The following is a 144,179-nucleotide window of genomic DNA, read 5'->3' as shown; positions in this document are numbered from 1 at the left end:
AGTACTGGTAATGATACCCATAGGTATTATACCTTCGAGTTACACCCCCATCCCTATTTTATATTCTTTATTTGAAACAGGATCTTACTGAGTTTCAAAGGGCCTCACTAATAGTAGCTGAGGCTGTCCTGGAACTGTGATCTTCTGTCTCAGCCTCCCAAATACTGGGATTACAAGCATGCTCCACCACACTCGGCAATATAGAAAATATTCTTAAGGGTTATTTTAAGTCATTAAAAAAAATCCCTTTGAGCCCTTTCATCTATCTTCTGAGGTTGGTAATAATAAAAAACCAAATAGCATAGCAACCCAAATTCTTGGGATTCATAGTAGAGTAGACAAGCAACTCTTATTTTACTGAGTAAGGACATAAGAACACCAGAGTAGTAGTACTAGAAAAAAAATTGCCTGTTCAACAAATGGTATTGGCAAGATTGGTTAATCATGTGTAGAAAAATGGAAATGAACCGCACTTTTTCACCCTGCACAAGAGTCAATTTAAGGTGGAGCGAAGACTTGGAAATCAGACCAGAGACCTTGCAGCTCCTTGAAGAGGGCATTGGTACAACACTTCAACACATAAGCACAGATAAAACCTTTCTTAACAAGACCCAAAAAGCACAAGAAACTAAAGGTTGATCAATATGTGGGATTTCATGAAACTGAAGAGCTTCTGTACAGCAAAGGAAATTATCAAAACCTCAACAGAGAGCCAACAGAAAGAATGGGATAGAAATTTTGCTATTTATTCTTTCAGTAGAGGAATAATATCTAGAATATGCAGAGAACTCAAGAAATTCCGTGTTAAGAAAAAATACAATAAAAAATGGGCAAGTGAACTAAATAAATACTTCACAAAAGAAGAAATTCAAATGGCCAGCTAATGTATGAAACAATGCTCAACATCTTTTGCAAACAGAAATATGCAAATCAAAACTACCCTGAGATTTAACCTAACTCCAACTATAACTGCAATCATTAAAAACACAAATAACAATTGCTGGTGAAGGTGTGGAGAAGTGGAAATTCTGATAGATTGTTGGTGTGATTGCAAATTAGTGCAACCACTTTGGAAAATAGTATGAAGGATCCTCAGAAGAATGGGAATGAATCTACCATATGGTACAGCGATACCACTTCTGGGTATCTACCCAAAAGAATGGAAACCAAACTACCAAACTAATACATGCGTATCTGTGTTCATAGCCACACAATTCATAATTGACAAACTATGGAACCAGCCAAAATGTCCATCAACCTATGAATGGATTACAAAACTATGGAATATGTACACAATGGAATTTTACTCATCCATAAAGAAGAACAAAATTATGTCATTTACAGAGAAATGGATGGAACTGGAGAACATTATGCTAAGTGAGATTAGTCGGTCACAAAAAGTAAAAAATAATACTTTTCTAGTAGCCTCAGAAAAATTTTTTGAAACTCTTGCATTGATTTCTCAGAATCATTATGAATCCCCTGTAGCAGACATGTCATGCAACTAGACTGTTTTTATAGAAACTTCATAGGCATTGTCTGGGTCCAGGATCTAGTCCTAGATTTTGAGTGGATACAAATGTGACTTAGTCCCTGTAATAAATACTCTTCTCTCATGGAATGATTTATATTCAACCAAAAATGGCATATAAAATCAGTATGTTGTGCTTGGCATGGTGGCGCACGCTTATGATACCCGCGCTTGGGAGGTGGAAACAGGAGGATCGCACAGGTTCGAAGCCAGCCTCGTTGGCTTAAGACACCCTGTTTCCAAATAAAAATATTAAAAAAATAGGTGTCTGGGAGTGTAGCCCAGAGGTAGAAGGGTTTCAAGGAACCCCAGTACCACCAATGATAGTAATAATAATAATAATAATAATAATAATAATAATAACAAATAAAATAAAAGCAGTATGTCAATTTACTCGGTTAAAATGTAATTTTAAGCTGGGAGTGGTGGCGCACACTTGTAATCCCCGTGCTTGGGAGGCGGAGACAGGAGGATCCTAGTACCACCAAAAAAGAAAAAAATGTAATTTTAATCAAAGTAAAATAAAAAATGTATTTATCAGAAGAAATAACAGTAACTCTTATTTTAATGGTTTTGAGCAATTAGATCACTATAAGAAGTACTTAATAGTAGTTAGCAACTCATTGGTTATTTTTAATAAACTAGAACAATTAAAATACTTAAGCTTTCTACGAAATTACATAAATTGCAAATGGAACCATGAAAAAAATATTGCTTAATTCCTAAATAGGCAGATACTTAAGGCAAGTTGAATTACTAAATATTGAAACATATCTAGGTGATTCTGTCCATTGATAAAGATGCCTTCTCTTCAGCAGCATTTGAATTAACCCTTTTTTGTCTATGTAATACCAATTTCCCCATAATTCCATGGCTTACAAACTTGTATGCACAGTTCTATTTCTCCCTTCTGATATGCTAATGCATTCAATCATGGAATGGCCTGGAGTGGGTATGGTCAGAACCATTTTGTCTGGATTAAGTGATTTCCTATCCATACATTGATTGATTAGGCATCCATCTGACAGTTTTAAGGAAAAAGATATCTTATAGCTCTCATTTTCAGCTTCTTAAAGGCACTTTATTGCAGCTCCCAAAACACTGACAATAGACTGGTTTGCTCCTCTTCAGAGAGCATTGTTTAACGTATGCCCCTATATTTTTGGATCGATTGTTGAATCGTGCCAGTCTTATTCAGATACCTTCTGCTCTTATATCCTCTAACAGTGAAAGATAAAACATTACTTACAATAAATTGTCAAAAAGTAGTAATATTTTACTAGTATTCACAGAATATACAAAAAGTGATTCACAACAATACTTTCAAAATATTTGTCCTGTTCCCTTGACTCTCTAAATCTCAACTGTTTAAATGTCAGCAAAGGATCTATCTTCAAAGATATAAAACAGAGCCTCAGAATGAGGATGCAAACAGCATTTTAAAATTGTGGCTGTATACTTTGAATAAATAAAAAATATATATTATTTTATCCCTCCAATTTAAATGTGTTGGTTGAAACACTTCTATTGCTCCCAAACTGTCAAACAAGGTCAAAAAGACATAAAGTAATTAGAGACATTATGGAGAAAGAGGTTGAGGAAGAAAACAGAAAAGACACTGTTATGTGCATATATGAATGTAATACTATGAATATCACTATCATTTGTAATTATAATACACCAATAAATATGGCTCAAAAAATGTTGAGTCTTTGAAAGTGTATTGTCTCCTACCAGAGTTTTGGCTTCCTCATGGCCCAGTGCAGTGGGAGAAAGACAGATCTCTTACCATTCCTCCCTTCATGAGAATGGGAAAAGAAAGCCAAGGCAGTTTCTGCTAAAGTGAGATGCTGAGACTCTGATTTGGTCATCCTCTTGCCTCTTCAATCTAGTTATGCAGATTAGGTATGGTGTGACTTGCAGGCTTCAAGATTGCTGGTTACCCATCTCTTAGGAAGTTTTAAGGGATGGTTTGCACGTGTCCTCGGCTCTTTTGAGCACATTTCAATCTTGACGTTTACAACACAGTTATCAACTTTGCATTAGTAGGACAGGATGTAGTCCCATATAGTAAACTGTGTTAGTCTAATAATTCCTCAAAATCAAAAATTATAATACTACACAAACTAATGATGCCTGTACCAGATAAACATAATGGGAGACAGGCAACTACTGCCCTTTCCATGAAGAACATCCAACATGGGGATGAACTGAGGATCACATTTTCTGAATAACAACACCACTTATCCTTTTATTGTTGGGGTATGATTTCCATAAAAGTAATCAGAATGTGTAAGTTTCTAGGAAGTTGGAAAATGTTAAGCTATGTTGGGTAATTATATTACATAAAAATAGAATAGTTACAAACATAAATAAAAGCCGGGCATGGTGGCGCACACTTGTAATCCCAGTATTCGGGAGGCTGAGACCAGAGGATCGCGGTTTGTGGACAGCCTCAGCTACTTAGTGAGGGTCTCTGAAAATTAGTGAGACCCTGTTTCAAACTAAAGAATAAAAAATAGGACAGGGGATGTAGCTCGGAGGTCAAATGCCCCTGGGTTTCATCCCCAGACCCGCAAAAAAAGAAAAAGAATAAATAAAAATGTTATAGAACCCAGTTTAATGGTAAAACAATAGACCAACAGCTTGTACATGTGGGCACTGTGAGATCTAGCCATGAGGCTAGAAAAAAGGAAAAAAGAAAGAGAAATGTTCCATGACCAGTGTTCTGCATCAAGATGACCTGGTCACTAGCCCACCTACCAGCAGATTACACAACTACTCCTGTACCCGCCTTCTTTCTTGCCCCATATAAAGCCACAAGTCTGTAAGGAGGCAGGCTTCTGATTCTTTTGGCTCTTTCCCCTGTTGCTTCTTACTAAGTTTCATCACTGAATAAACCCTGTTCTTTGCTGTTGAGCTATGCTTTCTTTGTTCCCATATACTACAACAGTACAGTTAGAGAAAGTAAATTATTACTTACATTGTATGTGTGTATATATATATATTTACATATATATACATATAATGTATATAATATGATGAGATTTTTACATGAAAATCATGGTACACAAGTAACACTGCTGAAAGTTTCTTTTCTTTTCTTTTTTTTTTTTTTTTTTTTGGTGGTACTGGAGTTTCTGGAAGCCCTTCTACCTCCGGGCTACACTCCCAGACCTATTTTATATATTTGGAAACAGGGTCTCTTAAGCCAGAGTGGCTGGCTTTGAACCTTCGTGATCCTCCTGTCTCCGCCTCCGAAGCGTGGAGATTACAAGCGTGTGCCACTATGCCCAGCCTGAAAGTTTTTATTAGACAGTGGATAGTAGTACATACCATCATAAGTACAACCGAATCATCATTCTTTAGAAGAAGAAAAGTCTCATTTCTGTTCTATGAAACTTGTGCTGGAGAGAGGCATCTAATCCAAGTAAAACATTAAAAAAGAATTCCTATGAAAATGATAGAGTTAAAAATAGAAGCTGACATGGAATTGTGATGTTGTAGAGATACGATAAATCATTATGATAGCTTTACAAGCTAAATCTTTGGGGAAGCACAAATTATAAATAAAACAAACTATGATGTAACAAAAAATTCAGATCAAATTGGTATTATGATTTTCCCTTTTCCCCCATAACCTCTTTCACAAGTTAGTCATTCTTAGTTAATTCTCTCATTTCAAACTCATAGAAGGCATTGAATTGTAATTTATAAAATTGTGTACTCTATTACTTTGAAGTCTCAGGGCTTGGCATTCTATTCTAAGTAATATCACAAAATCTTGGTGAAATTGCAAAGATTGGTGAGAATAATGATTTGATTTTAGTTCAAGACAACTGCATTGGTTAATAATAGGTGTCAACATGTCTAGATTAAAGAATACACAGAGAATAATAAAGGGTAAAACATTAGTTGTAGGTGTGTTTGGGAAGGTGTTATCAGAGGAGATTTTGACTGAATACAAAACACCTGCCATCAACGTGGGTAGGCACCATCCAATCAGCTGGGACATAGAAAATTAAAGCAAACCTACTCATTCTTACTCTCTCACCCTCCCCCCTCCCTTCTGGAGCTGAGATACCCTTTTTTCTCGCTTGGACAATCAGCAGAACCCCATGTTCTCTGGCCTTTGGATGTTAGGACTAGTACCAGCAATACATAAGTTTCTCAAGTTGGTTCTTAGGCTTATATCTTTGGACTAAGCCATGCTATTGGACTCTCTGGTTCTCTATCTCACATTATGGCTTGTGACAGGTCTTCTCAGCCTCCATAATCATTTGAGCCAGTTCCTGTAATAAAGGCCTGTTCTTATATTCCCAGTCTACCCATCTCTATCCTTCTGGTTTTGACTCTGGAGAATGCTGATTAATACACCTATATTTGTGTCAGCTGATGACTGAATTTAGAACAAGTAGAGCAAATGATGTTGACACCAGCATCACATTTAATAGGTAAAGATGCTTAAATCCTCCTGAGGTTCTCACAGAGGGCAATGTAGCAGAGAGCATACTGTAAACCAGAGAAATCAAGGATCACGGTCTCTTGTGCTGCTGGTCTGGGTGGTCATGCTGCTGTTTGCACCATGGCCAACCACACCAGGATGTTTTATATGTACAATAGTTTGTTTTGCCTGTATTTGGGGTTTTTTTTCTAATTGATAAATTTCCAGGCAAAGATTTGAACATCTTTACCTTGAGTATTCTGCCAAGTGTCTGAAAAAATGAATGCTCGGATATTTTGGCAGTATTCGATAATAGGATTGGTATTTCTTTGTACTCAAACCTGAGGATTTGTTGGAAATTTGCATTTCTACCTCTTATTATATTAAGAATTTAAGATCATAAAATAAACTTTCAGAAAACAAAGCAAATACCTCTGAATCTTCCTATGTAGGTCCTCCTCCTGAAAAAAAAATTTAACCTCAGCTACATCAACATAGTTTAATTCAACTTTGAGTAGAAAGAGTCTCATCTCTCATGACAGTGACCCTATGAGAATATGAGGAAGGGCAAGTTGATCTTACCACAAGAAAATGAAAGGATAGCAGTAACAAAAGCAAAGTGTCCTGGAAGCAATTCAAGTTTCTTAATGGGCCATTAGCAAACATACAGAGAAGGAAAGCTCTGGATTTGGTTGGATGGCACTGTTTTGATCAGTGGCTGAAATCAAACAGTGAGATTGATCTAGGCATTACAGTGCACTAGAGCACATTGATTGGACCCTATTCATTTTGCTTTTCCCTTTATAACTCTTTGCCCTGATGTGGATAACCTCTACAAAATCAGGTCTCTGATCCTGTAAAAGAGATGGTTTTCTACTGGAAAAATTGTGTGGTGGTAGAATAGGAGGAGGAGCATAGAAACCAACATTGCTTGATAACTGCAGTGAATATAAATACTCCTAAAGGCACAGTGACTCTCCAATGCAAATAATCAGTTATGTGAGGTGAGCAAGAAAAATATCATTGAGAATTTTATTCCCTGTGCTTAAAACTTTATAGATGACACTTAGAAGAAAAGCATTCAATATTAAGCCACTCACAAAAATGCTGTAACTTTTAACTTTAATGTAAGAGACATTAGGGCACCCTGTTCCACATAACTGTGGCTGCAAGCCAGCATTAATGTTTGACTATGCCATTTAGTGTGCCTTGCAGGCAGCTATTGAGAAACAAAGATTTTTTTTTTCATTCAAAATAGGATGATTTGATCCAGTTATCTTGTTTCTACCTCATTTTACCAAAACTGTATATAATGATAGGAAATATTATTTAGAAGATATTTTTACACTGATGGAAGAAGGGAAGGCTTTGGAGACCTGTTCAAAGCCAACAATGGAGGGGATTATGGAGGAGGAGAGAGAAGCCATCACACATCACAGGAGTTAGAGAATCACTTTTTGTCTATAAGTGAAATTGTTATAATATTTCTTTTACTAGGGTTTATCCTGAGATGGATCAAGACTTAAGCAGTTGAGTGAATAGAAAGCTGCCATAGTCGATATTTCTTATTTGGTCGACATAGAAAATATAAGAGACCTTTGAGTCATGATAAGGCGGAGAAAACTAAATATCCTCCCCAACATATTGGCCATAGAAAATTTAATGACTATAGCCTAAAAGTTCATTTCAATCTTAAAATTTACTATACTCACTAACACATAGTCTTAACTATGTAAATGGAAAGCTATACTGAAAAGATTATGCTAATACTGAAAAGATTATGCTAATGGTAGTCTCTCATCTGAAAACAAAAACAGAATTAATCCAGAGCCACTTTACATTCTCACTACCCTTCTTCCCTTCACTGTCATACTTTTTAAAAGCAGAGCCTACATTAGGCTTAACCCCAGTTCTGAGAGACTCAGTTCTGGAGACCGAGACAGGAAGTTCACAACTTCAAGTCCAGTCTCAGTAATTTAGTGAAACTCTCAGCAATCTAGAGAGAACCTGTTGCAAAACAAAAACTGAAAACTGCTGGGAGTATAGGTCAGAGTTAGAATGCCACTGGGGTTCATCATCCCATAACACACATCATCACCACCACCACCACCACCATCATCATCATCATCATCATCATCATCATCATCATCATCATCATCATAGCAGCAGTCTATGCTGGTACTCTTGAAATCCTCACATCACATCTATTATTTCATCTGTTCTATATGGTTTCATTTCTCCTTAATGGAACTGTTCCTGCCAAGGTCCTCACTACCTCCTATTCTACAAGCTCTATAGATGCTTCAATCTAGATGTGATTTACATCATCATCAACCACATGTTACAAGGCTCAACGTTCTGTCACACTTGAACTTTTTCCTTTTCTGACTTTCATATCAAAGTATTTTTCTGGGCTTTGTCTTTATTTTTCACTTGTATCTTTTTCACATATTTATCCCCTATCTCAGTTTGCGTCTTCTTATAACACAAATTACACTTTTTTATCCTTTATGTTTTTAATTTTTATTGGTGCATTATATTCATACATCATATTGGGGTAAAAAACTTGTGTGTACAGACATGTACACATCACTGATTTAACCCCTACCCAATTCCCACCCCATTCCCTTCCCATCCCTCCCTCCCTTGCTTGGCTTAGTGGTTGACTTAGATATGTTTAAGTACATTGTGTGTTTTAGAGATTTTCCTCTTCCCCCCTCCTTTCCCCTCCTTTAGGTTGTCTTGTTTGCTCCTCCATAGGATTTCCTTTTTCATCTAGAGTTCCTCCTATGACCCATTTCTCCCTAACTCTCACATATTAGGAAAAGCATCTGATTTCTTATTTTTTGTGACTGACTAATCTCACTTAGCATAATGAAGACATCCACAAAGATTCCCCTCACAGATAACCAATTTGCCATATACAAGATATGCCCAGTATGAGTCCACTGAAGTTGACATGGCCTAAAGTTTGCATTCTAGTGCAAAGTTCCCAGTGAGGAGCTCAAGTGTTTTTAACCCTAAAAAACACCTAAACAATCAGTATATGTATTAAATATTTTAGGGTGGAACCTGTGTTTCCAAATTGCTCTTCCAACCATGGTAGTAAACATAATAAATAAATTGTAACTTTAAATAAAGATAGGCGTGGTGGTGCATGCTTGTAATCCAATCATTTGGGAGGCTGAGACAGGAGGATCACAGTTCAAGGATAGCCTCTGCTACTAAATAGTGAGGCTCTTTATAACTCAGAGAGACCCTGTTTCAAAATAAAGAAGAAAAAATAGGGCTGAGTGTATAGCTCAGAGGTAGTATACCCCTGAGTTCCATCCCCAGTACTGCAAAACAAACAAACAAATAAGTAAATAAATAAAATAGATAAAGATAACAATAGCAAGGCTCAGTGATGCAGACCTGTTTCCCCAGTACTTGGGAGGCTGAGTGGAGGATCATAGATTCGAGGCCAATATCTGTAACAGGAAGACCCTGTTAGAAAATAAAAAATAAATAAAAAGGTCTGGGGTATAGCTTGAAGGTATAATTCTCCTGAGCTCAATTCTCAGTAGAACATACACAAAAAAGATAATAATAACTATAAAATATTTAATGAAAGAAGATACAAAATTAGATTTTTAGAGAAAAATAGTGAGTAAAAATAGTGTACTTTTGTCCTTGAACTAATGTATGCAAGATGAATGAAAATTAGGGTATGTAAAAGGTACCTATTGCTTTAAAAAGAAAATCCTCAATATCCGGCCTGGGAAAAAAAAAGTTACTATGTAAAGAGAAGATTGATTTTACTGCACATGACTGATTTGTCCAGAGCATGAAGATTTATTATCATAAGAAGTTATTATTTCAGGAAATTGAAGATAAAATCAATACTTTAGAGATCATAAAATCTTGGCATGTATTATGTACTGAAGACTAGATATTTTATTGGGGCATTGGGACATTTATATTTGCAAAACTATGAAGGTCATTTTAGTGACAGTCTTCATTTAATTTTGAATTAAATAAAGAAAAGCAAATTATCTTTGCTGAATGTTTTAATAGTATTGCTACTCTACAGTTGATGAAAAAGTTTTGTTTTGTTCTATAACCGTGATCAATAAAACCAAGGCAGATGAGAAATGAAGTAATAAAGGTTTATATCCAATGTGATAATTCTGGAACAAAAGACATTGCATCCAAAGAAAGTAAAGAGTATCATAAGAAGGTAAGTTAATTTATATTTGAAACTGATATTTAGTGTATATAAAAGTGAGCTATTTTTACTTTAAGGGTATCAGTAAGTGAGAACCCAGGCCATTTCTTTTTTAGATTTTATCCTTTTTAAATGCTGCATTTGGTTTCCTATAAAAGGCTTTCAAAACAGGTGTCAATAAATCAGGATCCACGTGACTCTAAGCTATATCTGAAATGCTGAAGCTATCCTTTCTCCAGGAGTAGTCTATTCTCTTTTGCAAGATGAATTCTGTCTTCTGGTACATCCAGTAAATAAATGGACACTCTCAGATCTATTTTGCAGAGAAGATAAAGAATGGGTCAGAGGGTATTTATGGAAAATAATAATAAATACAGAATCAATGACAAAATTCTGTATTGCCAAGAATTATGTGTGACTTTTTACATATCTTACTTCCTCTGTTCTCCTTCCTTCCTTCCTTCCTTCCTTCCTTCCTTCCTTCCTTCCTTCCTTCCTTCTTTCCTTTCTTCCTTTCTTCCTTGTGTTACAAAAATCATGGCATCCATCACCTCATGCATATCTTCAAGTATAAAATTGTTCAGTGATAGGGGTATGCATTTCAATATTAGTAGATGATAAGTTGTTTTCAAAGTGACTTTACCAGAAACATAAAAATTCATACTCTTCAGTATTATCACTAATACTCAACATTGGTGAGTTTCTTCAGCATTGTCAAATTGTTGGGCATATAATGGCATCAAATATTGATTTTTTTCTGATTACTAAGGAGGTTAATGGTCTACATGTGGATTTTCACTTTTACTATTTTTTATTGGTTGTTAAGACTGGTTTAATTCACAAAAGCTTTTGAAATATTTTTAATATAATCTTTCAGTTTTGAATTATATACTTCAAATTCATTATCAGTTTTAGTATTGCAGAAATCCTTTTCCACTGTAGTATCTGTTTCTGTTTCACTTCTTGTGGTATCCATGTGTGTGTGTTTGTGTGTGTGTGTGTGTGTGTGTGTGTGTGTGTGTGTGTATGCACCTGGAGATCAAACTTAGGGCCTGTCCATGCTAGGCAAGTATTGTACCATTGAGGTATACTTCTTCCTCTTATGGTATCTTTTTGTTAGTCAGGATATTTTAATTTTAATGTTGTTGAATATATCTGTATATGTCATATTTTAATAGATTATCTAAAAGTTTTATACTTTTTACATTAGATTTTCATCTATTTGGAATTGATTTTTAGTGTTCAATGTGAGGTAATAATCAAATCATGCTTCTATCAAAGTATAATTAAAGTTTCAATAAAAATTACTAAAAGGTTTAACCCTTTCCTACTAATTTAAAATATCAATTTTCTACTATATCAGGAATTTGTTAATTTAAAAATATTATTTGGATTATCATATTTTATATTTTACTATATTGTCTAATAGCCCTCAAATAGAAATAAATAATAGTTTATGTATTTTGTACATAGAATGTATTCTAAGAGGTAGAAACAAACTTTTATAGGAAAAAGTAATCCTCTAGTACAAAATTATTCTTTGATAATAAAATTAACAGATGTAAAAGTCATCTCACAAATAGTTTTTAATCTATTAATAACTATTAATCTAGATTTTTGCAGTATTTTTAGAATGGAACTTTACACTGAAATTTAAAATTCTTCATGCCGTTAAATGGCTAAGAAAATAATATACTTCTACTACTCTGCCTTATAGAAAAAGTAATGAATATTATCATTTGTTGGGTTTGTTGAGTAGCCAGTCCATTTTAATTCAAAGCACATTCTTTACCAAAAATATAACAATTGGTTCTGTATATATACAGATACACACACACACACACACACACACACACACGTAGGTGTCCTAGCATTGAAGAAAAATACTCTGAAACTTTGTCAGACTATAATATCTTGTGAACTTTTATGGTCAATTTGTAAGATAATGGGAGTTTAGTCAGTCACACACAATGGAATTCTATTCAGCTCTAGAGAAGAGCAAAATCATGCCATTCACAAGAAGATGGAAAGATTTGGAAAACATTATGTTAAGTGAGATCAGCCAATCACAGAAAGAGAAGGGACATATGTTTTCTCCAATATGCCCAAACTAGGGAACATTGGGGATACCAGAGGGACTCCAGATAATGGAGGAGAAACCTCAGTAAATCTAGAATGAAAGGATAGGAGAGGAAGAAGGCTGAGATTGATTAATGGAGGAGCTACAACTAAATATGTATAAAATTATGAATATAGCATGGTTAACCTGGACACTTAATGTTGGGAGGGAGGAAGGGGATCCGGGAAGGGGGAGAGGGCACCAAGCACAGTCTAAATGTATACCAGTTTCAATATGTTCCACATATAAATAAAATAAAAATATAAAAAAGTAAAAAATCGGATGATCTCCTTAATTTTCAGAAGATAGGGAGAAAAAGGATCACAGAAGGAACACTAGATGAAGAAGGAGAAACCATAAATGAGCAAATAAGGTGATCTAACTGAGGGGGATAGGAGGGAGAAAAAGGAAAATTCCCAATGTACATTAGATACAATCATAAACATATCAAAGTCAGTCACTAAGCCAAACATGAGAAAGATGGAGCAGGGAAGGAATGGAGTGGGAAATGGGGAAGGGCTAAATGGGTAATATGTGCATGTATGCCTCTACCATCTTGCACCTCATCACAATGTATGATTACAATGCACCAATTTTTTAAAATGATGAATAATAGAAAAAATACTTCTTTAGCTAAAAGAAAAGCTATCTATAAATAAAATTGAACTTAATCATAATTATTATCATTAAATAAATTCTGTAAATGTGTATAATTTTGTTTTATCTTTCCTATGCAAATAACCATGTAAATATGGAAACAGATGGTGAGATTATTCAGTCAAATGAATATGTATTAACATATGTATTCAAATTTATTTTACAAATATAATAAATTTTTATCTTCCTTTTAAATTTAATGGTTAACATAATACTTTAGTGGTAAATATATTTGGATTAGCTGCAGTGTATTAATGGAAAATATATATATCTTTTTCATTTTTAGATATATTTTTCATTTTCAATCACTTGGTCTTACTGCTGATTTTCAAAAGTAGACTTGTTCAGAAAAAGCAATGTTTTATATTCTATATACATGTTTATTTCCCAATATGAATTTACAAACTAATCATAATTTTCAATGGGATAAAACTGTCTAACACATTTTACTTTAGGTGAACCATTACGCTTTCTTTATTTTTATTTATTTTATTTTATTATTTATTATTATTTATTATTTTATTATTATTTATTATTATTATTAGGTACTGGGGTTCCTAGAAGCCCTTCTACCTCTGGGCTACACTCCCAGACCTATCTTATACTTTTTTTTTCATTTGGAAACAGGGTTTCTTAAACCAGTGTGGCTGGCTTCAAACCTGCGTGATCCTCCTGTCTCTGCCTCCCAAGTGCGGGGATTACAAGTGTGCACCACCACGCCCAGTATTTAAGCTTTCTTATACATAAGATAATTTGGACAACTCAAGTTAAAAGAATTTAGGGATCAATAGTATTCAGAGTAATTATTTGTAGTCTCTTTTTGAAACACAGTATGTTTATATGCTATAATTCCAATTAAAATATTCTGAATAAACATTTATGTGTGAATTCAAGTTTGTTCCATTTATTTTTTTCTATTGGATGCTGTATTTACATATAGCCAACCAACTGGCTTTTTGCTATGACAAAAATTCTAAGAAGTCTTGGGTGGTGCATGTTCATTCATGTAGTAATGGATAACAATACTTATGGGAGACACTTCTTATGTAAGAATCTAAGAGCCTGAAATAAATTTACTAAAAACACGTTAAAATACTTAATCTTGCCTGGCGTGGTGGTGCACGCTTGTAATCCCCGCACTTGGGAGGTGGAGACAGGAGGATCACACAAGTTTGAAGACAGCTATGCGCCGCACTGGTTTAAGAGACCCTGTTTCCAAATAAAAAGTATAAAAATAGGTCTGGGAGTGTAGCCCTGAGGTAGCTGGGTTTCCAGGAACCCCAGTACTACCAAAAAAAAAAAAAAAGTAAATCATCTAGTATTTTAAGGATATGAATAATAATACTTAAAAGTCACAAGACATTTTGCACAAATTCATATTTATATTAGCATTTTACTTGTGAAAGAATAACTTCACTTTATATCTGCTGAATAAAATCAGAGCAGGGCATATGGGATATTTTACTTGAAATTTTTGCCTTTCTTATGGTTTTATAAATAAAAATAATAGCTCATTTTATTTATTATATTCAGTTAAAAAAAAGACCCAGGATATCACTAATAGGTTTCTGCTCAAGAGCAATTAAAGTAACCATAAAAATGCTTTTATAAAATATTCATAATAGCTCTATTCATAATACTTAATACTGCAAACAAATAAAATGTTGTTGATGAACAAATAAAAATATTTATGATATGTTCTTCCATGGAATACTTAGCAGTCAAGGGACACACACTACTGATACAGGAGGTAACATGATAAACTCAAGAGACAAAGTACTAAATAAAAACTCAGCACACAAAAAAATATGCTGTATGATGTCATTTGCAGGAAGTTTTAGGAGAGCCAAAGTCAATTTGAAATAGCAAAAAATGATAACAATGGCATGTTATAGTTTGAATATGTCCCGCAATGTCTCATGTATTGGAAACTTAATTCTCAAATCATATATTAATAATACTTGTAGATAGGGATTTTTGGAGGTAATTCTGAGGTAATTAACATTAGATGAGGTCATGAGGGTGGGGGCCTAATTATAGAATTAACAACTTTACAAGAAGCATCTGGAGTCAGCTTACTTGCTCTCCTCCCATATAATGCCCTCTCCCCTGCTATCATGGAGCAAATAGGCCTCTCCAGATGCTGACTGTTGGACATCACAACCTCCAGAACTGTAAACCAAAGAAACTTATTAATAATTGTATTCTTTATTAATTAATCTCTGATATTTTGTTATGTATGTCATCATGGCATGGCTGGTAGCATCGTAATAGAAGCCACTGCAAGAGAACCGTCATTGATGGGACAAGAAGCAAGAATAATTTAGGGGCCATGCTCACTCTCTCAGGAACTAGCTGGGACCTAATAAGGACTGTATAATCTCTTCCCAGGAGATGCCACACTGACCTAATGAGCTCTCACTGAAATTCACCTCTTATAGATTCAATCTTTAAACATGGCCACACTGGTGACGAAGTTTCCAGCACACCAACTTCTAAGAGACAGAGTAAAACTACAACAACTAGCGTACAATTATTTTATTTTTTAAAATACAAAAGAATAGAATAAATGATTTAACAAGGCCTAATGTTTAGTATCCATTTTTAATCTTTTATCAGTGTATGACCCCTCTTTTCTTCTCAAAGATCTACCCAAAGCAGCAAAGAACACTGTTACTGAACAAATAAGTTCCATTATCATATATTCCAAAAGCATAACAGGGTGCATTGAGAACAAACTATTCTTATGTTGTTTCTAAGGTTTCCTTATGATCGTTTACTTTTTAATCTAGTTTTCACATCATTCCTTTGCCATCTAGCTTTCTATATTTGAAATAGTTTTTATTCCAAGTGTAAAAAGAAGTGTCACTAGAAAAAAAGGAGGATGGAGTAGAAATGCAAGGAGTAGGCGATGAGTTTTTCCTGACCTTAAATCATGATCTGAAAAAATTTCAATTTTAACTGATTAGTATGAAACTGAGCAACCACTCTAAAGTCTTCTCCAAGTCTTCCATTACAAAGCTCATGCTGCCACTTTGACTCACCTTAGTTTCCCTTTGCTGCCAGATCAGTCACATAATAGCTGAGGAAGGAAGAGACTGTCCAGATTATAAAGATGAAGACAGATATATCTCTGCAAAGCCAAAATACAATGAACATTTTCTGTAAAGATTTTAAAGAATACCAACATATATCCATAAATAACAGCTTTTTTTCTTTTTTTCTTTTTTTAGTGGTGGTACTAGGGTTTCTCAAAGTCCTTCTACCTCTGGGCTACACTCCCAGACCTATTTTATATTTTTTTTATTTGGAAACAGGGTCTCTTAAGCCAGCGCGGCTGGCTTCGAACCTGCGCAATCCTCCTGTCTCCGCCTCCCAAGTGCGGGGATTACAAGAGTGCGCAACCATGCCCGGCTAACAGCTTTTTTTTTTTTTTTTTTTTTTAGAGTGAACACAGTATTTTTTCTATAAAAGAACTACAGTATAGATTCCTTATGCATTGTGACCCTTGGATCAGTTATAATTAATTCCATTATTTCCTTAGCTTTACCATTTTATTTATATTCATGGGTGGAGATATCATGGAATAGTTCTGAAATAGGAACTATAATCTAAGATGCAATGATTCAAAGACAATGTTGATGATCAGATTTTCATGATCTGGAAGTACCAAAGTATGAATTTCTATTGAAAACTTCCTCCAAAAGAAGTTGAAGAATGTCATCTTCTTGTTTTATCTTGAGTATTTACAGTTTTCACAGCATTGTTCTAGGTATTATGCAATATCAGAAATGCAAACAAAAGCAAAGCATGATGTTGTACCCTTGTAATTCCAGTACTTGGGAAGCTGAGACAAGAGGATCACAAATTTGTGGCCAGTCTAAGCTACTTCGTGAGGCCCTCTGCAGCTTCGTGAGATCTTATTTCAAAATTAAAAATTAAAAATACAATTGAGGGTGTACCTCAAAGGTCGACTGCATCTGAATTAAATCCCCAGTTCACGTAACACACACACACACACACACACACACACACACACACACAGCAAACAAAACTAATCCATTCCTGTTATAGGAGCTTGGATATATCTGAGACACCAATGTAAAATACTCTAGTCATAATATAACATTATATGATTAATCACTGGTCATAAATATGGTAGTACTTTTGTGTTATCAAAGAAATTGCTAAAGACCTTATTTATAAAGCATCATTTAGTAGCTCTATTGTCTATTATGTCAATGAAAGAAATTAATAATATTTTGAAGATCCTGCAGTTAATTTAGTGCAATGAACAGAGAAGCATGTAGCAGTTGAAAGTAGTACTGTATCCACTTAGAACAAAGAACATTATATTTCTATTTCAAGAAAATAGTGCATGTGCACACACACACACACACACACACACACACACAAAATTGCAAAGCCTATTTTTAAGTTTCACCAAAGAAAAGAGTGCTTCATTGTCTTTCTGTCAATGTCCTTTTACGTGCTTACCATTTTAACTGTAAGCAGCTTGGCAGCAGGATCTGAATCAATGTTTCAATGGTGCCTGAAGTGCACTGAATTATGCCTTTTAATCTGTAGGTACTTTTTGTCTGATAATATGCTTAAGCAATCTGCTGACCTTTCCCAATACATCATTTTATGTTCATCAATATTTTTATCAGTTGGTAATTCCAAATACTGATATAACTTCCAGGCACTTGCCTAAATTCAAATTGACTGCCAACTAATCTGCTGTTGACTGTAGAAATAAAAAAAAAGTGCCCAAAATCCATTGAAAAATATGTTGGCTTCTTTGTTCAAATGATGAAAGCAAAGGAGTGACTTCAAAGAAACAGAATGTGTATTACAGATGTTATCACAGAAGGGCAAAAGCATGAAGAAAATGTAGGGATTCACCAGAAACTCAAGGAAGTTTAAGTGGTTGTTTAGTTAAGAAGTAGCCAATAGAAATCCTGGAAGCTGTGATATATATATATATATATATATATATATATGAATGATAATCGGAGCCCAACCTATTCCCTAGACACAGTTAGATGGGATCAAGCCCATCACTTTCATAATATACTGGGGCTTCTGAATGCTTTTCTTCTCTCTTCTTGGAGAGCATTAATTATAAAAACCCTTCATTACTTTACAGTATGTCTCCTCCAATTAATCTGCAAATCTTCAATACCAGATAACAAGAGTTCAATAATGTGGTCAGAAAGGACAAGAAAATGCAAAAGAAAGAAATAAGGTTTATCTTTTTGATCCCTTCAACATCAAGTGTGTGACTGAACTTCCTAAGCAGTGTGTGAATTACATCTGTTTTTGATTTATTTTCTCCGGGCTCTATTCTCCTCAAGAGATATGATTTCTTATATAGACCACAGTTTATATCTACTTTTTAATTCATTAATCTATTACAGCATGAGTTTAAGGAAAGACATAGTGCCTAGAAGTTAACTGTCATTACTCTTCCTAACAAGAAAAACTGAGAAAAGTGGTGGGGGTAATCAGATGAAGGTCATCACATCAATCAATGTCTGTACAACTTATGATCTATCATAAATACAAGAAAAATAAGCTATCATTATATTTTTATTTATAGATACATTAAATATGGAAGTCTCTCAAACAAAAGTGAAGACATACATAGAATTATCCAACTTTTTCATTTATAATTTTTCTTTGTTTTATTATTAAAATAGGAAATTATTCTCTGATTTTATTTATATTTATTTATTTATTTATTTTTGTGGATCTGGAAATGGAACCCGGGGGCATTTGACATCTGAGCTTCAACCCCTGCCCTATTGTTTATTCTTTAGTTTTGAAACCGGGTCTCACTGAGTTGCAAAGGGCCTCACTAAGTAGCTGAGGCTGTCTGAGAATCGTTATCCTCCGGTCTCACCCTCCCAAATGCTGGGATTACAAGCATGTGCAACCACACCCGGCTCTCCAATTTTAATATATGGTAAATCCATGCTGGTATATTTGGCATAGGAACTGAGTAAAAATAATTATAAAATCACTAATCATTTTAGTAAATTAGATGAATTGGATGTTATGTAAAAAATTGGCACAGAGATAACTGTTTGAACTGTAGGCTGAAAAATAATAAGGGCTAATGCAACAATTGATGTTTGCATTCAGGCAAATGTCCCATCTAAAGAAATATAAAGAAAGTCACTGGAGATAAGATATGTAGAATGAGAGAGCTTGAATAATTTCTGCCATTTATTGTGAGCACAGTTTGTTCTTTTCCACTGCAGACATAAAAAAAAGAAAATCCATATAAAATGTCACTGGCAATAGGGGATTAGCTCTGTTCTAGTAAAATGTAGGTCTCCTCGGGGCTTGCTTTAGGCAGTATTGAAATAGGAGGAGCCAGTTACAGAGTAAGAAATTTCTTGGACTTGAAGTTTGATTTTATTGAATTTCTGAATTAAATGGCAGCATAAGTTTGTTCAAATCTCTTAAATTCTCTGAATCTCAGTTTGATTATCTGTGAAACTATCTCTGAGTCCTCTTAGAAATGATTACAAAAAACTGTAATTGTAAGTCTATCTACTTTGCATTTCAACCCATCCACATACGCAAGTAAGTTGACCAGTTTTATATTTCCAGTTAACACCAGCATCATGGCATTTTCTGGCAATTTAGAATCACTTGCTACATTGACCAACCCACAATCCCAGGCATGTCTCAGGTTCTGACATTACTGTAAAAACATTTTTTTCTATATTTATTTACTAAAGTCAAAGCCCACAAATTTGGTTAACTACTTAATATCCTTGGGAAAAGTAGAAAACCAGCTAAGTGGGATGGGCACAGTCTATGGCATATACTAGGTGCTCAGTGAGTATGTAGAGAGTAAATGATTAAATGCCTACCGATGCTAAAAAAGAATTCAATTGGTAACTGTGACAATATCAAAAAGTGGAGCTATCCAGTAAGATGCAAATTCATTTTCTAATTTTCAAAATGTTATTGCTTTGAAATTCAAACTAGCTCAAGAAAAGCAATTCTGTTAAAATTTGAAAAAAATACTTGTATGCAGTTTATCATTTGCGGCCTCTCTCAGATGTTTCTGCTGAAAATACCATGCATTTCTCTGCAAGATAGAGCATTCAATTCAGCCCTAAAGTTTTACATTTTCCTTCACATTTATTCATTTATTTCTAGTACTTTCTAAAGTCAAGAATTTCACATTTTTTTTTATCTCTACTGAAAAGTTTTCAAGTTGTTCAATATATTCCCTTAGTGACAGTGCATAGATCCTACAAAGGTTGCTAGATACATAAAGTCTCCTTTAAATCCAATGCAAAGGTCACAGGACTAAAAATAAATTGATCTTATAAGACAGGCACCAAGAAAAAAATAAGGCAGAATAATATCTGCCAATTGAAATATTTAGTTTAATTGAAGTCCCCCTCCACCTCCTCTTCTCAGTGATTTTGTCACTCTTAACTACTTGGTCATTTCATCAAATCTTTCATTCCCAATTTGATGCTTACTTACAAGATTATAACACAAAATACATAAACCACTACAATGAATGCAGGTGAAGCTATATGATTTTATCATAGATTACTATGAAATGTAAGATGGAGCCTTACTTATGGATTTTTTGTTAATTTTTCGCTCCTCCTTCACATGCCTCAAATAAGAGAGAGGAAAAGTTTACTACCACTAGGAATCAGAACTATGCCCTGCCTAGTCCTTCACTGTCGTTTTTCTGTGAAGATTGCGTTGCTATTTAGGTTCCCTGAACAATAGACTCCAAGATGGATATGTGTATGCTGGGGTTTTATTTGAATAAACTCTCTGGATCAACACTAACCAAGAAATATGGAAATCAGGATTAGGCAAAGATAATTTGAGTTTAGCCAATCCCGTGTGGAGCTCTGAAGTAAGAAGGCCCTGAAAAGCCATCCTGAATTAAACTAAGGAAGCCTGGTGCAGTGGCACGTCTGTAATCTCAGCACTTGGGAGGCTTAGACAGAAGGTTGCAGGTTCAAGGCCAATGAGCAGTAATTTAAGGAGACTCTGTCTCAAAATAGAAAAAGCTTGGATTGTTGAATGAATGCCCCTGGGTTCAGTCTCCAGTATTACAAAAAATCAATTAATTAAGGAATAGAGTTTTTATGACCCAGCATTTAGTGATTAATGGATATGGGCTACCCCCAGGAAAAGCAGTGCCCGCAGGCCCAGGACAATTCTCAGAACAGAACTAGGATAGGAGTTGCAAAGTTCCAGCATTCCTAAAACCAGAGGAATGAGTGTTTCAATTCTAAATGAGGGATCTAGGGGTGCACAACATTTGCTATGGAAGCACATGTGAAAGTGAAGAAGAAAGCGATGGCACCCCTTCTACTCTGAACCACTGTTCAGTGTACCTTAAACTAAATGAAGTCTGTGAGCACCCAGGCACTCACTCTGCTATGGAACCTCAGGTGCGTGGACATTTTATCCACTTAGCTCTAATTCACCTAAGAGGATACTTGTCTACCCTTCCTGGGGTAATTTGTTATATATACTGAAAGTCGCAATATTTACTTATTGGGAATGGAGAAACAGCCTGTTAGAATCATCTCTTCCTCTGGAGGGAATCCACTGGGGACAACGTTCCACGGGCACAGTTTCCATAATTTATGGTAAAGTTAGTTATTAACGTAAGTTGACCTGATTATGAATCTAACTCATTTGATATGTCTTCCTCAATGATGCCATTCACATATTGTCCCCTTAAAAGGAGTTTAAAGGTTTTATTTCTATATCTACTTTTTCCTGGAAATTCCCAAAGCTATATGCCATTTTTAAATTGGAATTTGAGTAGAAACACCTAAGAAAAATGACAACAACTACTAAGAATAAGAGGAGTCAAAGATAACTACAAAAATGCAAATAAAAAAATAAACATGGGCAGTAGTATGCAATTCTTATTTAAAACTGTGCAGTGTGAGGCCAAAACACTAACCAGAGACAAATGAGATGTTGTACAAGGGTTGTAAGTCTTTAGATACCTAGTAATGCACTATAAGATGAAAGAATAGTTTCCAGTACGCAGGAGTGAGTTAAAGCCCTTTGGTTATAATTAAACATATCAACCAATCTTTTTATAATGAGTATATTAAATATAAAAATTAGAAGAGAATCTGATTAATATTATAAACTTATTGTGGTAATCTGATTTCATTCTGACATAGTCAGCTTTCTGTCACTGTTACAAAATTATGAGAATAACAACCTGAAAGGAGAAAAGATTTATTTTGGCTTAAGGTTTGGGGCCATGGTCAGTTAGTTCTGTTCTTTTTGGGCCTGTGACTACGTAGGATAACATGATGGGGAGCTTATGGAGGGGGAAAGAAACTGCTACAGCTGGAAGCAGAGAAAGGAGTAAGGTAAAGGGGTCTCAGTAGAGACCCTCATTAGAGAGTCACCTCTCCCAGAGTATATTCCCAATTACCTAAATGTTTTCCGCTAGGTTTCAACCTCCTAAGGCTTATTCCACTTCCTAGTAGAGCCATTGGCTAGACATTTAAGATACAAACCATAACAAATGACAAGCTGTACATTTATAATATTTTACTTTTAAATGGTGAAAGAATCTGATTGTCTAATGCTTATGGATTAGTGGTACCAAAATTCATTCTTAACCCAGGCACGATTTAAACTTGATAATTTCTTACAAGTTGACTTTTTTTTTTTTTGGTGGTACTGTAGATGGAACCTTTTTTGGTGGTACTGGGGATAGAACCCTTCTACCTCCAGGCTACACTCCCAGACCAATATTTTATTTGGAAACAGGGTCTCTTAAGCCAGAGAAGCTGGCTTTGAACTAAACAATCCTCCTGTCTCCACTTCCCAAGCACGGGGATTACAAGCATATGCCACCATGCCCGGCTACAAGTAGACATTTTTGAAGACATAATCTCAAACTACAGCACAGCATATTTAAGAAAAATAATGAATATAAAATTTTGAATTAGAAAAATAAAACAAATTTCATTCTATAACTTGTGAGTTAAAGAAACCAAAATTAAAGTGGCATAATTTTAGATTTAAAAAAAATGAAATGTTGAATGATAAACATTCTAAAAATTAATATTCAAGTGGTTTATTTTTATGTGAGTTATTAAATTCATCTTGAGAATGCTGAAAAGGATAAATGAGATGATATCTGCAAAACAATAAGGGAGACTTTATTTATTTATTTATTTATTTATTTATTTATTTATTTTTGCAGTACTAAGAATGTAACCCAGAGACATTCTACCTCTGAGCTACACCCCAGCCTATTTTTTATTCTTTATTTTGAAATAGGGTGTCACTAACTTGTGAAGGTCCTCACTAAGTAGCTGAAGCTGGCTGTGAACCTGCCATCTTCCTCTCTGTCTCCCAAGTACTGGGATTGCAAGCATATGTCACCACACCCATCTAAAAGGAGACTTTAGAATACAAAATATATAAATAAATTAGAAAACAAAGACATACTACAAAACAAATTGCTAGAAAATTTAACAAACCTAAGGTAAAAATGGTTCCTAAAAACAAGTAAAAGGAGAAAAAAGGGCAAAAGTATTCATGTTATTGGAGAGAAAAAATATTCCTATCAAGAGGCTATGCTATGCTATTTGATTATATAAGATTCATAATTATTTATATTTATCATATTATCTATATTTATTATAAATATATCACACTCTATTAATATAGATATATTTAAATATAGAATGTTATTGATTAATATATCATATATTAATATGGATATATTAATATGAATATATCATATATATTAATTTAAACTACAGCTATGGTCACAGTTGAATAAAGGTATACTTGAAAAAACTTTACAGAAAGAAAAAAAAAACCTTTACATTCTCTTCCAGTTTACTCGTTCATTCCATAATTATTAAGAATTTAATATATGCTAGGCACTCTGTTAACCAGATGAGGCAATCCTAATACATATGACAGATTACCAACTACAGTTTGAGGTGCGAGATTAGTTTCTAACTAGTGCTTTTTCTTCCATGTTCCTGCCCAGGTACACACACAGATTGTCACCTCTTCCATCAGCTTTTCCTATTTCCTTCTTTATTTTCGCTCACTCTTTAATTTCTCCTCACACAATCTCATCGACACTTCTGTGTTCAATTATGACTTCAGCAAAGAAAGCTCATGATCATCTCTACCCCCAGCATCTCCTACCTAAGCTGCCTAATTGACATTGTTTTGAAACTCACAAAACCATCTCAAATTCAACATATCTAAGGACAAACTGACTATACTTTTCCAACCCAAATCTCTATAAATATACTTAATATTTTGAGTATTTAATCTCTCAGTGAGTAAACCACCATTTTTCTAGTTATAACGGCCAGAAGTTTTGGAATGCCCCCTCTACCACTTTTTTCCTTCTAACACCAAATACTGTTTGTTGACCTGGATTTTTATTTATTTATTTTTTATTGGTGCATTGTAGTCATGCATCTTAATAGGGTACAAGATGGTGGAGACATCCATACACACATCACTCATTTATTTCTAACCCACCCATTTTCTCCACCTCTTTTACCAGCCTGTTTCAGTACTCAGTCATCTTTGAGAACAAGAACAATGACCTCACAACTTCTTAGTGGCTTTCACTTCATCTTTTTTAGTTAATTTTCTATACTTCAACAACACTGTGTTCAAATGCTTACCTTATTCTTCAAAAAAGGAGAAAGCCATATGCTTCATTTACTCTTCTCAGACTGTGCCCAATATCACCCTCTTATCCTGTTGTGACTCAAATAAAACAATGGGCCCTTTTCTCAATCTCCCCACAACTTTCCTTCCTGGTGGAACATCTTCTGTTACTTCTGTCTGGAGTGTTTTTCTGTCCTCTTTTACTATGTAATTATATTTCTCCTATCATCATTTTCTCAAAAAAATTTCCATTTTTTGATTTCTAGATTGAATGTATATATCATACCTCTTGGTACCATTTGTTACAATTCAGTTTTTCCCTGATTTATATGACTATTTGATTGACATGTAACTTCATAAGGAAATGAACAGTTCTAGATTTTACTTGCCATACTAGCTTTTGAACAAAGTGGATATGAAAAACTTGGAGTGAAACATTGATTAAAACTTATTCTGTGCTTAAATCTACATGCCCACACGCAACCCCTAGGTATTCAGCCATTCTGCTGCAGAGTGGTTCACTCCTATTACACCATCAGCAGATAATTTTCAAATATAACATATTAAGTAAGAATTTATTTTAATCAAATGGGCAATGAAACGTACCCATCATGTACAGATTTTTTTGTTTTTTTATTAGTGCATAATTATACATATGAGTAGATTTTCTTGTGGCATATTTGTATAAGCACATGACATATTTTGCTCAATTTTATTTCCCAGTATATAACAAAATTTAATCCAACCAAAATTTACTGAGTCCAACATGGGCAAGGTTGTATAATAAGCATAAGAATAAAATGTAGCAATTTTGTTGTCTCATCACATTGATTAAAATGACTGTGTGACTCTAGTTTAGAGATTGAATTACTATCAGAATCCACACTCCATATGGCTCATTCATTTGATTTGTTCCAGCAATTTGTAGTATCTTATCTTGATTCTATCAAACAAACATATAGTGTATGACATAATTGTAGTTTCCATTATGATTTTTGTAACAGATTGATTAAAATCACTTGAATAGATCCTCTGGGAGCATTTAGAACCTCAGCATTTTATGGAGGCTTACTAACTTAGATTTATAGAACAGACATAGAAATAAAAGAGGGAGTTGTCAGGATTTTCTAGAAACTAGAAAAATACTCTTGAACTGACCAATTTAGTTAACATTTTATTAAATATCTACCCTATATTAGGCCTTAGACTAGAAATAAGATGGAAATATATTTTATTATTTTAAGATATTAAATATCTAAAACACAAGACAAACCAGTAAATGGATAACTAAAATAGAATGTCTTGGTTTTATAGAATTATTTCATACAGATAATTGAGCAAATACAAACAAAAGTAAGTAAAAACTGGTTTAGGAAAGTGATACTGATACAAAAAAGGAACTTAAATACATGTGCTTAGCAAAAATAACACCTACGTTGAATGTTTAAAAATTTGAAGAGAAGAACATCTTAGCGTGGTGACATGGAAGGCGATTTAGGCAGAAGAAATATATTTTGTGATTTTAAGTGTGTATTAAAATTGATAATAGTCAGAAGCCAAGAGTGGCAAGTTTGATGAAGATCTCAATAAACTCTTTAGAGGATCAGGATGACATTTTACTTGTAGTTTTTTTCTCACAAGTGCTACTTTTCTGTTAAAGCAAAAAACAGACACATATAGTACAGAATAACATTTCATTTAGCCTTATAGTCTTCATCATTATATTTAAGTCATCATGCCACTAATATCAATGCATATTTTGACAAATGTGATGGAATTTTAAAAAATGCTTAAAGCTATTGAAGAAGTAGGGCCCAATTAATTGTGATTCATCTGCTATAGCAATCTTATATCTAGTAAAATTAGTTTGATTTTCAAATAAAAAAAATCAGATTGAATTTGTGCTTTCAATCCCAATGTTTCTTCTACAATTTCTGAATCATGTTTATTATTAAGTTGTGTTCGTAAGTTTGTGTGCCTGTGAGATATTAATATCTAGGTCACTAGAGTGACTTTGCCACCAACTCGCTCACTCAAATAACTATTTATTATTATTATTATTATTATTAATTATTATTATCAGTAGTAGTAGTAGTAGTAGTAGTAGTAGTAGTAGTTGTTGTTGTAGTAGAATATTTCAGTAATGGGAATTGAACTCAGGGGAATTCTATCTCTTACCTATACCCCAGAACTTTTCTTTTTTTATTTTGAAATAGGGTCTTATTAAGTTTCTGATTACTGGCCTCAAATCTTAGATTCTTCTATCAGCCTTCCAAATACTGGGATTGCAAGTATGCACCACTACACCCAGCTCATTACTTTTCTAAGCTTGGTTGAGTTGTAATTGACATAAACAATGAGAAAATATTTGAAGTGTATAATTTGATAAGTTTTGACATTTATATATACAATTAAAAGATTATCATTATATTCCAGATAATTAATATATGTGCTATCCCAAAATGTTTTCTCTGGAAACTTTTAATTTTTTTTCTTGCCATTTTTCAACCTTTGTTTTCAAGCAATTTCTGACCTGCTTTACAGCACTGTAGATTCTTTCTTTTGAGTTTATGTAAATATAACTATTTTCAGTCTGACTTCTCATAAACAGCATAATTATTTCGTGATTCATCTGTTATAGCACATACAATTGTTCATTCATTTTTATCACTGAGTAGTTTCCTTTCGTGTGATGAGATTTTTTAATTCATTCCCCTGTTGAACAATCTGAGTTGTTCTCATTTTATCCTTTAAAAATAAAGCCGGTATGGACACTTCCAATACTTCAAATTCAGCATATGTTGTGAAAATAGATATAAATTTATAAGTTTGAAAATGTAGATATTATCTATAACTAAATGAGAATTCTCATGAGTGAAAAACAATGGCCTGAATCTTTTCCTGCACTTGACCAAACTTTAGGCAGCCTTCTCCCTGACTTTTGACCTCTAAATTACTTTGTCTTATAGAATTTACTTTAGACAATGTATAATTATTCAATTATTTTATGCCCTTTGAGATATAAATCTTTATAAAAGTCTCTTACCAGTTTGGCAGCCCAGGAATGTCTTGCTCCAAACCTGGCATTGTTTCTTTAAAATGTCATCATCAAGGAAAGTAGATACCTTTTCAGTACTCTCTCTGGGATCACCTATGGGTCTCAGAGAGAGTAAGAGCTTACCTGGTAGGCACATTTCTGAAGTTATAAAACTGCCAGAAAATTTTACATTTCCTTTATGTAAAGCCAATTGGCAAACATTATTATATGTTCTGTAAAAAACTTTTGCTGCAGTCCTCTTGCCTCAAACCTCAGTTTTACGGACAGATAAATGTGACAAACAGCTCATCCAACCGAAAGGTAGAAGTATCCAGATGGCAAGAGAAGAAGGCTCTTGTCCTCATCTTTACCAAAGCACTTAACACCCCTCCTCTCAATGCCTTCATCCTTATTTCAAAGGGGCCTTGAACTCAGCCTAGTTCTGTTTCTTTCTCCAATGGCAAGCACTTTCTTTGTTTAGAGTTCGATGCTTGCTTTGACACCACCTTAATGAATTTGCTTTCTTCTCTGATTTAAAGGAATCTAGATCTGAACTAGTCATTGGCATATAGCACAACTTATTTTCAGAAAGGCCAGCACCACAATCAAAAGATTCATGCGTTGGAAGATGAGATAAATCTACTGTTGTGGAATTATCTACTAGATTTTTTTCCCCCTGAACTTGGAAGTGCTATTGAGGCCCTTATTACAGAATTTCTTCTTCATCCTTTAAAAAATGAGATAATTGGGGTAAGGTGACCTCTTAATTTGTTTTTGAATCCTGAATCCTCTAAGACTGTATTCTTGCTAGAATCCTTGTTGATTTAGACCAATCAAGGGCATACACGTTTTGAGATAATTCACATTAGTTGTATATACAGACAAAAGAGACTATGCTTTTTAAAATCTAATGAACATTTTCCCATTTACAACAGGAAATGAATTCAACACAGAGATTCCCTGAGGGTGAAAACGAGGTGCAATTTTCCTCCACCTATAAAGCAGCTGCTATCACCACTTGCTGACTTGCAAATCATTAGTGAATGCTTCAGCACATCTTTTAACTTGTTGACATTGTGCAAAGTCAGCTCTTGAACTGCCCATAATTGTTGGACTCATAATTTTCTTTTTTTTAAATTTCAGTATGGAAAGGGATATGATTAGTAGTATAAGTTATAACAATATATTTTATGATACCTTTAAAAAGTGGATGTTGCAATTTAAGTTCTCACCTAAACAGAAACAAAAATGCTATTTGTACAGCATATGCAATAATATTGAACATATAGCTGTAAATTTTAAATTACCATGGGGTGTCAGTAGCACTGTAGCTTTTTAATCAAAGTACACCTGGAAAAAGGAATAGTGAACTTGATGAACATTTACTAGCTTCTGGCTCAGCAACCCCAAAATTCCTATGTATTTTATAATTACCTAAAGATCTTTTAAAATTTTCCAAAGCCTACGCCACAAGACAGCAATTAACTCAAAGCCTTTGGAGATGAAACACAGCTTAATCTTTTTTTGAGGTTCTGGGTTAACCTAGAGTGGAAACATAAACACCACTATGCTGGGCTCTATACTGAGAAACTGTATGCAAGATTTCATGGTATGTCTCACAACCATCCTGTGAGGTACCTATCCTTATGTAAGATATAGTTCATAAAAATAACAATAAGTAAAGTGTTTTATTTTTTAATTTATTTTTATCGGTGCATTGTAATTATATATCACATTGGAATACAAGACTTGAGAGGATATACAAGCACACATCATCCAATTAGCCCTCATCCAGCCCCCATCCCATTCCCTCCCCCTCCCTCCATCCCAGGCTTCTTTGGTGATTAACTTTGATACATTTGTTTATGTACCTCCTGCGTTTTAAAGAGGCTCCGCCCTCCCCTATTCCATACCCTCTGATTGGTCACCTTAATTGCTTCACTATAGGGCCCTTGCTATAGCTCGACCTCTTTCTGTTGCCCGTTTCCTCCTAGTTATTGCTGATTAGGGGAAGCATCTGGTTTTTTTTTTCTGCAATATTTCTCTTTGCATGCCGCGTTGCAAGTACCGATCCCACTCTTGACGGCCCCAGTAGTGGCCTGGCTACCCAGTGGACTGATCCAGACCTCGCTCCCTCAAGCAGTGGCCTTGCCTCATGGGAGGCCCCGATTCTGGTCTCGCTGGCCCCGACACAGGCCTAACCCCTCAGTAAAACCAAACTACTTTGGCAATTCAAGTTGGGTAAAAAATAAGATTAATGGTAAGGGAGATGAATGAAAAGGAGAAAGCAGGCACATTATTTCTGTTCTTTAAGTGACCAAGGATCAGCTAAGAGGAATTTGAAATTCCATCATCTGATCAGAGCCTTCAGCCTATTACATCTCAAAGATTTAGGCTATGGCAGTGTCCAGAAAGAGACAGATATAGAAGATCCCAACCTCGTTCAAAGAGGAATTGTGTAGCAAAAGTATTTCAAAGCACTGGAGAAAAATTTTCCTCCTAGTTCTGGCCAAGGGCCTGGGCATATAAATAATGCCCTAGACAATGACCTGAAGGGTAAGTAGGTTTCCATAATAGCAAGTCTAAATTTGTCACCACATAATGAGAACTAGCCACGCAAACCTTGTGCTTATACTCCATAGGATTGTTATCACTGGATTTTATTTTAATGTGGAACTTTGAGCTTGTATTAAGAGGTACCATAAGAATTATTTATAGTGTACTTTGTCATCTAATACAAGTCTCCATGTATGTATCAGAGATTAAAAAAAAATTGGCCCAATTCCAGGATCAGGAAATGCCGTACTATCCCTAAAGTGGTGCGTGTTTTTCTTATTGGCAATATACTTTCATAATTCCATTTTTAACTGTATGTTTAGATCCAGAGCTTTGGTTCACATTTATACTAACCCTTTTTAGTAATTTAATGATCTTTACCATCTCTTGGTTTTTTATTTTTAACTTATTATATGCATTTATAAGCTGCCTTATCTCTTACAAACAGATTTATATATATTTATTCCTATGCCCCTTCTAACATATCTAACAGAAGCTATGACAACAAAAATAAGGTCACAACACATTTTTCCATATAGTAGTGTCATTCATGAGTCAGCAAGGGAATATTTGAAGTACTCACTGAGAGGAACAGAATACACAATGCAAATATATGACTAGGCAAGATGAAAAACTTATACCATCACATACCAGTGTTAATCTTGAGCTAAATGATAATCCTACTCTTAAAATTTATAGATTATTGAAAATTCGTACTGCTTCCACTCTGAAAGTCAAGATTCAAAAGAGTAAAAGTCCCAAGTTTAGCACTTAACCTACCATATGGAGTAGTTTAATTTCTAGACTAATTTCCTTAAAAATTTTGGTGAAACCTGGGCATGGCGGAACATGCTTTTATAATCCCAGTACTTGGGAGGCTGAGACAGGAGGATCAGAGTTCTCAGCCAGCCTCAGCTACTTAGGGAGGCCCTCTGCAACTTAGTAAAGTCTTGTTTCAAAATAAAGAATAAAAAAATAAATAGAGCTGAAGGTATAGCTTGGAGGTTGAATGCCCCTGGGTTTCATCCTCAGCAACACACACACACACACACACACACACACACACACACACACACAAAATGGTGAAGTATATTGCTAAATTTAAAGTATAATTACTCAAATTTATGCTTAGACTCACTTTCTTAGTGAGAGATGTATTTCAAAGATATTATGGCATACAGAAAAAAATTAAGCTGACCAACACCATGACATTTGTGCACATGCAAATGTATTGCTTTGTGTTGTCTATCTTGTAACCCTTTTTCACGATTAAAAATAAACTTTTTCCTTGACAAACTGAAGTACAAAAAGCTATGCAAGAGTGTTCCCTTGACAACTCTGAGAGCAGTACACTGTCTTTTTCTCTTAAGTGTCTGCCTGACCCCTGCCCATATGGTTCTTTAAAGTCCTAGACATTCCTTGCCACCTGTGTTTCTCCAGCAGAAAGAACAGGCTCCGGTAGAAAGTAAGCACTAATGAGCATTTTTCTGAATGAATATTGAGGCAAGCCAAGACTGAACAGCTTCTTAATATTTACATAATATGCTGATAAAAATTTAATTCATCACCAGCTTTAAACAGTGATGATTTTATTTTCCACACTATATTATTATTTTTCATCCTTATCATCATAATACCTTCTTACATATTAACATAGTTTATTACATACCCAGTGCAGTATAGGTACATTTTTATTTTTGCTACTGGGGATTGTGTCTAGGGGCATTCTACCTTTGAGCTAAACCCTCCCACCCCCAGCCCTATTTTTATGTTCTATTTTGATACAGGGTCTGTCTAAGTCGGTAAGTTGCTGAAGCTGGACATGAACCTGTGATCATCTTGTCTCAACCTCCCAAATATTAGTATTAAAAGCATGTGCCAACACAACCTGCTTGTAAGGTACTTTACATGTCACATCATTTAAATTTACTGATAATATCATTTACATTTAAAGTATATAAAAAGACAGGAAAATGAAAGATTACCTAAGGCTATACAACCAGCACGCTGTAGTACAGCCCACATTTTTTAACCAAGGTCATTTCTAAACCTTAGAATCTTTCCTCCACATTTTTAAAACCAGAAACCTCTGTATAATTTTGAGTTAAATTTTTCTAGAAACATTAAATATATCACAAATTAAAAACCATGCTTTAATATCAGGCAAAATGATATATATTTGCTTAGTTTTTCAATTTTATAAAATTTCTTACTTGTATTTCTTTACAACTTGGTAATCATTTCATGCAAGTGGCATTTTGTTCTGTGTACCTTTAATTTAATTTTATGTATGTATTTATTTATTTATTATTTATTTGCGGGTCTGGGGATGTAACTCAGAAGCATTTGACCTCCGAGCTACATCCTCTGCCCAATATTTATTCTTTGTTTTGAAACAGGGTCTCACTGAGTTACAAAAGGCCTAAGTAGCTGAGGCTGTCCGCAAACAGCGATCCTCCGGTCTCAGCCTCCCAAATGCTGGGATTAGAAGCGTGAGCCACCACACCCGGTTTGTTCCTTTAATATTTATAAATTTCCTTTTCTCAGTTATTTTTAAGTAAATTCTATCTGTTTCTCCTATGCTATCTCAACTCCTATATTTCTTTGAAGTTTTACTTTAGTATCTAAAGTTATTTTACATTAATTTTTGAAGAATTGCATTTGCTTATCTTTGGTGTCTTTTTTTCTAAACTTCTATCTGAATGGCTTTAATTTCATATACCAGCTTCTGTCTCTGCCTAAACTCACTTTGGCTTACATCCTGCCCCCTGACATCCAGCAGGCCTAAACCACATCTTCAAATCTTAAAATATTTTCTTATATTTTAACACAGTTTATTACATGCCCAAGTGTGCCATTAAATACCATCTTTAATATAAACTAAGGCTACACAGGGCACCTAGCATATCCTTAACACTTAAAGATAACAATGAACTGATAGCCATTTCCTGACACTGAAGGGCCCTATTTTCTTAAAGAGGGAAGACATAAATGCAAAACAATGAAAAATATTCAGAATGTTAGGTATACTAAAATAGTGCTAACCTGAATATAATCAGAACTGTTGTCTCATATTAATAATAATATATACATAAATTAATTTTATTAGAAAGGTAATTTTGGAATAGCAAAATTTTATTTTCAACATGTTTGTATATAACTATCTGTATTTATATTTTAAAATTCAGGATCCAGAAAATTTGTAGTCATTAGAAATTAAATGATCTCCAAGGATGGGGACATAATATAAGATGCTTATAAGATACCTTTTGGAAATGTAAATAGACACACCATTTATGTCCTTTCTGATACGATGTTCAATGTTGCTTTTTAATGTTAACTTCTATGTCTTTTTCTCTCCTGAAAAATTTCACCTACAAAGTGAATGAGGCAGACCTTGAGCACTGAGTGCATTTTAGAAGATGTTTGCTAAGTGCACTTGAATCAAAAGCACTGTTATTAATATCAGCACATAAACTCAAAGCTAGACCTTTTATACTAACTAACTTTACTCACTGAAGAGTTTATTCATTTATATTATTCTAAGTAGTTTGGACCAATTATTAGGCTATGGATATGTAGTAATAGCTTGTAATAGGTGATGATGAGTAAATCCTCCAAAAAAAGGCACATGATTAAAAAGACAGTTTTTCATTTACTATTTTGGAAATAGTAAATTACAAAAATCTAGTTTCAATTAATGTGTTGGATTTCTTCTCCCTGTGTATTAAACACTGGTAAATAATATATTTGTACATTTTTTATCTTTTAGAAATCATCTTCTCAATAAGGATCTCAAGTATTCCTCAAAATGAATTTAGGACACATATAAACACTGATTTAACACTAGACATAGCAACATTTAGAGAAGAAAAGTGATAAAGATCACACAGGTGCAAAAAAATAAAAGATAGCTGGGGCTTTCTGGAAGCTTGGCATGGCCATGTGGTGACAGGCTCATCTGTGGACTATGGAAGATATAAGATATAGTCTCATTGTCTTAAGAAGCAATTCCCTGGCCTGGTCATGCTTTTATACAAAACTTAAGAACAGAAACTGAACCAGATTTTATCACAAAGATAGAGAAATCAACTCAGAGAAAAAATAAGAAATAAGTACAAAACTATTTTCACTGATGTCCAGAGTGTATGGACATGGAATAATAAGTGACCCCCTACTTTTGAAGGTTTAATTTTTTACTATAACATATATATGTATATATACAAATATACACACAGCTATCCATTTATCTACCTAGCTCTCCATCCATGCATCACGCATTTTCTACCCATACTCATATTTAACCTATGTGCCTTCACAATTTAGCCACCTGCTCCCAATCATACTTCATTACTTGATACCTGGATGGCCACAATAGCATTTCATTTACTCACAAATTTATCTGAATACAATTCACCAGAAATAAAACTGCCATACTGAATCTTACTTAAACATGGCTTGTATAAAATTGTTTCCTTTTGCAGTAATCTACTATTGACACATTTATTCTTAAAAAAAGCTATAATTGCTCCTAATGTGAAGGTCTAGCTTTTCTATCCCTTACTATTATTTTTCCTTCACTGTTCAGTTCAAATTTCATCTCTTCTAGCAAATCTTTCTCAACTAAACAGCCTCACATTGAATTAGTTTCTTTAAGAATCTATACATGGTATTGTCATCAGAATGTGTTTAAAGAAACAAAGAAATGTTTTGTTTTTCTGCCAGTACTAAGATACCGCCTAACTGGAGTATAATTCAGGATTTTTTTGTTTGTTTGTTTGTTTTTGATAGTAGAGGCACACATGTACACATCACTCATTTAGCCCTTCCCCACTTCCCATACCTGCTCCTCTCCCTCCTTCTCATGTTCAGCTTAGTAATTTATTTTGATATGTTTGTGAATGTACATCATGTGCATTAAAAGGTTTCTTTTAGATCCACTCTTGTGACTCACAAAGTGAGAAATCACTTGGTGGACGTTTGTTGCCTACTGAAATAAGGTGAGTCAATTCTTTAGACTTTCTCTGTGAAAAAAAGTAAGGGAAATTCTGGGCACATTTCTCTATAAGAACAACACACAGCAGTGAATGGTTCTAATTATTCAAACAGTGCATTAGAAACTAAGATCAGAATAATTTCCCTTCTAACTTGATGAAAATATAGCAACTCTTTGTTCATATGATTCAAATACTTGATAGTCCAGATTTACCACAGACAGTATATATAATTCCATGAATAATATATGAATGTGTGTGTAAATAAATAAGCATAATAATTAATAAACTATACTCATAAATCTTAGAGAATAAAACCCACCAAATAGTTTGACCATAATGCAGTTTCTATTTGGAAATAAGTTTATTATCAATTTAAGAAAATATAATTACAAAAAGGAAAGATATATTAAAATACAAATGAGAGTGAAACAAATATTGTACTGGACACTAGATATGGTGGCTTATTGTCTCAAATGAATGAATGCAAAATCTGCCATTCTTTTTTTTTTTTTTTTTCAGTAATGGGGATGGAACCCAGGACCATTTTACTTCCAAGCTGCTCCCCCAACTCTATTTTTTATTCTTTATTTTGAAATAGGGTTTCACTGAGTTGCAAAGGGCCTCGCTAAGTAATAGCTGAGGATGTCCTCAAACCATGATCCTCCGGTCTCAGCCTCCCAATGCTGGGATTACAAGCCTGCGCCACCACGCCCAGCTAAAAACAGCCATTCTTGACATAGAGTCATGTACATAGACTTTGAAGACAGGGCAAGCTAGGTTTAGATATTTGCTTAATAATTTAGTGGTTTGTGATTTTTAAGCAGTTTAATTTCTTTAAACCCTGATCTCATCTCGCCAGGTAGAGAAAAGATAATGCCTTTCTCAGAAGACTGTAATGAGAGTTTGGTACACTATTACTTGTTAAAAGGTTTTGGTGAAACAGATGCACAGTAATTTCTAATTTCCCATCCCTTCTTGGAGATACTTACATAATAAAATGACCTGAAGATCAAGTCTACCACATTTCACTGTATAAAGAATTTCGATCACTCAAAAGCTGTGTAATATCTAGGAAGTGAGTCACCATCTTCTAACAACATTTTCCTCTTCTATTCAAGATTTTCTACCCTATTTGGCGGCTTGTGGCTGCTGTGAACATTAAGTTCATCCATGAAAAGTGTTAAGTACAGTGATTGTCACATTGTAGGTGCTCAAAATTTCAGTTTCTCCATTGCTATAAATTAAATCAAATTTAATTTATATTAAATTTTTTTTAATTTTCAAATTCAAGATAAAATTCTGGAAGAAGACAAAGCTAAAGATTGTAGTATAAAATGCTGGTTCTTTAATGTATGACCTACCACTAAAAGCAACAACTACTACTTAAGACTTTTACTAAGCATTTACTGGGGGAAAAAAATGTCCTTATACTATATGTCACATACTTGATTAAAAATCATGTGTCTCCATTTTGGAGACAAATAGAATATTGAGAATCCAAACTCAGCCACCTACTAGGTGACTGACCTTGAACAATTAATTTTGTCTTTGTGTCTTTGTTCCCTCATTTGTAAAACCTAACAATAAAAATAGCTCACAGAGTTGTCATGAGGATTAAATAAATTAATCCATGTTAATAACACCCTTAGAACACAGGCGGTAATATGCAAATGCTAGTGCTCATTTATTTGGATTAGGTGCTCTTCTTTTTTTTTTTTTTTTTTTGGTGGCACTGGGGTTCCTGGAAGCCCTTCTACCTCCGGGCTACACTCCCAGACCTATTTTATTTTTGGAAACAGGGTCTCTTAAGCCAGCAAGGCTGGCTCCAAACCAACGGGATCCTCCTGTCTCCGCCTCCCAAGCACGGGGATTACAAACCTGTGCCACCACGCCCAGCGGATTAGGTGCTCTTCTAAATTATTAAATGTCCACAAGTTTCTTCTGAAGTGAGTACTCTCATTGCCATATTTTCTTTTTTGTGGTACTAAAAATTGAATACAGGGGCATTCCACCTCCAAGCTATGCCTCTAGACCTATTTTTTTTTTTTTTATTCTTTATTTTGAAACTGTCTCACTAAGTTGGAGACGGCCTCACTAAATAGCTGAAGCTGGTCTTTAACCTGCAATCTTCCTGCTTTAGCTTCACAAATACTGGGATTACAAGGATGTGCCACCACGGCCAGATCATTATCATTTTTATAGATGAAGAATTTGAAAATAAGGAGCCTTGGTAGTTTTTTTAAAAAAACAATTAGCAAAGGAGATCTCAGATCCTGGTTTCTCTATCATCTAAGTTTTTCCACATTTTATACACTGTAATAAAACCTCAACTATACTCTCACAATTATATCTTTTACCGCTTTTTCCTTAACACTTTATATTTTCAATTAAAAAAAATTATATTTTCTCACATATATACATATAAATTTTACAAGCACCTCATCAATTCAGATTCTCTTTTAATTCAGACTCATACCAGATGTTATAGCTTGAATAAATGTCCCCCAAAGGCTTATGTGTTAAAGACATCTTTGTCAGCCTGTAGTGCTAATTGGGAGGTAGTAGAAACTTTAAAAGGTGGGGCCTAGTAGAAGTTAGATCACTGCGATTATGTCCCTGAAGTGAGTATTGGGAACCCAGCCCCTTCCTCTCTCTTTCATTTCCAGTCACCATGAGCTGAGCAGCTCCCTCCATCTTCTGACCATGATGTGCTACCTCAGCACAGGCCCAAAGCAATGATGGAAACCCCAAAAACTATGGACAAAAACTAATTTTTCTTCTTTTTATAATGATTTGCCTCATGTATTTACTACAACAACAGAAAGATGACAAACACAGATCAGTATCTCATGTAAATATATGCTAGAGGAGAGTAAAATTTGAATATTTACCCTGATGGTAATGCCACTTTCATAAAAGTTAACTTTCAGGACCTATATTTTCTTTGTATTACAAAAATTCAGTAATGTACAGAATAGTATATAGACATACATAAGCAATTGTCAAATCATAATCCATATTGTTTCACCTACACTCTCGATTCTTCTCAAATCCTTATAATGTAAATTCAAACAGCATAGCACTCTATCTGTAACTGTTTTAGAAATAGTGGCATTTTGATAACAGATAACTGCAATTGCATTATCATGTATAAAACAATAAGACATTTCATTGTTATTAAAGAATTATAAAGCAATAACATTTCTCTGACATATGCTATTTTAAAATATGTGCTTGTTATATATCATGTACAAATAAACTCCATTTTTAGAGACTATTTTTCATGTCCTTCAAATTTCCTTTAATCTCTTTTTTTCCCTGAATTTCTTTGGTTTAAAAAAATAGAATATTTTGCATGGTGGAGTGTCCAATAGTCTTTTTTTTTTTAAATTCCAGTATCACTTAACTTGTTTTCTGACCAGTTTGTCACTTGCAAATTTAGTTATTCATCTTGATATCTTATTGATTTTTGTTAATAAATAACTTCCCAATAGTATAATATTATACTATTGAAAATTTATCTAATGTCCTCCAAGGATAATTTTGCATTGAACTAAATTGAATTACTATTAGCCAGATATATTTATATTTTTGGCTCTCTGTTTAGTATAGTTCAGAATTTCAGGTTTGGGGTTATCTTCATCAACATTAGTGTTTTTTCTTTTAACTTACAGAAAATTTGATATTTTGGGTTACTTGTGCCACCATCATGTTACATTTATGGATTTTTCTGTGTATTACATGTATAAATTTCAGCAAGAATAGTATGAATCTCTCTGTTCTTTCAAAAATATTCATTTTTTTATTAAACTCCTAATCTCTACTTTCTTTAGTGCCAACCTTTGTTAATATAAAGGCAAGTAAATACTCAGTGGTCAAACTGAAAGAGTGTTATAAGCCGAGCATGATGGTACACACTTTTAATATCAGTATTTAAGAGGCTGACAGGAGGATCACAGATTTTGAGACCAGCTTCAGCTACTTAGTGAGGTTTTTTAGAAAGAAAGGAAAGAAAGAAAAGAAAGAGAGAAAGAAAGAAAGAAAGAAAGAAAGAAAGAAAGAAAGAAAGGGAGGGAGGGAGGGAGGAAGGAAGAGGGAAGAGAGAGAGAAAGAAAGAAGAAAGAATTACTCTTAAAGTACTTGGAGTTTGGAGTTAATGTATATAGATGCCTATTTTTGTCTCTGCATTTGCCAGACAAACAAATATATTAAAGTTAAGAGAAAATAACATCTAGTTGCCTTTGCTTCCTATATTCTTCCTTGGATAGAGAAAGTAAAGCATCAAATCAATGTTTCCCCAAGGATAGCGACAGGTCCTGTTTCATGTGTGAGAATATATATGTTTCCTCTGAGCATGGGAGAAAGGAACATGTTGCTCTCTTTCCAATACCATATTCACACACATGGAGTTTCCTTATCTCCATGCACTTTTCACCATGGGATAGAACAAAAGGGACTAAAAAATTATGAGGAAAATAAGGATTAAAATGACCAGAGATTCAGAGCCTGACCCAAAGTCTTGAATTACAATTCAAAGTAAACAGAAGGCAATTCAGGATGCAGGATGTGAACTTAATGTATTCTATTCTGTTCACTGCCAGAAATAAATTGTTGCATTGTGTGCAAGTCAGAGGATCCAGGAGTGGCTCAAGGATGCTGCAGGGAAAGCAGAAGGTATCTCAGTAGTCACCTAGGGCAGCTGAAAAACAGTACAGGCACTATCTTGCAATGCCAGGTAGCTGAATCACATTCTGCAAAACACGATGAAAAATCTAAACTGAACTGAGGTATGTTTAGAATGATTTTAGGACTGGGACTTACCTACCGTTAAAACTTAAAGTCACTTCCGGGAAGATGGCGACCAAGAAAAGCGGGGCTTAAGAGCCCCGCTAACAACAAATCTCCATTACCACAAAATCAGTGCCTTTCATAGCCAGAAAACACCATCACCAGTGAAACAAAAAATCGCCAGGCTCCAGAGAGAAAGCGGACTGAGAACAGAGCCACAGAGGAGATAACCGGCCTCATGCCCGAGGACGCGGCAGACGTGGCAGACGCGGCAGCAGCGCCATACTGCCGGCGGCACCGGCGAATTCACGGGAAGGCTACAGCAAGCCGAGGTGAGCCACTGCGGAACAGCCAGGCAGGATTTCTCCACGCAGAGAGCATCTAAAGCTCCCAGTGGCCGAGCTCAGCACACGCTGCAGGGATTCAGAGTGGAAATCAAAACCAAGAAGAAAAACACCAGCCCCACAGCCGAGGGCGTAGCAGCGGCACCATATTGCCACCGGCGGCAGCAGCACCGAATTCAGCGAGGCCAGTACAGCTACATCTGCGTACTCAAGAACAGTGAGTCAAATTGCGGGCCACAGAGGAGAAATCCCAGTACTGTACTCCCTGGGACTTGACCCAGTGGGGGAGGGGCGGTGGCAGAGATATCACACCATAGGAGAACGTGCAACCTGGCACCCCCCACAGTATAAAGCAGCCTCTATCGACTCTCTGGGTCGGAGACTCTGTGATACAACCCAGTAAAGGAGTAGTGGGGTCTGAGATACTACTGACTCGAGATCCAGAACACCTTAAGTGAAGTCATAGTGACCCAAGGGAAGAACCCAGAGAAGGCACAAACATCCGAAATCATGGGAAAGAGGAATAATACTGGAGCAATAAATGCCCACAACCCCACAACATCACAACCCGATAAAACTGAAAATCAGAGATTTCTAGAAGATCAAATCAGGAAAATAACTGTAAAAATAATAGAGGTGCTTATAGAACTCCCTTTAGACAGGATCGGAGAAGAGGATCCCCATGCCACATAATTGTCAAAATGACCAATGTAGAAGCCAAGCAGAGAATCTTAAAGGCAACAAAAGCAAAGGGCCAAGTGACATTCAGAGGCAAACCAATTAGAATCACTCCAGACCTCCCAAACCAAGTTATGAGAGCCAGAAGGGCTTGGAGTAACATATTCCAAACTCTGAAAGAAAACAACTTCCAGCCAAAAATTTCCTACCCAGCAAAACTTTCTATCAAATTAGATGTAGAAATAAGAAGCTTCCATGACAAACAGAAACTGAAGGAATTTATGTCTGCAAAACCAGCACTAGAGAAAATACTCAAAGAGATTAACTACAAAGAAGAAATAGGTAACACACTCCAGAACTAGAGAAACAAGAGTTTCCATCCAACAGACAACTAAGATTGGTTATATGTGGAGATTCATTATTTATGTTAGTCTTTTACCTATCTCTAAAGGGTATTGTTTGCCTTTATTGTTGTTAATTTCTAGGATTTCTAGTTGGAATATTAATATACCTTCAGATATAGCATTTGGAAATATTTTATCCCATTCTATTAGTAACTGTTAACTCTGTTTACATTGTCTTTGGATATACAATATTTTTTTTATTTTTTAGGGAGTTTGTATACTCCTCTGTTGCCTGTGCCATTGAAATCATAACCAAGAAATCACTGCCAATTTCAGTGTTGTGAGGTTTAATGACCCAGATTTTCTCCTAAAAGTTTATAGTCTTAAGATTTATATTTAGGTCTATTATCTATTTTGAGTTAATATTTGTATATGGGATTAGGTAAGGGTCCAATTTTAATATTTTCCATGTAATTATTATGTTTCAACAATATTTAGTTAAAAGATTATTATTTCCACCACCAAATGTTCGTGGAAACCTTGTCAAAAATAACTTGACAATATAGGGAAGAATTTAGCTCTAGGCTTTTATTTAACTCCAATGGTTTATATATCTGCCTTTAGAATAGTACTACACTGTTTCAATTATTGTAGCTTTATATGGTTTGAAATCAGAAAATATATATCTTCTAGCTTTGTTCTTTTTCAAGATCGTTTTGGGTACCTAGAGTCCATATTCCATATTAGGATAGATTTTTTTCTGAAAAATAAATATATAAATATATGATAGTTTCACCTAAAAAATAGAAAAAAAATATTCTCTGGTAAGAAAGAAAGTAAAAAGAAATATTGAAATGTTATCTTTAAGTCATCAAAAGCTTGGTATCAGACAAATGAAACTGTTATGTGAGATTATCATTTTTAATTTTAGATAAATTGCCATAATACTAGATGTCAACTACTAAGCCAAGCATGGGAGTGAGGGATAGGGAGAGAATGGGGTGGGGATTGGGTGGGGGATGACTGGGAAAAGTGTGCATGTATGTCTACAGAAGTATGTATCCTACTATGATGTATGAATACAGTGCACCAATAAAAAAATAAAAACAAAAAATAAAAAAATAAAGAATAAAAAATAGGGCAGGGGATGTAGCTCAGAGGTCAAATGCCCCTGGGTTCCATCCCCAGACCTGCAAAAGTAAATAAATAAATAAATAAATAAATAAATAAATAAGAAAAAAAAAACTTAAAGTCAGACATCAAATGTTTTATTCCAAAAGAAATGCATGTAGCAGAAGGTAAGAACATTCAGATGCTTTGGTCGGTCTTTGGTGGAGACCCCAATTACCATAAAATTCTGAAATAACCAGAAGTTTGGTTATTGGATTAGAAACCATTCATGTTAAAGAGAAACAAAATGAGCATTTCTAAGATTTTTTTATCCTATATTATAAATGATAAAACTAGAAAATAATATTACAAATTGGCAATTATCACTGCTGTTTTTATAGTAAATTGCTAAAAAGTTATTCTACTTACCTACGTGGAAAATATCTCTAAAAGAACAGTTATTAAATGGGAGGCAATCTGAGTGACATTCTTACAGCATAGGAACCAGTGATTATTGGGAAGAAAATTCCTTTAAGACTTTTGATCATCACATTCAAACCCTTAACAGTCATAAAATCTGAAGAAATTTGCTACTGTTGAAGTATTTCATCTTAGATAATTATAATTTCCTTCTGAAAGCATAAAACTTGGGAATAGTATTCCACTGTTAATTTTATACAATTGCTGATGGTATGTTTAGGCTGAGTGCTATAACATTCAATGCTTCTAAATTTTACACATTTTATAAAAGACTGTTATAATTAGGAAAAATGTTTTAAGTACAAGATGATCTCTCTTAACCTGACCCTGCTCCATATAAGACTGAGCTACAGTGGGTTCCTGGAAGCCCTTCTACCTCTGGCTGGGCTACACTCCCAGACCTATTTTTATATTTTTATTTGGAAACAGGGTCTCTTAAGCCAGCATGGCTGGCTTCGAACCAGCGCGATCCTCCTATCTCCGCCTCCCAAGCACGGGGATTACAAACATGCGCCATCACGCCCGGCCGACATATCAATTTAATAATAAAAGAAATTCAAGGTTTTTTTTTTACTATTGATTACTCTAGTTTTGTATGTGACATAATAAATAAAAATTCTGTTATCACTACTGCTATCTTACTCAGTAAAATATTAAGTGCAAAAAGTTCTTGAGAACATAATTGATCAAAATAGTAAAAAAGTAGAATAAGATGGCCCACTAATAAAATGTAATTGATGATTCATCATAAAATAATTTTTCTAAACTCAGAATTAAGCATTCTTAATAATTATTATGTCTCAATGTCTAAAGGTCAAATTTAGGTCTCATCGTGCATAGAGACAGAACACTAAAGTAGAAAAAATTACTGAAATTACTGTAATTAGAAAACTGTGATTCACAGTGTTTCTAAAAATTTAAGAAGTTATTTCTCTAAGCACTTAAAGGTTGTTAAGTGGCAAGAAACTTTCCTTTTGAAATAAGAATAAAATATACCTATTTTTATTTATTTATTTAATTTTTTATTTTATTTTTTGAAAAAGTAATACTGGGGATGGACCAATGGGTATTGTACCTCTAATACTTTTTTTTGAATCCCCCAGTCCTTTTGGTTGTTGTTAGTTTTGTTTTTATTTCACTGCTATTGTTTTATTTGTTTTGATTTTTGGAACAGGATCTCACTAAGTTGCTGCAAGTCTCACTACACTGCTCAGGTTATCCTCAAACCTATGATCTTCCTGTCTCAGCCTCTACTGAGATTACAGGCATACACTATTACACCTGGAAAAAATTATATATACTTTCTAAAAGAAGAAATACTGTGGTATTTTACTGAAACTGAAAATCTCCAATTAAATCTCCTCAAGAGAAGAAATACTCTAAAGAGGAAGAAATTAAGGTATTTCAAATATCAAGACACCTTTTACATAGAGAGAAAAACAATACATTTTTTAATTCCAATTTAATTATTTTTTAATTTTTTATATTTTTATTGGTGTATTGTAATCATACATCACATTGGAATATAAGACTTGAGAGGATATACAAGCACACATCATCCAAATAGCCCTCATCCAATCCCCATCCCATTCCCTCCCCCTCCCTCGATCCCATGCTTGATTGGTGGTTATCTTTGATACATTTGTTTATGTACCTCTTGAGTTTTAAAGAGGTTCCATCCTCCCTCATCCCATCCCCTCTGATTGGTCACCCAGAGGACTCTGATCCAGACTTTGCTGGCTCCAGCACCAGCCATGCCTCATGGGAGGCCCCGATTCTGGCCTTGCAGGCACCCACAACAGCCTAACCCCTCGTCTAGCTCTGATCCCGGCCTCAGAGGCCCCAGGACCGGCCTTGCCTCACGGCAGGCTCCTATCCCAGCCTTGCTGGCCCCGGCACTGGGCTAACCCCTTGGCAGCCTCCAATCCTGGCCTCGGAGGCCTCAGTAGCAGCCTTGCCTCACAACAGGCTCCGATCCCAGCTTTGCTGGCCCCGGCACTGGCCTTACACCTTGGTAGGATCCTATCTTGGCCTCGGAGGCCCCAGCACCGGCCCTGCCTCATGGCAGGCTCCAATCCCAGCTTTGCTGTCCCCATCACCAGCCTCACCCCTCAGCAGGCTCCGATCTGAGCACCCTCTTCACCCAGCGGGTTGTCCCATGTTCCCGAGGGTGCATGGTGGTAGCAGTTTGCCTCTGGGGTTATTTCTTCAAAAGTTCCAGGTGTAATGCATCAGATCTCTGCCTCCCCTGAGTACTGGCCACTGCCAATGCCACTGCCTCCACCATTTCAAATCTTTCCCAAGCTCTTTTAATACTCTGCATGTTGTCCAGTGTTCCTAAGCATGCATGACGGTAGCATTCGATATTTAGGGTAATTTCTCCAGAAGATGAGGTTGGTAGGATCAGATTTCTGCCTCTCCAGAATACAAGTCTCCACCACCATCGCGGCGACTGCTTCCACACCGCCTTCCTCCTAGGTCTCTGCTAAACTCTCTCCGTACAGGTGATGTCCAGGATTCTTAAGGATGTAGAGAAGAAGCAGTCCTCCTTCGCAGGGAATTTTTCCAAAAGTTCCAGTTCAGTTGGATAAGTTTTGTCTGCATCTCCAGTATCCTGGCAGCCGCCACGGCCATCTTGACCTCTCTCCGATATTTTTCTTTTCTTTTTCTTTTTCTTTTCCTTTTCCCTTTTTTTTTTTTTAATAAGAGAATACAGTATGTGTGGTTTGAGGAGGTTGTGGGATCAGGCACTCAGTAGCACTGTGGCCCGGGCCCCGGTTCTTCCAGGGGTCCAGCGTGCCCCACATGACCTCCGCCCGGGGCCCAGAGTCCTGTGGCCCAGGCCCCTGTTCTTCCCAACAATAAATATTTATAAATTCTACTTTTTGTATATGACATATTTTATAAATCATGTTTTTAACTTCTTTGCCAATAATTGACACTCAAGGTGATTAGATAATGTTATTACTACTAAATATTGTACTCCTTGAATAAGGCAAATTCTGAAAATGTTAAATTTTTTATTCAGTCTCTGTGCAGGAATCCCACTGGTAACTTTTCTTATTAACATACTTTCATCTTCTACTTACATATCCAGGCAACCATCTCCAAAATGTAATAAAAAACATTTCAAGAATCTTTGGGGAGAATATTCTTTGATCATGGGTCCCTTTACTGTAGGAAACTTACCTACATTATTAATTATCACAATGTAATTAAATCAAAACCATTTACACTTTTAATTTGAAATTGTACTGCCTCATAATTAACCCAAGTAGAGGATAAAGTAATTAAGTTTTCAGGAAACAATTTCACTGCATAAAGTTAAATATCAATTAATAGTATTAAATTGCCAGTAGTGTTTTGAAATATTAATTTTTTCCAAAACTTTCAGAGCAACAGAAATTTCATCAGAGTTGTCTCAATGTCAAGTAATTCACAAGTAAAACACAGACCAAATTTAATTAGAATAATCACTAGGAATATAATTATGTTTCTATTTAACATTTTTAATTTAAGTCTTCTATCCTAATTTTTAAGGTGTAACCACATATAATCCTGAAATATGCTATTTTTTAAAACATAAAACAGTGATTTAAAACATGTTTTAGTGATATTTAGAAGATATATCTGATTTTTTAAAAAACAAAATCTTTTATATATGAAATATATAACTAGTTTAGTAATAAAAGCCAAAGATATGCTAATACAAAGGTAAAAATAGTCTATCTTCTAAAAAAAAGTCCTGAGAAGATGTATTCGCTAACAAAGTCACCCATATTCCCCATTACATAAGATATATATATATATATATATATATATATATATAATATTTTTAAGTCAATAGTGATTAGACAAAACTGAGAACTTCAATGTCTCCTCCTTAAAGTGCCTGTGAAAACTTATGTTTGCATTAGCTATCTTAGTAAACTTGTTTCTCTCTATATTATAAGGCTTATTTTTTGTCTTAAATATGGATTAAATTAGTGTTTTCTTTTTTTTTTTCTAAAGCAAGATTGATTGAATTTCAGGTAGTCTTTTATTTTCTGTGTAGCTGATGAGGCTTTTTAAAAAATATTTTTAATGTAGCCTGACAAACACAAAACAAAGTGAACATAGGCTATTATTCTAATAGTTGGCCTCAGAATTGCTGAGAAATGTTTATTTTACTTTTCAATACATTTTCATAGAAATATTTTACTGTGAAAATAGCTTTCTTGGCTGAAGAAGAAATATATTTGATATTTTTTTAAATAAGAAATACAAGCCGGGCATGGTGGTGCAGGCTTGTAATCCCTGCTCTTGGGAGGCTGAGACAGGAGAATTGTCTAGGTTTGAAGCCAGCCTCAACTGGTTTAAGAGACCCTGTTTCCAAATAAAATATAAAATAGGTCTGGGAGTTTAGCCCGGAAGTAGAAGGCCCCTGGGTTCCATCCCCAGTACCACCAAAAATAAAAAATAAAAAAATAATATAAGAAATACAGAGGAGTTTGGCTTTATGGCACAAATTTGTAATCCCAGTATTTGGGAGGCTGATACAAGAGGATCTCAGGTTCACAACCAGCCTCAGCAACTTAAGTGAGGCCATCTGCAACTTAATGAGTTCCTGTTTTAAAAATAGGGTTGTGGGTATATCTCAGTGGTAGAATATCCCTTGGTTCAATCCCAAGCACACAAAAAAAAATAATAATAATTAAATATAGATGGAAAACATCATTGGAATAGTAACAGAGAAAACCTTAATAATTTATTTCTAGATGTTTGAAGTTGTCGAGTGAAATGAATCAACATTTCAGGAGGAGCAGTTTGCAAAGACTAGAAAAATTAGTAGTTGCTCAATGTAAAGTTTCAAAAAAATGTTTTTATTTCATAGGCTCTTATGAACAAAATGCTCCTTCGCAGGTCTTCCAGAGTATGGATGTTTATAAAGGAATTGAAATATTAATTGGGAGAATAAAATTTCCAGGGAATGGAATATCAGATATGTTTAGGGGATTCACAGAACAGAAGAAACTGTGGCCTGGTTTTAGTGAAGTAACTTAAGAAATATAAAACTAGTAGGAAACATATCTAAAATGGTGTTTGAGGGATACTTAAGAAATAATTTAGGAAATTGAATAAGAGGATAGTCCCAAGGTGCCTGTATCCTCTGTCCTCTGCTCTTCAACAAGGTACAAGAAAGAAGTCAGAAGCTTCCCATGCCCTGAGGGAATAGGAAGGTAAGTATGTACAAAAAATGTCTTGAAACGAAGATGACTCAGAGATTTGGTCCAGTAAGAAATCATGAATCATAGGAAAATCTGGGATTGACTGACAAACATTTCAAACTGTGTACGTATCAATCTAAAACTGATTGCATCGTCAAGGCTGAGTTTTCTGTCATGAGCAGAAATGATGTCCCTTCGTTAAAGAGAATACAGAAAAAACTGAAAAATAAAAACAGTTTCATTTTTTTCTACCATATTTTGGTTAGCAAAATATCCATACTCATTGCTTATATAAAAGTAGTAATCTGGGATTCTAAATGAAGAACTAAAGAGAAGAGAGGAAGAGGCTGAGTAGCACAAGATAAGCGAGGTACCAGGGTTCAGCAGCATGTGGGGTGGTTAGTGAAGTGTCCTGAGAGACAGAAGAACTAAGACACTGTTATAAAGTACTCTCTGATCCTTAACTTTTGGCTCTTTCTTTTGTCACCTGCTGATGACCAATGTTCTCTATTACCAGTTCCAGCTCCATAAACTTAGTCACGCAGCCTTGGTTCTGGGTATTTTATAAAGCTAAAGGATCAAAGTAGTAGCCATTAGCACAACCCATTGCAAAAATAAAGCATCCCACTTAGTGTGGAAAATCAGAATACGAACTGAAAACTTAGTGAGGTTCAAAGAAAGAGGTAACCTAAATGAATAAGCTGTCCCACCAAAACATTCTTCTTTGACACAGAGGGAGAGATGGAAGTATGTTTCAAATTTATTTAAATTTCAAAACTTTGTTGCCTGCCATGGTGGCAAACACTTGTAATCCCAATACTTGGGGGTATAAAAGAGAAGTATGACAGGTTTCAGGTCAGCCTCAACAATTTAGGGAGGCCTTCAGCAACTTAGCAATACTCTTGTTTCAAAATTAAAAATTTAAAGCCGAGTATGGTGGGGTATGCTTGTAATCCCAGTACTTGGGAGGTTGAGAAAGGATATCTGCCAGCCTCAGCTAATTAGTGAGGCCCTCTGCAACTTGGTGAGAACCTGTTTCAAAATAAAGAATAAAAAATAGGGCTGAAGGTGTAGCTCAGAGTTAGAATGCCCCTGGGTTCAAATCCCAGTTCCACAAAAATAAAATAAAATAAAATAAAAATTTAAGTAAAGATTATAGTTTAGAGGTAGATTACCCTGAGTTCAATACTCAGTAACACACAAAAGAAATAAAGAGAAAACAGAAAAGAAAAAAAAAAAAACTTGTACTTCTGAACTCAATACAATATATGATTTAGGGTTTGGGTCACCAAATGGCTGAAAATGGGTTATGTTAAAAATAATTTTGGGGGCTGAGCATGGTAGTGCATGTACTGTATTTATAAGGCTGAGATAGAAGGATTGCAGGTATGATAATAACCTTAGCAATATAGTTAGACTCTCAGCAACCTAGTGAGACCCTGGCTCCACAAAAGATAAAAATAACGCCGGGTGTGGTGGCCCACGCTTGTAATCCCCGCGCTTGGGAGGCGGAGACAGGAGGATGGCGCTGGTTCGGAGCCAGCCTTGCTAGCTTAAGAGACACTGTTTCCACATTAAAAAAAAAAAAAAAAAAAAACTTAAAAAATAAGTCTGGGAGTGTAGCCCGTGGGAGTGTATCCCGGAGGAAGAAGGGTTTCCAGGAACCCCAGTACCACCAAAATAAATAAATAAATGAAAATAAAGATAAAAATAAAAGTAATTATTTCCCCTAGTATTTTCTACACAGAATCATTTTAGTGCATGATGTATATTCACAAACACATCAAAGTCAAACACTAAGCCAAACATGAGAAAGAGGGAAGGGGAGAAAATGGGAAAGAAATTGGAGAAGGGCTAAATGAGGGATGTGTGTATGATTGCCTCTATCATCTACTATAGTGTGCCAATTAAAAAAATTAAAACAAAATAAAAATATTCAATTGATTCTAAAAAATTAATGAAGGCAACTAAAAACTAAAAATGGCCATTAACAATGTTTAATGTATTTAAATTATTTATAGCCATATGTTTCAAAGACAACCATTATTAATATTTTGATGATCATAAAAGAATTATTTTTCATTGCCTTAAATTAAGTATATATAATTTTAGATAATAAAGATGCTAATTGCTTACTCGTTGTGTTGGAGTATTTATTTTCCTTTCAATTAAAATAACCAAACAGACTAGATAGTAAGAAGTAATTTGCTGGTCAAAATATAATACAAGTACCAGTAGCATTGGTACCAACAAGGAGTTTCTTGAAATGCAGAATGTTAGGCTCAGCCTGACCTATTAGAGCAGAAGCTGTGTTGTAACAAAATTTCCAAGTGATGTATATGAAAATTAATGTTTGAGAAGCCCGAGATTAGGAGGGAGCACACATCTAAATTCTATAACTTCATATGACCCATAAATATCTATTTTTAACCCACTTCCAGACTTTATGTCAACTGGTCATTTGACGCTTTCCTGGATTTTGGACAAAACACCTGGGTCCAGTTGGGCCCAGTATATACACAGCAAACTCATGCTGCTCCCCAGATCTTTCCATCTTCTAGAGATCCTTAAGTTAGTGCTATAAAAAATGATATTCTTGAAATCTACTTTTCATCCATCCCATCCACTCTGTTCCCAACTTTATAAAATAGCTGTTAAGTCCATCTGCTTCTATTTCCTATATCAGCTAAAATCCTCTGTTACAGACATTTAACTGATAATGCTTACAATGATTAATTTTTGCCAATCATCATTATTGTTATTACTAGCAGTAGTAGTAGCCAAGTCACACTGGAGTTTGAAACCAGGGGCATTCTACCACTGAGCTATACCCCTAGCCCTATTTTATTATTTTTTTTATTTTGAAACAGATTCTAAGTTACTAAGGGCATGGTTACATTGCTGAGACTGGCCTGGAACCTGTGATCCTCCTATCTCAACCTTTCAAATAAAAAGATTACAGGTGTGCACCATCATGCCCAGCTTTGCCCATTATGGTTTCACTAAGTCTCTTCTACCATAAGTCTTCTGTGTGTGTATTTTTATATTTTTATAAAATCCCCATCCTTTTGTTCATTCTTTCATTTGCTCATTCATATATTCAAAAATATTTATTAAGCATATGTCCATTCATAAGGCAGACACAAGTCCAGGCATCAAATTCAACATCAAAATAATAGATGAATATCTCTAGCCAAGATCCATATATAAGGAAACAAAAAGTGATTTCAGATGATGATGAATGATTGTTATAAAAAAAGAGGAAGTTAAAAAAGTAAGAAATTGTTGGTCTGGAGAAGGGTATGTTATCACACTTTCATAGAGAATAATCAAAAAAGTCCTAATTTGAGCAAAGATCTGAAGCAGGTAAAAGAGCATCCCGTGCAGAGTATAAACAAAGGCCTGAGGTGGGGTGGCAGGTTTGCAGAGGATGCTCAGGCCAGAAAACCTTAAGAAAGGTGAGTACTTGGTAAGCAGTGGGGATAAGGCCACTAGTAACAGCAGCAGGGAAGGTTGAGCCTATGGACCTTTGTAGAGATTTTGGATTTTTCTCCACTTCAAATGGGAAGCCATTAACTAGAGATTGAGTTGAGCCTGCCATGAACTTGCATAGGTTTAAGACGATCACTCTAGCTGCTGTGCTGGGAGTAAACCACAAAAGATCAATGGCAGAAGCAGAGAGAGGACACAGTGGGATATATCAGTAACAACAAGAAGAAGATCTGTGGACCTGGGCACAAGCTATGGATGTGGGGAGAAATGAGTGCTTTGTGTATATTTTAAATATAAAGCTGTCAAGAATTAGACCCACCTCATTCAAATGTGTTTATTTGGCTAGGTGTGGTGACACATGCATATAATCCCAGTACTTGGGAGGCTGAGACAGCAGGATCATAAGTTCAAGACCAGCTTCAGCAACTTAGCACTTTAACCCTGTTACAAACTAAAAATTAAAACAGAGCTAGGGGTGAATCTCAGAGGTAGAATGTCCCTGGGTTCAATTCCTAGTATCAGAGAAAAAAACAAAACAACTTGAGTTTCCACCAATATCATGTATTCTTCTGAAAGATGAAATAGTCATAAAAAGCAGGCTGTCTGACTTACAATCATAAACAATCTAACATCACTAACATACTGTTTAGGAAAGGGAAAAATGGTGGCAAATGTCAACAAAAGAGGATCAGCTGTGGTCTGGACCATATGGACACAGTTGAACAAAGAGAAACTGCGTTGTTATAAATAGGGGGATGATTAGGTTATATTTGTATATTACCTTGTTATCATGGCAAAGGATGGACTACAAGTGTGGCAGACAAGGAAAGTTATGAACTCAAACTCAAAGACTATTGAAAAATTGACGAGTCCTGATCAAAGGTGTTGGCGACAGAGCAGGAAGAGGAAGAGAAAAAGTAAAAAAAATGAAGAGGCAACTTGGGATATTATTAAAAGGATATGGGAACAAGGTAAAAAAAATGTGCTAATATGGTCCAGATTACTGTTTCATATCATTGGAAAGACATTGGTGTCACAGACTGTGAGAAAGTTCTCGGAGATTAGGAATATATCTAGAGAGTGGATTACTGAAATCAGTTGGGCACATATTAGTTTTGGAGTCCATCCAAGTAGGAAACTACTCTATATTAATTTCATAAAGAAACAGGAACTGTGCTGGGAGCATGGTTACCACTCAGAGTCAATTTAGTGAAAAGAGGCGTTTCCTTAGAGAATATTTACTTTAGATGATCTTTTAGCCTTGCCTTTCTTAAATTCAGTTTTTATGCAAAATGGCATAATGACAATTCCATGAAGAAACTATATATCTAAGTTTATTATTAAAATTAAATAACATTGACATAAATATTCTATAACACAAAAATATCAGTAGCAATATTTCTTTTTTTAATTTATTTTTTAAACTTTTTATTGATGCATTATATTCATAAAAGGATGTGGAGAAGTGGGAACTCTAAAACACTGTTGGTGGGATTGCAAATTAGTACAACCACTTTGGAAAACAGTATGGAGAATCCTCAGAAGAATGGGAACAAATCTACCATTTGATCTAGCAATGCCATTTCTGGGTATCTACCCAAAAGAAAGGAAACCAAACTCCCAAACTAATGCATGTGCATCTATGTTCATAGCTGCACAATTCACCATTGCCAAACTATGGAACCAGCCAAGATGTCCATCAACAGATGAATGGATTACAAAACTGTGGGATATGTACACAATGGAATTTTACTCAGCTATTAAAAAAACTCAATTACATCATTTTCAGAGAAATGGATGGAACTGGAGGACATTATGCTAAGTGAGATTAGTCACTCACAAAAAATAAATCAATATTTCTTTTTTTAATGGAGAACCATAACATAACTAATTGATTTCAAAATCTCAATAAAAAACATTGTGGACTTTCATAGCTATATTATGTTGCTATGTTTTTGTGGGATCTGTTTCTTAATTTTTTTTCTGGTGGCTAGGGGTGTTAAACCCATGTTTTTATGTAGGCTAAGCAGGTCCTCTGCCACTGAGATACCCTAAACACTTTTAATTTTTTAAAAAGTCAGAGCATTTACTAATTTACTTTTATATTAGTGTTCATTTCTGAGAAGTACTAATCTATGCAAAAATTATCAATCCTTTGGTTAATACCAAATCCATTTACAAAACACTTATAAGGCAGAAATACACACTTATGTTTTCAAAGACCCTTAAATATACACTTAGATGAGTTGCACCTACACGTGAGGGATGGGTGAAATGATTTTCTTTCAATGGCCTAACAATGGTTCTGTCATTGTGAGAAGTCCGAGGAAATCAGAATGATCTCTAAGATTGTAACCAAGAGGCTACAAAATCATTTGGCACTTCCTAATGTTATACCTACAGTTAGGAAGCACAACAGAAGAGATTCCAGAGCCCCTCTGGATCTTCATTCCAAGGCCCAGTCATACCTGGCCCCAAAGCAAGACTTGGGCTAGTAGGAGTGCACCCAGATGCCATCCCCTAGACCTGCTATCCTGGCGTGGTGGCGCACACTTGTAATCCCTGCACTTGGGAGGCAGAGTCAGGAGGATCACGCAGGTTTGAAGCCAGCCTCGCTGGCTTAAAGAGACCCTGTTTCCAAATAAAAAATATAAAAATAGGTCTGGGAGTGTAGCCCAGAGGAAGGGTTTCCAGGAACCTCAGTACGACCAAAAACAAAACAAAACAAAACAAAAAGACTTAGAGACCTGTTAAACCTGAGAGGCACTGGAAATTCTGTCTTGATTTTTAGACCTTAGTCATTTCTAGTTACCTCCAATTATACAGGGGTCATAGATATTCCATTAGTACTGACCTAAGTGGTAAGGAAAATGCTATCTTGTTTCCAATTGAAATGCACAAAGATGTGATATGATTTCTCTCATTTTTAGATGCTTGTATTTTATTAGTGTTCCTTTTAAAATTAAATTCATTTCTCCTTAAATTTTATATATTTAAGGGTAATAATTTATTTCATAGTTCTATATTTCTTTGCCTTCTTTTCTTTCCTCACAAGCATGTAGCCATCTAGTTTATTTTTTCAATGTTATATTTACAAACTTAATAGGATAATGATGTTTACTTCTATATTTCTTTAATTATTTGGATTTTAATCAGTGATAAATATTATTTTTTATTATAAAACCTATATACAAGTAGCATATTTCTGTAAATGAATGAATTACTGATAAAGATTAAAGCAGAAATACATTAGCATGCAGTTCCCTTTTATCATGGTAAAATTTATGCAAAGATCATATAATCCATTTGCAATGTTTCAATTGGAAGTTAATTAGCTGTTATTAATATGTGATGATATTAATCAGGAGCATCAGCTTGCCATTATTTTCTGCACCACTAAAATGTAAGGCATCATTATACTTGAGATCTGTGTCATTAGAAAAATTCCTAGTCATGTCACTGCTTTCAACATATGCAATAAAGGTTACTTCTCCATTGTGTTCCTCTCTTTTGTCAGAAGCATTAAGAAGACTCAGCGAAGGAATAAAACACCCACTAAACTACTGTGCCTTTTCAAAATGAAATGGAAAAATAGTGTAGGCAGTAAAAATCATCAACACTTGAAGACCCAGCACTTGTCTACAAGGGGAAAAAGACGTATCTGTAGATCAACACCTTTTCCTAGCTCCTCAGAAAAAAACAAATAAAAGCATATCAGAATAGGACAAGTATCCTTAATTTTTTAATTTGTTTTTATTGGTGCATTGTAGTCATCTTATCTTAATGGGATAAAAGACTTGTGGAGACATAATAAGTTATTTTTCTTATCAGAAATACAAACATCTTTGATAGAAAGTTATTTCCGAATACACTGCTGGACTGTAGCTATAAGCTTTCCAGTGAAAAGATAAGATCAAGTTCATATATACATTCAATATCTGAGTGGTGATAAAAAGGTACCACTACTTAATTCTATTTAGTGCTTTGAGGTAATGCATTTTAAGAAGCTAATGTTTTTTCAGGGAATGGTGGCACACATACTTGTAATCCCAGTATTTGGGATGCTAACACAGGAGGATCACAGGTTCAAAGCCAACCTCAGCTATCTAGTGAGGCCCTTCACAACTTAGTGAGATCCTGTTTCAAAATAAAGAATAAAAATAGATATAGGGAGTATATCTCAGAGGTAGAATTCCCCTGGGCTCAATCCTTAGTATTGAAAAAAAAAAAAAGAAGCTAATGTTTTCATTAAGGATCAGTCTTACTAAGAAAAGTGGGAGCCTCATCCTGCTTTCTCTCAGAAATTCTTTATTTGAAGGCAATTATTAATATAATAGTTTTATTTTGCACACATTTTTTATCCTTACATAAAACAGAGACCTAGATGCAGGAGCACATTGAATATGGTTCTACACTCAAACTCAAGTCTTTATATAACTTGATTTTTCTTTTTAATCTGGTGTCTTTCTATGTTGCTTAGGCTCATCAAGAACTCCTGGGCTTATTCCGCCAAAGTGATCTATAGAATGAATCAATGCACTCTCCATTAAAATACAATGTCATTCTTTATAGATCTAGAAAAATCAGTCATAAACTTTATATGGACAAAAAAATAAAAGACCCAAGGATAGCCAAAGTCATTCTTAGTGACAAGAACCATGCAGGAGGCATCACAATTCCTGACTTCAAATTAATCTATAGAACTGTAGTAATTAAAACATCATAGTATTGGCATAAAAAACAGGCACACCAACCAATAGAACAGAATAGAAGGTACAGAAACTAACCCACACTCTTATAGTTAATTGATCTTCAACAAAAGGGCCAAATACATAGCTGGAGAAAAGATAGCCTTTATGGTAAATGGTGCTAGGAAAACTGGCTATCCACTTATAGAAAAATGGAACTAAATTCTTATCTCTTATCCTGCACAGAAATCAATTTGAGATGGATCAAAGACCTGGAAGTCTATGAAGCTGTTAGAGGAGGGCATACATTCAACACTCCAACATATAAGAATAGGTAAAAACTTCCTCAACAAGACCCCCAAAGTTCAGAAAATTAAAACAAGAATTAATAAGTGTGATGGCATCAAACTAAAAATTCTCCGCTCATCAAAAGAAATCATCAAAAGTCTAAAGAAAATGCCTACAGAATGGGAGAAGATCTTTACCAGCTATCCCTCTTACCGAGGCCTAATATCTAAAATATACAAAGAACTTTAAAAGGTTTATACTAGCAAAACCAATAATCCAATCAATAAATGGGCAACTGAATTAAATAGACATTTCACACGCTGGGCATGGTGGTGCTTGTTATCCCCGCGCTTGGGAGGCTGAGACAGGAGGATCACTCAGGTTTGAAGCCAGCCTCAGCTGTCTTAAGGGAACCTGTTTCCAAATAAAATATAAAATAGGTCTGGGAGTGTAACCTAGAGGTAGAAGACCCCTGGGTTCCATCCCCAGTACCAACAACAAAATAAAATTACATCATTTTTAAGAAAATGGAAAGTCCTGGAGAACATTAAATTAAGTGAGATTAGCCAATCACAGATAGGGTAGGGTCATATGTTTTCTCTAACATGTGCAGAATCAGGAGTAATTGGGATATAAGAGAGACTCCAAATGATGAGAAAAAACCTTGGGGGAACCAGGGAGAAGATATAAAGGGTAGTAGGAGGAAGACTTGGGTTCATTAATAGAAATAGTACCATAGACTATGTGTATACATATGAATATATACCAATGTCAATCTGGGTGCTCTGTATTGAGAGGGAGGGAAAGAGGGAGAAGGACACCAAGAGCTGTGTGGATGTATGTCATTGTGAACATGATTTACTTTATGATGTGAGACTATAATGCACCGATAAAAGCACAAAAATAAATAAATGAATAAAGTTAAAACAAAGGGAAAAAAGTGCTCTTGGGTTTAAATGATCTTCCTGTCTCAGCCTTCCAAATAGCTGTGACTGTGGGTATGTGACACTGCCCAGACTTGATTTTTCAAAATTATTCAAAAATGTATTCCAAAATTTCTGCATAAGCGGGGCATGGTGGTGCACACTTTTAATCCCAGTAGATTAGCCTAGGCAACTTAGTGAGGCCTTCTGCAACTCAGTGAGACTTGTTTCAAAAATAAAAATAAAGCTGGGGGGGTATTTTAGAGGTTAATACCCCTAGGTTCCATCCCTAGTACCACAAAAATACATACATACATACATACATACATACATGCAGTGCACATCATCCTAGTCTGATACTTGTCATTGAACCAAAGAGGTTCATTATAGAACCAAATGATTCGTTGAGCCTAATATTCTGTTTTAGAATTAATATCACAGATTTGGCTACATCTTATATGCTGTGTAGATGTAGATTTAACATAACATGTATGGTATTATTCTTGGAGTGCATGGTTCTAGGTGATATTGGCCAAAGTATGTATAGACAACAATACTTTTAGGTTATCTCTTAGAGATTCTGATTGACTCTTTCCATGTTAAATAAAACAATATGGGACTGTTACCACGTGGCAACTGTGAATGGTCCAGTAATTTATTAGGTACATAGAATTGGCACAGACATTTTGCTTGAACTAAATAATGTAAAGCAATCTTTAGTGCGTGTTATTACTTGCTCAGAGAGATAATATTTCCTTCATAGAGATGAGGGGATGTGAGGAAAAAAAAGAGATCATAAAAGTTGCTTGAAAGAGTAAAGTAAGTTGAAGTTTCAAAGTGAGAGTTAGCCAGGTAAGGGAAGAGGAAGATGAAGGAAAAAAGCATGTATTCTCTAAAGAGGAAATCACCTTGGCTAAAGCAGGCATATAATAGCACAAACAGAAGTTGCCTAATGAGAAAGTAGAGAGAAAGAGGCTGGGAAATTAGGCAAAGACCACATTAAAAGAGCAAATATGCTATGTACAATATAGCTGTATTTTCCTCCTTCTGCTGCCACAATAGAAACTGTCAATAGATCACAGAGCCCTTTCTCACCTGTCTCCATCAGAGACTACCAGTCCTCCATGGGACATTCCAGGCAGTAACAATTTATTAAAAAGGCTACGAAGACAGAGTCCCATATGCTATATAAAGTCATGTGAAAGTATCCCTAGAAAAATAATGAAAGGCTCAAAACAGATGCCTAGCAAGATCACTGTATGGTTTCAGAAGGATAATTGGGATATAAGATTGAACACCATGTTTGAAGGGTGTTAGGGCTGAGTACCTCCCATCTCCTCCTCAGAATGCAAATGTTGCCCCTGTAACCCCATAACCCCCAGCACCTCAGGGTGCAACTCTACTTGTAGATGGAGCATTAACAGAGATAAAGGTAAATTAGGTCACAGATGGTCTCTAATGCAATATGACTGATGTCTTTTAAGAAGAAAACTGTTCATACAAAAAGGCCCCAGGGGACAAATCTGATAAAGGGAAGACCACGTGAAGGGGCAGTGTGAGGATGGCCATCTACCAGCCAAAGATAAAGAGACTTGGGGGGGGGTGACCTTTGAAGAATCTTGATCTTGACTTCAAGCCCCTAAAACAGCAAGAAAAATATTTCTGTTTTTTAAGCCACCCAGACTGTGGTCTTTTGTTATGGCAGTCTTAGAAAACTAAGGAAATGGGGTGATGCCATCCCAAAGAAGCCAGTTTGGAGGCTTCCCCAGAAATACAAATGAGAAGTAAATGAAAATGAGAATTGAGGCTCTGTCCAGAGGCAGGATAAGTGTTGCCTGATGCTGCGGGTGCAGCTCACTGCCTGGAGAAGAGCTGACTTCTTGGAATTTGGTGTCACTACCCCCCCAAAAAAAGGGTGAGGTTGTTCTCTGAGTTGCAGGATGGAGTACAGTCAAGAATAACTCAACGCAATTTTTACAAGGTAGAGACAGGGTTGCTAATGCCAGGACGAACTGCATGGTCACATCTCTGAGGTAATATTCTAGGACTTTGGAAACACTAAACTGCAGTCTCCCATTTTCCAACCACTGGTTGATGTATGAAATGTTGCCTTTGCAGGTCTCCACTTTGCAGAAAAGCTATGCAAATATATCAGGATTTTTATCAAAAGGTACCTGGATCTAGTGTGACTTAAATAATTGAGAGTGAAATCTAAACTGAATACATGTCAAGCACTTCTATGAAATGTAAACCATTATTATCTTCATTTTGTATACATAGATGTTAAGGTATGAAAAGTCAAAACTTGTTTTTGGCTATTGTTAGCAAGCAGTTGAGCTATTGCCAAGCCAGGCAAAGTGTGTCTACCACTTTGCAAAAGTTCAAAAAGGTGTCAAGATCGTTGGGGAATACTGATATTTGAGAAAAGCACACAGGAAACAGAAAACAAAACCAAAATTAAAAAATAATTTCAATTCTTCTAAAAAGCTATTGTATACAGTTGTCTTACAAATGGTATACAGTTGTGCTAAGAAACAAATAGCTAAACAAATAGACGTAAACCAGAAATAACAGAATACACACAAACATTAACCATGCTTTAAGAATAACTTCCGAATATAGTTAGCTTAAAAAATCACTACTTTTTTAAAATCTAGTGCATAGATATTTCTTAAAAGAAAAGCTAAAAGAAAATGAATCTAATCCTTTAAAAAGACAATTCAAGTTATTATGCTAGCACATCTATGAATGTATCACTGCCAATTTCACCATGATGGAGGAAGGGGTGGGGAGTAGAATGTGACCTGAAGTAAAATACACCAAGACCTGGTTCCATGTTGATATGACTTAGCCTCACTAAGTTGCCTAATTGCAATGTACCAATAAAATTGTTTTTAATAAGACTGTAAAGAAATGTATAGAACAAACTGTATGGCTGCTACCTCTGGAGGAGATGAAATATAAGAATTTAATGACATAAGACTTTTCATTTTATTTTTAAGGATTCTAGGGTCTCCTAATCATATACAAAGAAGAAAATATTTCAGGCTCACTTCTGAACATCTGTGTGGTTGTGTCATTACATTAGAAACTGGAACCATGCAGCCGCGTGGATGAAAGTGATAAGTTATTGCAGGTAGTACAAAAAACAATAAAACCTGCAGTCAAAAGCAAGACTGACTGCAGCAGCCATGGGGGACCCCCACGAGGGTCAGTGCAAGCTCTGCAAGCCTTTCACAGCCTCCTGAGCTTTATTTAGGGAAAGTCTCTCTTTTCCACTTTGTCCATCTTAAATCAACCTAAGATTTTAAGGACAATCAGAGAGTGGTTTGCTCCTGCATCTACAGATATTCTTTAGTATTTCAGAATAATTGTCATGCAAAACCAGATGTGTGCCAATCCTTTCATGTGTGGCATTGACAACATTTCACTGAAATGATGGATGGCTAGACAGGCTCTACTGAAAATGCACTATACATTGTATTGATACAAAATTGAGGGTTTTTTTTAATAATATATTGTTTGCTTAAAATGATGAACACTATTTAGTAAAATAAGCAATAAAAATGCAGAAAGTGAGTTTTGCCTTGAACAGAGGAAACTGCACAAACAGAATATCAAGGAGAATGCTATGAAAAAGTGGCATGCATTTTTACATCACTGTTGAGCTTTTGGAAGTCTTGGTTATGGATATATATCCAGGTAGAAACGAGGAATCAGAATTCTTGGCTCAAGTACCAACTTCCAGAGTAGTTCTAGAAGACCGATCCTTCCTTCTTTCAGTCCTTCCTTTCTTCCTCCCTCCCTCCCTCCTTCCTTTTTTACCTTCAAAATAACAAAATTCCTTCTAGCTCAGACTCACTGAGTATTATCTTTAATCCCTATACTCACACTTGGCTGATGATTATAATATAGTAGCTACTGATTTAGGAAACCCTAATGGGGTCAAGCACTGTGCGAGATAGTTAACAGTAATATATCTAATGTCCCATAACAACTCTGCAAGGTATACACGCATTATGGAAGAACTGAAGTGCTGGTGATCTAGTAAGTGGGAAAGCTAGATCTCCAAATAGAAAGTCTAAGTCAACACTAGGTCACCGCACGGATTCCTGAGTGGCAGTGATCACAATGAACTGAAAAATGTGTAGATGTCTTTTGCATACAGCTTACATGCAGTCCCACCTGGGCCCATAGTCCTTATTTAGCATGTCTGAGGTGGTATCTGAGAATATGTGTTTTTAAATACTCCTCCAAGTTGATCCTGTGGTATGCAGTGAGGCTGAGACTTGGTATTCCAGTGCTCTTCTTTTTAGGTAGCTGCAGATGGTGTATTAGAGGGCATAGACTTTTTGGGGAGGAGAGGTGAAGGGGGCATTGGATCCCTAGCAAGTTACCTGTGATAGGCTAATCTCACTACTGTGCATAGGCTCTTACAGAGGTTCTGACTTTTATAGTCATAGCACTTCTCCAAATGATGATGTAATCACTGTAATGAAGTTTCCAAACTTCATGTATGTTTTGAGGTTCACAAATAATAGTGAGATATTATACCTGCTCATTCATTTTTCCAAATACAAGAGAAAGTCCCTGTTCTAATTTCATAGCTTCCTAATTCACTCTAAAGGTACATCATTGCGCAGCCCTAGAGTATCACCTTATGAGTTATGGTACAACCACTAAATTTTGATTATGCATAATTTATTTTTCTACTATGGAGGAGCAGGCCATGCATGGTATAGAGCTGCCAGGTACAATTTATAGCTAAGAAAGGGAATAAGCTTGGCAAAGATCAAGAGAACACTAAAGAAATATACAATGTTTCCTGGAATAGTCCATAACTTTGCCATATGATATCAAGATCAAGTAGTAAAGAGTTATAATCAAGTAAGGACAGAGCTCTGATGACAGCAAATGACCAACTAGAGACTTCTACAGAAAGTCACAGGCACTGCTATTCTGTCCTGAAGACTGAGGTCTACCTATATCGAAGCTGTCTCGTGTTATTTTTAGTGTACTCTGCCAAATTGTGTAATTGGTTCAAGGCCTGTCTTGTAAACTAGTGAGTTCTGTTTCAAAGTAAAAATAAAACTGAGCTGGAGATATAACTCAGAGCTAGGTCGAGAATGCCTCGGGTGCAAACCCCAGCCTCACACACACAGAGAAAGAGACATAAACAAACATTAAAATTTGTTTTGTATATTTCCCTTCCTCTTTTCTTTTTCCTATAACACGTAAAGAGAAAATAGATTAATATCCAGGGTGATATCATTAGAGGAGTCAATCTAAGCTATGTAAAGATGACAGGGTGAGTATAATTCATGACAAAATAAATAAAACAGAGTCAAATATTTAAAACTCCATAATCTATTATCAAAGGGGCATCTAATAGTTCAAGCTTGATGGAAGAATTCCCCGTTCTATTGTATGTTCCTCATGGCAATTAAAATAAAATAGCATAGCAATTATTCTCAAGAATCTAAAATGTCATATTACAATGAAACATTCAAGCCTTATAAGGTCAGAACTATTTTATTTTAGGAGACTAGTGTCAGCATAATAAAGACTAGTTAAGTCTTTTGATAATAAGGTTAAATATCAGCTAAGTTTCATTCCCTTCTTACAAAGTTTTTAAATTACTAATGCATATAATGAAGTCACATTTTAGGATTGAATTATTTAGAGACTATGGTGAAAAATATGTTTTCTGGGGACTGATTGTGTCGATTCAAAGGCAGGATTTTCTACTTATTAATGTTATGAGCTTGAGAAGTGACAACCTCAATCATATACGATGGTATGAGAATTAAATAAGATAGCCATGTAAAATAATTTAACACATGGCCTGGCAAGTATTATGAGCTCAAGAATATTGTCATTACTAATGTTAGGGATGCTTTGCCAGTATCTGGCAATACTAAAAATTTCACTGAAGCACAAAAAAAAATTATGAAAAATCTGATACCCGGTGGCATAACTTAGAAAGCATAATAATTTCATATCCAGCACTGAAGTGCACTACATCAAAAATCTTGCAATGTTCAGTTTTGTTTAGGAAATTATGAGTCCAATGACATTCATAGAAAATCTGAATAGCCCTTGTCTACGCCAGACAAAAAGAAGGGTAAAAAATTTCTGTGTTGTACAAAAGTCACCCAGAATGAGGTTAATAAATTTACCTTAAAATATATACAAAATCTTAGGAGTCCTGTTGGAATTTGTGCTGTTGACAATTCATCTATGGTGAGATTTCTTAAAAGATTACTCATTTTTTTTGTGGGTCTGGGCATGGAACCCAGGGGCATTCGACCTCTGACCTACACCCCCTACCCTATTTTTTATTCTTTATTTTGAAACAGGGTCTCACTGAGTTGCAAAGAGCCTCACTAAGTAGCTGAGGCTGTCCACGAACCGCGATCCTCAGGTCTCAGTTTCCCAAAAGATTACTTTTAAGGGGGGCATGAGGGTACACCCTTGTAATCCCAGCATTTGGGAAGTTGACAGGAGGAATTGCAGCCAGCCTCAGCTACTTAGTGAGGTTCTTTGCAACTCAGTGAGACCCTGTTTCAAAAAATAAAGATTGAAAATAGGGCTGAGGGTGTAGCTCGGAGGTCGAATGCCCCTGGATTTCCATCCCCAGTACCGCAAAAAAATAAAAAAGATTAATCTTTTAAACAAACATGTGATGTGATTATATGTTTGTCCACTGAGATTTTTATACAGTAGTTGAAAAACTCATCCTCAAATTTTTAATCTGCATTTCATAATAGTACTAATATTAGAAATTATATCATCTGAGAATTTTAAATGTGCCTCTTTAAATATTTTGTAATACCAAGAAAATCAGCCAAAATATTGACTTTATATAATAAAATATCAAGGAGCGGAAGGCTGTGCCATACATTCAAAGGGACAACTTATTAGTTATTTAAAAAAAAACTCTTAAAAATACTTAAGATAGAAGTGTATGGTGCTAAGTTAGCTCTTTGGCTGGTACTTTTTTTTTTTCCCCCAGTACTGGGGATGAAAACAAGGGGCATTCGACCTCCATGCTACACCCCCAGCCCTATTTTTTTAAATTCTAATAAAAGGGTCTCACTGCGTCCCGAAGGGCCTCACTAAGTAGCTGAGGCTGTCCACGAACCGCCATCCTCCTGTCTCAGCCTCCCAAATGCTGGGATTACAAGCATGAACCACCACACCCTGGTACATATAATTTTTGCAACACATTAGCACAAACATTCAATGATTGAGTGAAAATATTCTGCCTTCCATAGACAAATAATTGCTTTTCCAAGGACAAAAACATATCTGCAAGACAATAAAGATGCAAAATTCAAAAGCTCCATGTGATAGTCAACAACAATATAAAATATCTTAATGTGAGCATTTCCAACCTCTGATAAAAAACATATTTAGATAAGAAATCAGTTTTCTCCAACTGAGTATGTCAGATTTTAATATTATTTTACAAAAAGATGGTACAGAATACAGTCTAAAAATGAGACATTTAAATTTAGCTTTTGAAAAAATTGGGTTTTGATTAAAAATATCTTGCAGTATTTTTAAACTCTTGAATTCAGTTATAAAGTTCTGTAAAGTGGTTATTCTAATTTCATACAAATTGTGCCATAGTGAGAGATGAAACCGGCTAAGTTAAAGCTCTGATCCATCAGCCAGGAGTAAAGTGCACGCTTCAGTTCTGCCCTCTGCTGACTATGTGACCTTAGGCTCATAGCTGTTTCTCAGGCTCCTCCATCTGTAAAATGGAGATTCCTGTGACGAACACATAAAAGTTCTTAAGTATTGGCAATAATTCTACTAAATGAAAACAAAAACAAGTTTAAATAAAAGAGTGCCCTTATAATGCATGTGTCTTAACAATATTGAAATAACTAAAATAATATCAGAGGAAAGTATTTTTAAAATAATAACTGAATTATAGTTACTATTTGGAAAAGGTAGCAACATTTATTACCATAATTTGAGGATATAAAGTTACTCAATTCATATATATGAGAAATATGTCAGAAATAATCATGATATGCATGAACAGAATTTTAAAATTGGTGAAAATGTGATTTTATTAGTCACATTTACCTTTTAATCTATTCAGTATTTCTGCAAAAATACAAATTTCCTACTGTTACATCATAATAAAATAAGTCTAACATTGTAAATATGTTGCTCTTTTTGTCTATATTTTCTAAATTTTCTGTAAAAATGTCTAAGCAAAAAAGGATACATTAAATATTTCATTCTAACTTTTCTTATCAAAATGATATAAAACTTGTATATTGCCTTATTTTCTTACCTTTCCACCACTCCTGCCACTCATACAAGGTGGCATCTCCACTTATTTGCTCAGGAAATCCCCCACTAATATGTAGATTCTTTATTTCTTTTTATTTAAATTCCTGTTATATCAATCATTGTGATAGTTTTATTGTTTTTTTCCCTTTTATTTCTTATCAAAGGATTCTGTGAGATTTTAACATAATTATAGTGGATTTAACCACAGTTAAGAAAAACAAAGATCACCAAATTTTATTTCTTTTGTCCAATATCTTCAACTGAAAAATAAAAATCCTGAAAAATAATAACTAGAATTTTTTAACAAAAGAGGAAGAGTTAAAAACTTAAAATTGACAATCGCATTTCACTCACAATGAAAATTTTTAAGCAAAAATTGCCCTTGTAGTGAATTTGCTGCTATCCACCCATGCATAAAATCTGTGTATACTTCCAATACTAAAGCTGTAAGTATAAGGCTTTTTTTATTCCCTATGTCTCACATACTCTCGTTCACACTATACAATCAGCTCTCCTGTATTGGAAATTGGTTAAGACATCGTCACTTGTATCAACAAGAAGAGTTCAATAAGTTTATTTCAATAAGAAGATTCCAATAAAGGAAAAGGGATGAAACTAGAGAAAATTCTGCTAAGCCAAAGCAGCCTGTGTCAGGAAGTCAAGGGGCATGTGCTCTATCTCATATGTGGAAACAAGAGAGAAAATATGAAACAAAAGGGACTTAAGATATATGAGGAGAGAGACCAGCAGAAGATTGAGGATTGAGGGAAGGAAGTGGGGAGAGGAAAAGGTTGAAGTGATGAAGAAACAGTTCAAACACTTCCACTGACATTCCGTAGAGATGTGAGAATACCAGTGCCAGTCTCAGTGTTTTGTAGGGGAAGCAGGGGAGAAGGAGGGAGCCACCCACCACGAGCTGTGTGCATGTATGCCACCACCATTCTGAACTGCATTATGATGCGAGGCTACGGTGCACCAATTACAATATAAAAAAGAATGAAACCGTTCAAGCAATGCTATGTCCATAGCTAAAGGCATCGGTACCAATCTCACCAACATGCAAGGGGCTCCAGAGAGAATCACACTAAGCGCTAGGGCATGTTTGTTTGTGTCATTTTCATGTATGGTTACAATAAACATATACTTTTTAAAAGAAGAAGATTCATATAGATGCAGTCTAACTTTCTCATGATAACGCTTGGAAGATGAGAGCCGCTGAGTTCTAAGCGTCACTGACTGCTGTACGACTATTTAGTGAGGATGATGTGAATTTTCAGTTCACCATTTTCTCAGCAGCTGACTTTCAACGGCATTCAGAATGAGCCCCAAGAAGAAGATGACTCTGGGTCAGAAGATTCCTCTGGAGCTCTTTTAAGTTTATTGCTGAAGTGTACCTGACTCTCTTCATACCCACTTATGTATGACGCCTCTGCAGATTTGGCAAATGCAAAATTTGAAGAAGTTGATATTTAACATAGCAGCTTCATCCATTTTTCTTCAATTCTTAAAATGAAATATATGTATAGCAATGTATCTTAAAATAATTTCCTCTATAGTGGCAATTACATAACCATGTTCAAAATCATGCACAATGTTTAGTATTCTATGTTCTTTCACGTAAATTTAAATATAAGGGTAGGTAATTATATACTATAAAAACCTTGTACTTTAAATTTAAGGAAAAATACATATTAGTATAATTTTTCTACCTCTGATGTAAAAAAAGAAAAAAGGAATCTCATATCAGGAACAAATGGTTACCTCCTAGCAACAGGAATAATGCTAATGTGTTGTTCACAATAGTAAGAAAAAAAGTCCTTGAAATTCAATTTCTACATGAAAGGAAATAAATCTAATCATCTGTTCTACAAAACAAAAATAAGTGTACTTTAAATGTAAATAGTTCACAGATAGTTTTTTTCTTAATTGAAATTATTCTTAAGCCGGGTGGTGGTGCATGCTTGCAATCCCAGTATAGGGGAGGCTGAGACAGGAGGCTCACAGGTTCAAGGCCAGCCTCAGCTACTTGATGAGGCCTCCAAAATTTAGTGAGACTCTGTTTCAAACTAAACAATAAAAATATTGGGCCGGTGGTATAGCTCAGAGGTAGAATGCCCTTAGGTTCCATCCCCAGTATGGAAAAAAAATAATAATAATTTGAAATTTATGGTTTTAAGATTTTATCCATTGATGAATCAAAATAATTTAACTAGAGATAATATCTGTAATTTTACTAACATGTAACATTCTTTATAAAATGCTATAAAATTAAACCTCTCCCTTTTGAGGTTTTGCTGGTCCATAAAAGAAAAATAAATTTATTTTTAGTACTAATGAACAGGATCATAGCAGCCAATGTGCTAAATTGTAAGTTGTGTTTTAGGCTTTGTGCTTTGGGGACTTTTCAAAATCTCATATATAAACAAATAGGTTGGCTACCTGGTTTCCAGTTTGAAATGGTAATTGGCAGATGGTCCAGGGTAAAGATATATCTGGGTTATTGTACAATGTACTAACATCAATTTCTCACATAAATGCTCTCTGTGATTGTAATACCATCAAAAAGCAAATGGTTACTTCATTTTTAAGAGCTGCAAATTGCAAGAAAATGTTTTTCATTATAATAACAAGTTCGATACTGGATTTTAATATTAATTTCTAAACTTTCTCAGTTTTGAATAAATGCTTTTCCTGTATATTAGTACTGTTATGTTTAGACAAAGAATGGCCCCTTGAAGAGCTCATAACTTGGTGTTCTGAGTTGATACAATTGAATTTTGGGGATTGTGATCCCATCAGTGGACAAATCCATTGTAATGGACCTACTCGGTGTTACCTGGTGGGCTGGTAGGGTGGGGCTGGACTGGGCTCCTGGGGGTGCAGTGCTGAGAGATTAACTATGGCTCCTCCTCTCCCTGCTCTCTGTCTTGCTTGTAGCTTCCATGAAATAAGGAGCATGGTCCATGTGCTCTCTCTCTATCTGCCTCCTGCCACCATGTCCTGAGATACCTGGGCCCCCTCACATGGACTGAGCCCAAAACTGTAAGAAAATAAATCTTCTTTCCTCTAAGTTATGTGGTCAGTCTGTTAGATTATAGCTAAAATAATGCTGACCAGAACAAGTGCCTTGTAAATTATAATAAACATTTTTTTTCCCAAAGAAAGTTATATAGTTGCCAAATTCTATGTTCTCTGTTCTGCTAAAGGTAAAATTATGCCATTGTATAAAATACGCTTTAGTGGCATTTACTCCCAATTTTTCTTTTTTGTGGTACTGGGGATGAACCCAGGGACATTCTACTTCTGAAGTACATCCCCAGCCCTTTTTAGTTTTTATTTGGAAACAGGTTCTCACTTAGTTGCTAAGCCTTGCCTGGAACCTGTGATCCTCCTGTCTCAGTCTCCCAAATACTGTACCACTATGTTTGACTCTCCAAAGATTTTTTTTTTTGCTGCATGAAATGATTATATTGAATACTCATAAAGGGAATACTCACTGAACATAAAATGTGAGTTAATTATATTGATGCTTATGAAGAAGAATCACAGAATTATTGGGTCATGTATACTTTAAGTTCATTATTTTTTCATTTAACTGTAATGATTATCAATGGAAGAAATACAAAGTCTAGTCTTGTCATAATTTATCAAACAATTTTATCAAAACTGGAATATTTTTATTAAGAGGTCATGTTTGCACTTATTATTGGACCTGCATATAGAACTCTCTGCGCATCTATTCTATCTCATCACTAAAATATCTTTTAAAGGCCATCTTTATTCACACTAATGGATTAATTGGATAGGTAGGGATCTTTTCAATTATACTTTATATGTCTTTAATCCATGGAGAAAGATATAAATTACTCTTTTGCTGCCTATCATTTTCTTTTCAGTGATTTTGTATATTTATTAGCAAGGCTGGGAGATGGTGTGGGGTTTTGTTATTTTTATGCATTACTAAATTGCCAGGGACACTGAAAATATTTAAAGTCATCTTTCTCTCAGGTTAATCTTTTGCAAAGCTCTTCTGCAGAAGTGGTGTCTGGTGCCAAATTCTTAATAGCAAATAGGTCGATTTTTAAGGAATGGAGTTGTGTTAACATTTTTAAAATAATATCTAGTGTGCATTAGAGAAAATGGTGAACCTCGCTTAGTGACTCATTCAGTAAAAACGCGGTAGACTTATTTTTCTTATTTAATCATTTTATTTGCAGACATATATTCCTTTATGGAAATGAAAATCTAGATGGATTGGATTGCCTCAATACTTTTCTCTTTGACTATATGGAAATAAAATTCTTAGCTTTGAACCCTATGGACTAGCACAAAGAATTAAAATAAAATGATCTGAATAATAGAATTATAAAGATTTTATGGATGGAAAAGTCCCCCTTGAGGATATATTTTGTTCCCAAGAATTGAAGTGGAGTGCATATAGTCTTCCGCTTAACATGTATAATACAAAGGAACATATATCCTTAAATGGTTCCACAAAGAAACTTGAAATTGCTTAAGTAATGCCTATTTCTTTGTCTTAATGTACCCCTCTCTCCCTAACCACCTCCTTTCTTCCTTTTTTCTTTCTTTGTCCCTCTTTCTTTCCCCAGTAACCCCAGTTCAGGCATCTCATGAGATAATCAGTGCCCAGGATGGAGGACAAAGCTAACAAAGAAAGGCAGCATGATGCTGTGAAAGAACCCAAAATACCATGTACTCGGACCAAGTACTTAACCTTAATGTTTCTTAGTTTTCTTCATTGCACATTTATTTCAGGGATAAGCATTAAGACCCAACAAGGCATGTTTCATATGTTATATACTAATATAAATTAGGATTCAGGAAAAATACGTTTTAAAGTTACACTGATAAACCATTAATAAAATCACAAATGACTCATGTTCGTTTGCTTAGATAGATTCAGCACACACTTTTCCCACTAAATGCTATGAATGCAACTAATACTTTTTTCCACAATCAAGATAGCATGACCAAAAAAGAAACCAAAAAAATAGCCACATTATTAAGGTGCAGGATCTAAAACCAGGCAAAAACTTCAATTTATCAACACTAGAGCCAATAATAAAAGCTATAGGTTGGCTCAAACATCTCACTTCTTAAATAATGGAGGGTAAATTAGCCAGAGGTGAGTGGTTTCAATGACCTACTAAAAAGGAGCTGGAGTTCTGTAGAATTTATGTAGACAGCAGAGAAACTATGACAGTTGACAGAATCTCTGGCATGCAGCTGTCAATAAACAATGGCGGAAGCATTCTGGAAACAAACCATTTCCCTGGAGGAAAGGCTGTGCTGAGCATGGCTGCAGACCCCCAGGGCACTGGCACTGGGGAACATCACTGCTGGTTTTATGGCTGGCCACAGGTGCAGGTTCCAAGTGATATTACCCACTTCATTTGTGTGTGTGATGGCTTCATTTGTAGGTGTGTTTCTTTGTAGGTGAAGACAGATTATTATTCACTTCTTCACTAATTGCTTAAAAATATTGACTTTCTGCTTAGACTTATTCCCGAGAAAGCTTCATTACAGCTATTCTTACTGACTTTAAACCCCAATGGTTTCTACTCAAAAAACACCAAGAGGTCTGGTCACCTACTACTTGCACCCATGGTCAAGTGTCTGTGGCATTTGGCCATTCAACAGACACTCAATGTAGGGCACCTCGGGTGATGTGAGTTCCATCTAACTAGCCCTTCTGTGCACACTAATCACCCAAACTGGAAGTGGTTCCATGTCTAATGCTTCATATTGATTTAGAAAAGAATTCTTTCATTTGGGTTAAGCATAAACAATGAGACAGCCTCACAGTTCTGTCAGGACAATTGCAGCTCTACACAGGTGTACAGGTTGTAATTTCTCACTCAAGAAGTAACAGTGAGTGCCTTATCTCTAGGCAGACATGAGGTAGTCCAAGCAGGCTTCTTAAGAACTCTGCAAACCTGGATGTGTTAGTCAGCATTATGTTATTATGACTAAAATACCTGATTTAAAAAGAAAAAACACCTTAGAGAAGGAAAGAATTAGTCTGGGTCACAGATTCAGAGGATTCAGTCCACAGTGGGAGACTCCATTGCTTTAGGCCAAGGAAAGGCAGAACACCATGGGGGAAGGGCACAAGGCAGGGAAGCTGCTCGGCTCACTGCAGCTGGGAAGTGAGGTGGGCGAGGGGAGGAGCTGGGGAGAAGATAAGCCCTTCCAGGGTGGGCCTCCAGTGACCAACATCTCCAGCTAGGTTCTGCCTCCAAGTAGTCCATTCATTTACTATAGATAATTCAGCAAATTAATTAATCCGCCAATGAGGTCAGAGCCCTCATGTTCTCATCATTGCCTCAAAGCCACGCCTCGGAGCCTTGCAGCACTAGAGACCATGCTTTCACTACATGAGGATCTAGGGGACCTTCCTGGTCCAAACCATAACAGTGGACCTAATTATGGGCCTCAAAATTCTGAAAGAATTCTGCTGGGGTAACAACTTTTAATAAAATGTAAAAAATTTTAGCTCAATTGTGAAGCAGATGAGAGATAGAGTATTTGAGATATCTGAATAAAACTATAGAATAAACTTGATAATAACATTTTATTTTTATCTGAAACATAATTGTATATGGCAATACATAATAAATGGTACCATTCTGATAGTTCCTGATCCCTTTCTCTTAGCAGCTGATTATATTCTAGTTTGTAATTTATTGATCTTCTCAAATGATCTTGATTTTCTGCTGCTTTGTTGCTTCTGTATCTCCCTTTTCTTCTCCTTCTTCCCATGTATCTGACATGTTGGACTGACACTATTTGTGAAAGCTCAGTGTAAGTCCAATTACTAAAAGTTCACTTCACAGCATTTAATAATAAATATAATTTCACCGCCTTCCATTATATTCTGCAAACTCACCATAATAACAAATATTTATGGATCTTACTATCAGTGGTTACTCCAAAGACTTCATTATCCTGCAAAGTTTCCACCAGTATTTCTGGGACTCTGCTGGGGCCCTCTGGGTGTTCACATACAACCCATCCCATCCCATTCTATTCTTTTCCTTTCTGTTCTTTTCCACTGGATCCCCTGCCTGTCCACTGCTTTGACACCCAGAGCATCTTCTGCCATTTGTAGCTGCTGATCTAACTGCATGCTAAGCTGTGTAGCCATCTGCTCCACCAGAAGAATTGCAGGATATTGGTGGGGAGATGGGCTGGGAGGGCGTAGGAAATGACTTTCTCCTCAATTGGCAGGATGCCCAATAGAGCCTCTTGGGTCAAATAGAGAAGACAAAGAGATGGGAAGAATAGAAAGAATAAAGCAACCTCTTCCATGGAGTTAGGCCAGGGAGATACTGTTACAAGGATACGTATTCTATGCTAAGAATCCCTCAGGGTGTTTTATGGGGGCAAAAGTACAATGCCTCAATAATTGCTTCATAGAATCTTCTCTGGTACCTTTGAAAATTATTTGGAAAAATAATAGTTTAAAAATCAGTTTCTGGATTTGAGCCCAGATTTGATTCTGGCTCCCAAACCTTAGTTATCTGACAGTAACTGCCAATTTTATTTTTTTTTAAACTTCTACGACTCAGTTGCCTCATCAATTATGTAAGAATGAGAGTTTTTCCTACACCAGAGGATTTTTCCAAACCTCTTGCAAAAATCTTTACAGCTTGCCGGGTGCATAGTAAAGAAACGATAGCCACCTTTGTCATCAGGGTTATGGGCCCATTTGTCTGATATGTATAGCTAGCTATACCTGATCATTTGGGGACACAGGTTGAAATTTTTCTCATGATGCTTCTCAGCTCTGTGTAGATTTTTGAAAGGTCTATTTTTATAGTCAAGAGGCACTTCAAAATCTCAGAAGTTAACACAATTCAAATCCAAACTGATATTTGCACCATATTGAGCATCCCTGTCCAGAGCCACTGAGTAGTTTCTTCGGCAGCACTAATATGTCAAGTAACAGAGTTTTATTTCTCAGAAGTGCCCTTATTTCCATGAAACTCAAAGCTTTATGCAAAGGAATTCCACTTACGTTCCTGATGCTGAAAGGATAGCAGACAGGAGAAATCACTAAGCATCAGTCAAATCATATCACTTGTACTCTTCCATCCAAAGTCCCTCAGCACACAGCCTATATTTTGGGAAGGATTTTATCTTGTATATGCAAATGAATTCATTCAGCACATTTCTGCAGTGTGAATTTTCTCATTCAGCACCTGTTACTAATCTTTTATTGTCACAGATACTGTTCTGGGCTCAGAATTATCTTCAAAATCATAAATATACAAGATAGCTTATTTTTAAGTAGAAAGAAAGAAAATAAGCAATTAATGAATGAGTCAAAGTAATGAATGAAAACTTATGAGCTAGAAAATACTTGGGAGAAATGAGTATTATGGTGAATACCCGTGGATGGGAAATGACTGGGCAGCTTCTTTAAATTGGAGAGTCAGGAAATGCCTCTCTGAGGAGGTGGTATTTAAGCTGAGACATGCATAATAAAAGGCAACCAGCTGCGGAGCTGGGAGAAGAGCAGTCTAAGCAGAGGAGGCCCTAACACAAGAGCATTTTGATGTGCTTGAGGAATTAAAAGAGGACTAGTGGGCTGGAATCCAGCTAGGGCGGAGAGAAGATAAGAAAGCAAATGTGAGGATTTCTGCAGGTTAGTGAGTCATTTTAAGAAGTTCAGAAGCCACTGGAGGGCTTTAAAAAGTCATATAAGTTGTCTGATAAACTGTGCTGAGAAAGATTACAGGGGTGACAGAAGGGAAGTTATTGGGTCTGTACTGCAGTTTTCCAGGTGCAGAGCAGTAAGAGAGTTCAGTATATGTTTTGAAGATAAGGAGAGCAGTTCTCGATGCAGGCAGACTGGGGGGAAATAAAAGGAAATAGAAAGGATTGTTTATTTGTGACTTAACTTCTAAGTGGAAGTTAAAGCCATTTGCCGAGATAGGATAGGTTGGTGTGTATGGGAGGGATCCTATGTCTCATGACTTCACATTTCTAAATGGAAGACCCTCCAATAAAGCATCCATTTCCTCTTTCAGCCCCATTTCTCCTTTTTATGGAAGAGGTTAGACTCACCTGACTGTTAAATACAGAAGATGCTAAATGTGGGGAAACAGCAGCCCCTTTGTTTTTACTAAGTCTGCTTGGTTTCCAAAAGCATGCACTCTCTTCTGCCTGCCTGTGTGTTTTATGGAGGAAAGCAGATTGAGCAAACTCACTTCCAGCTCAGCCTGGGAGCAGATGTAGTAGTCAGAGGAATCTCACTGTGATACCATATCCAAGCCACGCTCTCCAACTTAGATTTGACCTAACATTTGTACCCTCAATTATCTGACTTCAGTGTCTCTTTTCCAAGTGATTTAAATCCCAGGACAATTTGTAGAAAACTTGAGAATATAATATATTTGGGGGAATTGGGGAGCAAGAATTCTGCCTGAGACATATTAGGTGGGGAAGATAGATGGATATTTCAAGTAGACTCATGAGAGTAGATGAAATTCAGTCAGAATTGAAGGTATAGATTTTAGAATCATTATTTTCTATATTATAAAAATTAATGCGTGATTTCTTCACAAGTGATCATTGCTTATTTAAGTCAACTTTATGAACATTTAACATTAATTAAAGTGGATGACGCAGCAGGTGTTATGGGTTGGAAATTATATTATGGTTTGGGGAAACTGTCCCCGGGGACCCCTGTTAGGGTCCCGGACACAGTTTCTCTCAAACCACAAAAAGATAAAAAAGATAAAAAGTGTGCAGGTTCTTGTCCTGAGCAAAGGATAAATACACATTAGGCCAGAATCTTGCTGAAGATTTAAACAAGTTTATTAAAAAGACAGAAATACAGAAGACAGTTACAGCCCCATACCATTCAAGAGTGGCATGGGGGAGGGTTGTACAAATTCACCAAAGATTTAACACATGGACCAGACTTTTTATACACAATGACCTCCATCTTGTTCATGTAATTCTGACATAGTAAATGTCCCTGTAAGGTACCTCCCCCTACCCTGTAAAGTACCTCCCCTTACTTTCCCACTGAGGTGTACTTTCCTGCCTAGGTCTCTTTTCATGAAGGTCATGGTCAAAGGTTGACCCCCTCTTCCCATCCTAGCTAGATTATCTATTTATTATGTAGATCTGTCTTTAGAAAGAGGAAGTCCTAGCTCCCCTTTCCTATCGACTTGTTAATTACTTTTAGCTAGGTTAATTTACATCGGAATAGTTGCCTGCTTTTTTTTTTTTTGGCAGAAACCAAGTCTTTTCACCAATTTTTGAAATATAATAACAGAGCTTTCTCAAATCTTCTTAGGCCATTCCCATACTGGTACAGCTAATACCATTGTACTTTTTACTTTTTACATAGAGGAGATCAGGCTCTTCAAACCCAGACTGGATGTCATCCAGCCCAGATAACTGAGAAATCCATGAGTCATGCTACCCCAGCAGACCTTCCAGAGGCATTTCTTACAGATCCATCATCAGCAATTCACCCTCGTCTTGCTTGCTGTAAATTATTTGATGCAGATAAAATTCAATTAAAAATCCCACATGCTTCACCTCTGACTCATCCAAGGTGCACATTGTCATAGTAATGGAAGACATCTGTCCTACTGAACAATGCAGAAACAGGCTTTGTGCAGCTCAGTCCCCCACACTGATTAAATTACTGTATTCTCTAGAATTGAGCTGGAGATGAAGTCTGGGGAAAAGAAAATCTGTATGTGAAGTGATTATTTTATGCATACTGTGAATGTTCCTTGCTGTCATAATTATTTTTTATTAAAATATGTCCATTGTCAGATCATCACCAGAAAATATTAGTCTAGCTTTTGAAGTCCTTTCACCCATATTTTATTATTGTGTATAAATGGATAATATTAAAAATATGATTGGCATACCAGTTTCTAATAGAATGGGCTATGATTTATCTTAATTACATGATACTTCATTTTCATTATGGTCAGTATTCTACCTGTCAATTTCTCATCTAATAAACAGTGAAAATTAGTTAACACAACAAACAGTGCATGTCTAAAATATTCATGCCTTCTTTTTATAAAGACTTTCCCTTAGATGGTACAGAGAAAGATTTTATTATTTATATCAATTTTTGGTAAAATGTACAACTTCAATTAAAATAATTTTGTTAGTAGATTTAGAAAAAAAGATAATACATTTTAACTATTTTTGGCTTCTTGAAATCAAATCATAGCCTGAAAATTCAGAAATATTGGATTTTATCTTTTCACAGGATATTTTTTACAATTAAACCTATCGATATATCAGGATTTGGCTAAAGAGATATTATAGGTTTACAAGCCTCTGACAATATTTTAACCCAAAAAAAGTCATCTGGTTAAAAATGCTTAGGATTTAAATTTTAGTAGAGTTTATAAAGCATAACAACATTAGAAGCTATTTTATTCCCCAAAATTACATCATTAAAAATAGTATTAATTTAATATATTGCTTTTCTGGCAAATATGATAGATTTAGAAACTTTATCAACTCTAGAAGTTGTAAAATAAAGTAAAAAGAACTGCAATTCATGTTTTGCTGCAAATTAATTTGATTACATCTAAAGAAGATGGTGAATTTAGACCTTCTGGCATTATCCTCGACAGGATAAAATATTGCCTTGAATCTCTTGGATGCTATCCAAGCTTATGGATATGTGGGAAAAGGCTTGATCAGACTTGTGTTCAAGAGCCCATAATCATGTGGTTATTACATGGCACATAGATTAGAATCTTTTGGCTTATCTGAGGTTGTACACCCTCTGACTTCCAAATTATAAGTCAAGAAATGAATTAACAAGGGTGACTTGCTTTAAAGCAACTGTAAAAGAATTGAGAACTCTCAATCTACTGAAAAAAAATGTATGAATTTAAGAGAAGAAAGAAACTGATAGAACATGCTATACCTTACATGTGATGTGATTTATTAATCCACATCTGATCTCACAAGAGTCACACTTTACTGTTTTCCATTTTGTAAATTTGTCCCCATTTCCATCTCTCATTTCTGAATCCTTAGTCTTCCTAACTACATCATCTGATCTGTATTTGTGTTGTTGTTTTTTCTGGAACTTACAAGTGAGCATCTTTCTTCTTACCCTCTACCAACAACTTGACCACTGACTGGAATGCCCTTCACAATTCTCTGGAATTACTGAAATATTACTTTACCTTTCAGACCCAGTTCACATTCTAAATTTTGCAAGAAACATCCTAATGACTTCATTTTACAGAAAAAAATAACGAGTAAACTTGAATATAAATTGCTTTCAGATGTTTGTCTTTGCAACAGTAAACTAGTTCTAAGTGTACTGTACATGCTTTCATGACATAGGCTCAGGAATGTTAAAGTGACCTGCTCCAAGGAACATCAGCAATTCCAAATTCTGCTATCACTCATTGTCAGAGAATGATGCACTCCATATAAGTAAATTGCTAACTTTTACTTATTTGTGCTTCCATCTTGTCCAGAAATACAATAAACATTAGATGAAAGTAATCAATATGCCAATCAAGAAATATAAAGTTTCATAAATGAAGAGTAAAATAATTTCGATTGAATATTTCTCAAGTACATTGAGTGGTTTCCTAAATACAATAAAATTTAACTTATCTGGATGACGGAGGACCACTATGTTAAATGACAAAGTTCTGTGAGCCTGAAACATAGAAATAATAATAACAATAATAAAGTGCCATTGATATATTGTCATAACAATTACAAAATACTTTAATATAAATTATAGTAGCCAGGCATGGTGGAAAGTGGGGCATAGCTAAATCTCAAGTACTTGAGAGGCTGAGGCAAGAGGATAACAACTTTCAATCCAGCCTCAGTAACTTAGTGAGACTCTCAGCAACTTAACAAGCATCTGTTTCAAAAATAAATAAAAACTAAATGCGAACAGAAATAAATGCTGCAGAGAATATAGGAAAAAAGGAATTCATACATTTGTGATGCAATGGCAAATTGTATAACCACTATAGAGATCACTATAGAGGTTGCTCAAAAGACTTGCCACCATATGACCCAGCTATAGCATTCTTCAACATCTTTAAAAAATATTAAAGTCATTATATTATAGTGATAAATGTATTACCATGTTTAAAGCAGCACAATTCACAATAATCAAATTATGTACCCAACCGAGGTGTCCATTAACAGATGAGTGGATTTAAAAGGGTGGTATATACACACAATGGAAGTTTACTCAGCCATAAAGAGAAACAAAATTACATAATTTTTAGGAAAATGGATGAAACCAGAAAATATTATGCTAAGTGAGATTGGCCAGTCTCAGAAATAGTCATATGTTTTCTCTCATGTGTGGAAGCTAGGGATAAAATAGAAAACATAAGAAACTTCAGCTAAATGAGGAGAGAGACCAGTAAAATAGTGGAAAGGGATTAGAGGAAGGAGGTAGAAAGGGGAAAACAATAAGGAAAGAAATAGTTCCACTAATGCTACATTCATATATGAAGTCATCAGTACCAATTCTTCTAATGTGTACAGGGAAGCAGGGGAGTGAAGTAGGTATAGAAGTAAACACACCAAGTGCTGTGTGCATGTATGGTTGTATCGCTTTGAGCCTCACTATGATGTATAATTACAATGCACTAATAAAAGTATTAAATAAATAAAAAGAAAAATGGTTGGGGGTATAACTTGGAGAAGAACTGCTCAGGGTTCAGTATCCAGTACAAAAAAAACACATTATATTTCTTGAAAAAATCTTCTGCAATTATTAGCATGTGGCAAAGCCCCATGTTCTGATACAAGCTTTGGACAGGATAGGTGGATGGATCCCTCAGCCCCACTCTAAATGGCTCTGGATGACTGTGAGCATTATCTTTATCTACCACCCCCTTTTCAGATTATCCAGTCTGCTATAAACCCTTCTTGTCAGAGAATAGTAGCAGTTATTTCTTCTTGCTGCCAGCTGTCATCATCTGTTTCTAGTCTATGAACTAGAAAATCAGATAATCAAGCTTGCTGAAAATTGAACATGAAACAGATTAAATAGCATCTGGGGAAGGCTTATCCATAGATTCAATCAAGTTCATGCCTTTGGTGCACAAGTAAAATACCAACTCTCATGGTGGATTATAAGCTTACCATAGCAGTACCCTGGCTTGTTACTAGATTTTGGCAGGGATTTTTGGTAAACTTGGTCTTTAGGCAGGTGAACTGTGACTATATATCCATTTTGGTCTCAAGAGAGACAATAAGTTGCTAACAGGTGTGCCTTATGCCTTACCCTCATAAATCTCTTCTGCCTGCATTCTTCTCTCAGTGTTCTAAGCTGTACCATTAATAAACACATGAATTTTTCCTTCAATGTGTGGTCACCCATGCTATAAAAAGTATGGACCTCAGTCCAATACGATTGTCTGAACTATTTGCTACCCGTCAACAACATATTTAGGAACTTTTGCAGCAATTTGACACTGAAAAATTATTATTATTGTTGTTAATTGTAGTACTCATGATGGAACCTGGGGCCTTTCTATCAATGAGCTCTACATCACCAGCCCTTTTTACTTCCCTTTTAAGACAGAGTCCTAAATGACATTTCCTAGACTGTCTTCAAATTTGCAGTCTTCCTGCCTCAACCTCCCGAGTAGCTGGAAGTACAGGTGTTTATCATTGTGCCAAGATTTTGATTTGTTTTGTTTGTTTTGTTTTAAAGTGTTTTATACCCTGGATTGGAAAATTTTATTAAATGTTCCTTGCCATACATGTCTACAGGTATAGTACTAAATAGTGAACAAGAAAGGTTATATGAGACACTCATCTGGCCTGTGAACCTGTCAGAAAACCAAATAAAAATTTATTTTTCCTTTGCAAAATACTGACTTGACATGCATCTCCAACCTATTTTGTTTAGTTCATTGGGATTAGGAAAAATTTCCAATCTCCTTTGATTAGATCAATTGAGTTCAATTAAATAGAGGTTCATAGAGTCTAGAATACAGGAACCATGGTAGATCACATCTAAGCACTTGAGTAGGAATATTAGAGAGTAATTAAAGTAGTAACTTGAATATTACAATCAATATTCTGGAGCTTTACAAGTCTAAAGCAATTGATCCATAAACACATAGTGGGTTTTCTTTGTATATTTAATATACCCTGGATTTATGTGACAAAAGTTTCAACTATAGATTTTGAGGATAACCAAGTACCATAAACAAGTAAATGATTAGTAAATACTGCTTTTGATCATGCTACATATGATGGTAACTAAATATTTTAAAATGTAAATAAAATAAAAATAAAACATAGCTACCACAATTTGTGTAGAAAAGCATAAATTTCAGAGCAGTAACTGACATTTTCTTTTTTCTTTTGTTTCTGTTTTGGGAGTTTGTTGTTGTTTCTTTGTTCTTGTCTCTTTGGATTCTTAGGATAAACTAGTGAGTAAGTCAAATAAAATTTCTGGCTTTGTATAGTTCTACACTAATAAAAAAAAGAAAAAAGATGAAGACAATAAACAAGAGAATATTAAGTAAGTGAGTTATATGATAGGGTATTAAGGTGATACATGCTACAGATAAAGTGGAGTAAGGTAACTAGACTCAGGTTTTACTGGTATTAACAGAGGCAATAATACTAGGGTATTTGGGACAGTTCTTTAAAATATGATTTTCAAGCTAAGTCTTGAGCAAGATTTGAACAAAAATGTTGGAATCAGACAGTAACTAGATTTCATTGAATATTTATCTAAAAGGACTTTTTTTTTTTTTTGCAGTGACACCCCCAGCTCTATTTTTTATTCTTTATTTTGAAACAGGGTCTCACTGACTTGCAAAAGACCTCACTAAGTAGCTGAGGCTGACCACGAACCACAATTCTCCTGTTTCAGCCTCCCAAATGCTGGGATTAAGGACTCATATTTTAATGACAATAATTTCTATAATTGTATGTACTCAATTTATCAGAATGAAATGAAATTCAAAGTCTTCTCTAAAAGTTCTGAGTTCTAAAACCAAGAGGAAGAAAGCAGCTGAACAAATACTGTGAGCTCTTTGTGTGGACATTACTGACAGCTTCAGTCAGATCTGCCTCAAAGCTCTCTTCATCTTTTAAGAGAGAAATAATATTTATTTTTCTAATTGAGACATGGGAGACACATGTGTTTTGGGCTGACATCTCAAGAACACATAATTAGATCTTTTCCACTTTTCTTCCTTCTTATACAGTTTTATAGGGCTAAAAAAATAAATAAATAAATAAAACCATCCCCCTCAGGCAGTTTTATCTTAATCTATCTGAGTAGAAGAAAAGATGATAGAGCGCTAATAAACCAAAGGTTGAGAAAGAAATCATATAATGGTCGAAGGCTTAATATGAAATGTCATCCTTCTTAGGAATCACAGCAGTGAGAAACCCACTGCTGACATTCCAGAGATAAAAACAGGTGATGGAGGTTTTCACTTCCAAGAGGCATTCTACTTCTGAGGTATGCCCCTAGTCCTTCTTATTTCTCACTTTGAAACAGGATTCTGCTAGATTGCTTAGACTCTCACTACATTGCTGAGGCTATCCTCAAACCTCTGATCCTGGCTCAGCTCCCAAGTCCTGGGAAATACAACATACGCCACTGCACCCAGCAGGATTTAGGTATTGATAGCAACAAGTCAAAAAGCCTCATTTGATAGAGAAAATGTGTTTTGAAGTAATTTCTTATATGTGAGATTAGAAATTAGTAAGAAAAGTACAAGTGGAACATAAGCATTTGCTTTTTTAAATCTTATTCTAAATGTAATATATTTATATATATATATATTCTATACATAGACTTGGGTAGACATAATTATTGAAAATATAAATTTATCTAATAATCTTACTTTTTTGTTTGGTATGTATAAATGTCATCTGATACTTTGGATTATGAAAAATATAGTATACTGTGGAGTTGACTACTTTTAATTTCAATATTTGTTTCTTTTTAAAGGCAATTCTAAAATCTTAAATATATGAAATTAAATCATTAAAGGTCATAATATATGAATTTTCATTTTAGAACACCTATCCCAATAAACAAAATGTTTTTACTTCTTTGGTTTTCATGATGTTGCAATAAGGTTTGTATTGAAGAATCTTTTGAATGGCTAAAGCTTTACTTTAGGTTTTCCAGAGAAGGGAGAATTTCTCAGACTTCTACTTGATTTTTTCCCTAACATTTCAAAATTGTGTTTGATCTATTTCCAGAAAAAAATACCTTAAACAATAGAAAGAACATGATTTCTGAATGTCTTACACTTTCCTATTTGTTTTCATACACTATCATTTTCTGGGAAAAGGAAGAGTCTTAATCTTTTAATCATCAGAAAATTTTTTATCATTACTGCAGTAGTTATTTTCTAGAAAAAAGGAACAAAATCACAGATTAGGATAAAAAAATTACAGATAAAAAGTTTGCCATTGTGCATCAAAGTAAGGCATAAAGAAGTTCAAATAAAAGTGCAGTGATTCACATTTATCTATATTGTCAACACTGTGATGCCAGCTGTGTTCAGATACCACTAAAGCTTGGTGCACAGCTGTGACATTATAAAAGGGATTCGATTGCCAATCAGAGCCTGGCTTGAGAGATGCATTGTCCTAGTCATTCCCTAATAAAGGTTTTGGAACTTTCTGTCTGCTTCAGCTATTGTCTCTGAGAACAGCCCTGTATGGTACAACTAGTGACATTACAGTGTGTCTCTATTATAGGTAGTTACATATTGTTAAAAAAATTCTAGATATTAAATAAATTTCAATAGTGGACTCCTCCTATCACTCTACAGTTCTCTATTTGAGTAGATATATGAAGTTAAATAGTGGAGAATTATAACATAAATCCCTTATTTTATCTTAGTAATTAGCGGTTTTACAGTTTTACTGATATTCTTTTAGCCTCTTTTCAAAGAAAATAATTTTAAGTGACAAAAGTAGCACATGACACAATAAAAAAGGATAATTACCATTAATATTTTTGCATCTGAAAAGAAATCTCTTTTGCATGATGTGTATTGCATATACGGTACAAAATGGCAGCTTCCCCAAAATATTAGTTCTCTGTGAAACTCTAGCCACTCAACAAACATCTGGATTTGGTCCTCCTCTTGCAGACTCACAATGTGCAGCCACATTTTTAAAGTTTCTAGAAGTTCTGGAAGAAAGAAGCATATTAATCTCTAAAAAAGATTCTCAGTAGAGCCGGGCACGGTAGCACATGCTTGTAATCCCAGTATTTGGGAGGCTAAAACAGGAAGATGGTGCAAGTTCAAAGCCAGCCTCAACTATTTGGTGAGGCCCTTTATAACTCAGTGAGGCCCTATTTCAAAATAAAGAATCAAAAAAAAAAAAAAAAGGCTGGGGGTGTTAATCGGAAGTATAATGCCCTGGGTTCCATCCACAGTACCGCAAAAAAATTTAAAAAAAATTTAAAAAAAACAGATTCTCAGTAGAATCCTTCTCTATGTGACAATAAACAACTCTAATGTCCAATATTTTATTTGATACAAGTTCCTAAGTTATCTTCAGTAGTGTTCACTTAAAAAGTATACTTTAGCCAGGTATGGTGGCTCATGACTTGAGAGGCTGAGACAGGAGGATTCTAAGTTTGTGGCCAGCCGCCTGATCTTAGTGAGGCCATCAATAACTTAGGCCTTATTTCAAAATAAAAAAATAAAATAAGGCTGGGGGTGTAGCTCAGATGTAGAATATCCCTGGGCTCAATTCTCAGTACCCCAAAAAAGTATCATTTATTATATTCAAAATGTGGCTTGGAAGCTGGGCATGGTGGCATATGCTTGTAATCCCAGTACTTGAGAGGCTGAAACTGGAGGATCTCAATTTGTGGATAGCTTCAGCTTCTTAGTGAGGTTCTCCACAACTTAGTGACACCCTATTTCCAAATAAAGAATTAAAAATAGGGCTGGGATTATAGCTCGGAGGTAGAATGCCACTGGGTTCTATCCCCTGTGCCCCCCCCCACCCCGCACACACACAGAGTAAGATCTATTTATGGTATATAATTACTTAGTTTTTACTCTCTGTCAATGTTCTTAGCATAGGATTACCTGTTAATAAATTTATTGTTCACAAAATCCTATGAGGTATGAATTCTTATTTCTCTGAAAGCACAGATAGGCAAAGTAGATTGTCTAAATACACATAGAGAGTAACTAACAGGTAAAGTCAGGGTTTGAACTCAGGTCCCTCTGACTTCAGCACCATACTTCTAATCACTACTCAGTACTACCTAACTACCTAACAGTTTTTCTCTATTTATAGTCATCTTAATATGTTACTACAACTGCCCCTTGACTGGTAAAACAATAATAATTTTAGTTATAACAAATTTTAATTCTATCAAAGTTTAGAATGAGATTATCTTTTATGAAGTTATTTACTTTCATATTTTGAACTGTAGCAATTCTGTAGCCTTAGTGAAGGCTAAAAACTCATGTTCTTTCTTTGAAGTGTCTGTAGGTCAAAGTCAGTTTCAAAATAAAAAAAATCATCAAAATAAACTTGCTTATTGCTTTGTAGGTTCGTTCAGTTGCATTGATTCAAGTGGATAAAATGTGAACTCTGAAAATTATGGAGTAAATATTGTATCCATTTATCTCAAGGTGATCCTTTTGCAAATAGCTTCAAGTATTCCTTTTCTAGATACAATAGGTAGTTACCTTTATTTATGAGATTAGGATCTGTGTAACCAAAAAACACAACGTTCTTTCTCACACATTACTAAAATAAAATAATGTACTTTAAAGATGTTTAAAGGTCTGTTAGTCTTCAAAGTCCTATTAATTTAGAATATATTCAAGAAAATGTAAAAATGAGATTGAAAATGTGTTAACAGTTTAAGTTATCTGAATGCCTATAAATGTGCAAGTGTGCAGAAAAAAAATTATCTTGTATCTTGATGAACTAAAAGTCACTTTTCCAGACAAGAAATGGCCACTAATTTGCCAAAGCCTGCAGACATGACAGGGAGGCACAATGATTAACATCCCAAAGCAGATATTTCAATGGAACAACCCTTTATTTGTGTCTAGATAACACATATGCTAACAAAATCTAAAAATAAACAACTTGTCTTACAAACAGAAAGGCCAGTGTGCCTTGGTATCCTACTACAATAATTTTGAAGATTCTAAAAGAGTTAAGGTCAAGTTCAAAAAATTGTAGTTCAAGTTCAAGCATATGAACAGTGGAACTTTATTTAAAAAATAACGAAATATGCATATATTTAGGATAACATTGCATTTAGGTCATTTTACAAATATTTATAATGGTATTTTATTTCTGTGGAGTTTTTCCTGGATGGTGTGTGTGTGTGTGTGTGTGTGTGTGTGTGTGTGTGTGTGTGTGTGGTGTGTAAGAGAAAACATATATGTGCATGAAAAAACTTATAGTAAATTAGTTTTGGCTTTTAAAATCAGATCAAAAGCCTGAGTAGGACAGCTGCAATTTTGAAACAATTCCCTAGTGAACGGTTAAAAAGAATATATATATTTTTTCCTTTTACTATGAGAGAGAAATGTTATTTGAGGATTTAAAGACCGATCCAGAAATCCCTCGATTGTTACAGAATTAGGAAAAAAAAAATACTGAATCCCATTTTTGTTTCCTTACATGTTTATCAGTTTTGATTATGCTTTCACTGTTTTGAGTAGCAGAGTTTCAAGCCAAAACCTTTGTAATCTATTTTGACACAGCAAAGCTATCATCATACTTTCTGAAAATAATGGCTTCCATGAGATGGTTACAATGGATCATCCTGAATTAGAAATTCTTTATGTAGCCTCTTGGAAAGCGAATGAGTGATCTGAAATGGAGTTTGTGCCTGCCTCTTTGTTCCATTCACTGTGTCACACATTTTCAATTCAACAAAAGTTTCTCAAGTACTTACCCTGTGCTAGGCACTCAGTGTGAGTGAGAAAAATAAATAAATAAAAATAAATAAAAAAGATGAACGCTGTGATCATGGACCTCACACACTTGCTAAGAAGATGGATATGAAAAATAATTCTAGAATGGTTTATGCAAAAAACAGCATTATATACAAGGCTGGGAAAAAGCCCCAAAATTAGAAAGATTCTCCTGGAGGTAGCAGACAAGAAATAATGTATAAATTGATATCTAGGATAGAGTGTGAAGGATGAATAGGAGTTCTCTCAATAACAATTTTTTCTATAATTATAATTTAGTTTCTATCATCAGATAAGTTCATAATGAAGGTGTTTTATTCCTTGCATGGGTGGAGCACTGATAAGATTTACTGTAATATTTATAATTTCCTTAGAGTTTTAAAATAATGATTTTAAACAGTGATGTGAAAACCTTATTCTCATTGTAAATATTTGGTATTTTCACAGTAATGGCTAATGGTTTTAGGGTAAATTTGTATCTAAGCAACAGAATTTAAATACTCAAAGGAACTTAGAAATTCTGGAAGAAATAGGTAGGGATGCAAGTCCTAGTAACAAGCAAGAAGAATTCATATCATCTAACTTGGTCAGGTTACTAGGTCTTCATTAAGTAAAACATGTATTGAGTACCTGGTATATATACAAGAATTATTCCAGGTTTGTACAATATTAAAATAACAGTTTTATTTTGTTAGAGAATTCAGAGTATAGTGAGGAAGAAAAACTTGCCTACTCATGATGAGTATGTGTTTAAGGACTATGGCACAGGTAATCCAGAAAAGCAGATGGAGGGACACTGATAAAGAAATGGAGGACCAAGCAAGGCTTCCAGAGGCAGCATCATTTGAGGGTAAGGCTAAAGAGAGTTAGCAACTTGAGAGGAACTGGAAAATGCATTTTAAGGAAAGAAAATAGGACATGCTGATACTGTGATACAGGAGACCAGATCAACCAGTAGCAATTTTGTAGAACGTAATACAAAGAGACATATTTCCTGGGTATCACCCAAGAAAGAAATCCATATGTCATCTTAGAGTATTTAAATTATATAAAAGCAGCCAGGCGTGGTGGCACATGCTTGTAATCCCCGCACTTGGGAGGCAGAGACAGGAGGATCACGCAGGTTCGAAGTCAGCCACGTGTGCTGGCTTAGGAGACCCTGTTTCCAAATAAAAAATATAAAAATAGGTCTGGGAGTGTAGCCAGGAGGTGGAAGGGATTCCAGGTACCCCAGTACCACCAAAAAAAAAAAAAAAAAAAAAAAAAAAAATAATAATAATAATAATAAATAAATAAATAAATTATATAAAAGCAAAACATTTTAGTTGTGTGTGTGAATGTGAATTATCTCATTTAAAATGTACTGTAACTTTCAGTGGGTGTGGTGACGCATGCTTGTAATCCCAGCATTCCGGAGGCTTAGATAGGAGGATCCTGGTTACAGGCCAGCCACAGCTACTTAGTGAAGCCCTTTGCAACTCAGTGAGACCCTGTTTCAAAATAAAGACTAAAAAATAGGGCTGGGGGTGTAGATAAGAAGTAGAATGCCCCTGGGTTCTATCCCTATCACTGCAAAAAAAAAAAAAAAAGAATGTAACTTTCATAAAGCCAATCTGTATCGAAGTAGCATTATTCTATAAAGGACACTATGGCTCTCTTATTCTTAATGCATGAAGTCATTCAAGAATAAGAAGAGGAAGAGGAGAAGAGGAGGGGAAGAGCAGGAAGAGGATAAAGAAGAAGGAGGAAGAGAAGGAGGAGAAGGAGGAGGAGGAGGAGGAGGAGGAGGAGGAGGAGGAGGAGGAGGAGGAGGAAGAGTTGTTGTTGTTGCAGGAAGAGGAGGAGGAGGAGGAGGAGAAGAAGAAGAAGAAACAATAAAAACAAAACCTATTGCCCAGAATGGTAAAATAAGTTTACTACTCTAAACCGACACAACTTCTTCTTAGAGTCGGTTTGTATATTTATATGTGAAGCCCTTGTCTAGGGCCTTGAGGAAAATCTGCCATGTTTGATTAGAGGTGTCTGCCACTTGTCAGGAAATAGAATATTGAATCTGAACCTAATCCTTTAAGCTGTTTATTTTGCATGAAGCTAAGATACATTGGAAACAAAATTCATAATATCAATGATGGCTAACATTTAAAAAGCACTTTCAATATGCTCTCCACCACTGAAGGACTTTACTTGTATTAATTCACTCAATCTTCACAACGACCTTGCAAGGGGGGAAACTAAAGCACTGGAAAGCCCAGGAGTTCGCCCAAGGCTGACAGCTAGTGAGACTTCTTACCCTGGCATATGACTTGAGGAGGACTGCTCTTGCCAGCTGTATACCAAACCATCTATCTTAACTACCCATGCTAAATTATTCATAGTACATGTCATCTATATTAAAAAATGTCCTACAATGTAGCAATACATATTTAAATACTATGCAAGTAAACCATCAACAGGATGTATAAAGATATAGACATCTCTCTTTAGCACCTCTACTTAGAAGCCAGATTGAGTTGCTTTCAGTAATCTAATTCTAAATACTATAAAAAGTCTATACTGTATATATAGTGTGTGTATGTGTGTTTGTATATGAAGTGTGTGTGTTTTCTGCAATCTATACTCTATATATTCTGTACTCTTAACTAGCATTATTATGTTGTACCCCAAATATAAAATAGGTAAAGAGTATGATTTGGGATTTTTATAGACTTATATCCTAGTGTCTAAGATTTTGTACAAATTACTCAACCTTTCTGAGTTTCAGGGTCTCCATCTCTGATATGAAAATATACAAAGTGACTTGTATTTGGTAGTCTTTAAAAGTCAGTAAAATGGTAGAATAGGACTTTCTGTACAGCACAGAAACATCAACTGGAACAACTATTGCTGCATAAAAATGCCTTTATAAGAGATAAAGAGCCGGGCATGGTGGTGCACGCTTGTAATCCCCGCGCTTGGGAGGCAGAGACGGGAGGATTGTGCAGGTTTGAAGCCAGCCGTGCTGGCTTAAGAGACCGTGTTTCCAAATAAAAAATATAAAATAGGTCTGGGAGTGTAGCCCCGAGGTACAAGGGTTTCCAGGAACCCCAATACCACCAAAAAAAAAAAAAGAGAGAGAGAGAAAAGAGATAAAGAAGCCAGATAAAAAATTATAGTCTGTTGTAATACAGAAATACTGCCATTTCTTGTACAATGACAATGTTTTAATCAATGACAGACCATATATACAACACTGGTCCAATAAAATTATAATGGAGCTAAAAAAAATTCCTATTGCCTAATGACATGAAAGCCATCAAGATATCTTACTGAAATGCATTACTTACATGTTTCAGGTGATGCTGGTACAGAACAAATGACTATGCTGCCAGTCATAGAAAAGTATAGCACATTTGATTATTTATAGTACACAATACTTAATAATAAAACTAAACTATGTTACCAGCACATGTACTTACTATATACTATAGACTTTATTATTATTATTTTAGTGTGCACTCCTTCTACTTATAAAAACAAGTTTACCATAAAGCCCTTCTTAGGACCTCAGAAGCTTCATTTATCTTGTGTGTATTACCTTGCTTGATCACATCAAGCGATTGAGCTATACCATCTAGGTTTGTGTAAGAACACACTATGATGTTCATAAAGTGCTAAAACCACCTAATGATGCATTTCTCAGAGTATGTCTGTGATGGTAAGTGATTCATGACTGTAAGGAAAGAGATATTGAAACAGGTAGGAGAGGAAGATTCACCTTTACCCCAACAACAGAACAACACTGAGATAAACATTATTCAGGTTAGAGAAGGAGAAAGAAGTGAGACCCAGACCTTGCCTTGAACCAGAACAACAGATCCCCCTAGGAAAACCTTAGGTCCAGGCAAAACTCCATAGGCCTGACCTCCAGGATGTCATTTGTGGAGTGAGCTCCTAGACTGAGCCTGGTGGGAGGCTGGGCCACATAGTCTCCATGCCTGCCAACTACAATTGATCTATGAGATGCCCAGTGTCTGAATTTTTTTTCTACTTGTCCCAGATTCCTAGCTGGACCTAGTGACAAACTGATCCCAATCGGCCTGGGTGTGGGGCCTACTCCAGTGCCAGGTTGGTCCACATAGACTCAGGGCCCAGACTTTCCCCTAAGCCAGGCCAAACCCAATTGACCCATCCTAGCCTTGAGCTGGCTTTCATGGCCCCAGACTTCAGGCCTACCTCAGCACCTAGCCAGCAATTGTAGCTGCAAGCCTGATTCAGATTGCAGGACATCCCATAGTCAAGGAGGCTAACATAATCTCTGGTTTCAAACCTTCCCATCTCCACCCTGAATCCCGATTAGGTCCTATAGTCCCAGACTCTATACCCAACTGGCCCTAGACTCCTAGACCCATAGCCATAGGTTTCCCTGGACCTAAGGTCCAGGAACACTTCAGTAGACCAGGAAAACCCCTTGAGTCTGGAGCTCTAGAACTACCCCTGCACGCCCAGGTTCCAAGCGAGCCCTTGTAGATCCGGTCTCCAGGCCCATTCCTGTGGGCATATAGGCTCTAAACTCATTTCAGAGTCTGATGACCCCCACAGACTCAGGCCTAGGGCCTATCCTTGCACCAGGTAAGCCCCTATGGACCTAATCTATAGGCCAGATCCTAAACCAGGTTGCAGGCCCAACCCCAAGCAAGTACTGTATCAGCATGCCAGAGGACCCCCATATAAGTCCACCTGTGAACCACGTTTGTTTAAAATCTCTGAATGGACTGATTGGTAAAGGAAGGCCTGTCTTGGATAAGCCAGTATTGAAAGACTAGAATAAGTTCTGACTTCTTCAAATGTGCAGGCATCGAAAAAAGGCCACAAGGAAAGCAAGGTGCCATTGCACCACAAAAATAGTATAAATTGCTAGGACTTTGCTCTGGAGAAATGAAGATATACATGTTATCTGAAAAAAACACCAAATAAATGTATTAATAAAACTCAGCAAAATTTCAGAGAAATAATTCAATGAAATAAGAAAAATAATAAATGCCCTAAATTTGGAATTTAAGCATAACTGTGGGGCTGAGATATATGATGAGTAAAAAAAAAAAAATGTAGTATAAATCACCAACAGCAGAATGGATAAAGCAGAAGAAAACATGTGAATTTAAAGACAGATTATTGAACAATACAGTGAGAAGGAGCAAAAGAAAAGAAGAACCTCACAGGATTAATGAGACAGCCTCAAAAGGGCAAATATTCGTTATTGAAGTTTAATGAGAAGAGAGAGAGATAAAGGGAGTAGAAAGGTTATTTAAAGAAGTAACAGAAAACTTTTCAGTAATGGAGAAAGATATAATTATGCAGGTATAAAAAGGTCAAAGATGTAACCTATTGTTACTTCTCAAGAAATGAGAAAAAGAACAAAGTCTATCCAACATTATCAAAAGGAAGGAAATAATAGAATAGAAATAAATCAAACAATTAAAATGAAAGTAAATTTAAAATTACTAAAACATTAAAGAAAAACATTAGAAAATGACAAAAAAATGAGAACTGGTATTTTGGAAATATAAATACTGACAAACTTTAGCTGGACAAAATAAGAAAAAAGAAAATACTCTAATAAGTAAAATCATAAATTAACAGAGGAGACATTACAACTGATAGCACAGAAATACAAAGTTCATAAGAGACAGTAGTCTAGAATAATTTTATACTGGTAAACTGGGTAACCTAGAAGAAATGGATAATTTCTTAAGAATATACACTCTAAGATGTATGAATTAAGAAGAAATGAAAAATCTGAACTGACCAATAAAAAATCTCTAAAAGCCATATATGTCAAAGCCTCAACTAACATTATATTCAACAGTGAAAAGTTGAAAACTTGCTGGGTGTGGTGGCGCACGCTTGTAATCCCCGCGCTTGGGAGGCAGAGACAGGAGGATCGCGCAGGTTCGAAGCCAGCCACGCGCGCTGCTTTGGTTGAAAACTTTTCCTCTAAAATCTAGAACAAGTCAAGAATGCCCACTCTCACAACTTCTCCTCAGTAAAGCACTGGAAGTCCTAGCCTACAGTTATGCAGGGGAAAAATTAAAGGTAATCAAAATGAAAAAAAAGAAGTTATATTGTGCTTGTTTGCAGATGGCACAATTTTAATATTTTCACTCTATGTATGTATGCATATATGTGTATATATATATGTGTGTGTGTGTATATATATATATATATATACATATAACTGTAATTAATCCACCAAGAAATTGTTAAAACCAATAAAAAATAAAAAGTATAGTATACAAAAATCAGCAGACAAAAACTATAATATTTCTCCATATGAATAACAAATTCTCCACAAAGCAAAGCAAAGAAAAAAATTTTTTTATAGCTACAAATCATACATAGGGATAAATTTTACCAAAGAAATGAAATGCCTGTATATTGAAAATAATAAAACATTGGTTAAATAAGTTGAAAACAAAAAAAAATTTCATGTTCATGAATTAGAATAATTAATATTATTAAAATCCCCATAATATTCACAAGTAAATTTTATTTCTATAAAAATTCCTATAAAATTTCTATAAAAATTTCTATAAAAATTCCAATGACATTTTTCACAAAACAGAAACTAATCCTGAAATTTCTATATAATCACAAAAGACTGAATGATCAAAGAATTATTGAACAAAAATAACAAAGCTGGAATCATTACACTATCTGACTTCAAATATACTGAAAAGTAATCATAACCAAAACAGAATGATAATGTACTGAGAGCAAACTCAGAACAATAAAACAGAATAGAGGGCATAGATATAAATCTACAAATTTATGGTCAACTGACTTTTAACAAGGATTCTAAGAACATACAATGTTTCTAGGAATATACAATGGGAGGAAAGGACATCTCTTTAATAAATGATGTTGGGACAACTAGATATTTACATATAGAAAACATGAAAGTCAACCCTTATTTCATACTACAATACAAATACATATACAAATATAAATTTGTATACAAATATATATTTATCACTATATAATAAATAATGCTATATGTTGGAATATGTGTATATATCATTATATAAAAATCAACTAAAATGAATTAAAGATTTAAATGTAGGATCTAAAGCCATGAAAGTTCTAAGAGAAAACTTAGGGGAAATGTTCTATGCTCAGCAAGTTTTTGGAAAAGATCCCAAAAGCACAGGCAACAAATGTAAAAGTAAGCAAATTGAATTGCATCACACTAAAAAGCTTCTTTACAGCCAAGGAAGTAATCAATGAATTAAAAAGGAAAATTTATAGGAAAGAAAATATTTACAAACTGCATATCTAATAAGGGATTATTATCCAAAATATACAAGGAACTCAAGTAACTAAATAGCAAAGCAACACATAACATAATTTAAAAATGGTCAAAAAACTTGAATAGATACTTCTCAAAATAAGGTATATGAATAGCCAAAAGCTACTTTAAAATATCCACTATTATTAATCACAAGAGAAATGCAAATTAAAACCACAATGAGATACCTCCTCAAACCTGTTATCATGGGCAATTGTCAACAAAGTGTCAGATAAACACCAGCAAGGATGTAAAGAAAGGAAAATTTTTTTTACTGATTGTGATAATGTAAGTTAGTACAGACATTATGGAAAACAGCATGAAGATCTAATGTGAAGTAAATAAAAATGCAACAACTATTTCATTCTGCATTCCAACTATTGGGCATATACCTAAGTGAAATGAAGTAAGTATGTCAAAGAAATATTTGCACACATATATTCATTGCAGCAGTATACACAATAGGCAAGAAATGCAATCGACCTATGTGGCCATAAATAGATGAATAGATGGAAAAAAATCAGTATTAATATTGAACAGAATGCTATTCATCCTTAAAAAGAAGAAATATTCTATTTTGGAGAACAATATGGATGAACCTGAAGGACATTATACTATGTGAAATAAGCTAGACTTCCTACACGAGCTTACTTGTTTTCAAATCTTAATATCTCAAACTCATAGAAGTAAAACAGTGTATACCAGGAATTTGGGATATAGGGTGGTTGAGATTGGGGAGATGTTAGTCAAATTTTCAGTTAGATGGAATAAGTTAATATGGTGACTATGTTTTGTGAAAATGTATTAAAAGTATTCTCAGAAATTAAGTAAAAATGCTGAGTAGATTTTAAATGTTCTTACCACAAAAATGAAAAGGAAGTGAGATAATGAATGTTAACAATTTATGCATTCCACAATGCATACATATTTCAAAACATTATGTTTTTCACTATAAATGTATGTGATTCTATTTTTTAAAAATCAATCATATATTTAAACAAATAAGGTAAAACACCAAAACATTTACAATAATGACTGAAATGCAATATACTTTCTAGAGTGCTAATAATCCTTATTTGCCTTTGCACACATGAATAAATAAGTTTGTCTTTTAGTCCATCTTCCGTGGCTATAAAAAAAAAATGCCCAAGGCTGGGTATTGTGTGAATAAAAGAGGTCTATTTAGCTCACAGTTTTGAAGGCTGAATGTCCAAGATTGAGCAGCCCCATCTATCTCTTTGGTTCTGGTGAAGGCCTCCTGAGCTGTGTCATAGCTGGAGCACCATGGCAGGGGTATAATGCAAGAGAGACAGAACAGTCACATGGAAAGACAAGGAGGCCGAAAGATTCCAGTGCCAGGCTAGCTCTTTTAATAACAACCTGCTCCTACAGGAGCTAAGCAGTTGCCTTTAGAACTACATCAATCTCTGTCAATGACTGTGTTCCCTAATGACCTAACCACCTTCCATCAGGCTCTACCTATTAAAGTATCTACCACCTCCCAATGCTGCCACAGCGAAGAACACGCTTCTAGAGAAGAATTGTTGAGGGACACACACAAACAATTTCCAAATCGTAGCAGTTAGGGTACTGTTTTCAGTATATATTTTATGTATAAGAATAAATGTGCATCCCTAATTTATATGTAAATGTCCTTAAGTATTTGATAAAAATATGATTTCATCTGATTGCATCTATACATTAGGGCATTCTCATGGTTATCTTTTTACATATTATGTTTTGCAGAAAATGGGTAGTTTGGTTGAATAGCAATGAGGATTCTAAATATAAAGAAAACTTTCAGAAGAAGACCACATGAATTCTACAGTTCAATAATCTTTGAGCTTGTGATGGATTTAAATATGGTTGCTCTTTTATATTCATATAGACTGCTAAATAATCAGTTACTCAATATTATACAAAAAATGTTTGGGAAAATATTTTTCATTTAAACATTTCTGATAACTAGAATTTTAAAAAGAAACTTTGATGAAATAGCTACAATTTATAATTACTAAATTATGGAACTAACTCAGGTTCTCATGCCCATCAACAGATGACTGGATAAAGAAAATGTGGTCTATACATACAGTGAAATTCTACTTAGTCAAAAAGAACAAAATTGTGCAATTTGCGGGAAAATGGGTGGAACTAGAGTATATTATGCTAAGTGAGATCAACCAGTTTTAAAAAGTCAATTTTTAAAAGTGTTCTCGCATTTGGGAAAACTAAAAAGAAAATAGAAAGCAAAAACAAAAACCAGGCTGTCCACAATCTGGGGAGGGTGATACGAAGGCAAAAAGTAAGACTGAGAAAAGAAATAGTTCAAAGAATACTATGGCAATATATGAAAGCATTTCACTTACTCACTATGATGCATAATTGCAATTCACTAATAAAAGTATAAATAAAATATTTATATTAACAAAACATATATAATGAAAATAAATAGCATGCATTTTTAAAAAGAGAACACTGAAATATTTTCTGGGAAATGTGTCTTCCTGATTTCACATTTTACACACTACTAGTATGTTTATTAAAATCTCATTGTGTGTAGTGTATGAAGGATAATTATGCTTAATTACAGGTTCTATTAGATACATAGTTAATGAATCCACTTAAATTCAAATTGCTATTTTATAAATTAATAAAATTATTGCCTATACTTATATAATTGAGTATACTAAGAGTAGATTGTGCCTTGCCTTTTGCATATCCACAGGCAGACTGATAATCCTGTTATTGCTTTTAAATTACACATGTTCCCTAGATTAAGAAATGTTTCTTAGGACATGAAAGAAAAGCTCATTTTTTTTCAATTTTATAGCTTTTGTTTAATAAAATTATGGCTCATTTCAGTATGTAATACACTCAGGAAAATAAAAAAGAGCAAAAGACTCCCTCTTTCCTGAATCGCTTATACTGAAAGTGGGTGTGTAATCTGTATAAACTCTTGATTTATTAAATAATACTAAGATTTAGGCCATTCTCCAATATATATATTACTCAAAGTCATTTTTGTAAAATAACATATTGCTTCATTGATATACCTTTTCTTTGTAATTTCATTTTAGCATTCATCTTGTTTAGAGGAATCTAAGAGAGTAAATTTGTATTTATGATATGTCTCTCAAGAACCATTATAATTTTCAGCTAGGTTCAATTAACTTAATATTTTTATTTTCCAACATAAATTAATATTGCATATAAACTATGTAAGAAAACCTTTATTTACTCAGGCTAAATTTAGATAATAGTATTCGAATTAGAATTGTTTCAGTCAACTAAAAATACTGATACATTTTATCACACTTTCTTCAAAAATGGTAGTCATATGCACTCTCACCATCAATAACAACCTATTTTTTTCACGGGCTATGATGATAGTTTTAAACATTTTTCTTCATGGAAAAAAATGATGGTTTATTGTTGTTTTTATGTTTACCTATCTGTGAGTACCAGGAATTTGAATATTCTAATTACATGTTTATTTTCATTTTGCATATATCTGTATATTGCAGTTTATATTTGGCTTTTATGCACAGTATGCAACATTTTGTTATTAACTCTAAAATTACTATACCTGTTTATTACATTTGGCACACTCTTTAGAGTAGCAGGCTGTTTCTCTATTATAATTTATACTTCATGTGTTTGATAAGTTAACTTGCAAGAAAGCAAATAACCAGCAAGTGATTGACCATCTTGAGAATGCAAGCTTAGTGTCATGTAGGAGAAGGAGTTCTTCTATTCAGCTCATACATGAGCTATTATAAAAGATCTAAAGAATATTGTTTTTAAGTAGCTAACTGGTTAGACCCAATTACTTCCAATAGATATTTAAGTAAAACTGCTTCTAGGAAAACAGACTAATTCTTTATTACTATATTTCTCCTGAGTTTCTTTTCTTTCACTGATAATGAATGCAGAAGAATTATATCACTTGTGACTAATAAACTAATCTTAAATCTCCTATGGTGTTCTACTTAAAGTGATTTTAGTTTCCAAGCAAACTGAGTGTAATTTTACTTAGTTGGCCTAATGCTTTTATTTTTAAATGTGTTACGTTTTCATTTGTAAATATTTTTCAACGGAAAGCACTATATGTCTGTTCAGTATAAGAAAAGATTATCTTAATAGGGTAAGACACAGATTATTTCAAGCATATTAAAAGATTTTTTTGACTTAAGTTTCTAAGCCTAATCAGAATAAATTGATAAAATAGCAGGCTATTATAAAATTGATTACAATGCTACCTAATTCTAATTTAGAAGAAAGAAATTATGCAAAATATATATGTGAGTCAAATTTAATATATTTCCCCCTTAGAATAAAGTAAATAAAATGACTCAAAACGATCAAAGGTAGTAATTACTTTCTAAATACATGGGTTTAAAATAAAACAATGTATATTATGTGATTCTTGCTAAGAATAATAAGGCAGCTTGCATTATTTATACCTTAGAGATTATAGTAATTTATATTTTTAAAGAATTCAGCTAAATAGGTTCATATCAGTTAGATATTTCATCATGATCTAGCATCATGAGAAAACGTTTCTTAAATACAAAGAATTGGCTTAAACTTTTTAAATAGGATCAATATATTTACAAATATTTGGTACCCTTTGTTATATATGTCAGGTATAACCTAACAAAAATCCAATTTTTAGTAATTATTATTAAAACATAAAATATGTTTAAGCATATGTAAATAAAATAATGCCTATGATTTTATATTGCCCTTTAAAAACTGTATCTTCCACTGCAGACTAAAAAAATTGAAATTAGCTTATATAATTTTCTTCATATGGCTTTTTAATTTTCTTTGTATGGCTAAAATTAAATACATAATATATTTTTGTAATATTATGCAAGTATATTAGGGTAATCAGACTATCATCTAAAGCATTTTCTAGTCAAACTTAGAATATTTTTATAGAAGTATATATAGTAATTTCAATATACTTTATAATTTTTCCTTGATATAAAATAAAAGCAAGCCTATTTCATCCTAGGTATCCTAAGTATGCGTATACACACAATTTTCCAGATGGAAAAATGTACATACTTTTAATCTTGCACTTAGAACAAATAGATGTCAATAATTCCATTCCAGTGAAGTATATAAGCCATGTATTTAAAATTCAAGAAAATATAACACGGTAACTTACTACCCAAAAAGACCAAAGCACTATTCAGCCTATAATATATTCTGTTAATATTTAACTCTAGTTCTGAGTCAGCCCTTCAATTTCTTTTCAATCATAAAATAAATTCTAACATGTAATACTAGGCAAAAGATGAAAAAGGATAAAGGAAGAAAATTTTAAAAAATCAGTATGTATATTCCTTGGCTTTATTGCATGTAAGCTTCATTCTCTTAGTTTTTGGTTTTGTTTGTGGGGAAAATTGTTTATAAGATGATTCTGTCTTCATTTCTACATTTATGTACCCAATCAGAATTAATGGGAAACTGCCTGGCATGGTGGCAGACACTTATAATCCCAGCGCTTGGGAGGCTGAGACAGGAGGATCACACAGATTCAAAGCCAGCTTCAGCTACTTAGTGAGGCTCTCAGCAATTTAGTGAAACCCTGCTTCCAAATAAAGTATAAAATAGGTCTGAGAGTATAGCCCAGAGATAGAAAAGCCCTTGGGTTTCACCTCAGTACCACCAGGAAAAAAAAAGAATTATGGGAAACTTTTTAAAACAAACCTAAAGTTGCCTACAGAAAGGCCACACACCACCCATATTTACCCCTTTGATTCTTTAGTCAGTCCCCCCCAAGGAAGAGAAGAAAGCTAGTGCCCAGTTGACACCTGGTTCTCTTTCCAGTGGTGCCTCTCTGCCCAGGGCTTGCAGCTACTGTGTCTGCCCCTGTCTTTACTTCTCCTGGCTCCACATTTCTTCTAGAGTAAGCAAGGTTTTAAATCAGACCACAGCTTGGGGAGGTGCCAAGTCAGCTGTAGCACTACAGCATAATCTACTCCACTGTGTCACAAAGTAATTCATTTCTGAATAGCTCATTATATTTCTTCTAAATTAGCAAGATTTAAAGGTGACCTAAAACAAACTAACAAATATGTCCTGAATAAATGCTAGACTGAATCCAAACCCTAATTATTATCTGATGGGGTTAACACATCGCCACTTCTAAAGTTTTCTTTCTTCTGGAAAGTCTATACATTCCTGCTATTCAAACTAGTTATGGGAGATGTAAACCTACATACACATGTCTAAATAAACTCTTATACCTAAGAAACTTTTAGGAAATACTGCAGCAGACATAATAGAATGATGTTGGGCATCACAGTTCTCTCTCTTCCCACATCAGAGCAGAGTAGAGTTTTTGCTCAGTCAATCCCAGGTCTCCTACTCGAGGAGAAAGGAGGGATTATGGCTTCGTTGTACATGGTGGTATACTGTGTTAGTATATTTTTTCATCCATTTAAAAACCCTCTACTCCAAGAAGCAGTGTCATCAGCAGTTTCTTGAAAGACATACCAGAGCAACCTAATTTCTGATTAGTTATTTGGTTACTCCTGCTAATTTTCCTCATCATTTAACACAATTTATCAAGTACCACTGTGGTGGTAACATACTTCAACCATACTATAGGCATAGAATGCTTTACATTTACTTCCCAAACTCTAGTTGGCAGGCCTAAGATGTCTTTCTTTCTTTCTTTCTTTCTTTCTTTCTTTCTTTCTTTCTTTCTTTCTTTCTTTCTTTCTTTTCTTTTCTTTTCTTTTCTTCCTCTCTCTCTCTCTCTCTCTCTCTCTCTCTCTCTGTCTCTCTCTCTCTATTCTTTTATTGGTGAATTGTAATCACATCTCGATGAAGTTCAGGGTGACAGAGGCATACGTGCACACAACTCAGCCCTTCCCCAGTTGCCACACCATACCCTCTTCCTCCCCATTTTCCCATGCTCCACACAGCAGAAACAATGAATGACATTGACAAATCTGTTTATGTACAGCATGGCCACTGAGGTGTTTCCCTCTTCAAGTCTTTTTTATCCTTCCTGCCTTCCTCAGTTAGGTCCCCTCCTTCATTCCACTAAGCTTTCTCCTTTGCTGGAGTCCCTCCTATGTCCCAATTTCCCTCTAGCTTCCACACATGATGGAAAATATTCAGTCTTTCACTTCTTGTGACTGACTAATCTCACTTAGCATAATATTTTTTCAGTTCCATCCATTTGTCTGCAAATGACATATTTTGCTCATTTTTATGCCCAAGTAGAATTCTATTATGTGTATATTTCATAATTTTATAATCCATTCATTCATTGACTGACATCTTGGTTGGTTCATAGTTTAGCAATTATGAATTATGTAGTTGTAACCATGTATTGTGTATACATTACTCTGATGGTCTAGTTTCAAATATTTTGCATAAAAACCCAAGTGTAATATATGGGTCATGTGGTGGGCTCATTCCCATTCTTCTGAGGAAGCTCCAGTTTTCCAAAATGGTGCACTAATTTGCAATCCCACCAACAATGTATCAGAGTTTCTACTTCTCCTCATCCTCACCAACATTTATTATTGTTTGTGATTTTAATGATGACCATTCTAAATTGAAGTTAGGCAAAATCTCTCTCAGGAACATTTTGATTAGAATCTCTCTGATTGCTATGATGCTAAACATTTTTTTTATATATTTATTGGTCATTTGCATTTTTCAAGTGTTCTCTCTATTAAAGAGGAAAAGGGAAGTTTTTATTTATAAAGACATCAGTAAATAACTATTGTATTTTTAGCAATTGTTGGTTGTTTGAAAGCTTCCAAATTTAAATTAAAATTTTAAAAATTCAGTCAAGCCGAGCATGGTTGCACATGTCTACAATCCCACTACCTGGGAAGTTGAGACAGGAGGATCTCACATTTGAGGTTAGCTTTAGCAATTAGCAAGGTCCTCAGCAACTTAGTGAGACACGGTTTCAAAAAAATAAAATAAAATAAAATAAAATAAAATAAAATGTGGCTGGTTGTATAGCTCAGAGGTAGAATTCTCCTGGGTTAAATCCCCAGTACCACATACATACACGAACACTCAGTCATAAAGGAGGTTTCAACATCATTAGTAATCAGGAAAAAGCAAATCAAAACTACACTGAAGTTCCATTTAACTCCAAACAGAATGACAATCATCAAGAAGTCAAATAACAATAAATGCTGGTGAGGGCATGGGGAAATAGGAACGCAAATTAGTACAGCCTCTATGGAAATCAGTGTAGAGATTGCTCAGAAAATTGGGAATGTATTCACCATATGATCTAGCTATACCATTCTTGGGTAATTTTTCAAGAAGAATGAAATCAGAATATTATAATAATATATGCATATTCATATTTATAGCAGCATAATTTACAGTAGGAAAATTATGAAACCAACCTAGATATCAACAGATGAATAGATTACAAAATTATAGAATATACATACAATGAAATTCTACTAATGGAATTCTACTCATTAATAAAGAACAAAATTATGTCACTTGAAAAAAAATGGTGGAGCTGGAAAACATTATGTTAGGTGAGATTAGCCAGTCACAGAGAGTGAAAAGTCATCATACAGAGAGTATGCTAGGAAGTAATCAAGATACTAGAGAGACTTCAGATAATGGAGGAGAAATTCCAATGGAGCCAGAAAGGTGGTGTAGAGGGATGGAGGGGAAGAGGAAGAACAATGAAGGAATTACTACCTTTGACATTATGTACGTATGTGAGAACATCAATGTCAATTTTAATACCCTATATGGAGAAGGGGGACATGGGAGTGAGCCAAAGCCCATCAAGTGCTGTGTGCATGTATGTCACCATCACTATGAACTACATAAAGATATGAGACAATAATGCACCAATAAAAGTTAAAAAGAAAAAAGTTTCATTTTTATTAACTTCGTTGGTGGGTTTGATCTTTATAGAACTTCAGTTACTTATATTATTAGATAAATTTATGTTCACAGTAATATAAATCTCTGCTGGATGATGTTAGATGGCTCATCTTTTTATATAGATAGTTCACATTAAACATAATAGAATGGGGGTATTTTAATATATTTAAATAAGTTATGCTTTTCTTATATAATTAATATCAGCAAATTAAATTATGAAAGTGAAAATAGAAAAATATTTTAATATCTTTAAAATATTAAGAATATAAAAACAAAACGATCTCTATTTTAAAAGATTTTATTGAAAAATATTTAACTATATAGCATACAGATAGAATGACATTGATTTTAATTCTTTATAATAATTCTCATATTATACTTTATAATAAAATATGTTTATGGGTCAAAAAATTAGAAAATACCTATTACAATGCACTGCGGCTCTCAGAACTTTTGTGTTAACCAAAGCAGGACTCTTTCTTCATGTGAAACCCAACATAGTAAGTAGTAAGTAAGATACTGTTTGGTTTTACTAGAAATAAGAGCGCTCGCAGCATGGAACCCTTCATCCACCGGTTTTCACAGGATTCTCAGTGGGAAACAGTCTAAAAACCACAGCAGCCTTCCTCTCCTCTAAAGCAGAACACTCCAGATAATTCCAGCCTCTATTCTTGAATTTTCATGCAAAATGAAGCTTACTGGCTATCTCTTTACTTTCTTATTATTTGAGTGATTTATTTATGGATAACCCTTTGATTCTAATTTGGTTGCACCCTGATTCCTATCTTATGAGTGCATATTGTTTGAACACTTTATTTATGAATAAAGCTTTTATTTTAAATGGATTTATACACTAACTCATATCTTATACATATATATTACATGCATGAAATATATTACATTGAATAAATCTAAATATCATGGAGTACAAAGCCAAATACTGAAATCAAAATTGTGTTTGTATGTAACATGTCTATTTGGCAGGGCTGTAACATTGGACCTGTTTCTCCATCAAGCCAACCCTCTATTTCTGCCCATTCTTTTTAAGTCAGTTAGAAAAACTGACTTTTCATCTGGATTCATTAGTTTATTAATTGCCCACTGAGCAAATTAAAACTCATTGGCAGTCATCCTGTATGTACTTTTCTGCAAAATTCTTGATAGAGTCTGCCTTTTCACTTTGGTAAAAATATCTCACTTTGGAGCAGATAAAAGGAAGATTTCCCCAAAATACACATGGAATCAGAAAAGATTATATAGTAAAACATAAAAGATTTCTGAAAAATCTACCTTTGATAAAAGACCTTTATTAGGATTGAGTTTATGACACACTGACATTTGTAACTGTTTAATTTGCAAAATGTTCAGAGAGCATTTGCAATGTAGGTATTATGCATCTAGGGGCTCTGACAATTGCAAAAATTGGTAAAATTAAGAAGCAATCAGGAGTTAATGATGATTAGGGGTTAATTAGTCTCCATGTGGTCTAGTGAGGGTTGGGTAGGATTAGGCAAATTTACCTCCCTCCAAGAGCATGTTCAGAGTGAACATAAGAAATGATATGGGCAGATTTGTCAAGGTAATTTTATAGTAATTAATTATATGAAATAATATCTATAATACTATGAATACAAAGTAATAAAACAGTAAAATATAATGATTATATTTATTTGGATAAGTTTAGACTATAGAAAATAAAGTTTCATAAAATTCTTTGGCTCATAGTTGTAGAGTTTATACAAGATATTGGGCTTATACCTTTTGAATATCACATTTATAACCCAAGTATATAGGAAATGTTTTGAGGCTTTTGCAATTACATTTTACTTATACTTGTTTAAAATTATTTTATAATTATTTATTGTTATGGTTAATAAATATTATATTTGGGTTATCTTTCAATGTTTAATGCATAACCAGTGAAAGAAATATATACATTAAATAATGACTCAAGGAAGAATATATCACAAATATTATTTTAGAGGTACAAACAACAGAAGATACAGAGTAAAATTCAGATGGACTGAGGAGATCAGTAATCTTGTTGAGTTGAGAGCAATGGAGCTGGGCCTTAAGTGAATAGGTAGACTTAAGAGGAGTGAAAATGACATGATTCTATATATTTCTCCTGTGGGACAGAAATTACCATAACGCTTCCTAGACAGGATCAGTGACAAATGAATATGGATCTAGAAATCTTTGTACTTTTAGACCTGAGTTAAAACACATTTCGGTATGTTTGTTTAAATCAGCATATCCATGTCTTTTTCCTTGTGGCAAGACACAGTAGTTTGAATTTAAGATTAAGATTAGTTAAGTAGGCCAATGATAAAGTAATTCTGAGATGCTGTGGTTGTACTTATCACTTATTATTAATTATTTGTGCTTGCAAATACATCTGTTTATGTTGATATTCCTCCCTTGCAGATATGGAACAAGTGTGATTGCATTGATCTTCATCCCAGTGCCCAGCCAACCTGACAAAACAGATTCTCTGATCAGAGTTGAAGGCTCCTTCCATCAGCCAAATTGATTGCAAGTGACATTTGACAAAGTGGCTAATCAGAGTTGTAGTCAGTTCCTTTCAGCACAGACACTATCCAATCAGACAGACCCTCACTGGCCGGGGCAGACCAAATTAGAAGAAAAAAGACCAGGGTCACTCTCCACCATGCTCCTTAATGAGATAAACTAACATTAGATACTAGTCTATAGACTATTTTTTCCCATTTTACCCTAAAATGAATGCAGAAGGCTTTCACAAGTCTTTAACATTTATTCACACAAATATTAGATGGACTACAACTTTTCTTTTCTTTTTTTTCCAGCGGTGCTGGAGATTGAACACAGGGGAAGTCTACCAATTTTTTATTAATTATTTTGAAACAGGATCTCAATAAATTACAGAGGGCCTCACTAAGTAGCTGAAGCTGACCATAAATCTGTGATTCTCCTGTCTCAGCCTCCCAAGTACTGGGATTACAAGCATGTGCTACCATACTTGGTTATATTTTCTTAAACTATGTGGTTAGTACACTTATTTACATTAAATACTTTCTGCTTTAGCTAATTGCTTTCTGACTGATTTTATTTTATAGTAAAGAGCAAATTAAAGCAATATAGTATACAATTTCTTGTTGTTGTTTGTTTTTTATTTTAAACTAACACAATAGAAATTTTATTATTCAATCAAACAATTCTACCATCTTGCATGCTTAATACTTTCCCCACATATTTTTGATCACTGAAGAAAATGTAAATGCTGAATGAACAAGTTACTAGTAAAAGTTATTAGTAAAATAAATGTTAGCCGAATTATTAGTAAAATGAATACATTAGATAGAAAATAAATAAAGATTTAACACATGAGAATTTAAGTTGATTCTCAAAAACAATTATTTATTTACTTATTTATTTCTGTTAATATAGCCTTTGGATTCTTACTTTTCAATTAGAGATAATCCATCATTAATATCCTTTTCTCTGATACTGAAATTGCACCAGATATGGCCAATAAAGTTTCTGCAAGTTTGCTCCCTGTCCCTTTTCAATGTCTCTCTAATTCTTCAAGCATTTCTTTGCCTTTTGGTAGAACAAGACACTTTAGACTTGTCTTATTCTTCTACTGCCTAGCCCAAGAGTTGTTTTCTTTATTTAAAGAATGTATACCGGAAACTAAGACCAGAGTACTACATATGCTTATTGCTACTGACATGTTATTGCTTCTTGGCCGTTTCAGAAGACAAAGCTAAGATACAGTTTATATACATGTGACTAGAGATACACAGACATCTGATTCTAATAATGTTGAAATCAATATAACATTATAGAGTACATGCTAGCCTTCCTCCTTTACATATTTGTAACTCCATTCTTTAACAGTGAGAAAAAATTCCCCTATTATCCTCAAAAATCGAATTTATTCAAGCAGAGAACACAGAATTTCAGAGTTCGAATTCATATCACTGTTAACAAAAACAACTCAAAGCCAGGCGTGGTGGCACATGCTTGTAATTCTAGCATTTGGGAGGCTGAGACAGGAGGATCACGGTTCATGGACAGCCTCAGCTACTTAGTGAGGCCCTTTGCAACTCAGTGAGACTCTGTTTCAAAATAAAGAATAAAAAATAGAGCAGGGGATGTAGCTTGGAGGTAGAATGCCCTGTTCCATTCTCAGTGCTGGAAAAAAAAAAAAAAACACTCAAACCCAAAACTCCTTCTATTTGGAGTTTATTATTTACTTATAGTTAACTTTTTATGTAACATTTAAGTAGAGAAATGTAAATGAAGAGTGTTCTATGTTATGTTAAGACTATTCATGGGTATATCTGTATGTGCAATAGTACCCTGCAAAATTTATATATAACTATGTACTATAAAAATTAAATGAAATTAATATACTGTATAGCTGGGCGTGGTGGCACACACTTGTAATCCCAGCATTCGGGAGGCTGAGACTGGAGGATCGCAGTTTGCGGACAGCCTCAGCTACTTAGTGAAGCCCTCCGCAACTCAGTGAGACTCTGTTTCAAAAAATAAAGAAAAAAAATTGGGCAGGGGGTGTAGTCGAAGGTCAAATGCCTCTGGGTTCTATCCCCAGGCACACACACACACACACACACACACACACACACACACATACACATACACATACACATACACATATACATATACATATACATATACATATACATATACATATTATTGTTCAAGACAAAAAGACCTTTTCACTTTAAAAATTCTATTTGATAAAGTTTCATAAAAACACACACCCGTGTAATCCACACTAAATTCTTCTACTGTCTTTCCAAGTCAAATCTTACCCCAAGGAAGACCACTTTCTGAACTTTTTATTCATTAATTTTTCTTCTTTAGAAGAAAATTAATAAAAATGGAGTCAGGTAGCATATACTCAAAAACGATTATTTGAGAATTTATTTAACTTTGATTTTAAATGGATGCCATGTATTCAAAGTGAGTACATGGACCTAAAAGTATTTTGCCACAACCTTTTAAAAGTTACTAACAGTTTGTATTTCACTCAAATAAAAAGACAGTACAAGGATTTCAGGAAGAGCCAGGTTCAAAATTTAAACTATGAGAACTAGTGCTTTTAATGTAATAACAAAAATGTCTCTATAATTTACATATAAAATAGGAAATAATGTATAAATTTATTTCTAGACATATTAATAATTTATAAGGAGCATAAAATTGTTTTTAGATATATGAAAATAAACCCTTCAGCAAATTCCACTGAGTAGACAAGCAAAATAATTTATACACTAATAATTTATAAGCCAAAAAGGTAGTTTGATCTCTTTCATTAAAAAAAAAACTAAAATAATTTTTGCTATCTCTAAAGTAGTTAATCAAGGCCACCAAAATTTAGAGTTAGAGAACAAGTGTTTTTCTAATACTTTTCCTCCAGTGATGTTTTATGGACTATCAATGTTCTGGGAGATATTCATGTATTCAGCTAACAAATACCAAAGAGTCTCTACCTTGAGCAATTAACAAAGCTAGACAATAGGGCTACAATTGTATGTATAAATCATATGAGCAATTTTAGGGAAAACAAACAAAATGTTTTGATAAAATAAATGAAGTAAAGAGAGGATAAATATGTGTTGCAAAGAATAAGCTATGGCCTTGAAATAAGAAAATAACCATCATACGGTACTGTGTGGTAATAAGCATTCCTGTAGTAAACTTAGTATGTACAAATGCCTTTCCCTTGGGTGGAGTTTGATCTGTTAAAAAATCCAGGAAAAAAAAAAACACCCTAAAACAGTATGAATGACAAGATTAGAATCAGACAAATGGGAAGAAGTCTTAAATGGAACTAGAAAGGATCTATCAATAAAGGGATTTTGAACTTATTCTCAAGGCAAATAGGAGATAGAAGTTTTAAGGAAAGAAGAAATGTAACATGATTTATATTCTTAAAAATGCATTGCATAGAATGGCTCATTTTCAAGGCACTCCACTACGTCCCTCTGATGTAATGCTTTATTATTCTGTTCCTTCTTTCTACCTTTGTATTAATAAAATTTGCTTAAGCTTGGAAAAACATGCACTGCATATTGAATAGAAAATGAATTAGAACGCCCGGCGTGGTGGTGCACGCTTGTAATCCCCGCGCTTGGGAGGCAGAGACAGGAGGACCGCGCAGGTTCGAAGCCAGCCACGCGCGCTGGCTTAGGAGACCCTGTTTCCAAATAAAAAAAAAAAAAGTAGAAATAGGTCTGGGAGTGTAGCCTGGAGGTAGAAGGGCTTCCAGGAACCCCAGTACCACAAAAAAAAAAAAAGAAGAAGAAGAAAGAAAAGAAAGAAAATGAATTAGAGAGGACCAGGAGTGGAAGCATGGAGATAAACATGGCAGACATGTGCAAGGCCGCCATGCACAACTGGTAAGTTCTGCAGTTCACACATGCTCTAAGCACCACAGCCAGCCAAGTGAGAGATGGAGTGTGTACTTGAGTAATGATTGTGGAATAGAAGTTAAGATGGGAACAGACATGCTCACACAAGCACACACATGTATGGTGAAATGAATTTGGCTTGCTGATAAATTTTATGTGTGGGTGACATAAAGCCATAAATAAGTACCTCAGGAAATGATGATGTCAGGTTTTTAGATATAAATAATCAATTAAAAATCAATTAAAAAACTAAATATATAAAAAGTGAGGTTATTACGAGCCACCTACAAAATGATGCCAAGTAGTCTGAAACTTGGAGGAGTGGGCTATATGGACCTTTCTATGAAACTGGAATAAAAAACAACCAAAAATACAACAACAGCACAAACATGACATTAGCTGGCATGGCAGTACACACTTGTAACCTCAGTACTTGGGAGACTGAGAGAGGAGGATCACAGGTTTGTGGCCAGCCTCAGTTACTTAGTGAGGGCCTCTGCAACTTGGTGAGACCTTGTTTCAAAATAAAGAATAAAAGTAGGTCTGGGTTGTAGCTTGGAGGTAGAATGCCCCTGGGTTCCATCTTCAGTGCCTCAAAAAGAAAGAAAGAAAGAAAGAAAGAAAGAAAGAAAGAAAGAAAGAAAGAAAGAAAGAAAGAAAGAAAGAAAGAAAGGAAAAGGAAAGAAGAAAAAAGAAAAAAAGAATATGACCCATTATGCAAGAAGAGAATCAGGAGAGTGCACAATCGAGGACAAGAGAAGTGTTATGAAGAAGTGGGAGAAAATTAACCTTGTAATGAGTGTTATTAAGTATTTTCAATATGGATGTCACTGCTAACATTGACAAGAATTTTCAATGATGCATTGGTAGTGGAAACCAAAATAGAAAGAAATGATAATTTATCAGTGGAGAAGGGGAATCGAAGAAAACAGGTAAAATAATAGAAGAAATTCATAGCACTATTAAATATGAATATGAATTCATTCTAAATAATAATGAGATGGGAAAAGAGAAAAGCAGTAGTTAAAAGAATTTACTGAAGGGAATATTTTGTGTTGTTTCCAAGTGAAAGATACTATTATGAGTTTGAATGTCGGTTAAGATTGTGCAGCACAAACTTTTTTCTCCATGTTCATTCCTTTCTTATTACACAGTAAATATTCATTTCTTTCTATGATTTAGCACTATTTGTAATCTGTTGCAAAGTCAAGAAACTCGAAACATTCATAGTCCAATAACTCATTGACATTCTGTTAAAAGAGCCTCAATTGTGGTGGTGTAATAGATTAATAGTCATATAAATGATTTATTCTGGGACCAGATTGCTGACAGCTACTTTCTTCTCCTTCAAACTTTCTTTCACCTTGGAGATTTGAAGACCTCTTCAAAGGTGAATGATTTGTCACCTAGATCAAAAGTGTAGAAGAGAAGACAGAAATCAGAAAAAAAAATAGGAAGGAATACAGGGAGTAGGATAAAGAGGAAAATATAATATGTATTCTTTATGTACCTGGCTTTTTTTTTACTCAACATAAGGTCTTGGGCTTTATCTTTTTTGTTATATTTATTTTCAATTTCTTATTTTTAAGATGTATAGTATTAATACCACTAGATGCATTTAGCCATGTCCTATTAATAAGCATGTGCATTATGTCAATTTAGAGCCTATTATGAATAATGATACTATGAACATTCTTACATCCATTTGTTGGTGGACACATGCACTTGGTTCTCTTGAATCCATACTCAGGACTGGAATGATGAGGTTGTAGAGTTGTTGTATGTTATGCTTTAGGAGATACTGACAAACGGTTTCCAAAGTAACTGTACCAATTCTAGCAGTATGGAGAGTTTGTTGCTCTGCAATCCATATTGTAAGAATTGGCACAACTAACAGTCTTAGTTAATTTCTTCCATCATGGTGAGTGTGGGTGATATCTCATTGAGGTTTTATATTTCATTGAGGTTTTTTATGAGGTTTTTAAATTTTTATGTCTTTAATAGTTTTTTTTCTATGTGATTATAATGTGTATCCAGGTTTGAACTCACTCTCTTTACCCCTGTCCTATGAAGTTGAAGAATTACATCTGGAGGCATATTCACATATGTGAACTGGAAGGATAGAAAGTTTTAAGAAACTGGAGGAGGTTACAACTTGAGAACAATATTCTGCAGTGAAAAGGAGAATGGGATCATCAGAGATGAGACCGTCAGAAACCAGAGGCCAGGATCAGTGTGGATGGTGAAGTCGCTGATATTACTGGCAAAGCCTGGAGGGTGAAAGGAAGAATCTGAGCCATTACTTAGACTGTTCAATGTCGAGAGAGGGAGGTTGAACTAGGCTGTTTATCCCTAGGAGTTCATCAGGATTCCATCAAAAAGGGAGGAGAAAGATCAAGAACAAGGGGTTTTTGGAGGAGAGGAGATATGATCATATGACGCAAAGACACTTATTTTAGCCTGCCTAACCCTGGGTATAAGAGGAGTTAAAGAAAATGCCTCCCTTGTGAAGGCCTTCAAATGAAAAGTGATTTTCTAAGTAAACATCTAGGTTTTAATAAGATCAAGAAGGTGCAAAGAAGAGTAAGGACATTTACTGAACGCAGGCTAGAAACTCCGTATGGCAATGGGAAGCAAGTCAAAGAGGAGTGTTGGGCAGATTGAGTATCTCAGATTGGGAGGGACAGCACACTGCTGGGCATCTTGGCCATGGAGGATTACAGGAGGGCCTTGTGCATATGGCAGTCCACGGTCCATGGAGTAAGCTGGACTGTGGGATTGCTTCTAATGGTCCTCCAAGAGAGTGGCCTACAGTTTCAGTAGTTTCATCCCTGAGGCTTTCTTCATGGTGTAGATCTGCTTTCTGAAGCATAGCTGAGGGATATTACAAATTTGAACCAGAGCTTCTTTTATTTTATGAAAAAGTAAACAAAAAAAATTTCTAGTATAATAAATTTTTAAAATGTTAAAGACCTACTGAATTTCACTCTTAGTACTCTCTGGGAAGACACATGGTTAAAAGATTTCTAATTTAATTTTGCTTAACCCTTATTTTCTAAGATACTTGTTTATAAAGCATGTTAGAGGATAGTGGTTCCCATTTAAATTTATGGGAAAAGCATTGTTCTAATGTACATATTATGAACATTAAGAGATTTTTTAATGGTACTGAGGATTGAACCCAGGGGCATTCTACCTCCAAGTTACACCTCCAGCCCTATTTCTTATTCTTTATTTTAAACAAGGTCTTACTAAATTACGAAGACCTCACTAAGTAGCTGAAGCTGGTAGCGAACCTGTGATCCTCCTATTTCAGCCTGGCTTATACTATATTCTAGACATTTAGCTACCTGAAACCCTTCACCACATAAATCTATCCCACGAAGATATGTAACTTTGACCCCACTATTGGCTTCATCAAATTCCCAAAGAGAAAATCTAAGAAACACTACATCGAACTCCAATGTATTTCACTAGTAATTCTAAACCTGAACCCAGGTTCAGCAACTAAGCTCCTACCCTGCTTTGTAATCGTGTCCAGTTCATAAAATTACAGGTGTCTTCTCTGCTATATTTGAGCTTATGCTTTAAGAGCAGGTCTTGAATCCTATACAATTCAAGCCTTAGACTTAGTTGCATTCATGTCAGCCCTTCTGGGTAGCAACCTAGTTCTTCCCTGCTGTTCCTCTCATAATTGAAAATTTTCTGAGTTTGTTGTAAGTTTTTTGTTTTTTTTTTTTTTTTACTCACTAGTCCCATATTTTGCTGGACCAATGAATCTCTATTTTTTTTTCATAAAGCATTTTCTGCCTGGATGACTTTCCCTCACATTTTGTAGTTGATGTCACATGACTACTTTTTGACATGCTACATGAGTCTGGTCTATATCATCTCTTGCGCTGGCCAGCACTTGTGGTCCTGAGCATCTAATCTAAAACATAGTTTATCACATATCAAAACTTAGTCACAAATAACTAAAAGCAGGCTAATAAAAGTATTAAAAGAAAAATGGTTTCATGACTTTCACATTTACTATTGAAACATTGAAAAGAAAATTGAAGGTGGAGTTGGTCTTACTTTTCTTTGCCTTATTGGGGGAATGGGTAATCAGGGACAATACCAGAGAATTCATCTTCAGAGACATTTTGCTGTCATAGAAGCTTCTCCATTCATTTCAGTTTATTTTTATTCCATTTGTATATTTCTGAGCATAAATTCTAAAAGAAGAATTTCTTCCATATGTATAAAGTATTTATACATATTCTTATTATGAGTTGAACATAAACCAGCATGTCACACTGCTTTGTGAATGTCAGAATTCTGACATCCAGGCCCCAAAGTTCCCATTCTTAAATCATGACTGCCTTATCGTCCTTGACAAAATTCAAAGAAGAAACAAATTTTGCATCTAAGGTGTAAAATTAACATGACATATTTGGCCTTTGCAAAGTATATGTGCTATGAAGAGACTAAGACTTAGCAAAGCTTCAGAATCCAGTACCTTGACCATAACTAAGCAATATTGCTTTATACATTTTCCAGATATTTATAAGTAGCTATCTATAAGAGCTACATGTAGCTTTGATTCTAATGAAGCATGAAATAAATAATGCATAATGATGATTATTATTCCCAGAATCATCTCAACATTAATGAAAATATTTTACAAAACAGTCACAAGGATTTTTGTTCCTCTTATTTTTCTTCTGATTTTAATTCATGTGGGCAGACTGCTCAATTCAGCCTTACTTCTTAGGTTTTCACTTTCCACTTAAATATCTGCTGGTCCCCCTTCTCAGGCAGAATGCAGCTTGAAGGGTACCAATAGCTTTTGTACCAATCCCAATGATATATAACCCCATACCACACAGATATTCATAATTAATGATCCCTGGAATGCTTCAATAAAATTCATCTGCTTTTACCTCCATGGGGAAATTGATCTGCCTATTAGACCTCAGTAGTCATGTCTTAGATGGAAAGAGTCAGAAAGTTAAAATGGTTTAATATGTGGGCCTTATTAGTCTACTTGGCTGTGTTTTCTTTGTTACATCTTATGTGGAACCTTTGCAAAATTATTAATTCACCATCAGTATTAAAGTTTCTCAAAAGGCTAGAAATAGAATCACCATGTGACACAGCTATATCACTACTCTGTATTTTTCCAAAATAATTAGAGTTAGGATATTATAGCAATGTATGTATATTCATGTTTATAGCACCACAATTCACATTAGCCAAATTATGGAACCAACCCAAGTTGGTTTCAGTTTGTCAAAGATGGATAGAAAAGGCCAGGTGTGGTGGCGCACGCCTGTAATCCCTGCTCTTGGGAGACTGAGACAGGAGGATCACACAGGTTCAAATCTAGCCTCAGCTACTTAGTGAGGCTCTCAGCAACTTAGTGAGACCCTGTTTCCAAATAAAGTATAAAATAGGTCTGGGGAGTATAGCCCAGAGGTAGAAAGCCCCTGGGTTCCACCACCAGTACCACACACACACACACACACACACACACACACACACACAAAGGATGGATAGATAAAGAAAATGTAGTATGTATACACAATGGAGTTAAAATTAGCCATAATAAAGAAAAAAATATGTCAACTGCAGGAAAATGAATGAAACTAGAGAATATTATACTGAAATCAGCCAGACTGAGTCAAGGCTCATATATTTTCTCTCATATGTAGAAGCTAAGAGAAAATAGGGGGGGAGTACTTGGTGTAAATGAGAAGCAGCAGTAGAATCGTGGAAGGAGATTGGAGGAGGGAAATGGGAAGAGGAAAAAGAATGTTTGATGAATCAGTTCAATATATGAAGATATCACTATCAATCTTTTTAAATGTTTTAATGGTACATTGGAGTCATACATCTTAATGGGATACAAGATGGTAGAGGCATGCATGCACACGTCATCCAATTAGCCCTCATCCAATTCATACTCTATTCCCTTCCTCTCCCTCCTTCTCATGTTTGGCTTAGCAAATGATTTTAATATGTTTGTTAAAGTACATCATGTGCATTAGAGAATTTCCCTCTTCCCCCCTCCAATCCCCTCAGTTAGGTCACCTTATTCATTCATCTATACTATCTCCTTCTTCTTCTAGAGTTCCTCCTATGATATCACTATCAATCTTAATAACATGTACCGGGATGGGAAGAGCAGGTGGGATCTGGAGAGAAACACACTATGCACAAGTGCTGTGTGCATGTATGTCTGTATCACTTGACCCTCACTATGATGGATAATTAAAATGCACCTATCAAAGTATATTTGAAAAATTATTAACTTCTATATGACTCAACTTTTCAAATCTTGCAATACTAGTTGGTAATATGACCATGTGACATTTTAAAACTCCTTCATTACCCATAGGGTAAAGTTCTTGTGGCAGAATAGACAGGAATCTTTCTAATATGATCACCACCCCTTCATCTCACACTCATGCTCTACCTAAGCCCAGAAACAGTTATCTGTGTAACCTTCCGTAAGTTTCTGGCCTCTATGTACTCCAGTTTCCACATGCATAAAATAGATATTCTTATAATTTATATAGATATTTCTCAACTTATTATGGGGTTTTGCCCTAATAAAGGTATTCTGAACTAAAATAATCATGTTAAAATTTATTTAATACAACCAACCTTCTGAACATCATAACAATGCAATTCACTGTAGAATATTGATTATCTTCCCAATCCTCTAGCTGACTGAGAATGCAGCTTGCTACTTCCCAGCATCATGATAGAGTGTCATACCATATGTTTCTATCCAGGAAAATATTAAAATTCAAATGCATGAGTTTTACTAAATTTTATGTCACTCATGGACCCTTGAAAAGTCAAAAATCCTAAGTTGAACCATAGGACTATCTGTACTTCATAAAAATATAATCCTTAAAATAGTATTTGGTTTATGCAAACTTTCAAGAAACATTAGCTATTAATAATAATAATAATAATAATAATAATAATAATGTTATTTTTTATGATTGTGGTAGGCCTTGGCAAAACATATCTGGGCGTATAAAAATGGACAATCCTCAGGTCTTGCTATCGGGAATAGATAATACATAGCTGTACAAGAAACATAGCTTAATTGGAGTGTTAATTGGAACACAGCTTAATTGGAGTCTGGGAAGCAACATGGCCCTTGGAGGATTGAGAGGGTGGAGGCCTGAGAACGGCTTTGTCCAGAGGTCTTTGGTACTCATGGGCTCCTCTCTTCTCAAGGGCTGCTGTCTGGCACAGCCAACGCAGGACGGTCATCAGAAAGACCTTGAGAAGCAGTGCTTGCTCAGCGCTCCAAGCTCTATCACATCCTTGTGATGCTCAATAAAGCCTGTGAGCAGAACTGATCACCGTCCTTGAGTTGTGTTTTCATGCACAACCCCAGCCTGATGCTCTGGAAAGGCCTCTCTAACTTCCTGCAAGTCCAACTGCCAGAAAGCCTTGTCTCCTTTGGCCTGCCCTTGTCACCTAAATCCCTGCCATCTTTTAGTTTACCAATAACTAAGCCAAATATTTAACTTCAGTTAAACATACTGATAGTAAAGCTGAATAAAGTTATGCAGTGATAAGATCCCTCTTTGCTGTTCATTTTTAAACCTCTTTAGAAAATGCACTTAAGCAGCTCTTTGACCCTGGACAATTTAATTCCTCTCTGGAGCACTTACCCAAAATTTCTCTTCTGTGAAGCAGCTCTCTAAGTCCCTTATTCTGTACCCCAGATCAACTTTTTATAATGCTAATCACCAGAAGTTTTCCTCCCAGACTCTTGAATCAAGAATTATTTAGAGTTTGCAACTTTGGGTATAACTTCCCTTATACTTGTGTTGGCTTGCATGAGATGGTGTGAGAATATTTGAAAGGAATATGCTACTATTTTTCTGTTCTATATAATGGTAACTAGAAAAAATAATGATATGTTTTTCATTATGTATCACATTACATTTTCTGTGACTTGAAAACAGAAACATCCCTTTTGGCTTCTAAACATAACACCAGGTCTATTGTAAGATAAACAATAAACTCATTATGTAATGAATAAATAAGTGAACACATTAAAGATGGAATGATGTGTTTCTGTCTTCTTTGCTTTAATGTATATGGTAATATTGACATTAAAATGATAACATATAAATCCAGACATGATATACTTACATAACTTACTTTGCAATCGTACCTGAATTTAAACTCTTTTCTCCTCTCTGTAATAAAGTGTTCTGCTATATCTGCAGCAGGCTAAAGGAGATTGTGCAAAACTTGGTGTATATACCAGGTTAACATGTGCTAAAGTGTCAATATTCATATAGCTCCACTTCATTAAATCCACCTTCCCAGGGACTTGGACTGTGCAAAATTTATTTTTTAAAAAGTTCCCAAATTGTGCCAGAGTCAGCAATACTGCACCTGTTAGTCATTGTGGACCTGGTTCTCCTCTCTAAGCTCTTGCTCAGCATTCTGACAAGCAAGGTTTATGACAGGCAGGCTGAAGGTGAAGAGGATGGATGTATAAACAGCGGAACACAGCCGAGCACTCACCTTGGCCAGATTGCATGTACCAGGCCCCGAGGATTCGAGGTCACACTGCCAACAGGCATGATGGGAGCATGGGCTGCATTGCCCTTAATTGGGTGCACATGCTCTGGCATCGCCGTGCCCTGATTAGCACTGTGTGGGCTGATCAGCACCAGGCTGGGGCCCAGCACTTTCCTGGGAAGAGCATATGGGATGTGCAGATGTTCAAAGGCTGGTTTTACCCCATATACAGCCAGCAGTCCTCCTTGAAGAATTATCCTATCCTTGCTTGAGAAAGTGTATGCAGGAAGATCAGAATAAATGTGCTCTCCAAGAAAGAGTTCAATAATTTCTTTTCCAGACTCTGAACTTGGTCTTCCTATTAGGCATCAAGACCCTAAAAATATATCCTTGAAGCACACATTGTCTCTATGACTGAAAAACAAGCATCAGCAGTACTTATGCTAGAGAGCATCACAGATTCCCCCATGGTAGGTAAAGTTAAAGCCATCCAAATGTTCCCAGGTGATATAATTTATCAATATACATTATTTATTACTTATTCATTTATTAATTGAACATATTTGTGAACCCTCTGTAGTAGAAGAGAAATATTAAAGAAATAACATACTTAGGCATGCAGAAAAATGAAGGCCAGAAAAGGAAACTCATTTACTTACAAAGGACACAACCTGGCACAGTGAAATGGAAATTAGATGTCAGCTAAGTAATTAGTCCTAATTCTTCCAATAATTAACTGTGTTTCTTGGGCCTCAGTTTTCTCACTCTAACTACATGATTACAAATGTCCTTTCCAATCCTAAAATATAAATTTCTCTCTTTTATCTGCTTCATCAGATTGTTAATTTATTCATTAGTTAAGCTATTCAAGATTCTCAGAGCCTAATCTGTACCTGGCACAATTTTTAGTAGGGGAGATACTCTGGGCATAAGATCCCTAAGCTTACATTTTGGTGGGTCAAAACAAATTTTAACATGTAAGCAAGTAAATAAACAATATATTGTCAAGGAATTATTGGAGCTATGAACCAAAGTAAAACAAAATTCAATACAGAGCTGTGATTAATATAGTTAGGATAGTTAAATTAGGTGATGCTATCACATTTTAATGGTCATATACCAATAGTAAACATGTACACTAATAAATTAAAAAGTTGATCTTTGATAGTGGCAATAAACCCTGAAAAAAACACACAGTAATACTGATTTCAACAAATATTTGTTTTAAACGGTTTCAAATATTTGTTTTAAATAAATATTGCTTTGTTTTCTTTTGCTTTTTGTTTTAGGAAGGAGTGGGGCTATCAAACATGTTGAAAGGGGGTTGGCTTTGAGTCTACTTTATGTATCTTCTTCATGCTATGCTCTAATGAGAGGAGACCCAATCAGGAACATGACATCCACAAGATTTAAAAAGGGGAGGCTGAGATACATCAACCACATTCTTAGATTTCAAATATTCTTTTGTATTGTGATGTGTCACCACATTTTTTTGGTCAATGCAAATTGAAGATACTATTTCTTTCTCCCTTTTGTGTGAGGATGTGACATGAATGTTTGCATGCAATAATAAATTCTGTGTCAAATCTTGTACATTTTTAATAATGAGGACTTTGTATATAGCCCAGGGGTAGAGCACTTGCCAAACACATTGAGGACCTGGGTTCGATACCACCTGCACCACACACTCCATAGATTTTCTTAATGACCCATGTACATAATGGTACTATTATTAATACTTCAGCAGATGTGTTAAATACCTTTAAAGACTGGATGATCAAATTTATTAGGTAATATAAGAATCCTGTTAGTATGTCCCTGGAGATCTCCCTTCCAAATATTTCCATCTGCTTGCTGTCCAAATTGTTGATGATGCTAGGACATCCTGTTAATATTTCCTTTGAGAGATTGTTTCTTAGATCACAAATTACAGATATATTAAATTTTATTTTTATAGCTACCATTTAAAAATTTTACTAAATGTCTCTGGATCATGTTTTTAATATTCTACATATAAATTTTTTGTCAAAATGCTAGTATTTTACAATTCTGGAAGAATATCAGTCATATTCAAATGCCTAAAGTTGTTACATTATATTTCCTATTAAAAGCATAACAAAGTGTTCATGAAGAAGATATCTAATTATATTTATTAATTATAGAATTATTGATTAAAATATAAAATAAAAATAAATATTTGTATATATTTAGTTTTGATTATAATTACTTTAAGAATAACTGTGGAAAGGTACTGACAAATAAAATTGATCAAATTATGTATCAATGTATCACAATGAATTCCACTATTACTTATTATTGTGATGCACCAACAGAAAAAAAACTGTTAAATAGTTTCTATAAGTAATGTCAAAATTCATATACTACACTTTACCTCTGATGGAGCTGATAAACCCAAATTCAAACTTACCAAAAAAGCTGACATATCAATTAAAATAAATTTACTATTTACTGAATAAGTTTTCAAAGAAGGACAATTACCATATTATTTATATCAATTACTAAGCAATAGTTTTCTTTCAAATCTTCCTTGTAAGGGCATATCCTCATATGGAGATTTACTAAAAATTGCATTTTATTGTAAATCGTTTCATATTTCAAGTTACAAAAATGAAAAATCATCCAAATTTGAAAATAGAGAATTATTTCAAGTAGTGTAATATAATCATCCTAAATGAATACTGTTTTAAAATTTTATCATTTATTTATACTGATTCTAAACAGAATGACTAATGTAAATATGAGATTAGGGAAATACTATGTAGGAAACAAATTAGCATATTATGAATCATTAAAATGATTTCCATCCCCTATATAGTCTACAAATTCCTGTTTAGTGCCCACAGTTCTTCCCAATACTTTCTTATTCTTTTATATAAGAAACTTTTATTTTAATGCATGCCTCAAACAAATTGAAAGTAGAATAGAACAATAGATGTTGAAATGAAAGCCATTTGCCTTGGCCTTAAAGAGCCCCCAAACAAGAGTTCTTAGGAGGTATGTGAGTATGCCCACAATCCAAATCACAATATATGGGTCACAAAGAAAAGGATACAAGAGGTTGTATCCTCTTCCTTGTGGCCCATATATTGTAGATATTCTGAGATTTTATATTCCTCTGAAGAGAGCTGAAGAGCTTTTGCTGTTGCTTTAGTTTTTTTGTGTGTGTAGTACTGGGGATGGAACTCAGGGGCATTCTACCTCCAAGCTACAACTCCAGCCCTATTTTTTATTCTTTATATTGAAACAGGGTCTCACTGAGCTGCAAAGGACCTCACTAAGTAGTTGATGCTGTCCACAAACCGCTATCCTTTGGTCTCAGCCTCTCAAAATGCTGGGATTACAAGCGTGCACCACCACGCCTGGCTTAACATAAATTTAAATTAAGGGAAAAAAATCTTCTCTTTAGCTATAGCAGTATTTAAAATCTCAGCTTAGCTTTTTTTTTTTTTTTATGAGATTGCTTTTCTGCAATCCAGATTTCTCTGATGCCCCACCATGCATGTGAGGTTCAGCAATCAGCCAGTTTTCCTTGGGGGATATAGTGTATTTCTAGAATACTAAATTCCTCCCTGCTTTCAGGATCTTTCCTTTCTAGAATTTACGCACCTGTTTTCAGTTCTGTGATTGACTGAAATGTTTTCTGGTTGTCTTCAAGCCAAAAAAGGTGTGCTTAATTTACCCGAGTGTTAAACATATTTGACTATGATATGGTTTGGATCTAGACAGTCCCTAGACAAGCTCATGTGTTGGCAATGCAGGAAAGATCAGAAGTGCGGCATGGCTGTAGGAGAGAGGTCAGTGGGGGCGTGGCTTGAGGACTCTACCTGTATCTAGCCTCCTCCTCTCATTATCTCTGCTTCTCAGCTGTTACGAGCTGAGCAGCTGTCCTAGACTACACTTTGCTGTCATATTTCTGTCTTTTAGCCACCTAATCATGGACGGAACCTCCTAAACTGTGAGCTAAAAAAATCTTTTGTCCCCTAAGATGTTCTCATCAGGTATTTTGGGCAGAACAATGAAAGAACTGACTAAAACAAACGATACCGCTCAATCTAAGAGCCACAGCAACAGATTTTTTTTGTCAGTGTCATTCCTGTCCTTAAAGTGTTAATTCCTGTTCAAAAACTACCTGATTTGGGGGTTCTTTAATGCTTTCATTGATTTTTGTATTTTTCCAGAGTTTACTATCTGTGAAAACTTCAGATGAATAGTATATATTCTCTGCAATGCCACAGTCAGAACCTCTGCCCTTCAACTTTGAGAAATTAAAAAACGTAAATAACTTCCTGGTGCAATCTATCCACAAATGTCTTACAGGCCAACTTTCCATATATGCTCTGCATTTGCCACTTTATAAAACTACTCTCATCTTTTAAAATTATTAAGGTTCTACTGCACTTAAAGGTTGCTTACAGAAAGCAACAGTAAAAAATAAAATGATCATCTTATCCAATAATGACACTTAAGTTTGTAAGTAAAAACTGAAGTCTCTTCTGTAAAAATAACATCATGTAATTTTTAATTGAAATTTAAGATTTATAAAAAAAACTATTGACTAAACCAAGATTTTAGATTCCTACAAGTTCCTAGAAAAGGAGCCACATCACTCCCATTTGAACATTTCTATGCAATACTGGTGAGGTTTAAGATTTTAAAGTACTACAGATAGAGACTATCCAGTAGGTATTTGAATGCATCTGCATCCAATAAGAAAAATGGATCAAAGTAGTTACTTTGAGAATTAATTGAAAAAAATATATATATATTATTTATATAATTATTTTTGTAAGAGAATACTGAATGTTGAATCATCTAGAAGTATTTTTATTTAGTGGTACTGGGGTTCCTGGAAGCCCTGCTACCTCCAGGCTACACTCCCGGACCTATTTTTATACTTTTTTAAATTTGGAAACAGAGTCTCTTAAGCCAGAACAGCTGGCTTCAAACCTGCGAGATCCTCCTGTCTCTGCCTCCTAAGCATGGGGATTACAAGCGTGCACCACCACGCCTGGCTAGAAGTATTTTAAATGATCATATCATGTATAATAAAATATTAGTATATAATATGAATTGATAGGGCCAATTTGAGTTAGTGGGGTGTGTTCAAAGACATACAGTTTTAGCTCTTTCAATATTACTTACTAAAAACACCTAAACTAACTGCCCTGTTGGAATCCTCAAGGAACATGCTAACAAGAATATCAGTCATGTTTAAAATTGTACTTTCAATGCACTTGAGAATGGTTTAAAGGAACTTAATCTCTTTTCTATATCTCAATACACCTTGGTTTTGCCTAGAAAAATTCTTTAAAGAATTAATCAGAAGTAAACTTTTCTCTGGCCTAACTTTAATGAAGTTTTATTGTACTATGTCTAATTTTCTACTAATTTATTGCATTCTATTTTTGTTTGAAAATTTCTGGTAGAAAAAATGAGGTCCAGGGGAAATGACTATAAAATGTTAACAATCAAACTGTGCTGTTCCAATAAACACAGGCACATGTAATATTCATCACCAGACCCCATTCAAGAATGTGATTGGCTATTTGACTGCTTGTATTGCCCCTCTTCCGTTGGAATAATTTCTACATAGCTTTTAAAAAAGTGGCCTACATAATAATTTATATATGAAAAATGATATATTAGTAAGAAAGCAACTTAGAAAATCTACTGACAAATCATTCGGTAACAATCTAAGTTTTATTACAATGAAGAAAGTAGCTCAATTTATTCCTTCTAGACCATCAATGATCTTAAAATCTCTAAAGTACAGATCTCTTTAAAGTACTTCAACTTTTTCCATAGTTATACTGTCTTCATTATTCTGAAATGACTTAGGATATTGCTTTCCTGAAGATTTAAATTATTTTTGCACACACAGTGCCTCATAGATCAGTGAACCTGGATGCATGACTGGTTATTACTGTCATAATTTGAAAGACATCCGGAACAAGACTTAGGTGAGGTCATGGGATATTTCTGCTTGAAGTGGAGTCATTAGTATTTTTAAAATTTAACTTACTACAATTTCTTCTAAGAAGAATTTTCACTGCTTCATTTTTCATATTTAATTTTGTGCCTAAGGTTTAGAGCTGAAAGTTGCCTTGATTCAAGGTTTGTCTCTCTATATCATGTACATTTATTTCTTAAAAGTTATTTTATTTTCCACTTTTCCAATATTTTATTGCAGTCTTCCTACGGTGAGCTAGGCCTTCAACAAAGACTCAAATTTAAGTATTCTTCATCCATCTTCTGTCATCTACTTTTAAAATTCCAATATTCTCCAAGGTTTTCCATTTTAGAAGTTATTCTCTTTTTTTAATTTTATTTCTATGAAATTTTATTTGTGGCTACATTACCTCTACTATACTTCTGAGCTTCAAACATGTATATATGAATGCTTATAGTATATAATTCTCTTTCTCTTTGTCAGAAACACAAATACCTGAGACAGAATTTATCATTTACTACCTCAGGCATCTAGCATTCCAATCTTGTTGAATGATAACACAAAGCCCAAGTTTTAATCACTTTAATGTTTTCCTATTCCTAGATTGCATGTGTGTTATGTAATTCTGCCTGTTGGTCCTTGGGTGCTAATTTTTATCACTACTTCCATTTGACTTCAGCAATTGTTACACTTCCTCATTGTTCACCTGATTTCAAGGGCTTTCACCCTTCCATGTCTCCACAGCCTTGATTTTTCTGATGTAATTCCACACACCAGTAAAAGTTAAAGTACAAATGTGATAATGTCAGTCCAAATCTGGATCCTGATCACCTTCTCTTGGCCTCTCATCTTGCTCTTATATCAATTTGGTATTTCTTCCTCATTTTCAAGGCAAATGTTAAGCATTCTTCCTACCCAAGCATGGTGGTACATGCTTATAATCTCAGTACTTGGAAAGCTGAGACAGGAGGATAGTAGGTTCTTAGTGAGACCCTGTTTAAAAAAAAAATAAAGAAGCAACCTTTTATCTCTGTCCCAAGAGGCTTGGTTAGGAATCTTTACTTATTGATATATTTTCTATGGCATTTCTTATTATCTGGTATTGTTCTGCAGTGACATCTAATTTTCTGAATCACCCATTGACTCCATGAAGTAACATTGTCTATTTCTATAAACCCAACACTTAGTGTAACCTGACACTAAGCATGTGATGGGATCTTAATTTGAAGGAAAATAATATATTTGTGAATGATTGGAACTTTGTTTCACATATTTCTATTTTTATTTTTATAACTTACTGTTAGAAATTTTATCCTAGTACTTGTGTTGAAAGCCTTAGGAAATCTACCTAATTTTTCACTCTTTTGTCACTTCTGAGTTATTTTAGGTTCTCATTTCTCTTCTGTGGTATATTATGATAACTGTTCTAATAAACAGACCTAAATGTTTCATCTTTATATTGCTACAGATAATATGCTTGAGACTGAGTTATATTTGCACCCTGTTTTCTTCTTTCTTCTTTCTTTCAACCTATTTTCTTCCTTTTACACTATTTTCTTTTTTCTTTCTTCTTTCTTTCATCCTTCCTTTCTTTTTTGTATGTGTTGTTGTGAATTGAACCCAAGGGCATTCTGCCTCTGATCTACATCCCTACACCTTGTCTTTTCCTTCCTTCCTTCCTTCTTTGTATTTTAAATAGGATCTCACTAAGTTGCAAAGAGCCTCTCTACATTGCTGAGCCTGGCTGCAAACTTGTGATCCTTCCCTCTCAGCCTTCCAAGTAGTGGGATTATAGGCATATGTCACCAAGCCCAACTCACAATTCTATTTTCAGATTTAATTTTTACCTAGCATGTCTAAGATTTTTATAATCACATTTATGCTTTTTATTTACTTTGTATCTTCTGATGATGTTTTCTTTAGCACAAAATCTTCTATCAGTATATTCAGTTACTTCTTCCGTTTAAAATGATCTTTATACATTAAATATATTACTTTTCTCTTTCTGATTCTTTCGAGAGTGAGCACAACTGGGTTTTCAGAATAGCTTCTTTCAATACCATGACTCTCAAATTCTGCTACCTACTCTCTCACTGAGATTTCTATTCACAAGAAATTTAACATTATTTCTGATACATTATTTTCTAAGGGTATTATAGTTGGGAGGCAGGATTTCTCTCTCTATAAAAAGTCTCCTGAACTGAAAAACAAATGCAATCTCTCACAAAAGTAATATCTTTATACATATCATTTGAATTCATGTAGGCTCTTATTTATTTTACTTTTTGTGGGTCTGAGGATGGAACCCAGGGACATTTGACCTCCGAGCCACACCTCCTGCCCTATTTTTATTCTTTATTTTGAAACAGGGTCTCACCAAGTTGCAGAGGGCCTCACTAATTAGCTGAGGCTGTCCGCAAACTGCGATCTTCCAGTCTCAGCCTCCCAAATGCTGGGATTACAAGCATACACCACCATGCCCGGCTTGTAGGCTCTTATAAGATATAAATGATCAATATCTAGAAAAATAAAAACTAAATCTGAAATATCTATGAAATATGTCTATAATTTGATCAAATGCAGTCATTTGTAATATTTAATATATATAGACTATAAATGTCTATTATTCTTTAAACTGAACTAGCCATGCCTTTTTAAAATTTATAATTTCAAGCCGGGTGTGGTGGCGCACGCTTGTAATTCCCGCGCTTGGGAGGCAGAGACAGGAGGGTCGCGCAGGTTCAAAGCCAGCCACGCGCGCTGGCTTAAGAGACCCTGTTTCCAAATAAAAATGTAAAAATAGGCCTGGGAGTGTAGCCCAGAGGTAGACGGGCTTCCAGGAACCCCAGTACCAAAAAAAAAAAATTATAATTTCATATAATCTTCAGTTACTTATTTCCATATATGATTCTAGTTAATTGCAAAAGGCATATATATGCTCCTTCTTAGATGCCCTCTACATATACTGTTCTCATATGATTAGTTTATAGATACACAAAAATATTCATATTACAATTGTCATTATCCCTAATTTCACAATAGGTCTAAAATAGCACATGCTTTATAATTACCCCAAAGAAAGGAAACCAAACTACCAACTTAATGCATGCATATCTATGTTCATAGCTGCACAATTCACCATAGCCAAACTATGGAACCAGCCAAGATGTCCATCAACAGATGAATGCATTATAAAACTATGGGATATGTACACAATGGAATTTTACTCAGCCATAAAGAACAACACAATTACATCATTTACAGGGAAATGGATGGAACTGGAGGACATTATGCTAAGTGAGATTAGTCAGTCAAAAAATAAGAAATCAGATGTTCTCCCTAATATGTGAAAGCTAGGAAGAAATGGGTCATATAAGGAACTCTAGATGAAGATGGTGATTCTATAGATGAACAAATAAGGTGAACTGAGGGGATGGGGGAAAGAGGGATATTCCCAAATGCACATAATGCACTTTAACAAACATATCAAAGTCAATCACTAAGCCAAGCATAAGAAGTAGGGAGGGGAAGGGATTGGGGCAGGAATTGGGTAATGTGTGCATGTATATATGCATCATCTTGTACTCCATTAAGATATATGACTAAAATACACCAATAAAAATTTTAAATAGAAGTGATTTTATTCAACTTCTTATTTTCAGGTACATAGGTCTTATTATTTTTACTTTGTAGATAAAGCTACCAAACTAAAGAAGTTTAGTGACTCCACAAGTTTATCCATTGAGTATTAGGATCAGGTGTGGAAAATAAGGGCTCTTAATCCTATTCCCTAGTGCCTTAGGCAGTGCTTATATAAGTATTTAGCATTGCTATGCATGGACTTCAACAAACATTCTTTTGAAACTTTTTATATTAAATGTATGACACTTCTTGTATGTTCCAAACTTGATAAAATAATTTCATATCCACTTCTTTTATTTTAGTTATATTTTCTACTACCCATTTCATAACTTCTTTACTCCTGCTTTCATATATACATATTTATTTGCCACTGATTCTTTGTCATGCGCTCTGCAAAAAATTCAAACTTGAGTCATCAGCCATCACCAGGGAGCTCACAGCCTACTCACAGATGTGAACGATCAAATGATGTGGTCTGAGAGCATCCCCTGACCCTGATTCATCAAAGAGGAATGCATTAGAGAGATATCATAGTGAATGGTGGAATAAGAAAAGAACGATGACCAAAATAAAACCTAAAAGATAAGAAGGAATCCCCACTTGTTTGAAAATCATGTTGGAGGCATGGACTGTCATGCAAGGAGCTCTAGTTCATCTTGGTGACTAAAAGTGTTTAAAATGGGTAGGTCATAAAATATGTCCAAACTGGGGATGATGGTTCACACTTGTAATCCTGAAAGGCTCTGACAGGAAAATCATTAGGTTCAAGGACATCCTCAGCAACCAACATAACAAGTCTCTCAGCAACCTAGCCACACCCTGTTTCAACAAACAAAAATAAAAATGGTTATGGGTGTAGTTTGGCAATGGACTTCCCCTGAGTTCAATTCCCAGTACAAAAGAAAAAAAAAAAGTTCTAGAAAGATGAAACTAGAAGCCAGTGTGATGGTGCATGAATATAATCCCGGCATTTGGAAGGCTGAGGCAGGAGGATCTGTTTGTGGACAGCCTCAACTACTTAATGGGGCACTTTACAACTCAGTGAGACCGTTTCAAAATAAATAATTAAAAAAATAGAGCTGGGGTGTAGCTCAGAGGTAGAATGCTCCTGGGTTCCATCACCAGTACTGCAAAAATAAATGAATAAGTAAATAAATAAATAAATAAATATGGAATGGAGATATGAATAAAGACAAGTTAACATACACCTTAAAATTTTTATGAGAAGTTAGATTTTATCTCAAAGACTAAGGAGTAGCAAGTTAAGCTCTCATTCTAACATCCCATTATGTGATGAGTAAAGCATTCAACATCATCACAATACTCATTTTTGGTTTTGATTCCCATTCTAAAAAAACTGATCTACAAGATAATTGCCCTATTTAGCAATGCTCTTTTTTTAAGTCTTTTTTTTTATTGGTGCACTGTATTCATACATCATAGTGGGATACAAAGAAAACTTTTGTAGACATACATGCACACATCGCCAGTCAACCCCCACCCGATCCCCACCTCATTCCCTCCCCATCCCTCCTTCCCATGCTTGGCTTAGTGGTTGACATCTAGTATTATAGCAATTTATCCAAAATTAAAAATAATAATCTCACATAACAGTTTCATTTGTCTGATACCAAGCTTTTGATGACTTAAAGATAACATTTCAATATTTCTTTTTGCTTTTTTTCTTACCAGAGAATATTTTTTCTTTTTTTTTTAGGTGAAACTATCATATATTTATATATTTATTTTTCAGAAAAAAATCTATCCTAATATGGAATATGGATTCTAGATACCCAAAACGATCTTGAAAAAGAACAAAGTTAGAAGATGTATATTTTCTGATTTCAAACCATATAAAGCTACAATAATTGAAACAGTGTAGTACTGTTATAAAGGCAGATATATAAACTATTGGAGCTAAATAAAAGCCTAGAGCTAAATTCTTCCATATATTGTCAAGTTATATTTGACAAGGTTTCCACGAACATTTGGTGGAGGAAATAATAATCTTTTAACTAAATATTGTTGAAAAATTAAAATTACATGAAAAAGAATAAAATTGGACCCTTACCTAATCCCATATACAAATATTAACTCAAAATAGATAAAAGACCTAAATGTAAATCTTAAGACTATAAACTTTTAGAAGAAAATCTGGGTCATAAACCTCACAACATTGAAATTTGGAGTGATTTCTTGGATATGATTTCAATGGCACAGGCAACTAGAATATACAGAGAACTCAAGAAACTCAACACTAAGAAAGCAAAGCATCCAATAACAAAATGGGCAAATGAACTAAATAGACACTTCACAAAAGAAGAAATTCAAATGGCCAATAAATACATGAAAAAATGCTCAACATCACTGGCAATCAGAGAGATGCAAATCAAAACTACCCTGAGATTTCACCTAACTCCAACTAGAATGGCAATAATTCAAAACACAAACAACAACTGATGCTGGCGAGGATGTGGAGAAGTGGGAACTCTAAGACATTGTTGGTGGGATTGCAAATTAGTGCAACCACTTTGGAAAACAGTATGGAGAATCCTCAGAAGAATGGGAACAAATCTCCCATTTGATCCAGCAATACCACTGTTGGGTATCTACCCAAAAGAAAAGAAACCAAACTACCAAACTAATGCATGTGTATCTATGTTCATAGCTGCACAATTCACCATAGTCAAACTATGGAACCAGCCAAGATGTCCATCAACAGATGAATGGATTACAAAACTGTGGGATATGTACACAATGGAATTTTACTCAGCCATCAAAAAAAAAAACTTAATTACATCATTTTCAGGGAAATGGATGGAACTGGAGGACATTATGCTAAGTGAGATTAGTCAGTCACAAAAAATAAGAAATCAGATGCTTTCCCTAATATGTGAGAGTTAGGGAGAAATGTGTCATAGGAGGAACTCTTGAAAGAGGAAATCCTATAGAGGAGCAAACAAGACAACCTAAAGGAGGAGAAAGGAGGGGGGAAGAGGAAAATCTCTAAAACACATAAAGTACTTAAACATATCAAAGTCAATCACTAAGCCAAGCAAGGGAGGGAGGGACGGGGAGGGAGAGAAACAAGATTTTCCATCCAAAAGACAACTAAGATTAGTTATCTGTGGAGATTCATTATTTATGTTAGTCTTTTACCTATCTAAATTGTATTGTTTGCTTTTATTGTTGTTAATTTTTAGGATTTCTAGTTGGAATATTAATATACCTTCGGATATAGCATTTGGAAATATTTTATCCTATTCTATCAGTAACTTTTAACTCTGTTCACATTGTCTTTGGATATACAATATTTTTTTTTATTTTTTAGGGAGCAATGTTCTGATTCTTTTTCTACTTGCAGGTCTGTCTACACTGTAACCCAGTGGTTAGAATTTAGGGTTTAGAGTTAGAATATGTAATAATTACCACAATTTACTGAATTCTTTATAATGTAAGGGATTGTGCTAAATATCTTACATTTGTTACCTTGATTAATACCACAAAAATTATAAAATAATCTGTTTTTTCTGAAAATTACAGATGAGAAGGTTGATATTTGGAGAACTTAGGTAACGTTCCATAAAAATATTCATAGGAAACTTAAAGTTTCAAATTTTCATTAATACTTTTTTATACTAATACTTCATTTGCATGCAATGTTTTCTTACAAATATTACTAGAAATTAACTATGCAAAACTTGAAAACAAAAATGCATTTTATAATAATAAAGTACCTATTTATTAAAGTTTTTAAGGGTTTATTAATATTAGTTAAGACATTTTCTAACTTAATAAACTTTCTCCTTTTTAAAAAATTTTCTTATCATATATAGTCAACCTAGTTAAACACAGCAAACTACAGGTTGAGTCTAAATAGTTACTAAATTCTATGAATCCAGTAGTTCTTGTAATATTAGATTTTAGATTTAGGGGACTTATATTTCTGTTACTAGTGCTAGCACACTTACTTTTCTGTTTTATACTTCTTTTTACAAAATAGAACAAAACACATATCTCTGATTGCCAATGATGTTGAGCATTTTTTCACGCATTTATTGGTCATTTGAAATTCTCCTCTCATGAAGTATCTATTTAGTTTACTTGCCCATTTTTTGATTGGATGATTTTTTTTTTTTTTTTTAGTGTTGAGTTTCTTGAGTTCTCTGTATATTCTAGATATTAGTCCTCTATCAGAAGCATAGGTGGCAAAAATCTTCTCCCATTCTGTTGGCTCTCGATTGAAGTTCTTGACACTTTCCTTTGCTGAACAATTTCGTGTAGTTCCGCATATTGATTTGCCTTTTAGTTTGTTGGGCCTTTGGGGTCTTGTTGAGAAAGTTTTTATCTGTGCCTATGTGTTGCAGTGTTGGAGCTATGCTCACTTCAAGGATCCTCAAGGTCTCTGGTCTAACTTCCAAATCTTTGATCCATCTTGAATTGCCTCTTGCAGGGTGAGAAAGTGGGATTAATTTCCATTTTTATGCCTATGGTTAACCAGTTTTGTCAATACTATTTATTGAAGAAGCTATCTTTTTTCCAGTGTATGTTTTTGGCCCCTTTGTCAAAAATCAATTGGCTGAAAGTGTATGGACTTAGTTCTGGGTCTTCTATTTTTCTCCATTGGTCTATGTATCTGTTTTTGTGCCAGTAAAAGGCAGTTTTTATTACAGTGGCTTTGTAGTATAGTTTATTTATTTATTTATTTATTTATTATTTATTTATTTATTTATAATTGCTGAGAACGACTTTGGCTATTCTGGGATTTTTATTATTCCAAATAATTTTACATCATTGGCAATCAGAGAGATGCAAACCAAAACTACCCTGGATTTCACCTAACTCCAACTAGAATGGCAATCATTCAAAACACAATCAACAACAAATGCTGGCAAAGGTGCGGAGAAGTGGGAACTCTAAAACATTGTTGGTGGAACTGCAAATTAGTGCAACCACTTTGGAAAACAGTATGGAGAATCCTCAGAAGAATGGGAACAAATCTACCATTTGATCCAGCAATGCCATTTCTGGGTATCTACCCAAAAGAAAGGAAACCAAACTCCCAAACTAATGCATGTGCATCTGTGTTCATAGCTGTACAATTCACCATAGCCAAACTATGGAAGCAGCCTAGAAGTCCATCAACAGATGAATGGATTACAAAACTGTGGGATAGATATGTACACAATGGAATTGACCAGCCACAAAAAAAATACAGTTGTGGTATTTACAGGGAAATGGATGGATATTGAGGACATTATGCTAAGCTAGATTAGTCAGTTGCAAAAAGTAAGGAATCGGATGCTGTCCCTAATATTTTTAAAGCTAAAGAGAAATGGGTCATAGGAGGAACTCCAGGTGAAAAAAGAGATCCTATAGAGGAGCAAATAAGACTACCTACTGTGGGGACTGGAGGGGGGAGAAGGAAACTCTTTAAAGTGCATGATGTATTTATTCATATTGAAGTCAACCACTAAACCAAGCATGGAAGGGAGGGAGGGGACTGGCTGGGTGATGTGTGCATTTCTGTCTACACAAGTTTTTTTTTACCTCATTATGATGTATAAATACAATGCACTAATAAAATATATTAAAAATACAATGAAAGCTAATATTAAATATTAAACACTATTGGATAAAAAGAAACTAATGCAGAAGATGACGTATTGACTAACAGCACCATTACCAGAAGGTTCTCTCATTTGTTGATCAAAGTCCATACTCTGAGTACCAAAACACAGAAGTACATATTTCATTCGATCCTTTATGACAGCACACAGTTTTGGAATCATATTGTTTAAAGTTTAGAATGGCTGGTTATTTACATGGTAACTGTGGATATTGTGGAAATGGTATAATAGTGTTTTTCAAGTGTGCATACCTCAAGGTTTTATAGAGGTAGTATTTTCTTTCCATTCTTTCTGATGCTCTTTCTGCCTAAGGTCACTCAGCAGTTTTCTAGTCCCATATGCTTTGGAACAGTAATCTTGATATTTTCTTCTCCTGTATTGCCCCCTTAATTTTACTGACTTTCTATTAACATATAAGTATAGTCCCTCCTTCTTTTTTCTTCTCTTTTTTGTTGGTGTGTGTGTGTGTGGTGCTGGATATTAACCCAGGTCCAGTAATGGTAGGCAAGTAGTAGTCCTGACACAGAGCTACAGGCTCAGCTCTGTACACTTTGGAACACTGGACCCTAACTGTATGTACCATTTTACCTTCGCTCACTGTAGAATTTCAATACTACTTCATTTCAAACCCATGGTCTTCTTTAACATGTGTCATTTATTTTAGTTATCTCAACATATCACTAACATGAGGAAATCAGAGATTGTATTTTATTAACCAAATATGAAACAGTGAACACACATTCAACATTTTACCTTTGTTACATATAATATACTTTAAAATGTATGCTCTATTCTTTATAATCCCTAAGTGTTTATGCATGTATATTTCACATTCACATGTATCTTAGATGTGGCATATAAACATGTATGTGCATATACACATATACACATACCTACAAGAAGACTCAACGATAAAATAATATAAAATAATTGAAATCAAAGTAATATGTGATTTAGTGTTAAGAATCTGTTTCTCACCACTGAGCAGAATAATCAACATACAATAAATCTTTTCTTAAAATGTGAAAGTGTACAATATTTTCCTTCCTCTGCTACATGCCATTTCTACACTAACCAGCCAAAAGAAAGACACCTCAAATTTTGATGATCCCATTATCTACTCTCAGCAAGATTCAAAGTACTCTTCTGATCACCATAATTACAATTTTGGGAACACTGCAATACATAAATAATGGCATTCAGAAAATTATAAACACTAGACTCATTTGCATTTTATCCTGAAAGCTCAATTTTAAGATTCATCTTCCCTGAAGGCTTCTCTATACAAGGGCAACTGAAAAATTTCTCCACATCGACATTTTTGTTTCATTGTTCCGTACTAATAATATGTAGCCAACACGCTGGGTACATACAGAACATTTTTTTGTAATTGCAAGAGTTTTATACACATAAAATAATAATGAGCATGTAATAATTGACTAGCACTTGAGTTTAAGGTAATAGACTCAGTCCCTCTAACAGTGAATATCTAAGCACTCAGAGGAAAAAATGTAAAGAGTACAAATTGCACAAGGCCCATGGGCTTTCCAGAAAGACTTTGAAATTCTTTAGCTTGCATATGAAAATGTATTGCAAATGGATTTTTACAGCACAGGGATGTTACTTAAAGAGCAATTCAAGGCTCAGTGTGATATTTAGATTTAATATTTTACAAGCTTTACAGTTAACTTCTTTTAACTCCTTCGAAATTCAAACATGATGTAGTCTTCAAGCTGAATGAGTGAATTAGCCTTTTCATTATTTAGGGTTTTAAAGACCAGTCTAGTAGCATAGCAGAAAAAAGCATAATATTTGCTATTAAACCACTAAGTTTCCCATCAGAGATCCGCCACTTAACCCAATACCCTGAGACAAGATATTAATATTCTCAATAAAGTGGAGAAATAATAATATATCACTTAGTAGGGATGAGATAACTAGATCACAGAATGCAGGTGTTAAAGAACTGTTAGGTAACTTCAAAACATAGGAAACACCAAAGAGGAAATCTGAATTCCTAAGAATGTCACTTTATTTTACATGAGAAAGATAAATAAGTTTTAAAAACTTGATTGGTTAAGTGATACTTTATTTACATTTTTTTTAAATTTGTAGCCTTCAGTAATGTATGCAGTTTAGATTATATAATCATTAAAAATCAAGTAGATAAAATGAGCTACCATAAAATGGTAAATATTCATATTCTACCTATTAGGTTTCTTAGAATTTGTTTAATCTGAAGAGTTAACATAATTCCATTCACTGCTTTAAAGAATAGCTAAATTTCTTTCAGAAATATTTAATATTGAATAAGATATTATGAAAGGTGAAAGATTAGATTTTGGAAAACCTAATTTCTCCTTACTAATTGTCTATTTGAGATATATATATATATATATATATATATATATATATATATATATATATTTATTTATTACTTTAGGCAAGATATTTTATGGTTTCTGTATAATTCAATCAAAACACTTGGCTGTGTCTGCTTCACAGGTAATGACAATAAGGGTTAAATAAAACAATATAAATATACCTAGTGCAGTTTGAAAGGACTATAGGACTATTCTTTTGTTATCTATTCATGACATTTCTTTGGATACAAAGAAATTAACATTCTATCATTCATAATTGATATGACTTCTAAAATGTTAATAGTATAGCCTCTATCGTAATGTAATCTGTGTTACTGTAATCTAAAAGTTAAAGCAAAGACCATCTGTGATGTTTTCTCCATGAAAGCCTAATTGAATGGAGTATTGGGATGATCTGAATGACCTTCCATGTGAAATAAGCTTGGGAAGACAGCCTAAAAGGTGAACATGAGAAAGGAAGAGTGAATAAAATAAAGCTGATGCATCTCATTTGTGTTTCCCCCAGGGCATGTAGGAGGAAACTATAATTATCAAAAGCAGGCAACTTTTTTTTTAGAAAACTGCTCAGGACAGCCTTCACGACTGGAGACTAATTTGCATCCATTTTCAGTGATAGCCACTTCCCTGCCACAAACTCCAATATCTCTTTGGCCTCAGTTGCAGCCAACTGTTTAGAGTCTGCTCTCCATTTCCCAGCAATTGATTTAATTTCAGTTGGGACCCTCTCTATGTGCCTGAACTTTATTTGCTGGACAGTATCTTAAAACTGCACACGTCTTCTACTCAGTCATAGGAAGGAGATTCAGAATAAGTCTAGAGAGTAAGTCATTCAGAAAATGTGCCTTTATGAAAGGATTTCATTCTGCAAAACTCACATCTAGTCATGGTGGGCCAAACCTTAAAGAAAGAGAAATCTGTAGTTGAAATCATTTGTATGTTTATTTTGTGGTTTAAAGAATACCAACAGCCAGGCATGGTGGCATATACTTGTAATCCCAGCATTTGGGAGGTTGAGACCAGAGGATCATGGTTTGTAGAAAGCCTCGGCTACCTAGCGAGGCCCTTCACAATTCAGTGAGACCCTGTTTCAAACATTAAAAAAAAATACTAAAAAATAGTTCTGGGGGTGTAGCTTGAAGGTACAATGCCCCTGGGTTCTAGCTCTAGTACTGCAAAAAAAAAAAAAAAATAGCAATACCAACTGCCACTACTCATGTCAGATTTCCTTGGAACTGCAAATTGATTTTATTAATTTTATTAACTCATTAATAAAGAAATCAATAGATTAATTAAATTAATAAAATTAATTTTTATTAATCTCAGTGGCTATGAAGTATTGTCTCTACAAAAATCATGTTCAATAACTTTCACACTATCTTAAATATAAAGCTCATCAACCCTTCTTGACCTGCCCCATAACCTATTGCCATGTGCTAATTTTGTTGGTATTTTAGCTAAAGGGTGCAGAAATTGGATATGGAACATTAAATTTGGGATGGAGGCCAGCAATTTGAGAGAACGTTGGATCCTCTGGCCATATTTTCTTGACTGCCTGCAGTACATTTTTCAATTTTGCTAACTGAATTGTGCAATAGTTCACTCCAGGTACACCAATTCCACCCTCTCGCTACGCACTATTCTGAATCTTTCTTGGTTAGACCATGAAGCTCTGAGATCAAACTCAGCACCTAGCCCATCAGGTGTCACCCAGAATACCCTTGACAGCAGTCACTATGACCGCCTAATAGTCACGAACTTTACTTTTTTGGTTCAGCAACTTTGAAAAAATTCAGAACATCTTGTGTAAACTAAAATTTTTCTTTAGGTATTTATTGCCTTCAGAATTTAAATTTCGCAAAGTTATTATTTTTATTGTAGCTGTTCTAGGTAACATACAGTTACAATACATAGTATTCAGACAAAAATAAGGATTATAATTCCTACTTTGGTATAGTTGCTTTTAGACTAAAAAATGTACTTCTCAGATTTAGAATGAATCTAAATAATTTAGACATAGTATATATTTAAGTTCCAAAATGGCATTCATTTTTAAAATGCCCTGACATTTTATAGGATCATTTTCTTTAAAAGCATACTGAACTTTAAGAGGAAAATGAATATCATTATATTTATAAATATCTTTTTAAAAGTAATATGGTAGCAAAGAGATAAAAGAGACATTGCATTTCTAGCATGAAGCATTCAGTTTTTAGCAAGTGAGGAAGCTAAAGCCCAGGGATCCTGAGTGATGAGACAAAGGCACAAAACTAGTTACCGGCAGAATCTGTACTGAAACTTTGTCCTAGACATTTCTATCAGTTACCTCTCCATTGTTCTCACATCTGTTAAGTCTCCATTACTCTGGGCATTAACATGAGCTACTTGTATTTAAAAGAGCAATTATACAAAATGCCTTTACTATCACATATAAAAGAAACAAATATTTGCAATTTTTATATTGATAATTTGAAATACTTTCCTGATATGAAATTTAATTCACTAAAATAATTTTGTTCTTCCCTGTCAATTTCTTCCTATAGCAATTTAAGCATCAGTGAATCATTGATGAGTACTTGGCAGAAATACTAACCATTTCACATGTCTCAGAACAAAGGAAAAATAAACATGAACATCTTATGGACTTATCCGGCATTAACTTTTTCATGGATAAATTTTCAAAGCATGGCTCTTTCCAGGGTGATACTTTGTTTTTTAATTAATTCTTAGAATGTGAAGCCATTATCACATAAAATGAGTATCTTTTCTTCTCTCAAAATCTAAAATTTTTTTTAAAAAACTAAACACATTCAAAAATATTTAGCCCTTTTCTGAGTGTTGGTTTATTTTTGGCCATACTCAGAAAATGTTCAGGGATTTTGATAAATAGAATTCTTATAATAAGAGAAAAGAAAGAGAAAATTTTTTATTTCAAGTTGATATTGGTGAATAGGGACACCAGAAGACAAGTAGAGACAGAGGAGAGAGAAAGAGAAATAGCAAGGGAATAAAGTAGAAAAAGGAAGAGAAGACTATGATTGCAGGAAGTGTTGGACATTAGTAGAGAGGGCAGGAAATGGATCTCAATACTCTCACATATCACTTAGAATTAACTTTCCTTGCATAATTACACTTGACCCAAAACAAGCCACCATTTCCTATGTATCAGTGAGATAAACTATTAGCTATAGTTTCCAATTCTTAATTATATGTTCACAGTTACAGTTAGAAATATATATAAACACACACACACACACACACACACACACACACACACACACTGTCCCCCTGAAGAGCTCATAAATTAGTATTTGGAGCTGATGTAATTAAGCCATGAGGTTTGGTGGTAACCTAGGCTTGTGAGTATGGAAAAGGTGGGCCCCTGGGGATGTGGCCTTAATGATTGTGCTTGTGTCTTTTGATCTATTTGCTTGCTGCATCTCACTGTTTCTGGCCAACGTGGTGTGAGAGCAGAGCCTTGCACTCTCCCTCTTTCTGCTTCCTGCTACCATGCCCTTGGATCTTCCCATGTGGCCTCATTCCAAAATATCTAAGAAAATCTTGAGCACATAATTCTTCCTTCCTCTAAGTTGTATGGTAAGTAATATTGGATTATAGCAATGAGAATGTTTGTTGAGATATGTACTATAACTATTCCCAAGATTTGGGCTGCTCTTCTTTTCTCCTGCCATCCCTATCACCAACATCAACAACCTAAGTTAGAAAGTAGGGTTTTCTCCCAGGCTGTGCTTTTAAGCTTTGCATAACCCTAAAAGTACTTAACTACACATAAGAAGGCCAGATAAGCATTTTTTCTTCCTTCCTATCTGCTTTTTTTCTGCACACGTCCAATTATCCTATATCCCCACCACCACCTCTAGTATACTATTTACTATTCTCTTCTTTTTTGCACACAGATAACAAATATGGTATATTTCCTTACAGTGCCACCTCTCAGAAAGAAACATCATTTTGGCAGACTTTTCATAGAATATGCTTCATTTCAATTGATTGGGAGTTTAAGTGGTATGAGATTTGCCAAGTCGTGCAATCCTACATAATTATAGCATGTCTTGAGCAGGGTTTTAAGTTAAGCCAAACACAAAGTGATTTTAACAACTTGAAATGTTAAATTGCTTGTTTGGAAAGTTTCTTATAGAGATTCTGTGCTGTAATGAAATGAATTTTTTCCTTAAATAGTAGAAAGAGTAAGAAATTCACTCTGAGTATTTTAAGAAAATATTTGTCCAAACTCTACTGAGTCATTAATAAGTATTACAATGGCTTCAGTGTTAAATACATGCCAAAATAATTTCAAAATATGAACTTGACAAAAAATAAATTAGATAAACTGAGCCATTAATATTAAATAAACACATGCAGTTTACTTTAAGTGCCTTCTATGTATTTAAAACTATTATGGTGCTGTGCGTGGTGGTGGAAAGTTGTAATCCCTGTGCTTGGGAGGTGGAGACAGGAGGATCACGCTGGTTGGAAGCCACCCTCGCTGGCATAAGAGACCCTGTTTCCAAATAAAAACTATAAAATAGGTCTGGGAGTGTAGTCTGGAAGTAGAAGAGTTTCCAGGAACCCCAGTACCACAAAAAAAAAAAATTAATGCAATAAATTGGGGAGCTGTGCTTGGTAGATATTTCTACAATAATAAAATAAAAATAAGAGCTTACCTCAAGAATTAGATTACCATAAGCATTAGAAAATTTTAACTGATTAGCCTATTGAAAATCAGTGTGTCCCAACATATAGTGGCCAATCAAGGAATCTCAACTTTTCCATATCAAGTGGATGAGTGGGATTTTGTGCCCTTCTCTTTATCACTGTCATTATAACATCAGCTCTCTTCTATATTGACTCTAGAAACTACCTCAAACTTTTTGTCTTTGGTATCTTCATAAATCATTTAACAGACACAAAACTCATATTATTCTCTTTTCTTGAAAAAGTTCCAAGTCAATATATTCCTCCTACACCTTTGTACTAAATTTTAGATTAATATTGACACAATACACCCTGTGATTTATTGAGGATTCCACACTGACCCACTGAACTCAGGAGGTACAACACAAAGTTGACATTTTTTTTTCAAAATCCTTACCTAACCAATATTTTGTTTTCATTTATGATTCTCCCTTGAGAACCCTAGGAACCACATTCCCTCTTTTTCCATACTATACTTAGTTAATAACAAATTATACTGCTTTCAGATCCTCTTAATTCTTTATAATATCTGTTTCAGGTAAAGGTTGCATCATGTCTCCTGTGAAAAATTGGTAGTTTCTTGGTTGGTTACCCATTTAAATATTTTGCTCTTTGAGATTTGCCCTCTTCAAAGCCATCAGAAGGATGTAATATCACTCATATACAACATATATTGGATTTTATCTTTTGACACCATTGGCCAGTCCTTTTGTTTAATAGTATATCTAGTCTATTTACATTTATCAATATTTACTAGTGTATCACATGTATGTTCTGTTTTCTATCCATAGATTATATGTTATCTGACATTCATATATTTTTTTACTCTATTGTCCTTACTTTCTTTGCATTTACTCTGGCAAATATTTTGTTCTCTTAATTACATTTATAATTATAATTTTATATAATACCCCAGTCCTATTTTCTTTTTAGTTTCTCTGCTATGAGAAAAATTTAAATATATTTTTCTTTATCTTTCAACTTCTTGGATCATACTATTTTCCTAATGCTTATCATTATTCTATTAAGTATTGTGTATTAATACATGTATTATCTGATTCATGTTTTTAATTATATCTTTGAAACTTGGCTTTACAAATTATGTTTTTGAAATCTAACAACTTTTCTCCTTTTCCCTCCTAATTCCAGCCTTCAAAATACATACAATTTGTACAATGTAGAGATTTAAAATATTTATATTATTTTGAAACCATAATTATCACACTTATTTTACTTTTATCCCCCATATAATTAGATTTAATGCTCACTGCTAGTGTTTGTTCAGTCTAGATTTTACCATCATGATTTCATTAAGAACCATAGAAATTATATTCACTGAGTTCTTACATTCAAAAGATGTTTATCTCTAACTTTATTGCCTTTTAATTTTTCTTAGAGTATGTTTGGTATATCCACCCTGTTAACTCAAACCCTCTTTTTGTGGAAAATTTTCTTCCATTGTGTTATTTGGGCTCTTTTTATGCATTTTATTGGTTCATTTTTATGTTTTAGATTGTCTGCCATTTTTTCTCTCATTTCCTTATTCATTTCTGTACAGTTCCTTCTACAGCATGTATTCCAGGAAAAAAATATGACATTTTTTCTCTTGTTCTCTTTTCTGTTATTTCCCATTAGAATGTTTGTAAAGACTCACATTCAATTATTTTTTATCTTTGATTCCTGACAAGATATTTATGGATAAAACAGAGCAGGTATGATTCATGGCATGTACAAGGAAGATTTTCAGTGAACTTCATGATATACAATTTCCAGGGTGAATATTGCTTTTAGTTTTTACTTTTCTCTTCTCTGAACTTTAAGAAGCCCCAGTACCATTCACAATGCTATACTAAAGGTCTCCTCATCAGTCTGATTTCTCACATATTTATTTACTCAGTGTCAAATGAAGCTCAGGAAAGTTTTACCACCATCCTGAGCGTCTTGCCCTTCTTCAAGAGAGTGGGCTTGTGGTAAATATCAGAGTCTGCTCTGATCCTCACCTCCCTCATTCATATTTTCAAATCCTAACTCCTGCTACCTCTGAATGTGACTATTTTTGAGTTGGAGTCTTTGAAGGGATAATGAATGTCAAAAGAAGTGATTGGGGTAGGCCCTAATTCAATATGAGCACAGTCATCAGAAGAAACTATTCAGTTCCTTAGTTCATGGTACCTTGTTATGGTAACCCTAACAAAATAACACAATATGCTTTACCATCCAACTATACCACTCCTGAGTATCTTCTGAAAAGAATAAAAGTCAGAATACTAAATTGATACATGCATACCCATATTCATAGCAGCCCAATTCAAAACAGACTGACAAACTATGGAACTAGCCTAGGTGTTCAGCAACAGGAAAACTGATTATGAAGCTATGGTTTATACTCACAATGAAATTTTAATCATCCATAAAAAGGAAAGTATGTCCTTTAAAGGGAAATGGATGAAATTAGAGAATTTTATGTTAAATGAGGTTTGCCAGTCCCAGAATATAAAAAGTCATAAGAATATAAGAAGTCATATGTAGAAGCTAGAGATAAAATGGGAAAGTAAAGAAATTTTAGATAAATGAGGAGAGATATTATTAAAAGACTGGAAGGACATACAGGAAGGAAGGAGGAGAAGACAAAGGGGAGACTTGAAGGAAACAGTTCAAACAATCATATATATATATATATATATATATATATATATAGTCATCAATATCAATTTTGTTATTATGAATGAGGAGGTGAGGATCAGAGAGGGACCCAGAGAGCAATATACCAGGTTGTGTGTGCAGTATGTTTCTATCACACTATACTCAATAACAGTGTAACCATAAAAATATATTAAAAATAGTAAAGAAACCATACTCCCTTGAATTTGCTAAGGCCTGTGATAATTTCACCTCTAGAGGTCTTTCTGTTAGGATAAGCAGCCCAGTCATGCCAAAGATGACGCCTCTCCGGCTTCTTTTCCGGATTGTGCTGGCTACCTCACAGCCAGCCAAAGGGGCCACAGGATGCCCAACAACCAGTCCCCTGATAACACACTCACTGGGGTATGAACCATCCAATCAGTAAACGCTCCGTACTTTGTGCGATCTTCCGCTGTGAGTGGAAGCCCCCTCCTCCCAGCTGCCTGATATAATAGGGAGCTGGGCTGTCTTAATAAAGCTTTTGCTTGCTTGCTTGCTTGCTTGCTTGCTTGCTTGCTTGCTTGCTTGCTTGCTTGCTTATCTCTTACGGCTGGCCTTGGGTCTTTCCTGCGCCGACCCTTCACTTTCTATACCCAAATATAACTTTCTCTGCATTTAGAAGCTTTTCCTTATACACTGTGTCTTGGGTTTAAAAACGTTTCCTAGTTTTGTTGAAAATTGATTTTTTAAAATTTCTTATACTTCTGTAATTACAATGTAATTTTCTAATGAAAAAATATGATGATATTTCTTATTTCTATTTTAAAATTAGAAAGATGTGCTAGATTAAAGAAATCTGGATTATGATATATGATCACCACTATTTTTACCAGAAATAACTGTTGACAAACACAAATTTGGATATGGTTATATACTGCACAAATTTTTTTTAATTTTCTCTTTCTCAATAGAGTATGAAAAAGATAAAGAGAAGAAAAAAGGCTAAGGAACCAGAGAAAAATTTATTCTAATAAGTATTGAGAAAGATAAAGTAAATGAATTAGATAAAAATAATGAAATTTCCAAGAGGCCTGTGTACCCATTTACAATTAATGATCAGGGTAGTAATGTCCATAAGGTGCTCTATTTTAGGT

This window comes from Muscardinus avellanarius (assembly GCF_963383645.1).
Source record: "Muscardinus avellanarius genome assembly, chromosome: 14".
Taxonomy (NCBI): Eukaryota; Metazoa; Chordata; class Mammalia; order Rodentia; family Gliridae; genus Muscardinus; species Muscardinus avellanarius.
Note: the sequence above shows the minus strand (reverse complement) of the source record.